The 144,179-nt window shown below is 42.2% G+C and overlaps 1 protein-coding gene across 2 annotated transcripts; it reads left to right on the top strand.

Moving 5' to 3' along the window:
- Positions 1–89,936: 89,936 nt before the first annotated feature.
- G2E3 (G2/M-phase specific E3 ubiquitin protein ligase) lies at positions 89,937–138,644 on the top strand. 2 transcript variants are annotated; one of them, XM_075926988.2, is made up of 17 exons: positions 89,937–90,092; positions 101,914–102,000; positions 105,865–105,928; positions 108,366–108,463; positions 111,192–111,293; positions 112,174–112,298; positions 113,270–113,435; positions 114,146–114,252; positions 116,190–116,306; positions 125,002–125,126; positions 125,246–125,378; positions 130,496–130,627; positions 131,832–132,142; positions 134,022–134,203; positions 134,537–134,709; positions 135,684–135,883; positions 136,147–138,642. In XM_075926988.2, exons 3-17 carry the CDS (start codon positions 105,892–105,894, stop codon positions 136,377–136,379), a joined length of 2,241 nt encoding a protein of 746 aa, XP_075783103.1. In that variant the 5' UTR covers positions 89,937–90,092; positions 101,914–102,000; positions 105,865–105,891; the 3' UTR covers positions 136,380–138,642. The 2 variants fall into 2 exon arrangements, with proteins under 2 accessions (XP_075783103.1, XP_075783104.1); XM_075926989.2 differs by lacking the exon at positions 130,496–130,627 and having other exon boundaries at positions 136,147–138,644.
- Positions 138,645–144,179: the final 5,535 nt, after the last annotated feature.

The raw sequence follows: 144,179 nt of genomic DNA, 5'->3' as shown, positions 1-144,179 counted from the left end.
AAATGAGTTAAGGACCCAAGCAACACTCGGTACATCTTCTAGTTATAATATGTATTATAAGATATGAATGGAGTTGAGAAAGGAATGCATTATATTATGATTGGTTATTTGCTTTCTGTGTTGGAATGAAATTTTATAATACTAATTACTAAATGTACTAAGTGTATTTTTAATAATTAGAGCCATTAGTTTTTGTCAATGATGGCACAACAAACTAAAAAGAAAAATGAGCAGGGTGAAATGTCCTGGGAGATGCTCCTCTTTAGATTCCTTGTTAGGACTTTGGCACAGCCAAAGATGAAGCTGTTCTAATAGTGCCATGCTCAAAGGCTACATTTATCCCAGTACCAGGAAAGGACTTTCTAAGCTGGGTGAGTACAATGTAAACAAGCTCAATAAAGCTTACAATTATGTATATAACTACCAAACTACACATCTTAATTTAAGGAGCTCTGTGGAACTAGGGACACAACACAGAGATGTAGTTGGGAAAGAGTTAAATAGCTCAAGCAATCCAGTAGCTCTGTGTATTGTAAACAGAGATTCATACTAGAACAGATGGAAACTTCCCTATTTTCTGGTAGTGTTCTGTGATTAGATATGCATCAATAATAATAAATGGCTCATAATACATTTGAAGATGGAAATAGGGTTTTCTTTATTAACTTGGACAGTAAGTGGTAAGTGTCAAAGAAAATTGTCTAGTGTGCATTTGGCCTCAGATGGTGAAATGAAAAATGACATCACCTGATAGTTTCCTCCTGAGGATAAAGATGTGCTGACTTCATAAGAGGTTTGACTAACTCAGGAGCAGATGGTGATATTAGTTGAACTGGAGCATCAATTAATAAAATATCTAATAATATTTATATTATTGATCTAATGATAATTTACTGATATTAATGATCTAATGCAGAGATATCCAAACTGTAGCCTATGCACTATTAGTGCTTGCTTATAGTCCATGGAGAGGTGGTTGTTCACATAGTTTTCTTGCTTCCATATTCTCCTTGTTTCCAGCTGCTAAACTTGACATTCAATATTTTTGAATGCTATCTTTAATGTATGCAGCTGTTGTGGTTTCAATAAGGATATTATGTGATCGCAAAGTAGTCCATTCTTTTGCATGGTGGTCCATTCTATGAAAAATTTGGGAAAGCCTCATCTAGAAGTCATTTTATGGACATCATAGGATGCTTATAGGAAATATCTTGTCCCTGTCTAGAGATGTTGTAACATTGCAACTACATTGCTACAAAATTCTAGATTTCCATAACTACTAAAATTCAGTGACTAGCACATAGAACTAAATAAATCCCAAGTGTAACTCCACTGAAACCAAATGAAAATTTTTCTCCCTGCTCACTGTGCTCACTTGTGTAAAGTTCAGAGCACCCATACATCCCTAGCGCTAATTCTAACAAAGTGTCAGGAATGCACATATGAGAACTGTTAGCAAGGGTGTCAGGGCAGATCCCAGCTATCACATATTTTGTCCATCTAAATGAATGGCCAAATTTTACCTACACAGATAATCTTTTAAAGCTTCTACATGGGTTTCAACCTGTTCTGCTTCACAAAGTTCTCATATTTATAATATAAAACTTGAAATAAAAAACACAGAAAAGTGGTCAAAATGCATTCTAGGACTGACTATTCACCATGGTCTGTTTGGTCACAATAAGCCACCCCTTTTTTCTGCTAGAGCAAAACAAGATTTATTTTATGTTACTCCTGACTGATAATGGTAAGTTCCTGTGGTGTTTTTTGCCTAAAACACAATATGTAAATCAAGAACACTCTAGGGGTCAGTCATATGCTGCAGTCTAGATAATTCTCATCCATATCCACTTCCCTTTTATGTTTACTAACTTTTGCGTTAATCTATGACTAGGATGCCCTTCTCATGAATGTAATCTATTTTTGCAGATGCTGTTTTAAAATTGATTAGATCACAGACACGCCTACTGAAATCATTCAACCTACTGAAGAAATAGAATGGGATTTGGATTATAGGGTTTCAGATAACACCAAGTCCCTCCTGAAAGGTATGTTATTTCTTTTCTTTGTTCTGCTCTTGGAAAAGTATACTTGTGTTTTTCTTTTCCTTTTCTTTTTTAACTATATAGGTCACAGCATTTTTTCTGCACTGGGAATTATAAGCTATAAAGAAGATTTCCAAACCAAAATCACAGTCTTACATGAGTGCTGAATAAAACTAATCAGATGCTGGATGGTTCACAAAGGGTAATTGGTAGGTTATATTTGGTCAGCACTAAGGTCATTTCTGAGATAACAGGAAGAAGACTTTCTTTTAGATGCCAGCACAGAATAATTGAATGACTTCTGTTCTAAGTACTACCTGTCCATAACCATTTAAGAGCACAAACAAAATTACACATATATAGATGTGTATAGATCTATCTTTGTGTATCTATACATGTGTATAGATGTATACACATGTATAGATCTATCTTTCTTCCTGTCCCTTTTACATGCTACAGATAGAACTCCAATTATTTGAGGGTCTCAGGGGACAACCAAACCCTGTAAATAAATGGGGAACCTGGCTCTTGAATGCAGACTTGAAAGCCTGCCTGTTTCCCTCATTCTAGTCAGTTGACCAGTGTCCGCAAGACCAGGCAGCTTCAGCACAACAGGACTCCAGCACGTGCATGTTGTAGTCTTCATGAATTCAAAGGCCTTGGAGGAGCCAGCTGGCTTTCTACAACTGGGGAACCAGTCAGTAAATTTTGAAATCTGTGATTTTGGCTTGAAATCTGGGCTTTTTGAGCTTCAAATCCTGCTGGGCCTGCTCCTTTGATAATCAACTCATTTTTGTAGGAACTAAAGTCAGTGTCAATGCAAAAGGATTATATGGTTCTGGTTTTAAGGGAATGTTTTCACACCTGCTAAGTTGTGCACAGCACTTTTTAAGCATTAATATCCATATGTGCTATTGATTGTATTTATATCTGCTGAGTTTATTTATCCTAAGTGGTTCCATATGTGTAAATGCTATTACCTAGGTGTGTGTTTTTTTGTAATATATCAGCTGCATAGAATTCAAAAATGTACAAGCAGATATACATGCATATGTTTTCAGGAGCTTAACTCTAGGCACCTATACTTTGAAAATCTTGGCTTAAATGTTCTTTTAGCAAAGTGAGATACTTAAACAAAATCAGGTGAGCTCCGACTGACAATTGGAAAAAACCCTTTAGTATAGAAGGGTATGTCTACACTACCACCCTAGTTCGAACTAGGGTGGTAATGTAGGCATACCGCACTTGCAAATGAAGCCCGGGATTTGAATTTCCCGGGCTTCATTTGCATAAGCCGGCCGGCGCCATTTTTAAATGCCGGCTTGTTCGAACCCCGTGCCGCGCGGCTACACGCGGCACGGGCTAGATAGTTCGAACTAGCAAGCCATTCCGAACTATCTGTACGCCTCGTGGAATGAGGTGTACAGATAGTTCGGAATGGCTTGCTAGTTCGAACTATCTAGCCCGTGCCGCGTGTAGCCGCGCGGCACGGGGTTCGAACAAGCCGGCATTTAAAAATGGCGCTGGCCGGCTTATGCAAATGAAGCCCGGGAAATTCAAATCCCGGGCTTCATTTGCAAGTGCGGTATGCCTACATTACCCCGCTAGTTCGAACTAGCGGGGTAGTGTAGACATACCCGAAGAGATTATTTAAACATGGTAGAGTGACAAATGCCTAGTTATACATTCACAGGTTGGGATAGCTTTACCCACAGAGGTGTGGGGAGTAATACAAGAAATTACATGGAATTCAGTAAGATAAAATCTCTGACTCAAAGAGAGCAGTACAATATAATCTGTATAAATATAAAAATCCCTAAAACATATATACTAATAGGATTATACTACTAACATCCTGCTCAGGAAAAAGATACTGAGTGCACAAACTCGAGGGAGATGAAAGAGGGAACTAAGGCTAATGAAACTGCAATTGCAGATGATTTCAGTACCAGGTGACCATCCACATTTTGACTGGTCAAACACCACAAAGGCACAAGGTTCAGAGAATCAATTTCTCAACACCTGAACTGGTTGCTTCTTGCAACAGGTAGGTTTGGAGTAAGGAAGAACAAAAGCTATTTTCAATTTAGTCCTACTACGTAACACAGGAGTTGGTTCAGTGAAAGTAATTAATGACTGGAACAATTTACTAAGGATTGTGGTGGATTCCCCCCACTGACAATGTTCAAGCTGAGAATGGATGTTTTAATAAAAGATACACTCTAGGAATTGCTGTGGGGAGATTCCCTAACCTATGCTAGACAGGAGATGAGACTTGATGATTATACTGGTCTATTCGGGCCTTCAAATCTATGAATGATGACCACAATATAATTGGATTCAAACTCTTCAGGGGAGGAACTGTCCCAATAACTAGCATCGTGTTGATAGCTGATGAATGTTAGGGAGTAATTTTTCCAGTAGGTAGGTTATCTCGTGAGAGTTTGCTGTATGTAAGTGTACTTTCCTCTGAAACATCTGGTACTGGTCACTGCTGGATGCAGGATATTGGCAAATCTAATACACAGCTCCTGTGTTTGTAAAATTCAGAGTCAAGATGATTGTATTCCTCTCATTGCCCAGACACACTATGTGGCCTTGGCAATGTTATTTAGCTCCCCAGTATTTGTTTACCTATGTGTAAAATGGGGATAGTAATATGCTATTTACCTGATTGTTGTGAAGCTTACTTATTAGCTGCAAAGTGGTTTGAGATCCCTGGACAAAAGGTGCAATAGAAGTGCAAGATATTAGTTTAGGACTGAATTGAGCACTGGAGGAAGTTTGGCTCTCTCCATTTTTTGGTAGCACAGTTTTCAGTGGTTCCCAATGATTCATACACAGTCCTTATTAGCACCTTTTCTGTAGACTTTGGAGTTTTGTCAGATGTAACATGAACAGACACATGATGCCTTTTCTTAACTTAGCAAACAAGGAGAGATTCACTGCACTCCTATTACTGTAGTCAGAACTGATGCTCCTCGCAACACCCATTGTTGGTGACAGGCTCTGGGGAGCCCAGCCAATGCTGATTTTGCAGTCCATGCCAGCTCAATGAGTCAGAAAAAGGTTTTGCATATGCCAGCTCTATCATGCAAGCTTGCTCAGAAATCCTCTTCAGTTTCTAGACAGAATAATTGCTGCATTTCCCCATCTACTTTCCCATGAGAAAGGAACAAAGCAAAGAAGAGCATCAAAAGGAGAGGAAAAGATAGCTGTTGCCATCAAAGTCTAGGTGGCATTGGAAGGTCATCACTGAAAATATTTTCCGTACAATCATATTTGGGGCAACTGAAAGTGTGTGCAGCTTTCTGCCATTCATGTACACAAGAGAGAAAAATAGCAGTGGAAAGAAATTCAAAGCACGCAACAGAAATGAGCACAAAATGTAGCTTTTTTACAGCACCATTTGATTAGACAAGAACTTAGATACTTCTACAGGTATTTTCATGAATATTTACAGTCACATCATACTTCATGTGTGTGTATAAAAGGTGAAAAGGAGCAATGGGAAATTTATAAGCTCACCACAAACCTGGCTTGAATTAAATAAGCTAGTAACAGTATTGTCAATGGGATAATACTTCCCTATACACAGACTCAAAGAAATCCTAGCTAGAATGTGAGTTTGCAGTAAATGCCATGTTCAGCCCAGTGGAATAAATGTCTGGGAGTTGTAGAGCTGAAGTCTTCCTCCCTTTATAGATTCAGAACACAAATCTGAAAGTAAGGTACTTAACAGCTAAGTCAAATTAATTGCCTAGGATAGCATCATTCTACAAGCATAAAAATGGATTATTAGCTATTACATACTTAGATCTGTCTTGAAAAGGGCCAAGTTGGAAGAAGGGGAAAAGCTTAATTTGCTGGGCTTCTAAAGAATATACAGCTGAATAAAAAATTGTTTTAATTACTTCATAGGTATATATTTTACCTGTAGTTGTAATCACTTTCATCACTTATTGAATGCCAACAACATGCTTGGTTCTGTACAAAGCATGGAGAAGATACACACCACAAGAGGGAGGGAGGTCTAAAGTTGTTTACATTTCTGAAGAGTCTGCATGCCTTGATGTTGGGCAGAGAATTCTGAAGGCCCCATGCTTCGGATTGGTCTGTTTTGCTGCTGTCACACCATGGATTATTTGGGTCTGATTGTGATCGCTTGTTCACTGCCATAAATTAGGAATAGTGATAGAAATGTAGCTGTGTTAGTCTGGTGTATCTGAAACAAAATACAGGACTATGTAGCACTTTAAAGACTAACAAGATGGTTTATTAGATGATGAGCTTTCGTGGGCCAGACCGAAAGCTCATCATCTAATAAACCATCTTGTTAGTCTTTAAAGTGCTACGTAGTCCTGTATTTTATAAATTAGGAATTGCTTCTCTAGTCAGACCTGCGTAAAAACGAAGTAAGATCAGAATCAGGACCACTTGGAGATGTACATGCAGGAGCTCGCTTAATTTGTTATTCTTGTCAATATATAATTTCCTCTTTCAGTTCCAGAGAATAATTAGATGAACAAGCCTCTATTTTTACTATCGGAATGATATATTACTAAGGCACAAGGCAGAGAGGTCTGCACCACATTGCACAAGGCTTTCTTCAATGCTAAGTATAAAGATTTAATTCTTCTACTGCTGTGCATATTGAATTTCCATCAAAGCAAACGGGAGTTTTCTGCAAAAAATGTCTACACTTGTGTATATTGCCTGCTCCTGTTCTCTCCCATATTTTTCAGTCAGATAAAGAGTTTACAAGTATACTCCTAACTGGAATACATACAGTACCTCCTCATTTTTCAATCATGCAATGGGAGATTTCCAGAGGCACAAATGGCAACTGTATCTTGATTGGTGGAGTCAGAGGCCCATGTTCCCTGAAGGAGCTGTTATTGAGGAGACACCTGGGGAATGGGGAAGGCATGGAATAAGGCTGGACGCAACTCAGCTACATGGACAAAGCATGTATAAGGTTTAATAACCTCCCATTTGTTTAACTTTAACGAACATTTAGCTTTACTTTTTACAAATGAAACATGGTAGCAGCATCAGAGCTGCGAATTCTCTGAAGTGCAGCGACTGGCAGCGTGAGTCATGGAATTCTGTCACAAGCCCCCAGACTTCTGGATATTTCAGACACAAATCTAGTGCCTGAAGGAGGATGAGGACAAGGATGAGGAGCAGGAAGAAGGAGGAGTTTGAGTTATACACAGACTTGGCAGTGAAGGCAGATAGCAACAGCAGGAAAGTAAAACTGTCATTTCATCTTCCTAAGGCACAAGGCAGAGAGGTCTGCACCACATTGTGAGTGCAGGCTTTCGTCAGTGTGAGTGGTCAAGTGAATTGGACTCAAACACATTCATTATAAAGAGCAGTCCAAATCAAATTGCAGGCCTCCTTTGTTGTAGGAGTCTCTGACCTTTATAAGAAGTGTTCCAGTTGGGAAGATCTTGTGTGAGCAATCTAGCCTGAGAACTACAACTCCTATGATACCTTGGGAAAAGGAGGCACCTTTTCTTTTCCAGGAAATGCAGAGAGAGCAGGCATGTCCATTTTGGAAGAAAGGAGCTGACACTCCAGGCATATATATGCCTGATATCAACAAGTTGGGGGAAAGGCATGAGGACACAGAATCCACTAACATGCTGCACTATCTCCTAGTTCCAGTAGCAAAGCTGATGGAAATCAAGGAAGCTAAAGAACAGGACTTCAACTACAGGCAGGCAAGATAGTGATACTAGTAGGATGGCCAGAAGATCAAAGCCATGTATGGGAGGAGCAGAACCATATTTTTATACAGAAGATGAGCTGAGTATGCAGGATGGAATCATATTTCAAGGACAGAGAGCTATCGTCCCTGCCTCATTACGTAAGTATGTGATGCAAAAATACATGCCTTGCATCTGGGCATTGATAGCTGTCTTAGCCCAGCTCAAGAGTGTGTTTATTGGCTGGAATACACAACTCTGCTTCTGATAGTAAGGCATGACACCTGCTGGTTGTGTGATAAATGCCAGGAGAAAGAGGCATTGTTGCCATACCACCTGCCCACCTATCCTTCCAGGAAAAGGGGCACAGTGGACTTCTACTCAAACTTTTGGAAGATCGATACCCTTCCTGATACAAGAAGAAAGTTGGGGTATGTCTATACTAGTTCATTAGTTCAAGCTAGGTAGGCAAATGAGGGCAACAGGAGTTGCAAATAAAGCCTGGGATTTAAATATCCCGGGCTTCATTTTCATGTTCCTGGGCACCGCCATTTTTAAATCTCCCTTAGTCCAAACTAACTGCCCGCGGCTAGACGCGGCAGTTAAACGTTAATTTGAACTAACTCCTTAGTTCGAATTAACTGTTACTCCTTGTGGAATAAGAAGGGACAAACTTCATTTAATTCAAGTCTTTGTCCTTCTTGTTTGGTGTTGATGAGAACAGGCTTGATTATAATCTCATTTCTGATTTACACCAGTGCACTTTATTGTCTTCAAATTCTACACAAATGTGAATAAGATCCGAATTGGGGCCTGCATTTTATGGTACTGTGACACTTCCCAGCATACCCAGGGTTGTGAGGCACCTCACTGTCATGTGCCCTTAACCTGAGGAGGCCTTGTCCATACCCAGTGTGGGTCAGATCCCAAACACCCCCAGCTTCAGGCAACACAAGCACTACCTTCAAGGCCTTCACATGCCTTGCTCTCACTTTACAGGTTGTCAAGTACATTCTAACCCCTGCATCCACCTAAGCATCTCACTGAAATGTCCAGCCCCTGATCCACTGGACTGTCACAGAATTCCCAGATCCTCCGTTCTGAAAGGAACAGCGCCCTACAACTTAACAGCTACACTGTAGAGCACTGCTCCACTTAGGTTTCTTTATAGAGAAAGCATGTATATGTTTATTTCACAATGAACAAAGATTTAAATCACAGCACATGGCCACAATGGAAACAAAAAATAACATGTAAAATAAAATCATAACGCGCACTACAGACTAAATGTAACTAACAAAATATCTTCATGAGCAAATGCTACCCCAAAAATCCTCCCATTTTGTTACTGCCGGGCATGGCTGTGATCTTCTGTTCATGAAACAAACATGCTTCTCTCCTCCTTCCTCAATGGAAAGACCCAGTGTTTGTCTCAGTCACTACAGTTACAGTCCAAAATAATCCTTTACCTTCACTTGCAAGCAGGCAAATCCCTCCCCACTTTCTTTTTGTTTTCCTGTCTAGGATCTCCCCTGAAGACTTTGCAATCATTTGATTAGCATTTTACTCAGCCTGTAAATGGGTGCATATGGTGAACCATGCCATACTCACTATACATGTGAATAGTGATAGAAATGTAGCCGTGTTAGTCTGGGGTAGCTGAAGCAAAATGCAGGACAATGTAGCACTTTAAAGACTAACAAGATGGTTTATTAGATGATGAGCTTTCGTGGGCCAGACCCACTTCCTCAGATCAAATAGTGGAAGAAAATAGTCACAACCATATATACCAAAGGATACAATTAAAAAAAATGAACACATATGAAAAGAACAAATCACATTTCAGAACAGGAGGGGGATGCGGGGGGGGGGGGGAGGAAGGAAGGTAAGTGTCTGTGAATTGACGATATTAGAGGTGGGGAGAGTGGGATGTTTGTGAGTTAATGGTATTAGAGGTGATAATTGGGAAAGCTATCTTGATAATGTGTAAGATAGTTCAAGTGTTTGTTCAATCCTCTTTGGAGAGTGTCGAATTTTAACATGAATGACAGTTCAGAGGATTCCCTTTCAAGTGCAGATGTAAAAGGTCTTTGTAGCAGAATGCAGGTGGTTAAGTCATATACATGTGAACAGATTGATTCACATCTCATGTCTAAAATAAACCTGTTTCTCATCTTTTCTGCAACCGGCCCCATGTCACAGGCCTTAGAACATAATTTTCAGTGTATGCATATGCAACTCCTTACATATTGTCTATGCATTCATTTTGCAAGGATTATTACCAGTATGATGCAGATTTATCTGAACTGGTATGTAGTCACCAGATCTAAAGAACACCTGTAACACTGATGTGCCCCTGGGCCCTCTGCCTATTGGTACCAGGCCATACCTGGTTCACAGATACATCAACAGGAGTTCCCTGTGTATAATCTGTTCTCACCTTTGTATGCCATTGATTTTTCTTGTCATTAAACTGACCATTAACTAAATAACACTTCTGCATGGTCATACTTTCTAGAATAGAAATTCTATTTTTTTCATTAATAGACATAATTAGTTAATTAGCTTCACCTTCAGGTTAAACTGAACTAAGTAATCAATTGCATAATATTTCCTATATTTCGCACAGTGATTGTTTGAAGAAAGAGGAGTCAAGTCTGGTAAATATTATATACATCTATAAAACATAAGAATTCTGACTCCTTATTGTGGGAAGAATATGCAAGAGAGATGCCACACAGCTTGGTTCTGTATTGTTCAGAGACGTGTCCTATATAATTTCCCCAAAAAAACTTCTCCACCCTTATTTGTAGTGTAGCAAATGGTAGTCATTGCAAAGAAGGATTGAATAAACAGGAGATAAGGAAATTATGATGCTCTATTATATTTGACGAGGGGAGGGAGTTGTTTGTTTTGTTTTGTTTCTTTTTTTTCCTTTGTTGTTTTAATATCTCCTGAGAAGTATAAAATCTTTTCCCCAAACTGCTTTCATCCTTTCCCAGTGACAAGACTATTGTGCACCCTTTCTAGCAAAATATGTAATGACCACATAAGCTAAAAGAAAATCCAGTTTCTATGCAAAAGAACCTCACTAGTAACTGGGAGAGCCACTGCAAATTTTACAAATTAGGAAATGAAACAAACTCTATGTTTCACAGGAGAGCTGAGAATTAAATAGTTAACATTTGTTAAGAACTTTGAACCTGAAAAGGACACCATAGAATCTGTAAGAATTATGTTTAGCTTTGGAAAGTTCTGTTTCCTAATTGTTTGAGGAGTGGTTTTTAATGATTTGGGCATAATGAACATTCACAATGCTTTCTGTGAAAATAAATTCAATCAAAGCCCCAAAGGGGTGCTGTTTCTGCTCTTTATACAACGTAAGGGTGAATATGGATGCTGAAATCAATTCTTATGTTGTCATCATTCTTCCTATAGTTTATTTGACCTGCCTTTTCATTACATATGAGAGTATCTATTTGGGCAAGTCCTGAACTTCCTTAGTGACTGAGTGTTTGCTAAAAATCTACAGGAACATCAGAGTACCTTTCCTGAACCTGAGATTGTTTCTGTCATTTTTGTCTTTTAGGCATAATAGATTTTCTCCTCATTACAAAGAATACATGTGGTGTGGGGTTTCCTTCGCATCTTTATTTTCCTGCCTTAAACCTCTGTTTAATTTGATGAGTCACCCATCGTAATATCCGGCACCTTTTCTCTCTTCCGTGTTTTGGTTTCCATGGCGGCTTCCTTTGATACCAACAAAAGAGAGAGATGGTAAATAACTAAACAAACCCTTTCACCCTCTCTCTCTCTGAATGGCTTTTTGTTCTGAAAAGTGGCCCTAGAAGATTCCCTCTGCAACCAACCCCTCCTTTTGTATGCAGAATCTTGTTTCCTGGGCAAGAATCCAGCCCTGTTAATTTTCAGCAGACTTTATGGAAATGAATTCATTATTATTAATTTGTGTCAGCTCCTGAACAATTCATGATGCTTCCCTTTGAATTAAAAATAATAAAATCGAAAGAAATAAAACAATTGTTCTTTCTGTTTTCCTTGCTACACCTCAAGACCTGGCTTGAAGTCATCATTAGAACATAGTCAGAATAGTTACTGTTCACCGTCTAGCTTAGACACTTTATATAAACCACTCATGTTAACATGCTTAACAAATTTTCCACTACTTTGCCCTTTACAAGGATTCATGTGTGTATGTGTTTGTTTATTTTATAAAATGTAAGCTGGATTTGCCTACTGTGCCTCTAGTTCCCTGAATCATCCCCCCTCCCTCTCTCTCTCACACACACACTGGTAAATAAATAACAGTGAAATGTGGCTATCACAGCTGAATGAACTTTCCATGTACACATATTTATACTTGCTGCTGTGTTTGGCTTTATTTACACTGTGAAGTGCAGAGACTTTTTTTCTTAATTCCCTTGCTGGTTAGAGATTAAAAACAAAGGAAAAATAAAGGTACTCTTACGTATAGCATGTGCCCTACATCAGTCTACATTTTAAACATATATGTCTAATATAGACAAACAGAAGTATTTCTGTCTACAGACACAATATATAAGTGTACATGTGTATATCATGAAAAAATATGTACAGTAAAAGCTGTGTTATTCGGACCTGTACCAACCAGAAAGGCCTATACCCTGGCATTTCTGATCTTCATTGAAAGTCCAGTTTAGAGCCTATTTAGTATGGTGCTAGCAGGCTTCCATTCTCCCTGGAAGTGGCAATATGCCCCTGCTCTTCCTAGGTGGAGGAACAGCCATGAAGGCTCCATGTGCTGAAACTGCCCTTCCCTTTGTGCTGGCTCCACAATTCCCATTGGCCAGGAACCATTGTGAATGCACAGAGTTCTATAGCCACACCTATTGCTGCTTGCAGGAGCCATCCAGGATGAGTGCCACAGAGCTCTGGAATGCCAAAACTCCTCCTATGTCCAATTCCCTGCTCTGAGCCCCCTCTGACATACAAACTCCCTCCCAGAACCCAGAACCACAGCCCCTCCTGTGCCCCAATCTCCAGCCTTGGGCCCCTTCCCACACCCAAACTCCCTCCCCAATCCTGAACCCTGCACCTCTCCCAGGGTATGTCTACGCTACCCCGCTAGTTCGAACTAGCGGGGGTAATGTAGTCATCCGCAGTTGCAAATGAAGCCCGGGATTTGAATTTCCCGGGCTTCATTTGCATGAAGCCGGCCGGCGCCATTTTTAAATGCCGGCTAGTTCGGACCCCGTGCCGCGCGGCTGCACGCGGCACGGACTAGCTAGTTCGGATTAGGCTTCTAATCCGAACTAGCTGTATGCCTGAATGTGCCTATCTCACAACCAAATAGGCTTAGGAAAGCCAAACAAATTACTGTGTTAGTCTTATCTTAGAGATCTTAGTAATTTCCCCTCCCAAATGAATCCAAGAAGAAAATTGCTTTTGTCTCTCTTACAGGGCTTTTTCATTTCAGTGCCATGCTACCAGATGCATGGAGTTCCAGATACCTTCCAGTGTCATATGGATCGTATTTTGTTCTCTTTATTTTCATTGTGTAGCTGCATACTTGAATGACATCGTTATTTTAGTGCATATTGGAGATCACCCACCTTTTCATCTATTTTGCAATTACTCAGAGAGGCTGAACTAAGAGAAGCATAAGTTTGATAAGAAGGAAACCAAATACTCCGGATAACTTACATGGAACAGGAAAATCCAGCTCTTTCTAGATATTGTATAAACAGTGAAGAACCTTGTTGTCCAGTTAAGTCATAAATAGATGATTCATCTGAAGAAGTGGGTGGTGTCCATGAAAGCTCATGATACCATCCACATTTTTTGCTATGCTCTAAGGTGCTGCAAGACTATTTATTGTTTTTTAAGTTTTTCCAGTTACAGACTAATACCGCTACCCCTCTGAAATGTTATTTTTTGTCTGGATATTACAAGTGCTTCATACACTGCCACCTGGCCATCCCTTTAACATATCTAACCAAATAGAAGGCTCTGAAAAAGGTCACTGGAAGATGTAATGTAACATAACCTTTTCTACAATAAAAGGGATCCTATACCAGAACCCAGAACTTATGTGCATTGACTTTATTCAATAAATTCTTTCTCTGGACCAATGCCTCAGAAGTTGGCCCAAAACTTCCATGTTGATAAACATACTCCTGGTTATCTTCAAATTAGGTAACATATGATTAATGGCTCTAAAGTATACCTACATTATTTTGAATATGTATAAATCAAAAACATAGTTGAACATAATGTAGCCACATCTCCCGATAAAACAGAATGCTTTCAATAAAAGCAGAATAGAATCAGGTTTTCACCATGGGAAAAAATGCGTCCTTAACAGTAGTGAGATCCTTACTAACATAATTTAAACAGGCCTAAATATAGAGCCTTGTTCTGGAAATCCTTTGGCTATTCTATGGTTTCAACTTCTTGAGTACTGAAAAGAAATTCTTATGCATGATTGTCTATTCTACACACCAGTTCATCTAAATTCCAGAGCCTGGATTCTGAACACTTCTTGCTCTCAAAGCTAGAGATCTATGTCTGGGTCCTTGTTACCTTTCTCCATTCCTGAAATTACTGTGTTTACAATAGGGTCTGGTGCATCTTTTCCTCTTGATTTAGAACCATCAGGATTTTGGCCAAGAAATACACTATCTCCTTCATTTTAGAGTCGTATGAGGATAGATTTGAAAACGGATTTTAACTTCCTTAGGATCCAAGTCTCTGCCCTCAGTAGTATATAGATTTTATTCCCAGTAGGACCCCGCTTCCTTGCAAACAGGTTCTTAAAGACTCTCTCTTACTGCCCATCCCTGTTCAATCACCTGTCACCTCTTGCAACCTAAACCAAGTGTTGAATACCTTCTGTTCAAACCCATCCTTAAATTACTTTCCTAGTGGCAACTGCCTTGAGAGCTGTGGTAACTTTGTTAGTCAGCATGTGGATGCTTGAATAGACTGACTTTACTGGGACACTGCCTTGCATTCAGTCCACATCTTTTTAAAACAAACCATCTGGATTGGCATACATCTGCTAACGAAGTCTTTGATGGATAGGTCTTCACAGCATCCTTCTTTAACAGAGCTGTCCTTTGGACATAAGTCCAAACACCTTCATGACATGGACTGATTCCTTCCTCCCCCATTTTTTTTTTCTCTCCTGTAATTTCTATGTAGCCCAACTTAGTTTCTCCATAGTTACTCATCCTCTTTGTGGCTATGGTCATTTGTACTTGTTTGTACACACTGGTGGCAATCACATCAAGGAAAATATCTTTTCTCCTACCTCACTTACTGTTTTCTGTGATGTGGCATCACTAGTATGGGAACCCATCCCAGATGACCCTGTAAGTGATTAGATTCAAGCAAAGTGGCTAGAATAGCTAACAACACCTTTTCTTCAGCTCTGGAATTGCTTAACTGGGAAAGCCTGCCAAACAGTAGAGCAACCGGGAATTAAAACCCTGCATATGGATTGGCTATATTTGTCTGACAGACAAATGATGAGGACTCACCCATTTATCCATAGTCAAGTTTGTTTATACACACAGACTTAAAACTTGCTACTGCATACATGAAAGCAAAATAGTAACATTCCTGCCAAGTCTGGAATTCAAGGCATTGTTTCTTCTGTGGCAGATGGCGTTTCCAACTAGTGTACTGAATGTGTCAATGGGGTTATTACCCATATGAGGAGAGAGACAGACAGACCCTGGACACAGGATTTTTTTAAATACAAGTTTTTCATTTCACTCTTTAAGTGAAAAATGTATAGGACATAATAAATGTTTTGTCCCTTCAACCAACTTAAATGTGTGGAGCTACACAGATGACTATGTAAAAGTTTTTGGATTTAATTAGTGACATTTTCTGGTACTGTCCAATTGCCTCCTCTAGGTTTTTCCTTGTAACCTCAGGGAGCCATCATGCTGCTGCTTACTAAATGTAATTTTGTCACATCAAAAAATGTATCTGGGGCTAAGATGAAAAGGTACTGTGAACAAGGCCAGTGACACTGAGCTACAGCAGGACAGAATAAAGCAGAAGGTTTGATAATGAGAGATTACACTTTCCAGCTATTCTTGAAGACCAGAGGGAGGGAATTATTTGGTTTATGCTGGCAGCAATTTCCCTACACCATGTGAGATGACATACTTCAAGCTGTTGCAAATGTAGGCAGAGCAACTACAAGCCATGGCTCTTGGTAGGATCTAGATTCCCTGGGGTATCAAATATATTGAAAAAGCCTCCTAAATAGGGACTGATCACTTAATTTGTCTGTTTGAATGAAAGTCCCACATAGTCTTCAATCTCTAACACTTGTTCACAGCTCCCTTGAAGCTTAATAATCACTTCTGATATTTTAAAAAAAAATTAGATTAGCTGTTCATGGTTACAGTTTTATAACTGTAACATATCAAAAGTGTCAAACAGCACTTATGCAGTATTCCCTTTCTTGGATTCCATAAACCAAAACTGCAATAAACAAAGGTTAATGTCTCCCTGATGAATTTAAATTTCCTGAGACATGTCAGCTTGCATAAACTGATGTTTGTTTTCTTAGAGATATTAATTCCCAATCAAAACTTACTGTAAAGTACAGACCCAAACTTTCCAAATAAATATTTGAACAGAGAAATGCATTTGTATTAGAGCTAATTTTAAAAAAAATGGTTCTTGATTTATTCTTCTTCTGTCATGAATGAGTGATTAATTATGGTGTTGCTTCACTTTTTCAGAGCTACAATGCCATTAGCCTTTTTGTCCTTCATGTCACTGCAAGAAAAATCCTTCAAGGATTTCAGTACTAGTGAACATGTAACACCTTTCTATTTATCTCAATACAAAAGCCTCTATTCTTGTGTATATTTAATATCAGACTTTTAAATGACTTTATTTTACCTCTACATGCTCAGATTGATTCTTGCTGCTAGCCTAAGAAATACATACAAATCATAAAATACGATTTTTTTTTCAAATTTCATATCTCATACATTTTATAATACAATATATTTAATTATAAAGTAGTTTATTTCAGTTTAAATCTAGTAATCCTCTCCATAAGCACAATGGCCCTTAGATTAAAATTTATGCTTCATTTAACAGACCTAAAAGTGTAATGCTTTTATGCAATTAATTACATTTAGATGGGCATATTATATAATGCTCCAATTCTGTTCATATACTGGCATGGCAGTTAATAACTTAATTAGTTGTTATTGTATAGTAATTAATTTTTTTAAAGATCTCGGATTGCCTAACATTCAGATCATCTTTATGTTATTGCTATTTGTAAATGTCAATACAGACTAATATAACATGTGACCATGTACAATTAGTCACTATATTGCAAACACACATAAAAGATTGTATGTTCACATTTTAAGTATTATTCAGGTAATTATCAACTGTTCCCAACTTCTCTCCCAGGTTACAATCGCTTCACATCATGTAGTAAATTCATAATAAACAACATTAGGAATGCTCAATGCTATTCATATGCAGGCAATTTATATATTTAAAATTCAAGGTCACCTGAAGAAGTGGGTTTTGCCCTTGAAAGGTCATGATACTGTATATATTTTTGTTAGTCTCTAGGTCCTGGTGTACCCTAGGGAATTATTTCAAAATAACCCCTCCCCTTCCCTTATTTCAAAATAACAAGCAGCGCATCCACACTAACAAGCCCATTATTTCAAAATAACAGGCAGATTATTTCAAAAATCTGTACTCCTGCTTTCCTTGGGGAATAACACTATCTTGAAATAGCAGTAGTCTGGATACTCCATTGCTGCTATTTCGAAATAACTACTCCCCAGAGTAATTCAAAGTAATTGCTCCCCAGTGCTTCCCGGGGATCTAAACTGAGGTAGTGCGCCGACAATAACAGAGCTTCCCTCTAACTAATTTAAAGGCTCTCCTGGTAGTGAGAACATGCTTTTTGGATTTTGTTAATTCGGGAGTTATTTTTTCAAATTTAGTTATTTTGAAGTAATTTTCTAGTGTAGACATGCCCTAAGTTGCCACAGGACTACTTGCTATTTTTAAAGTTACAGACTAATACAGATACTTCTCTGAGATTTTATATATCTAAGGGTATGTCTACACTACCCCGCTAGTTCGAACTAGCAGGGGTAATGTAGTCATCCGCAGTTGCAAATGAAGCCCGGGATTTGAATTTCCCGGGCTTCATTTGCATGAAGCCGGACGGCGCCATTTTTAAATGCCGGCTAGTTCGGACCCCGTGCCACACGGCTACACGTTCCATGAGGCGTACAGCTAGTTCGGATTAGAAGCCTAATCCGAACTAGCTAGTCCATGCCGCGTGTAGCCGCGCGGCACGGTGTCCAAACTAGCCGGCATTTAAAAATGGCGCCGGCCGGCTTCATGCAAATGAAGCCCGGGAAATTCAAATCCCAGGCTTCATTTGCAACTGCGGATGACTACATTACCCCCGCTAGTTCGAACTAGCGGGGTAGTGTAGACATACCCTAAGATACTCTGTAGAGAGTCATTGCTTACAATGTTGCTTTTTAGTGTCTACTGAAATAAGACACCATTGTTGCAAAAGATTTTACTTCTCTTCAATTTGAAGCTATCCCAGTCACAAATTCATGGTATTCTGGTACGATTCACAAACAAAATCAAACCCTTCTCTATCTTGCTTCTGAAGTGGATGTATGAAAACTATATATGACCTAGGGCCATAAAGACTGCTCTATGCTGTCTTAAACTGACTGACTAGTCACAGGATGCAGAGCTACAAAGGCAGTGCCACTTTTACATATGCGGTTTTATTAATGTCTTTGCGACTGCAGTATTCCACAACCAAGACACTGTAGATGGAAAAGTAGCTATGGCTATAGTTTAGGTTGCCCGACACTTTACATTATAAAACCTCATTTCAGTTGCTTATAAATTTGCCAAACTAGCCATCATGGATGAAATATTCCATGTCAGGTAACTTCCTCAAGCTGATTTTCTTATTAAGTTTAAGATAAAACATTTCAACCATTTCTGTGAATTCTTACAACTTTTTTATTGAGAAGCTCTAGTACCTCCATGCATTGGAAGAGGCATTACATAAGGTTAGGCAAAAGGAATTGATTTTTACCATTCCTGTGAAAATCTACTCAAATCTGGCCAGATAATAAGCTTCTAAATATCACAAAACACACATGCTAATTAGAAGAGTTTGGCCGCATTAATCTCTATAAATTCTGTCTGCACTGAGCATGCTCTATCACTTTACATATACTTTGTAATACAGTCTTTAATTGCATGATCTCTAGGTACTTTTTCCACAGGACACCTATCTTGTTGATTGTCCAGAACAGGCCATGTTGTGAGAGTGAATCAGGGAAGTATAGTGAAGGTGCCCATTGTCTGTAAGACCTCTACCTCACTAGTTATACAAGTTGGAATATGTTTAATATTTGAAGTGCTCAAGATAGGTGGGTATAGGCCCACACAAAAGTAAAGGCTCTTCCCCCATTTAAAGGGGAGGAACCACTGACCCCGAGCATCAGCTATGCTGGAATATGTAAAGTGCTCTGAAAAAATCAGGCATTAGGTGTTTTACATTGTGCATCCAAAATTTGGTGGACTTTTTTTGATAATTTTGCTTTATTGCTTGCAAAGACAACCTTAATTCTGTTATTTCCCAATTGCTGAATGCTTGACTTTTCAATTTTAACATTCTTTTAAAAACAGTTGCTTTTCAAGGAAAGGGTGTATGCAATTAGCTATAGGTAGCCAGCGTGTACCAAATTCAGGAATGATGTTAGTAGAAGCATTGCTATTGACTCCAACTGCACCAAGACTATTTATGCCAGGAGTGAATTTAGCCCTGTATTTTTAGAGTTGAATCTAATTAAAGTATATTTTAATCCACTAACTTATTCTGAGTCTAGTTAAACACAGTTTCTGTTTAAATTATACCTCTCCTTTGCTAAGCCTGAAAAGATTCTATTTCCCCAGCTTCATCCAGTAATCTTTCTGGTTTTGCTATTTGGGATGCTAATCTTCACCAGTGCTTTTCTTCATCATTACCTGATCCGTGAACAGAGAACCACAATAGAACATATCTAGAAGATTGAGCTCATATAGCAAATGTAAAACCGTTAAATTTTAAAACGATCATTTATCTCCCATTCTTCACTTTTCTGCTTGGCCTGCATTTGTTGCCAACTATTAAACAAATTAATGCCATTAATTGAAATAACTTCTAGCCTGTTTACTGGTCAAAAAAATGATACTTCTCACTGGGAAATGTCAGGGTTCAATTCAATGTTTTAGTTCTCAATGTAATAAAGATGTGACATCCAGGAGTGCTGGAAAGAGACTAAAAATTATCAACTGGTCAAATCATACCAAAGTTTATGCTCCTATTATATGATTATATGCCTGGTATATTGCAGGGATCCACCCATTAAAATGCAGATAAAATATAATATCTTCCAAATACAACAGCCACAAACTAATTTAGAGGCAAACAAGGTGGGTGACATAATACATTTTATTGGTGTAAGCCAGGGGTCTGAAGGACTGCTTGAATTGCAGCAAGCTGAAGTTGTTTAGCCTTTCAAGATAAGTAACTGTTGATATATAACTACAGCTCATGCTAAGATGGGGAAGGAATCCGGGGTCTGGTTATGTAAATCCAATTCAGCCAGGGCTGATGGAGGATTGGTTGTTAGAATGGGATGTGATATATTGTAACTAATTTGGGCTGTTGTGGGGTCACAAATCATGCTACCCCTAAATGTGGGAACTGTAAAATATGACACCAGTTCTTGCAAGAGAGACACCATCATTGTAAGAGGTCTCAGATGAACAAGCCTCCCCCTTCCAGAGTGGAGTGAACTGAGTTGGGGGGGAAAGGGCTTGAGTCAGCCTGCTTCATGCCTGCCAGGCATGAGCTGTAAAACTGGTTCAACCTGCCTTTCCCCCCCTTCTTTTAAGGATAGACCTAAAGAAGACTCCATCAGGAGTCTTTTTGCTAGTCCAGTGGAAGCTGGAATCTTTTGCCAGCCTAGGTGGTGGCTAAGGAGTTGAAATCACTAACAGCTGAAGTCACTGGTTTGGCCTGGAGCCAGACCCATTGCAGCCAGTAAGATTGCTGGTGGGAGCAACTGGCAGGTGGCCGGTAGGAACGGCGGTAGGCAGCTGGAGGGAGCAACCAGTGGGCAGCTGATAGGAGCGGTAGCAGGTGGCCAGCAGAGCGGCTGGTGGGAACGACCGGTGGGCAGCTGGTAGAAGCGGCCACAGGCAGCACCAGCAGACCACAGGAGCAGCACAAATATGGCATGGCCTCAGGCTCAGTGAGTAGAGTCATCAGTGTAATGTGTCAGGGTCTGCACTGACTGGACAGAGCTGTAAGCGGGGCGTTTGAAGTAGGGTACGGAGAAAGTTTGGGTAAATAAATGGAACCCTTACATTGTTGGACTAGTGAGCCTGAGAGGCAAAGGACATTGCTCAATCCATTTGAGCTGGGATGGTTATTCGTGGGGGGTTAGGAACTATGTTTGTGGTATTTTTCTGAGCTAATGCCATGTAACATTTCTCTCTCTTTCATTAAAAGTTTCTTTTTTACACTCAGACTCTGTGGTTGTGAGTGGGGAAGCATTGCCTCTCAGAGGCGCCCAGGGGTGTGTGAATTTCCCAGGTTACTGGGTGGGGTCTCAAGCCAGTTCTGTGTGAGATGGATGAAAAGGGACTGCTAAATATTGAACCCAGCCCTGGCTGCTGCTGGCACTACCTGGCAGAAGGGTGACATTGGTCCAACTTTTGTTGGTGAACAAGACAAGTTTCAAGCTTATAGAGAATTCTTCTTTAACGCTGGGTAATGTGAGCTGCTAGTAATAAGAACAAAATTGCATTTGTATGGGCTGATTTAAATTCTGCTCAGGTGAACTGTGGTCCATTATCCATCACTAGTTTGAGTGATCATATATCCCATTTTGACTGTGTGATGGGGCACTCCATCCTCACACTCGAGTGGGGAAAGAGCCTGTGAGGTGGTGCAAGCAAGCCCCCTCCCTCCTAGTGCTATTGCGCATGCTCCCTCCATGCGCCAGGAGATTTAAACACTGGCTGCTCTGGAAGCGGGGTGGGGAGAAGGAAGCGGGGACGGATCAGCACCGGCAGCGTCTCCTCTGCTGCCAGCCCCACATGCCGGAGCTAGCAGTGACCTCTGTTTTCCGGACCAGAAGGGTCCCGGATCAGCCCCACCAGAGACTCGGCCCCCAGAGGGCTTAAGGCTGCTCATGCTACTGGGGAAGATGGACGTGGGAGGGCGCGAAGTAGGGGCCCTCCCCCCATACCTGACATCAAGAGGTAGGCACAGCACCAGTAGGAAGTGGCCCAGGGTGGCGTGAACCCAAGAGGTTGGTGAGTTTCGGGGTTCTGCCCCCCCCCAACCAAGTAGCGGTGGTTGTCCCTACCCTTAGTTCCCTGGGCCAGGACCTGGTGGAGTGGGAGGGCCCAGGTCCCCCTACCTCCACCTGGGAGAAGATGGGAGAGCTCTCAGGCAGCCTCGGGGCCTTCCAGAGCCTGACCTAACAGTGAACCCCAGAGCTGAGGACTATAGCTTTATGTATTGAAGGGCTGAACTGTGGACCCAGGGCACAAGCCCCTATTAGTGTGGATATAGAAAGGGCAAACTGTGGACCCTTGCTGGTATCCAGGGCCTGGGCAGACGGGACCCTGGTAAGCAAACCCGGAGCCCCTTGGTGGAGCCCCAGTCCTAGGACCATACCTTTACACCCGAGGGAGAAGGGTCCACCTGAGGGGACATTGGTAGCCACATCTCAGGCGCAGCCACCTCCGCAGGGCGAGAGTAAAAGTAGGAGAGGTCCCAAGGGGCCGTGGCCCCGGATGCCGGGGCTGGGGCTGACAGGCTGGGAAAGGCCCCTTTTTATAAACTCTGTCCTGGACATCCTGACTTGTTTGACAAAACTGAACATTTGTCCTATTTGCTCTTATCAATCAATTATTGATAAACTGGACACATTCTCAGTATTGTCAAAAGAGTAGCATGCCCCTTGGTAGAGTGTGGAGTAACAATCAGGAGAGTGAGTGGTGAAGCCAGCCCTGTATGGTGTGTGTGTGGGGGGGGGGGAACTTTGGGCAAGCAGGGACTCCAACCCTGCTCGGGGGGGGAAAGGGAGGAGAGCCCAGCTCCATGTGGTATCCTGTTTTCACTTTGAGTAATATGTTCAGCCCATCACTGACTGTTCAGGAATAATGACATGAGTAAAAGTGCACCTCGGTTTCCTGATAGCAGTGCAAGATGTTAGGTCATTCAAACACATTGTTTCAGTATACCTAGAAAAGTTCACTGCAACTAAGTAATTATGTCCTTTAAATCTGCGCTTCATCTTTTCCAATATCTGTCTGATAGAGATGTTTGTACGCTCTTTGGTTTTTGAGGTTATGTGTACTGAACCTCTGTTCAAAAGTTCAGTATTGCGATGGGCAGTGGGTGACCCTATGGCTTGGGGAGGTAAGACCCTCAGCCCTGCCCTTTCTTCCTGAAGCCACACCCCTTCTGTGCCCACCAGAGCCCATCCAAAGTCCTCACACTGTGGCCCAGGCTAGCTCCTGCCCAACTCCCTCCCCATGTGGCTGCTGTCCTCTCCCTCTGTATCCCCAGCCTGAGATGATGTGATCCCAGCCTCCCCTACTCCCAGAGCTTCAGAGAGCCAGCAGGCAGTGCAGCCCCAGCCTGCCCCAGCTCCGAAGCTTCAGAGAGTTGAGGCTTCAGAAAACTCTCCAAAGTTCTGGAGAGCTGGCAGGGAGCAGGGCTCGAGCATCCTCTGGCCCCAGAGAGTTGGAGAGGAGAGCTGGGATGTGTAGCCTCAGCCTCTCTAGGACCTTTGATCAGGAATCCTTCCCCACGCAAGGCACCAGCCCCAGCAATGGATGGCCGGAGTGGCCTTAGCACCAGGAGGACAAGCAGCACAGCCCCCACCCTGCCTGCCTCAGTCTCTGGCACCAAAACAGCAGGCTGGGGGAGGAGGGTTGAGGGATTCGGGTGGAGCATGGATGAGGCCAAGTGAGGCAGTTTGGGAAGGCAATGCCTTCCTTTTCCTATGATACCTGCCACTCATAAATATCACCAAATTCTCCACCAAGTTCTTTCACCTTTCTCTTTAGGCGCCTCATGGCTACCACATTGCAACTCAGAAACTTGTTGGTCTTTGAGTCTTCGATCACGTGCACTCTGAATGCAAAGCTAAAGCTTTTGTCTTTGTAAGTTGTTTCTGTGATGAGATGCCCATATTGTTCAAAATACCTGCTGGGCTATCAAGGATGTGTCAGGTGATTGCAGCTCTGGAGTGGTTGAAGGTAAGTTCCTTCAGAGATGATGGTCACATCTGCTCCTGAATCAATTTTAAAGTCAGTAGCCTTTCCACCAATGTTCAATTTCACTCTCCAGTCAGACTCAGTATGATCACATATGATAGATTCTCAGAAATAATGGGTTGATTGTAATCTCAATCCGCTTCCTGACTGCTTTGGTGTGGCAAACAGCTTCAAATGTCTATATTTTGTCCATTTATTACATATTTCACTTTTAGCTGGATACACGTGCCTAGAGCTATGAAATTTTCCACATCTTATGCATTTAGTCAAAAATGTTTTGTAGTTAGGCTGAGACTCCTTTATAGCCTTGGGCCTCCCACAGTAAGAACTTTTAGCAATCATGCTTTTTCTGTTTATGGCTTCTAAGCCAGTTTTAGGTTTTTCAAGTTGTTCCTGACTTGCTCTAGATCAGATTGCTTCACTCTCTGGCTGTATCTAGACTGGCAAGTTTTTCCGCAAAAGCAGCTGCTTTTGCAGAAAAACTTGCCAGCTGTCAACACTGGACGCTTGATTTTGCGCAAAAGCACTGACTTCCTACTGTCTGAAATTAGTGCTTCTTGCGCAAATACTATGCTGCTCCCATTCGGGCAAAAGCCCTTTTCCGGAAACGCTTTTGCGCAAAAGGGCCAGTGTAGACAGCTGAAAACTGTTTTGCACAAAAAAGCCCCGATGGCGAAAATGGCGATCGGGGCTTTCTTGTGCAAAACTGCGTCTAGATTGGCACGGACGCTTTTCCGCAAAAAGTGCTTTTGTGGAAAAGGGTCCATGCCAATCTAGACGCTCTTTTTTGCAAATGCTTTTAACGGAAAAACTTTTCCATTAAAAGCATTTGCAGAAAATCATGCCAGTCTAGACATAGCCTCTGTGTAGCTGAGGGCAGATTTAAGTCTGTTTTAATTGTAGTTGTTGTGAAAGGTTTTGTGTGTTAAACCAATAACCACCCTGTCTCTGATATTTTCATGTTTTTCAGTCCTAAAATCACAGTTTTAAGCCAATGTATACAGAGCTCTTTAAAATAATTAAGCATTTTTCCTCATTTTTGAATTCTCTGCTGACAACATGCTCTTTCATAAATCGCATTTCTCTGGGGTATAAATTATACATCAAACATAGCCAGCACCCTTTCATAGTCATCTTTGTGACTGTGTTTTAATAAAGGCAAAATTTAAATAAATTGAAGAAAATACCTGAATATTTCCAGTTTTTTGGTAGAGCTTTGTAGCAACATGAAATCTTGCAAAATAATGTTTCCAGTTTGTCTGAAGTTTTCTGGGGCATTGAAGAGTTGCATATTGATGAAATTGATCCTACAACCTTTGTTGCTGTTTTCTTTCTATTTCTACTCTTCTCTGGCACGAGTTAGGCTACCTTTATTTCTGATATCATGGCATATACCTTTGGTACACTGTAGGCTTCAGGTCTGCTACTAGCAGGTCAGAATCTTGCACCAGATTTGGACTAACCACAGGGCTTTGTTCCCAGAAAGATACACCAGAGGTGTTCGTTATAAGACCTTTGAATTCACTGCCAAGAATAGCTGTGGAGTATGTAAGTGAGATATGTTACATATGGCTTTACCTGGTGATTGAGCAGTATAATACAGTTTGGCATTCCATTACAAGAGTGTTTTTTAAGAAGCTTGATAAATTTTTGCTTAAACATTTTTGTCCTTCTGCCCATAAATCTGTGCATTCTTTATTCTCATAAAGCACTGAGACGGGTTACAACATTTATGTAGAAGAGGGAGGAGCAAGTACTGAGCAAATACTAATGGACTTCTTTGGAATTAATTCAATAAACCTCCAGACACTATGCAGGAAAGTCTTCACTAGTTTCTGCTGCCTCTGCTCTAAATTTTTGAGGCTCAAAAAGTAGGCGGGGTGTAAAATGGGGGACAGATGGGTTCTTCTAAGCCAGGAAGTGAATATCAAAGGAAAGAGGTTCTGAGCCTCAGGATAAGTTTCTTTGAGGTGTTGTGGTAGGGGCCCTGGATAAGGTGTGTGGGGGAAGGATGGCCAGCTCCAGGTCCATAGCAGGGAAAGGGCCTTGAGTGGAAGGGGTGGGTCTGGGGCTCCCCGTTCATGTGGGCAAAGGGAGAAAGGATATCCTGACTGATTTACTCCCCCAGAGCCACAGCACGTATAATCTGGCCCACTGCACCTTAACACAGAAATTTCCTCCACAGTGAGTAAGCCTTAGTATTTAGCTTCCTAGAACAACCTTTGAAGAAAGTGCAGTGTTTCAATACAGTTTGCTCTCACATTTGCGGTTTGTTTGTGACTCATACGTCACCATCAATATGCCTTCTGTATAGGTTGTTGAAAATGCTAGGGAGCCTTTATTTGTATTTGAATTACCAAATATTGAGATTTCATAGGATAGTGAGGAGATATCAGAGGAGTGGGGGGCGTTGACAATTTTCTTTTCATATCTAGGAAAAGAGAGCTCATCTATCTGTTCGATTACTGTAAAAAAGTCAATGTGAAAGGCAAATAACAATTCCTGACAAAACCACCTCCTGTCTCTCTGTTTGCATCCTTCTTAAATATCACCTCTCCTCTCCATCAGGACTGGCACTCAGAGATACCAGATGGCATCATCAAGATTGTAGCACTCTTTACTGTCCGCCCTTTACTGTCTAATAAAAGTGTTGACATTTCTGCCTGCAATGAGAACTGAAAACATAAAAATATATGCAACATGAACAGTCAGTGTCTAAAATGTTTACACAATTGCTAATGTGCTTTGACTTCAGTAGAGTGCTAGAGTTCTGCAGAACTCACAGCTGTGAATGGGGCACCTTCTTCAATTGTTTCTATTATATGATAAAAAATAACCTCGCTTTTCTCTCCCAATAAAAATTCTATAGTGAGTTCATGATAACCAGAAAGGACACCATGGCTACTGTATTGAGTTTGCTGGCCAGAATTCCTGATCAACAGATCTCCAAGAATGACATCTCTTAGAGTGAGCTCTAGAAGCTCTGTCTTCTCCTCTGGGATAAGTTGTCATATTACTCAGGTGTAGGATGGGAGCAAGCTTCCTAATGTAAATGAAAGTGAGAGAGAAGTTCAGTTGTTATCGCAAATCCCTGGTAGTCTTCTCCAGTTATGGGGGGATTGGGGCTCAGAATGTCAATGTTTTAGTCTCTAGTTGTGCACTAAAGTATGCATGCTGCTTCTATCACTTAAAAAGCAGAGCCACAAGTTTCATGGGAGATTTTTGGATGCTTTGCCTAGAATATTGGAAACTGAGGCCTGAGTCTGCAAAGTGCTGAGCATCTTCTAGACAGTGTTGAACAACCTCCATTGGAGTTGATTTGGGATGCTTGCAGGAGGTACTCAGTCCCTCATGGCATTTGGCACTAGCCCATGGTATAGTCAAGGGTAAACATGGATATAGTGTTTACTCCCTTCTGATTTAGGGAATATGGAATTTAGTTACTTTACCAGCTGCATCACTGGCACTAACTGGCTTGCAGTACAGAACGGATGTTTATGGGGAGCATGCTGGATGCAGTGCTTCTTTCTATGTGCCCCTGCAGCTGACTCATGAAGTAGCATTCCTTGTGATGGTTTTAAAAACTATTTCTGTTGTTTTCTCATTCTGGGAATTTATGGCAGTGAAATGCTGAAGGGAAACTTGCCTGCAGGTTTGGAATGTTCCGAAGTGCAGGAGTGTTTGGATCAGCACTGCCGACAGAATTGCCAAACCTTTGGGCAAGGTCGGGGATGGGAGGGTGGCCTGGCTAGGGCGAGGCCTCAGGCAGAGGGGATGGGGCTAGGGACTAGCATCCCCCAGTCAGCCCTTCAGTGCTGCCTGGCCTGTGCTGCACGGGTCTTCAGCAGCAATTTAAAGGCCCTGTGGCTCCTGTCCCTTTTAAATTGCCAGGCCCCAGGGCAACTGCCCCATTTGCCCAAACGTACACACATACACTAGTGGCCCTGGTTTGGATCCAGGGTTTTGTGTCTGACCCATCTCTAGTATAAATCTGAAAAGGTCCAAGAGAATACAGCAAAATATAAAACAACATACCTCAATAAGAAACATAGAAAGTGATCTATAGAATATTTGAAATTATTTCCTAATATAAGGAATTATTTCCATAATGTGTCACTTTAATATCAACCTACCAAAGCGGCAAGCAATGTAGATGTTGGGCACTGTTTTAGACTGGATTTAAATTATGAGGTGCAGTTTCTGTAAAAAGTAGCCTTCGACAGTTTTAAGATTTTTGCTTTTAATATCTCCATTCTAACTATGAACAGGAACAGTAATGATCAGAAATAGGATCACTAAAATTCATAGTTCCTATGCAGAACATACATGGATGCAATTCAGTATTCTATCTTTAAGTGAGGATGATAGCCTCATTAATTAGTGAAAAAGAAACTAATATCCTCATGTAAATTGATGAGGCTTGAATATACTTTTATTGAATTGATATGCAATTCTCCTTTATGCTATTAAAATTGTCCCGCTAGATCTATTCTCACTTATTCTTTAAGCCAGTATTTCATTTTACATTTGCTTCTCCATTTTGTTATTCTTTTTTCTGTGAAATGATTTCCATTGTATGCAGGCACAAGCTTTCTATTAATAACTAATATGGACCTTTAATCTCCAACGTGTGGAGCAAGAGCAATTAAAAGGCAGTGGGACAACAAAATGTGAGATATAATATACAAAATCCTGGCATTGTGAAATAATTAGTGTATGCTGCTTAAAGGTCTAGAAAGAAGAAGCACGAGTATTGGAGAAAAGAATACTAGTTTCTGCTTGCAAATCCTATTGTATTATGATAGGTCATGTTGTCCCAAAATGGAATACTGAAACAAGAATGAATCATTTAATCACAAACAGATGATATAAATAATGCAGGGGACAGAACATTAAATTTTTTCTAGGAAGTTGAAGCCTATCCATGTGATTGGCCAACCATTGCATGCTAGAAACTAAGCTGATTGGAAACAGTTTTCTCCCTTCCTCCCACTCTGATTGATATTTAAGCCAATCAAATAATCCATTCAGATTTTTAATAGGTACAGCCCATATTGTTCAGTGCATTTAAAGGAACATTCATCTTATCCCTATCCTTTGTTGATTTCCCCCACTTTATCCCAGTAAGAAACTGCATTTTTCTAATTCACCAAAATAATGAAAATAGTAGAGCTTATTTTAAATGAAATATTACATAGATTGCCTCCAAAATTTGCCAGAGGCAAAAATTGTTGATTTATCTCAACAAAATTGAACACCACAATATTTTAGGAGGGATCTTCCATTTTTATCAATGTCATTAAGAATTTGCGGAGAAAGAGCAGTTTATTAGATAGACCTGCAGAGAATGAGAATCTGTGTCTTGGCTATACAAGAAAGAATTTAACATAATGTTAATATAATACTTGACACGAAGGACTGGAATGAATAGTTTATGGGGCACAAATGATTTGTGTCAATGCATGATGTTCCTGGATTTTCTTGCTATTTCTTCATGTTTTAAATACTCTCATTTCCTCTTCTGTCCTGAGTGATATGGTTAAAGAAACCTATTCCAAAAGAATGCAGGGATTTGAGCTCTCTTTATTAATAGTTTGGTGACATCTAGTGGAAATATGGTTTATAGCAAATTTTATCTCGAAGTGAACTATAAAAATATAATCCCCACATTAGAAACAATCCTTTTAGTTGTGAGAACAAGAAAACTGAAAAAAAAATAGTGAGGAATATTCTAAACCAAGGACAGCGGGTATCTCCCTTCCATCTCACTTGATGCTAACTGAAAAACAGGTGATTTGCTGTAATTAATTAGAATGTAATGAAATTGATGACCATATAGTCTTTTAAGATTTCAACATACCAAGCACCGGGTTAGATAATAATGTAGTAACAACACTTTTCTACTTTTCAGCATCCATCATTGCTAGCCAAATTCAAATAATCTGCCCAGATTTTCCAAGTATAAACAAGGCTAAAAGAAGCCATATATTACCAACTGAGACAGGTAAGAATTACACAGTGTGATGAGGAATGTTGGGTGCTGGCAGGACAAAGCAGGAAATATGATGCTGTGGATATGTAATGTTCAGGGAGCGCTAACCTGATAGGTGTCACACTGTTGCCTTCATTAGAATTTTTGCAAGAAAGACTCAGAATCAGGCCCTGTAAACGCAATAAAGTAAATTAAGGAAACGAGGACGTGGGAGTTCTTTTTTCTTCCCTCAAAGAATTAGTGTTGAATAAAGGTGCTTTGCTTGAACAGCCCTATTTTCCACAACACAAACATTTTATTTTTAATAAATATTTATGGGGAGTTGGCGGGGGAGGAGGAGATAATATTTCGTTGATTAAAAACCCTGTGATTCAATAAATGACATTAAGCTACTGTTTTTTGTGCTTTTCTTTCAATACTATGAATATTTAGTATGTGTGCGTGCATATGTGTGTATGCGAGACAGGTGGCAGTGGGGTTGCTATGGCAATTACTTGTCACTAATGATAGGAGGGTAATTACTGCAGCAAATTCCCACATAGCTATTCAGCACACAAGTTAGACTATTTCCCCTGTTATATTCCCTCAGTACTCTCAAAATTATCTTTTTATTCCCTGCCGACCACGGGCCAGAATCTTATCTCACTTATACCACTGTAAGCACCTGATTTTTAGTTCACATACACTAAGTGTAAATCAGGTGTGTTTTAGTGAACTAAATGGAGTTACACCAATGTAAAACTGATGTAAGTGAGCTCAGAATCAGGCCCTGTGTGAGAGAGAAAATAAACTGATATATCAGTAAAGAGTCAGCATAGACACTATTCATTAATGGCGGTGGTGCTCAAAATTTTCCAGTTGCCCATCCCCCTTACCAGTAATGGAATCTGTCCACTCCCTTCCCCCACACAGCAAGGCTTCCTCAGCAGCACAGCTTGGGCTGAAGTTAGAGCTGGGTATGGAACTGAGGATGGGAGTGGAGCTGGGGTTAGAAGCAAAGCTGGTCTGGGGGCAAAGAAAGAATGGGAGCAAAGCTAGCCTGCGTTGGAAGGAAGGGAGTAAGAGCAACGTAAGATCTGGAGGCAGAGCAGGATTGGGAGTTTAATAGGATTGGAGATGAAGCTGGTCTGGCATAATAGGGCAGGCCATGGCCCTGTCAATGTTCCTGCGAATTCCCCTGGGGGGGGGAAACACCCCACACTGTGCACAACCCAATCTTTTCCCCTTTTTAAAGCTTTCAAAAAATGAAAAACCAGTGTATAGCACATTTCTGAAGTAAGTTCAGTTCAAAGGAGTTGTATATTTTTCAACTTCCCTTCCCTCTGCTTGCTGATCAGCAAGATGTTTGTGGCTGGCCAGCAGCTCATCACTTGGTGTAAATCAGGAGAGGTTCCACTGCACATAATCTTTAAAATATTTCCCTCTCACTCTATGCTTAGAATATTTCTAGAAAGAATAAGGTACAGCTGAAAGGTTTTTTGTCTGAAATGTATCAGTAATTTCTGGTGTGTGATAGTAGATGATTAATCTGGTGATCTCAAAAATATGTGATCAGTTTTACTGGGCCCAAATGGAGTTTCTTAATAATAGTGTCTTGTTTACCATACTTTTGCCTTTTACTACTGAAAATAATAAACCTAGCTGTCTACATTTAATTAAGTTTTTAAGATGCTGTCTGGCCTTAAAGTCCCTGTGAGTTCTGCTATTCCCTGGCAATAGTGCAGTGTTAATCTGAAGGTATGCACGCATATGATTCTATTTTAACTAGGTGAGTTTCATAACTAAGGAACAGGTTGAACCTCTGTACTCCAGCACTCTCTGGTCTGTCTACATCTGCGGTCTGGCATGATTTTAATTAGCCAGATCTTCACTTATCATGGGTGTGGCCAAGTCCTAAGGTCCCATAAAGTTTGTTTACAGCCACCAGTCCTGGCTCTCAGTGTTCTGTGCTGTTATTTAGCTCTAACTGTCTATAAATTGTCCATAAATGTCTTCTAAGATCCCAGTAACTAGTAGGAGGGCTGGTAATGCTGCTAAACATAAGCATGTTTTTTATGCTTTGTCTATTTATTTCCTTGTGCTGATATAATAAAATTGTGTAACAACACTTAACACTTTGTTATGAAGAGAGCTAATAAGCCTTGGCTAGACATAGGCTTATCTAGCGTGTATCTGTACAGTCATACATTACTAAGCATCATGGCAGACATTGTTCTATTTATTCACCTTGGTAAAATACAAATAAAAAGAGATCCCCTCACTACAATATTGACCTCCTGGGGTTCAGAAAATTCTCTAGTTTGGCATCAGTCAGTCCTGAAGGTGCCGCAATAGAGAGGTTTAACCTGTACTTCATAACTAAGGTTTCTATGCAGAAAGGACCACTTACTGTGCCACTGTTAATAAATGATATTTAGTGCTCTCTATCATAGCCCTCTATTCCTTTCAACCTCATTCTTGAGGACTTTAAGATTTTGTCACTCTGAAGTTATGCATATTAAAGAAAGCAAACATCTATTTAACTAAATTCTTACCCACCCTTCTACCTCGAAGGTACCAAATTAATTTTGTCCATGTGACCTCTCATTTTGTATCCAGAGTTTCTTTTTTTAAGTGTAGAATTATGAAATATTTATAAATAATTATTTGCTTCAATGAATGTAATAAAGAAAAAAGAAAAAAATTGCAATTAGAATTTGCATAAATTCTTTGACTCTGAGTGAGAGATCTCTGTTCATAACTGAAAGCAGGTCAGCATCTTAAGCTAAATCAATTTGCCTACTGTTGACCTTCCACATTAATTAAAAAAAACTTGCTGTAGCAACATGAATAATTGGGTATTTAAATAAATTAGAGATTTTCACAGAATTACTTCCCCTTTCTTTGTTTATGCCTCAAGTGTGCTTTTCGGAAATAGGAAGGTTGATTTATAATCTTCTTCAGATGTGTGAATCAGTAAATCTTGTGAGTCATTTGCTCTCACTGACAGCCTTTACATTCCCAAGGATTTCATAAGAAGCACATCCCATTATTCTCACTAAAAAGCTGTAGCCTACTGCCAATTAAAATTCAGCGCACAAGGTGTCCGATAACCCTGATAATCAGTAAAAGCATGTCAGAGAGTGAGATGGTTCCTCCTGAATAAATAGAAATCTCAACAAGTAGTTAACTTTCAGGAGGAAAAGACTCATTATTAGGCTGGCTTGCTGCCTTTTTCTGACTAAAATGCTGATTAAAGAAAGAACAACATACAGGACCAAGCTCAGTCTTGGCATCAGCAGTAAGGAAGGTGATGGGAGATATGCTGGCTTCCTCCAAGGCCAAATTTGGCCCAGGATGCTAATTAATAACCTGTTTCATCAATTACAGGAACATTTACTTTTTCAAAAAGAAGGAACACTGCTTGTTTTATTGTAGCAGCACTCTGACTTCTAGTGAGATGAGTTCACATCCTAAAGAGACTTCAGATCAGCAGGGTAGCTGATTTCAGGGTAAAGAGAAAGAGAAAATGTGCAAATGTGGGGAAGCACACCACAAGCTCCAGCTTGCAAACCACACAAACAGAGATTGCAGCCTGTCCAGCTCACAGGATCTCACCTACTACAACATGCTGTAAGTTGTGAAGAAATGTGTTTAAGTATAAATAGTCTCTACTGGCTTCAGGAAGTAAAACTGTTCCCTTAGTTCAGTCAACACATTTCTTGCTGAGGAAGCTGAGCGACCAATGTCCTAGACTCACCAGTGATTTCTCCCTATAAAATGAAAGTAGGCAATAATTGAGTGTATAATATTGTCTATTAGATGGTGCATAAAGGCATGCATTGTATGCACATACTGAAGCTGTATAGAAAACATTCAGATTGAGCCTGCTTTTAGCCGGGTGCCTCATACAGTGGTAATTAAGGAGAACAGTATTTTGATTTGCTACTATTTGCCATTCTGCAAGAAAAACAGGACTTAGGCCATCTTGTGCTGTGCATTGTTGCCATGTTTAATCTTCTTATTGGCTAGGAACAATTACAAGTAACACCTATGGGGAATTTAATTGCTTGGCTTCTCCTCCTACAGGAACTGTAATTATGATGCAGTAGTATTTTTTTTAAACAAAACCAGGGCAGGGCTCTTTATAGAACATACAACTGAATAATACTCAGGGTTTGGCTTTACCAGGGCTTTAGCCCTGAGAATCCTACGGGTGAACCCCTGGCCTATAACTCTCATTGCAAGAGGCCAGACTACCACCTTCCATCTAAGCCTACTGAATTCATTTATCTTCACAACAGCACTGTGAAATAGCACATTATTCCATTTTTTCCTAAGGAGGAAACTAAGGCACAGAAATGGGCTATATTGTTTCCTTTGGGGCGAAACCAAGGCTTGGGAACAGAAAGGCTTGGAGAAATTAATACAAGCTGTGTGTGAAAGTACAGAATTTCCAATTTCAAGGAAAAAGGGGCTTTTAAGGGGATAGATGAGGCAAGCGGCATGCACCTTGAGAATATACGGGGAATGGCAAGTGCAGATCTCAGCTATGTCGAGACTGCAGGTTTCTATCGGAAGAAGCTTTTGTGGAAAAACGTCTTCCGAAAAAGAGTGTCCACACGGCCAAAAATAGCGTCCAGACTGAATGGACACTATCTCGCATGTAAGCTGTGATGACTATGGACGGAGTGGCCATGAGGGCACCTGTGTTTTTTCCTCTTTCCTCTTTTTTTGAAAGAACTCCCTCTTCCCCGTCCACACACGCCTTTTTCCGAAAGAGCTCTTTCGGGAAAAGGCTTCTTCCTCATAGAAAGTATCAGAGGGGTAGCCGTGTTAGTCTGAATCTGCAAAAGCGGTGAGGAGTCCTGTGGCCCCTTATAGACTAACCGAAGTGTTGGAGCATAAGCTTTCGTGGGCAAAGACCCACTTCATCAGATGCATCTGACGAAGTGGGTCTTTGCCTATGAAAGCTTATGCTCTAACACTTCGGTTAGTCTTTAAGATGCCACAGGACACCTAGCCGCTTTTCCTCATAGAAAGAGGTTTACCAATGTAGGAAAAAAAAACCTCTGTTCTTTCGATTTTCTTTCTAAAGAACGTGATTGCAGTGTGGACGTAATTGAAGTTTTTTCAGAAAAATCGCCGTTTTTCAAAAAAACTCTGTCGTGTAGTGAAGGGTATGCATGTGTTCATTTTAAACAAAATGTGGTTTGGAAAGTAGGTAGGCATAAAGAAGCATGCTGTGGCTTACCACCCTAGCAACAGCCTAGAAAAGGCCAAGGGGAGGGGGTTGAACTCAACATGTGGAGTGGAGAAGTACAAGCATGTGACAAACAAAGCCATATATGGAAAGGTTGAATCTGATTGGTTTAGAAGTTTGTGTTAAGTAACCTGTAACTGCCATGTGCTATAAAACAGCAAGGGGAGGGGCTCCTTGCTCGAGGGGCTCTGGCTGATTTTAGTACCAGGGGCTCTCCCTTTGTGCACATTGAATAAAGTATTGAATTGAATTGAAGACCCTTGATTCTGCCCAGAACCTGACTCTCTGGGAACCACAAAATCCCAACAGTAGACATACCCCTACAGAAGCAGGAGACATCCATATGGATCAGTGTCACTATTATGTTCTGCTAGTGGTGGGCAACCCTTGAGCTGTCATTGTTGAATCCCTCTATGACTGCAAAGTAGCAGCTGTGGAGAGGTGGTCTTTGGAAGCTGTGGTTACTGTAAGCAGCATTACTGCCTGTATGGAATTCTGTGGTTTTCTATTCTCATCCCTCCCACAAAAACCTTCACCTGTAAAATTCTGGTGGAGAAGCCTCTGCTTGAACCAGGAGAAATGAGAGGATAATGTGGCAGACCTGCCAATTGGCCCCTTTTGAGTCCCCAAAAAAGATTTGTTACATCAGGGTATGCTTAGCTTAGAGAAGAGGAGAGTTGATCCAGCTCTCATTGGCTTGCCCACAGTCACACAGGAGGTCTGGAATAGAACCTAGGTTGCCTAACTTTGTTATGCTCTTTAACCACATTGCTATTTTTGGTAGCTAAATTACAGCACTGATAGTACCCTCACAGATACATATGTCTACAGGTATCAGTGTTGTTATTCCATACCAGACTTTCAAATTAGCTTTACTCATTCGTGGGCATTTTTATTTTAGTTTCGCTAGAGTAAATGCAGAGAAACATCATTGGCATCAGTTATATCCAGCTTTACTCCACCATTACAGAATCTGAGCACATGGCAGACTCCCAGAGGAACCAAAACAGCTGTGAAGTAGAGGCAGAATCCAAAGGGATGAAGAAATGCAGTTCTCCCAATAGATCATGGCCAATAGTTGGAGTGGCCAGAGACAGCATCTCCAAGGTCAGTGAGAGCATGGAAGAAAAAAAAAACCGGGGAGATGGAGAGGCAAGTTATGGATTCTATCCTGAAACAGAATGCTCTCCCCCAAAACTGCAAAGCCTGAAGTTCTGTAATTTGTGTCCTTTAGCTCTTGGACTAAAGTGAGTACTGGGACCAGCAGCAGCTCCTCTGTCAAAAGCAGTTGCTGGGCACCAAGGACACTGGCTCCTGGGAGCCCCGTGCTTCTAAGCTTTGTAATGCCCCTAATAATTTTGATCCATGGCATTCAACTTCAGAGCCCAGGCAGACAAAAAGAGGGAGAGGGAAGTCATCTGTGACTTTAAGCTCTTCCACACACATACACCTTGTTCTGTTTGCAGGTGTGACAGGGCGCTTGCCCTGCACTGGTCCTTTAAGGGCAAATCCCAGCCCTGAGCAAGGGTTGGGAGTAAAGCCCCAGCTGAGGCAAGCCTCACTGATTAGGGCCCAAATGGGGGCTATATAATGAAGGACTCCTGGAGGGAGGAGGAGGATGGGCTGCTGCTCTGGGCCTAGGGCAGTAAGGACCTGGCTGCCAGGGAAGCAGACGGTTCTCTGGAGCTAAAGCAGTTCTGAGGAAGCAAGGCAGGGCCAGGGAAGGCCTGGCAGAGTAAGCTCCCAGGCTGTGGGCCTAAGCATGGCACACTGAGTAAACAACCAACTGAAGGGGGTGCTCAGAGACTGATGTGGGCACTGCCGGAGGGCAGTGTCCCGAAGAGGACGCCGTGACTGGGAGAAAGAGGAGAGACACCACCAGAAGGAAGGCACCCAGCTGGCAAGAAAGAGTTAATTCCCAGGGCAGATGGCTGGTGGCGCTGCGGTGGTGAGTCGGCCCCCTCACAGCAGGGTTCCTGCTCTCTGTTGTGCTTTCAGTTTTGTTTGCACTGTTGCTTTAATTGAAGGTTTATTTATAGTTATTTAGTAGATTGTTTAGTTAAATGTTTTTACAATATAAAAATATTTTTCCATTGGTGCAATTAAAACTTTATTTTTGGTTATGTTATTGTTCTTTCATAAGAAAAACTGTTTACAATCTATCCATTATGAGTCATCATTGCATTTAGCTCAGAAAATCCATTCAATAAAGCTAAAATAATTCATAGGGTTTTACAAAGGTACATAGGGAATGTTCTACTTCCATCACTCATGAACAGTGCTCATAATGTATCCATCCCAGTGCCTCCTCCTGCTCCCCCATGAGCTAACAGCCAAATTTGTTCAGACATGAGACTCAAAATATGAACAATAGGCCTCCCTGGAAGTATTTCCCCATCTGCTAGCATTTTCTATGGCAAGCTTTGCTGACCATTCAAATATCCAAGCAAATATCTGGACCTCAGCCTCCTTCCCAATCTCCCCTTGCTCTCACGAATATTGTACAGAACACAGTCTGCAAGTATAATGGTCAGAACAGTTTTTTCCTGCTACTTCCTTCCTTTTCTGTCAACAGCCCCTTTTGCCTTTCAAATAGTCAACTGCATACTGGACTACTATTTTGCTACTGTTTAGGTAATAGCTGTAATATTGCTTCTATCCATGTAGCCTGTATGGCCCCCTTAACTAGACCATCAGGGCAGCTCTCCCAGAATAGTCCTTTCTCCATCAATCTAAATAGACTTGAGCCTTGAGATATCCTCACATCATGGACTGTGTCAGGTGGCCTGGCATTTATGTCTGAAAACCGACCAAAGAGTCACCCAGCCTTTGACATGCCATATCCCATTTTGTGATTATAAATTCTGCAGCCTGGCAGGGTGAAGGGGGCAGATGATAGGCACATGAGTTCTATAAACTGCCCAATCCAGTTTGGAAAGGCCGTGCATGCAAAGCCACCAACAATCTTATTTCCTGGCTTGACAGCTCCTCATCAATGGCATAGGAAACCTGCATGAAAATGGCTCCAACAATTGGTCTCCCCATGTCTAATTGGTTGGCTACAGCCCAGTGACATTCTAGCAGATGGGAATAGTCACCTTCTTCTTTAAGGGTAAAGGTCACTGCATGTTAGTACGTTATATTTGGGGGTCAGTTCTGCACAGATCTCAGAAAAGGTAGCCCTCCCTACCTTGAAGTGCTCCCTCCATACTCTTCATAATAATCTTGTCCCACCAATGCATGCAGGTTTCTGAATGGTGTTCAACTGTACAGCTGATCCAGGAACTAGGCCTCTAGTACCAACAATTCAGAATTATCCTTTTTCTCTCCCTTGTCCTGCTGCCATCATGTCAAAGTGTTCGGTTGCTGCTAGAAGAGTTGCTGCTGCTGCCACAGAATATTCTCCTGCTCACACACCACATGCTCAGTTGTGTAATGGACAAAGTCCTATTCTGAAGTCATCCAGCTTTGACACTAATATAGCCCAAGAGCCTCAGTGTATTTTTGCTTGTCACCTTAGCAGCGTGAAACATTGCTGGATCCATGTGAGCTGACAGCAGTTTGAAAATGGCATGAACCACAGTGGAAGCATGAAGGGGAGACAATGGAAACATGGGATTTTAAAAAAATTGAACCCACCTGGCTTCCCACTATTCAAAGCCCAAACAATCTCAGGATGCATACTGCTTGGCAGTGAAACAACAAACCGCAGGATCCCCCCCCCCCCCAACCCTCAAAGAACACTATTCTTTCTGTTCACAGCAAGCCGCAACTATGAGGTCACTCCATGCAAATTGAAGCCAGAACAAACATTTCATGTGCATGCTATTGGTGCAAGTTGTGTGCTGAAAGTTACATGATGCACACCAAAAAGCTTCAGAATAAATTCCTGTAAGTGTGCAAATTAGAGATTGTCTTTACTCTTGCTGCAGAAATTTAAAAATATAAAGTTGCTCTTCATGTCCATCAACATGTTACAAGCATTTTCTTTGCTTCAGTACCAGGAACTCCTCCAAAATTAATCTTGAGAACATTTTTTTATGATGCCTCCTTCACATATATTCCTACCTGGCTGCACAAATAAGTACATGTGTGAAAGTGTGGTACAGATGAAAACCAAGGCAAATATTTTACAGAAAAGGGCAGCAGCTTTCCAAAGTATTCATGAAATATATCAATAATACTGATAATTTATGAAGTAAACTTCAGTCACATCCGAGTTGACTCACTATTCGCCATAGGTTACCTGTTCGCTTTCAAAACCTGTTTTGCTCTCCTTTAAACATTGCTCAACATGACCAAATATGTGAGCCATAGATCACAAAAAGTCAACCCACACCTTCAATTTAATTATACAGTACTACTAATACACATTTAAGATAACTACTAGCTTTTTTCTCTAAAGCCTATCAAATATCAAACAGTTTAGTCATGCCAGAGGAGGCATAATGCCATAATTGCATCTATGAACCTTTGTAACATTTAGACAATGCACTGCAAAGGTTAAGATGTATAGTACATATCGTTGCAGTTCTGCTTCGCTGATTAACCTGAGAAATTTTATATAAGAGTGAAAGAAAGTAAGACAAATACATTTTCTTGCTATCAGCATCAACTTCTTTTGATACTGTCATCAGCAAACTTGACAAGATCTTATTGAAAGTCAAGATTACATTTTTGCAAGTTTTATATTGTCACTTTTAAAAGAAAACTCACCTACGTGTTTTTTAACCTCTTTCCAATGTTCCATATGAAAAGGCAACAGAACCTGATCCAAAGCCCCTTGAAGTTAATGGGAAGGCACCCACTGACTTGCAGGTGTTATAGATCAGACCCTTATGACACAAGAGTCAATGATAACCTTTTCATAGGAGAATGTCGTTGTTTTCCCTAATACACTGAAAATGCTAGTTCTCACTGCATTAGCGGCAAACTACTCACTGCACAGCACATAAAAACTCTTAATGCTCCCCCGGCTCTTTTTGATTCCTTTTCAAAAGGAGAATACCCTATGAACAACCTGGACAATCTAAAAATAAATGGAGATGGTAACTTCAAGTGATTCACCCTGAGGTCTAAATCTATACCTAAATCTTAGGTCAATTTGGTACATAACTCTGACCTAAGTTGTGATGTAGACACTGCTAGGTTGAGAGAAGAATTTATTTTATCAACCTAGCTTTTTTCACTCATGAGGGGTAGCTTTACCACAGCAACAACAACAAAAAATCCTGTCACTGTAGAAAGGCCTGGTGTGCACAAGAACATTAAGCTGGCATAGCTCCATCAGTCAGATTGTGAAAAATATACACCCCTGAATAGCAACCAAAGTCCCACAGCACTAAGTTGACATAAGAATTCTTTCATCGATCTAACTACCACTGCTCAGGAAAGGGAATTACCTATGCCAATGAGGGAGAAAAACACAAAAAGCGCTAAAGAGCCACAGCTGTGTCTCCAGCATTTTAGGTGTAGACAAGCCTAAGTGTATGTCTACACTACAGCACTAATTCGAACTAACTTAATTCGAATTAGTTAATTCAAAATAAGCTAATTCGAATTAGTGCATCTAGACCTAAAAACTAATTTGAATTAGCGTTTTGCTAATTTGAAATAGCATGTCCACATTGAGTGGACCCTGAACCAAAGTTAAAGCTGGATGGAACCAGTGCCAGCAGAGCATCAGGTTAGGACTTAGAGTATGGAGCTCCTGCCTCAGGCTAGCCGAGGGCTGTGCTTAATGGGACCTGACCCCCACCCCGGACAGACAGTTCTCAGGGTTCCCTGCTTGCTTGTCTAACTTGATGAGGGACAACAAAGCAGTCCTGTCTTGGAGTGCCCTGAGTGCCCTCACTCGGCACATCACAGCACTCGGCCATCAGTCTGGCTGCACTTGCCACAGGCTGCCATCCGGGGGGATCAGTCGGGGGGCTGTCAGGATCCAGGAGGCCCTGCAGGAGAGCTTCCACCCCGAGGAGCCCGCAGAGCCACCTCAGTCCTCCCCATCGGGAGCTCATGTCCCATTCCTCCCTCATCTCCTTTCACTTACCCCTCCCTAGCCCCCCTTCCTGATGTAAAAAATAAAGGACACGTGTTCAAAAATAGAAACTCTCTTTATTTAACAAAACTGGGGGAGGGGGAGATTAACCTCTGCGGAGACTGGGAAAAGGAGGTGGGAGAGGGGGAGAGAGAGGGTGGGAGAGGGGAAGGAAAAACCTGGGAGGATGGAGCTGGAAGGGGGAAGCCAGAGGAAGAAGTAGGAGGGGAAGTATAAAACTATGGTACTCCATATCTTCAGTACTGTGTACAGATGTGGTCTCCTAACCACAAAAAAGATGTTTTGGCCTTGGAAAAGGTTCAGAAAAGGGCAACTACAATGATTAGGGGTTTGGAACAGGTCCCATATGAAGAGAGGCTAAAGAGACTGGGACTTTTCAGCTTAGGATAGAGGAGACTGAGGGTGGATATGATAGAGGTCTATAAAAGCATGAGTGGTGTGGAGAGGGTGAATAAAGAAAAGTTCTTCATTAGTTCCCATAATAGAAGGACTAGAGGACACCAAATGAAATTAATGGGCAGCAGATTTAAAACTAATCAGCGAAAGTTCTTCACACAGCACATAGTCAACCTGTGGAACTCCTTGCCACAGGAGCCTGTGAAGGCTAGAAGTATAACAGAGTTTAAAGAGAAGTTAGATAAATTCATGGAGGTTGGGTCCATGGAGTGCTATTAGCCAGAGTGTAGGAATGGTGTCCCTGGCCTCTGTTTGTGGAAGGCTTCAGATGGATGGCATGAGATAAATCCCTTGGTCATTGTCTTCAGTCCAACCCCACCGGCGTACCTGGTGCTGGCTGCTGTTGGCAGACAGGCTACTGGGCTGGATGGACCTTTGGTCTGACCCAGTATGGCCATTCTTATATTTTTATGTTCTAAGCTCAGGGCTCAGGGTCTCACTGGACCAACTTGATTCTCATGCAAACCTGCTCCTGGGTTCGCATGTGACCTTTGGTGGCCAGGCTCGCAGCTATCCTGCCCTAGATGGCCGCATTCCTGTGCCTATTGCGGAGATTGTGGACGTTGGAGGCCTCCCCCCAAACCTTGATATGATCCACGATCTCCGCATAAGACCAGGTGAGCGCCCGTCTTTTGCAGCCCCGGGGAGGCTCCTGGGAGCTGCCAGCCTGGTCCTGGGAAGAGGTGGAGGATCTGGGTGGCAGCGGGTGGCTGGCTCATGCCATGCCATGTGCAGGGTCTGCTGGCTGGGTGCTGGCAGGCTTGCAACTGGCACAAGCACTGTAGCCAGACCATATCCCTTTAAGGTCTCTGGGGCCGGGAGGGGGGCAGAAGAATTTCCCTGGTTTGGCCCAGAGTGGCTACCAGGGCAACCTGGGAAGGGCTAGCCTCCAACTAGTTCAAATTAAGTGGCTACACAGCCCTTAATTCGAACTACTTAATTCGAACTAGGCGTTTCTCCTCATATAATGACGTTTACCTAGTTCAAATTAAGCACTCTGCTATTTCGAATTAAATTCGAACTAACGATTTGTATGTGTAGCCCCTATGAAAGTTAATTCAAACTAATGGCTGTTAGTTCTAATTAACTTTGTAGTGTAGACATACTCTAATATACTTTTAAAACTCCTTTGATTTGGTATTAATTCTGCTGGTCATGGATTTTTCCTTGTGTCCAAGTTTCCCTGTAAGCAGCACAGCTATTTAATGAGCCCAAACCAGAGGCTCAGAGCTCCTGCACAAGGGCTGTGTCTACATTGGCTCAATCTTGCGCAAAAGCAGTTGCTTTTGCGCCCAAACTTGCTGACTGTCTACACTGGCTGCGAGTTCTTGTGCAAGAACACTGCCGTTCTAATGTATGAAATCAGTGTTTCTTGTGCAATAACTATGATGTTCCCACTCAGGAATAAGACCTCTTGCGCAACTGTTCTTGTGCAAGAGACCAGTGTAGACAGGCAACATGAATATTCTTGCACAAGAAAGCCCTATGGTTAAAATGGCCATCAGAGCTTTCTTGCACAAGAGAACTTCTACACTGGCAAGGATGCTCTTGCACAAAAGCACATCTCTTGTGAAAAGGCACATGCCACAAAAGAGTTCTTGTGCAAAATCATGCCAGTGTAGATGTAGCCAAGGGCTGTGTCTACACTGGCACCATTTTCCGGAAAAGGGATGCTAATGAGACACTTCGGTATTGCAAATGCCGTGGGGGTTATTTAAATATCCCCCACGGCATTTGCATGAACATGGCTGCCGCTTTTTTCTGGCTCGGGGCTTTGCCGGAGAAAAGCGCCAGTCTAGACAGGATCTTTCGGAAAATAAAGCCTTTTCCGGAAGATCCCTTATTCCTCTTAAAATCAGGAATAAGGGATCTTCCGGAAAAGGCTTTATTTTCTGAAAGATCCCGTCTAAACTGGCGCTTTTCTCCGGCAAAGCCCTGAGCCGGAAAAAAGCGGCAGCCATGTTCATGCAAATGCCGCAGGGGATATTTAAATCCCCCACGGCATTTGCAATTCCGAAGTGTCTCATTAGCATCCCTTTTCTGGAAAAGGGTGCCAATGTAGACACAGCCAAGGAGTTTAGCTGGCCAGCTGGGGCAGGGGACCTCTCACTGAGCAGCATCAGATGCTTCCTGCTTCAAACAGAGGAGCTCAGAGAGCAGGTATGAAGGAGGAAAGGAGGCAGCGAGTGGCTGGGGGGTAGTTGTGGGGTAAAGGAGTTTGGGGTAGGGAAGGAGTACTGGCTGGGGAGAGTAAAAGGGAAGGGGAGTTTGTGGAGTCCCATCTCCACCTGGATATTAGAGGAAAAGGAGAGGTAGAGACAGAAACTCAGTAAATATCTCCTCAAGCCTCCTGGGCTAGGAGGGAGGATGGGGGAAAAGCTGATTGCATAGGGTGGGTGGGTGGGTGGGTGCTGGCATTGTGGTGGGGTGAAATAGATAGTTTGTGCTATGTGGCCTGGGGCGAGGAGTGCATAATTTGTGCTGTGTTCTGTCCTGACTCCCAACTAGGCTGATGGTGCCTGCAAGTCTGAGAAGCAGGATTTTATCCCAGCCTCCGCCTAGGCTGTGTAGAGCAGATCACACAGGTTTAGGTGGGGGAAAGAAGAGAGAGGTGAGTACTGGTATCTGTGCAGTGAGGTGGAGGTAGGGGGGAATGTGTTTGAGGTGTCCTATTTCACTTGCTAAAGTCCAGATAGGAGAGTGAGTCCTTCTCTGTCTGTCTGTGTTGAGGGGAGGGGAAAAAACAGGCTGCATGGGGTAGGGGTTTGTCAGGACATTTGTATTATTACATTTCAAACAAAGTTTACATAGGTGTTAATGGCTTGTGGTAAGAAAGGGAAAATATTATTTTAACAGAATTTTTTAGAGTGTTGTAAATATCTAAAACTCTGATCTTAATGATTTTTTTAAATCCTGTGTTATTAATTAATACATGGCGTATTAATTTTATTGCATTATGGCCAGATTTTTGCTAGCTGGTAGAGTTCTAGCTCTTATGAGTCAGAAGTAGCTATTAATAGGAGTGATGCTAGTTGTTTTGTAGGATGAAACCTTATCTGCAAGCTCTTTAAACATGGATCTGTCTACAACCCTAAAGCCATGTGTTAATTTGCTTTGGGGCTTCCACTCTTTGAGTTGGCGACACACACAAGATGAAAGTTTCAAACCAGGAGAACTTTTATCTGTTTTTACAGCATAGATCCTAAACATTTCCCAGATAAACTGTATAAGTCTTAAAGAATGCCTTTTACTTTACTTTCCAGTGTTACTAAATATTGTATTAGTCATGCTCTCCTTGCAAATACTATTTCTAGCTGACTCATAGATTTGTTTAACATCTTAAAGCTGAGCTATGTGTGGATAATATGCATTTTGGTGTGCTTACTAGCTTGAGTTGTTAGAAAGGATGATAATACATGTACTCTAAGATTAGTGTTAATTTTCTTTGTATTTGATTTCATATTAAATAAACATCATAAGCATAGCTCCTAGTTAACTATCCCTTGTTTTAATATAGTTTTTTCCACATGTATGGACTGTTTAAAATATATATTTATATCTAGGTATTTTGTTTGTAATGGTAGTGCACATCCACACACTAGCTCAATATTGCTGTTGCACATAAGAAAATTCAACCTGTCCAAGAATAGAAAATTTTAGAAGGAACACTTCTTCTGTCCCTTTGCTTCCCTTATGAGTTTATTATAATTCCTAGTTGCTGATTTGTAGTTATTATTATCAACATCTCCTTTCTTCCATGTGTTATATATTTTATTTTTAATGACTGCCTTCACTTCCCCTCTACATCAGTTCTATTTAAAAAAAACCACACAACAAATACAGCCTTCTTCCTTGATTGTGGAGTTATGGCTTTTTGGACTGCTAATAAAGTGTTCCTAAACAATTCCAATTATCATTCACATTTTTCTGATTAAATTCTTCCTCACAGCTGATTTGGTTCCTAATTGTTTTCAGCTGTGTGAAATTGGCCCTTTTGAAACACCAGACAAAAGTATTCAAGTAGGGAGTTATTCTGGAATGGCAGTAGCATTTTAAATTCTTATCCTATGCTATTCCAAAATAACTCATTCACGTAGACAAGCCTTTATACCTCCACAAGTGTAACTCCATCAGTGACTGTGAAGTTGTTCTTGACCTACACTGATGTGAGTGTAGAACCAGGCCTTTCCTCCTCACCTTTCTGCATCTCATGAAATCTGCAAAAGTACAGATCAGCTAGAGACAACTGCTACTTCATTGATGGAAAGACTTTCTCCCACCCTGCATTCAAGACTGATAGAGTTAAAATGACAGAGACTGTACCCTTTAAATAGAGTGTTCATAAAGCAAATGGTAAATCGCTTGGAACAGCTTGGTCTAGTAGCTAGTAGAAAAGACTAGGAATGTGTTCTGCTCCTGAGTCTAAGATCTGTCTGACAATGTCATCTTAAGCAAGTCACTTAACTGCTGTGCTCCATGAAGTCCCCATTTGTAAAATGAGGGTAATATTTACCCCATATTTATAAAGCACTCTGAGGGTATGTCTACACGTAATGTAGTCATCCGCACTTGCAAATGAAGCCCGGGATTTGAATTTCCTGGGCTTCATTTGCATGAAGCCGGACGGCGCCATTTTTAAATGCCGGCTAGTTCGGACTCCGTGCTGCGCGGCTACACGCGGCACAGACTAGCTAGTTCGGATTAGGCTTCCTAATCCGAACTAGCTGTACGCCTAATCCGAACTAGCTAGTCCATGCCGCGTGTAGCCGCGCGGCACGGAGTCCGAACTAGCCGGCATTTAAAAATGGCGCCGGCCGGCTTCATGCAAATGAAGCCCGGGAAATTCAAATCCCGGGCTTCATTTGCAAGTGCGGATGACTACATTATCTCCGCTAGTTCGAACTAGCGGGGTAGTGTAGACATACCCTGAGATACTGTCTAGGTGCAAAGTAATTATTCTCACTAACCCAGTTTTAACCACCACATTACAACTTGGTTTACTCCAAATCTGCACAACTAAACACTGTAAAACATCAGACTGTAACCTTCATTTCACAATAGTGAACATTTAGCTGAAGATGGGAGAAAAGAGACTCTGTGACGCAGCATTGAATTCCCACAAGAAGTGCTGGTTTCATAATATCTTCTGTGTGTATACTTGTATACTATGCTCTTTTACTTGTATTACCATTTTCAACAGAGACTCGGGAGAAAAGAAGGATGGAAACTCAGACAGAATTACTAAACTGACACAAAGATCATGAACTCTAATGCAACAAGACAGCAAATTAAAAGGCTAGCAAAATGGTTAGCACATGTAAAAATTGAGGGAGGAAGAGCTCTATTCCACATTTTAAAGCATTCTTCAAAGCACAGCAAGACTACTACAGTCCTGTTCATCTGCCTGAAACTCCTCAGTTAAGCTCCACTCACAAAAGAAATCTAGCCAGATATTTTTAAGAGCAATTTTTTTATGAAGAAGAAATAACTGAGAACTATAAAGGCACATTAGAAGCTAGAAGACACACCAGCCAGGAAACAGTTTAAGATCCCCATTCAATTCTATTTGTTTCAAAGCATTTCAGATTCACACAACGCTCCAAATTTGACCACCAGCCAAAGTGGCTGGAAGACAGGATGCACATTGCCAAATAAATGTAAATGCAAAACTGAGCCTTTAAATGCAAAATTGTTTCCCAGAGCAATGGAGGGTGATTATAACACCATCTAGTCTCAAGAAAAAGTTAAGCTCTGCCTGCTTTTGTTCATTCTTCTACCAGGACCCAAATATTCCCCTTCTGTGGAAAAACAGAGAGAACAAATCTTTACATAAACTTAGTGTCTCTGAAAGAGACATGGAGTTGTCAAGTTCTTGTCTTTGTTCAACAACACTGCCAGCCTCTCACATTTACAACTTGTGAGCTGCTCCTTGCCCCTGCCCAAATTATAAGATTTGCTTAAATATCATAAGAGTTATTTTAAAAATAATAAATTTTTGGTTCTTTTTTTTCTTTCCCTTCTGATTTTTGAACCTTTAAGGTGCATTCAGGTCAGCCCTTAACTGTGATTCAATGTTTTCTTCTCAATCACAAGTGCTAAAAATGAACTTAAAAAAAAAAGAAAGCTGAGATTTTCACATATTCAAATGGCACCAGGAGCTGTGGCTTAAAGAAATGCCCTGTATTTAACAACACATTACTAACATCATTAGAGTTAGAAACATAGAGGTCTGTAAATCAGTGCATGTATGAAAAAGGCAAAGGCATATGTAATAGGAGACAGTGGACACTGATTCTAGTCATGTGACAGGGATATTATTCTATTGTAACTCTGATTCTTATTACGTGACTAGGACCAGGAAATTAAGTTCAGGTTCTACCAACAATCCCATAAACACACATTTATTTCATGGTTTCAATAGAAAAATAAAATCTTTGGCAAAAATGATCCACTTGACTCTCTTGGCTTGGAAAGAACCTGTCAGAAAACTGAAGGAGGTGAAGCTAGTGCTTACAAATTCTTATGTAAGAAAGTGGAACTGAAGAGAAATCAGATGAGGTAAACTTCTCTGATACATATGGCAAGTCCACAGGTATTGGAGACCTGTGAAATATTTCTGTAGGAGTATTAAGAAGACTGCAAACTGGCAGACAGTCATTGAGAATATTCCAGAATATTTTAATTCACATAGGAATAACAATTGTGTAAATGATATTTTTCTTTCAAGTAAACAATACATTACAGACCTTTATAATACAGGGAAGTAATGTGGAATTGAACAGCGGAATTGAACAGCTGATTGATAGACTAATAAGGGTGAATTATTTGTGATGCAGCTAATAACCTGGTCACAGATAGGTTCATCTGAAAAATTGACTTGATTTTTGCAAAGAGCAGCAGTTACTTGCAGTGCTAGTGAAAACTGTGCTTCCCAAATAAAAGTGCTAATTAGCAAGCAGTGAAAGATATAGAATACATCTAAATAAAAAATTCATATACAAACATAATGACAGAAAAGGAGAATAAACAAATGTCAGAGACCAGATTTGTTTCTAATAAATTTGAAGGCAATCACAACACAATGCAAAGATTTCTAACACAAGGGGTATGATGTCAGGCATGCACTAAAAGCAACCATTTTGCAAAAAAATATGTTTCTCTCAGCTCAAATTACAAAGGCAGAAGACAGACAAAAGCAAAATATATTAATGAACATGCAGCTGGGAGATAAAGCTACAGTGATGATGATGATCATGCAGAAACAAAGTTTGTGTTGGATCTCGTAATAAATGTACAAATCAAGATTATACAAGAGATGGGTTTATGACATCAGAAATAAATGAACAAAAAGTGAACTTCAAAACAGATATACCAGTTGAAAGAAGCACAATCATACCACACATGGAAAAAAATTAGTAACTAACCAGTGTTAAAACCTATAAGATTTCAGGATTGTCACTCTGAGTCATTCTGAAGCCTAGAATGGCTCGAGTCTATATGAAATGTTGGAAACAGCTATAAACTTTGCTGAGAGCTCTTTTTGTTCTGAATGTCATCAAGTTCAGTCATCACTCAGATTTGCAGTCTGTTACCATTCAGTTTTAAGTTCTCTGCCATTTTTTGGTGCACATGTTTTTACACACATTTTCACACGCATGACTTTGCAAATTACACTCATGTGATAGCACTGGCATTCAGCTACTGACCAAACATTAAGCTTCTTTCATATAGTAAGCACAAAAAAGTCCTAAGTAGTAAACCCATACTGTCATGTCAGTTAATAGGACATACCATTCAGAGTTTGAAATAATAGCACTGGAAATTTCATGCATGCTTGTGTTGAAGAGCCATCTGCAAACACAAATAATCAAGTGGGCTATGACTTGTCTGAAGAAGAAGATCAAAAGATATTCTAAACTAACTTGATTAAATGTTTATAGCACATGAAAGGCATAATTTATCATATTGATACAATTCCCCATGTTGCCAAAAATGTGTTTCATGTAAAGTCCCATAACCACTGAGAAAGTAAAAGCTGAACTTCTGTGAATTCTGACACCATCTGAGTGGGTTAACATTATGGTCACCATAATAAAACTAAACAAGGTAGAATATTTATAGATCAAAAGACTTGATTAAAACCATTAAATGTGAGTGCTACCTTATAAGAACCAGTAGGGATGTCATGCTGAAATTTCAAAATACAACAGTATTTTCAGAATTTGGGTACAAAGCAGGTCCAAATCAATAGAGAAAGTGTAAAACTCTTCACCCTCAATTTTTCTTTTGATATATATATTTTAAGCACATTATCACAGCTCCTGAAAAGTACTAGAGCTTCATGTCTCACATTGGTGAAGATGAGGTAGAAGTTATTTTTGATAATCCAATGAAACATTATCAACGGGACAAAGAAAGACTGTATAATCTTCTGCAGTATGTGAAAGTGAAAAGACTGATATTGAACAAGAAAAAAATGTCAGTTTAGGGTGAATCAGATGTATTATGTAGGACATAAATCACTGATGAAGGAGTTTGAGTGCACCAAATTAAAATGGAGACAATGATCCAAAAAGGTCTTAGGTAAGTTTCACAGACAAGTTGACAAGTCTAAACAAATTCATCCTTAATTTATCTCAGTTAAATGCTCCACTTCAGGTAATATGATGGAGTGACTGACAAGAGAAGATTTTGGAAATTTAAAAAGTTGCCAGAGAAGCTCCTATACTGCAATATATCTTAGTTAATGAAAATCTGTAACAATTCAGTTGATGCAAACTCACATATAATAAGTTTATAAAGATGAAAAACACCACAGACCAATGCTCAGAATGAAGTTTATTATTATTGTTTTAAATTGTGAGTGGTTCCATGAATGTTTATGGGCAGGAAATCAGTCAAGATAAAGATGATAAAACTGTTAAAAGCCATATTACAAAAAACATCAGGTAGCATACTGCCCACATGTTAGAAAATGATAATTAAATGCAGATTTTATATGGATTTTCTTATTGTAGCCAGGCTTTCAAAAATCACCTATAAAACACAGAAGCAGACAGCTTCAGGAAGAGAAATTTGACATAAAGCACAACCATTTCTGAAACAAAAAGCAAAACATCAGATGAGTCAACCTTACAAAAGCATAGCAGAGTAATTTAGATGAGTGGTCAACAGAAAAATGCCAGGCACCTCTAAGTATAAACACTTGTAGGGATGGAAACTGTAAAGAAGAAATTGCTGCTTATGTGGGGTTTCTGTATAAAGAACATTTTAGCAATACACCACCCAGCATGGAGACAAACACTAAGCATAATCCACAGTGCCCATCTGAGTGCTGATTATTATAAGAATAGAGTCCGAAGTGTCCTACTCTGACCAGGCACAAATGTTGCCATTAAAGATAAGAGGATAGATTTTTGTCTGGTACCTCACAGTTACCCGGTTAAAATGATACAGCAGGGATCTAGCACAGAAACAGTACAGTGGTAAGATTGCCAAACACTCTTTGCTGTTGGAAGAGAATGTTACATTTAAAATGGAGAGTGGCTCAGCTTCTTCTGAGACAAGACCATCCATCCACAGCCTGGTTATAACTCTAACCTCTCCAGAGATTCAGTCTTGGAGGAGAAACAGAAAACAGCTAAACAAAACCAAGGCTGACACACAGACTTTCTTCTTCTGAATGCTATTGACAGGGCTTGTACCTGGACAAAACAACAAGTACTCACAGTCACTGACAGTGAAAAATGTGAGGAGAAGCAAACACAGTCTCTGAGTGGTAGTCCACCTCAGACCATATTAAAAAGAATTGCACTGGGGACAAAAATTGGTCATGTTTTTTGAAAGTCAAGGAGATTCAAAAATTAGCCATTACAGAGGAATGTCTAATAATGCACAGAAGAATCCTTTCATCTGTAAGGTTATCTATCCTGATTTCCATTCTAAATACCTCCCTTTTGGGGTTGATAATTGGCTTTATTGTATGTTTGTTGTTATTTTTAGTTGATAATGTGTTTCGGTTGCCTTTTATTTGGTGGGTTGGAGGAGGAAAATGCAACAATAGCCACAAAGCTGGTAGATATTAATGTCTGCTTTGTAAATGTTACCTAATGTCTCTTATAGCCACTAACTTCAGAACAATCATCTAAAAATCAAACCTAATATCTATAAATCTTTTTGGTCAAAAACAAATTAAATTATCTAAAACCAATGAATATCTTAACTTAATTATTGAGTTAACAGAATGTAATCAGTAAAGGCCAGTCCACAATTTGTAGAGGACCAAACTTCCTTAGTCGGATTTGGTATCTTTTTTTTGCCAATAATTTCTTATCATTACCAAGCTGTTTCAAGAAAAAATGTTTATAAACCCTCTTTTTGTTCTTCTAACCCTGCAAGCTAAACATGTTCCATTTATTTTTAAATTAAGTGAAAATTAGCCAGGTGTGTTAGATAAGCTTTCTATACACAGGTCTAAATATTGACAAAAGGAGACGTGTCACTGGAAAAATCATCAGTCTAGCAATTATCACGTTAGCATGTTAAGTGGAAAAAGATGTGAAACTTCCAAATGTGTCAATACAGATTATTTCATTTCCACCCGCTATCAGCTATCCTGTGAACATCAGTGCCTTAATGTATACTCAGCATCATGTCAGCTCCCCCAAGCAAATATTCTCCTGTGCCATGCAGAGTCTCCAGGTCTTCAGTAAAATCATGTATCTCTCTTTGCAATTCTTAGCACTGTATCAGGAAGTGATTTCTTTATAGACAGAGGGAGGATAGCCAGAAAAACCCTCCTCCACTTTCCCTCAAGCCTCTAAACTTTCCACTTCTTGGCCCTAGATACTCAGTAATTTGTCAGCCATGTAATGTACTTTCCCCTTCTCTGTGTATTTTGCTGCCATTTATGTTATCATTTATTAAGCATTGTTCCAGACTTTTTCTGTGTATCTGCATCTCTGTATTGCTTCTGCCTGTCTAGGGATTTTGAATATATAATACATCTCTGGAATTAAGTGATTTAAACCAAAGATGAAAATATCCTTGTAGTTGATCAGGGTAGGGCGCCATTTCCCTTCATAGTCAGTGGGGAGCCAACCCACTTCACTATGGTACAGGTCTTGTTCATTGTTGAGATATCCTCTACCTGTGGTATGTCTCAGGCTTAGCAACAGTTAATAGCCAGTTCTGAGGTTGAGGCAGGACAGGAGACCAACGTCATCTACTCAGGCCTCATCTTGGCAGAGCAGCTACACTTCAGCCTGGGCTATGGTTCAGAGAGGAGAATACCATAGTCAGAAAGCTCAGCTTAGATGCAGGCAGATCAGCAAACACCAGCCCAGGGTCTGGTTCAGAGCAGTGCAACAAATAGAATCAACCTGCTTAGACCTGCCTTCGGATAGCCTGAAGGAGGGAAAGATCACCATCCACAGGTTGGGTGGCAAGGGAGATGCAGGCCTACCCACTACATTGCATACTGACCCAGAGCCTTAACACTGCCAGAGTGGTCTAGCACTGAGTCAACAGGGATACAGGATGGGGTACTGGAACAATTTGTATAGTGGGGGTCCTGAGAGCCACTGAACCAAAATACAATCCATGGATATAATGGAAACCACTTCAAACCAGGGGTGATGCAGCTGAGAGCATTCCTAGTTCCAGCAATCATGATCCAATCTGCAATGCACTGACTCACTTCCTGTAAAATTATTTAATTTAGTGTAAGTCTGCCTGACACACTAGGTTCAAGCCTGAAATACTTCCTCTTGTCAATAATCCTACTGATTTAGTAGGAGAACTCATCTGCGTATGTAATCCACACACCTAGTGTGGTTCACTGCACTAGATGTGTGGGTTACACATATTGGTTGCAGGTCTACCCTTAGCTACCTCATTTTGAGGCAGAGCTTAGAGAAAATACTTAAAAAACAACAAATAGTCTGGAAGCACTTTAAAGACTAACAAAACATGTAGATGGTATCATGAGCTTTCGTGGGCACAGCCCACTTCTTCAGATGACCGGAGTGTTGGATGTCCAGAACCAAGAACTTCCAATACTTCAGTCATCTGAAAAAGTGGGCTGTGCCCACAAAAGCTCATGATACCATCTACATGTTTTGTTAGTCTTTAAAGTGCTACCAAACTATTTGTTATTTTTTAAGTTTTTCCTGTTACAGACTCGGCTACCCCTCTGAAACCTAGGGAAAATATTCACCAATATGTACCATGAACATTTCTGAAATAATTATATGTAATTTTATTTCACAGGTGATTGTATTTTGTTACTGATATATCTGATGGGGTATACAACCTCCCACATTGGGCAACAAGAACCTAGGGGGTTATTTTGGGCTCAGCAGGCCCATAGCAAATTCTCCATCAGCTGGAAGAATTAAAAAAAACAGAATTAATTGCATGGCAGAACTGGAGGTGAACAGATCTGCGGTCCACAGCTCCAGTGACACAGAGCAGAGGGGGAGCCTAATGACACAGCTTCCCAATGGAGCCCTCCCTGAGAAAAAGAAGGACTTATCCCAATAGGGGGTTTGTTCATCCATTTTAGATTGTGTGACTTAGCTGGAATGCTGAGCCATTGAAAACTCACCTGACAACAGCAGCAGCTGGTAGAGGGCACCTCAAGCAGAGAGAGTATGAAGGTTCACATTCAGCTGACAAGAGGTACGCACAAAAGGTCAGTGTGTCCCATCACAGTTAGGTTCAGAACTTCCTTCATATTTGATACCTTTAGCCATAGAAAAAACCCACAAATAGATGTTTGAAGCAGCTTCCTTTGACATTTTGTAATACAGCCGTTCCCCGACTTATGACCACCTCGACTTACGACCATCCACACTTACAACCATCCTCGCAGCAGCACATTGTGTTTGCATGTCTGCGGTCAGGCAGCGTGTTTACGTTTCATTCCCTTACAGTGTTTTCGGTGTTTGTTTGTGGCCATCATGTCAAGTAAAAGAAAAAGGGCTAGTGATAAGGGGGGTGATAAGGGTGGTGAGAAAAGGAAGAGAAAACCTATTGATTTGAAACAGAAAATAGCGATAGTGAGACAATTTTGAAGCGGGTCAAACAGTGTCCTTCATGTCCAACAGGCCTATCGAAATCCACCATCAGCACCATTATAAAGGATAGCGATCGCATTCCTGAAGCAGTGAAAGGGTCTGCTCCTATGAAATCAAAAATTCTAACAAAGCAAAGAGCAGGTCCCATCCTGGAAATGGAAAAACTCTTAGTGCTGTATGGACGACCAAATTGAAAAACACACGCCATTAAGTCTCATGATGATACAGGCTAAGGCTCGTAGTCTTTTTGAAGACTTAAAGAAAAAGGAGGGGTGTAACTATGACCAAACTTTCACTGCCAGTCATCGTTGGTTCAACCGTTTCAAGATGCGTGCAAACCTTCATAATGTGAAATTAAATGGGGAAGCAGCCAGTGCTGATTCGAAAGCAGCAGAACCTTTCAAAGAAGAATTGGATACGCTGATAAAAGAGGGAAATTATTTTCCAGAACAGATCTTTAATGTTGATGAGACAGGTCTCTTTTGGAAGAAAATGCCCGACGGTACCTACATACACAAGGAAGCAAAAACTATGCCTGGTTAAATTACTGCATTGTGTTTTGTATTTCATGTTCATGTTTGTTGAATAAAGTTTGCAGTTGCTGCAGTAGTTTTTTTGTTTTTTTGTGTGTGTTTCTATTTTTCGTTGTTGATTGCTGTGTTGTTGGTGCTTGGTTACGCTTTGAGTGCTTTGTATGGGGTATTTCCGACTTATGAACAAATCGAGTTACGACCAGCTATTCGGAACGTAACCTGTTCGTAAGTCGGGGAATGGCTGTATGCAGTGAACTCTTTGAATTGCCCAATTTTAAGAATATTAATAAAAGTGTTTTAGATTCCTCAAGGAAGAAGTTCAGACAATTAAGTGACTTGCTTTTAACAATCACATTACAGAAATGCTATCTCAAAAATCGTTCATGAGAGCAAAGTGCTTGTCATCTCCAGCCATAAAGAAACAGAAAAGTCCACTTGAACTTGCTTGGAAGTTTTGAAATGAATAACTAGGGGACTATATTTGCAAGTATTCAGAACAATGTTGTTAAACTTAGTCCTGCAAAGTTAAGGTTAGAACTATTTATGTTCAAGTGTAAAAAAGGCAACAAAGCTGCAGCTTTTGTTCTCCTGATCTTTTAGCTGATTTTCATTCTGAGAGCCCATTATTTTTTCACACTGTATTTGAATTTCTCGTAACCACAAAGAAAAGAGCTGGCAGCAAGAATTAGTCTCTTCAGGTTTTTACAAAATGTTTGCTTTCCTAAGAAAGTTAGGAGTACATGTCTATTCCTACCTAGATGACTGCCTTATGAAAGGCAGTTTCAGGATTCAGGTACTATTCAGTATGGCCATGTCTACACTAGGAGATTATTTCGAATTAACTACATTCAACTTCTGAGTACCCAATTTTACAAATTCAAAGTTCTGTGTCCTTACTATGGGGAAGCATCGAATGTAGGCTGAGGCAGGCTCTGTTAATGTGGATGTGCTACTTCAGACTCAGAGCCCCAGGAAAGACACTAGGGAGCTGTGGGAGGACTCATGGAAACCAATTAGTTCAAGTTGGTGGCACTGGAGCAGCCACACTAACGTTATTTTGGACTTACACGTTCAGGAATAGCATTAGTTGTCATGAAAAGCAGGAGTTCAGAGTTTGAATTCTGCAGCCCCTTATACTGAAATAATGGGCTTGGTAGTGTGGACAAATTCGAACTTGGGGGGTTATTTTGGACTAAAGCCCTAACGTCGACCAGGCCTTAAGTTCTTATCTAGTCAACCTTCTAGACATGGGGACTGTTGATGAACATACAAAAGTCTATTCTCTCACCAATGCAGATGATACAATTTAGAACAGCAGTATTGGATATTAGTCAAGGCAGAAATTTCCTTCCAGAGTCAATATTTCAGACAATTTGATCCACTGTTTTAGATCTCATGACTTACTGATCACAACTGCTCAGAATTGTTTGAGAGTTCTGGGACATATGGCCTCATACACGTATGCAGTCCTGTATGCCAATGTCAGGACTCTACAATTTTGGCAGGCCTCAATATTTTTGGGTGAGCCAGCACCAACTCAACACTGTGCTCAGGGTGCCCCTTCACATTTCAGACTCTCTGAACTGAGGACAAACCCTCACAAAGTTTGTGGAGGTGTTTCATTTGTCCCTCAACCATTTCTACTGTTAGTAACAGATGCCTCTGCCCTGGGTTGGGGAAACTCATCTGGTTTCCCTTCAGTTACAGGGTTTATGATCTGCAAAGGTTGTGAGGTAGCATTCCAGGTTTTCCATTCCCTTTTCAAGGGAAAATGCCTGTTCACTTTCACAGACAACACAGTGCCAATGTTCTATCTCACCAGACAAGGGAGGGCCTCTATTTTCTGCTCTGACAAGAAGCAATTTGTCTACGGGATTTTAGCATTGCCATCTTGATTGGTATCATAAGAATGGTCATACTGGGTCAGGCCAATAGTTCCCCAACCCGATGCCAGATCCTTCAGAGGGAATTAACAGAACAGGCCAATTATTGAGTAATGCATCCCCTGTCAACCAGTCTCAGCTTCTGGCAGAGTATTAGGAATGTCCAGGGCATGGGATTGTCCCCCTAACCATCTTGGCTAATAGCCATTGAACGACCATCATCAATGAACTTAACTAATTCTTCTTTGAACCCAGTTATAATGTCATAACAACCCGTGGCAATAAGTTCCATAGGTTGACTGTGCATACTGGTACTGATCTTTTGACATCAGGGTCCACATAGCAGATATCTTGTTCTTCTGCTCTCAAATGCATAATCATTCTGTCTTTTCTAATAGAAAGTCAATAAGATTTTTGAAAGGCCTGGAAACATAATATCAAGATTGTGTTTCCTCATGGAACCTAAACTTGGTATTGTCAAAACTTTTGGATACTCCTTTTGATCCTGTAGCTACTTGCTCTTTATTGGATCTTTCAGAGAAGATATTTGGTGGTTTTCAGTACTCCTGCTAAGTGGGCAGGTGAGCTGTGAGCACTCATACCTGCCCCTCATTATACTCAGAGCGGTAGTTGTGTTAGTCTGTATCTGAAAAAAACAATGAGGGTTCCTGTGGCACCTTAGGGTATGTCTACACTACCACCCTAGTTCGAACTAGGGTGGTAATGTAGGCAACCGGAGTTGCAAATGAAGCCCGGGATTTGAATTTCCCGGGCTTCATTTGCATCTCGCCGAGCGCCGCCATTTTTAAATGTCCGCTAGTGCGGACTCCGTGCTGCGCGGCTACACGCGGCACAGACTAGGTAGTTCGGACTAGGCTTCCTATTCTGAACTACCGTTACTCCTCGTTTCACTAGCGGACATTTTTAAATGTACTAGCGGAGATTTAAAAATGGCGGCGCCCAGCGAGATGCAAATGAAGCCCGGGAAATTCAAATCCCGGGCTTCATTTGCAACTCCGGTTGCCTACATTACCACCCTAGTTCGAACTAGGGTGGTAGTGTAGACATACCCTTAGAGACTAACAGATTTATTAGGGCATAAGTTTTTGTGGGTAAAACCCACTTCATCAGATGAATTGAAGTCTCCTTATACTATTTTCTATAAAGACAAAGGTCCCTGTGTTCTCATACAAAGTTTGTCACAAACGTTAAATGCCATTTTTATATCAACCTAGTGATTTACCTACCTTCATTCTTTCCCACACTTACGATGCAATTTACATTAAAAAATTGAAAAATAATAAGAAATATAAATTGAAACCTCATTAGTACGCACCCTGGGGACTAAGTCCTGTTTCATGCCAAAGCCACTCTGCATCATGCAAGATCTGGCCCCAAGTCATGGAGATTTTAGGCAACGATTTCCCCTGTGCTTAAATTTTAAAAGTGGTTGTCATAGTAACTGCCAGACATCGCATATGGTATGTCTGCTACCTCTGAGATAACAGCAACTTCTAACAAATTTACTTCACAATATGTTGTGAACCTATGTACATTTTACAATTTTCTAGAGTGCTGTGCAAGGTAATGTTGTTCCCTGACATTCTCCTCAAGTGAATGCTCATTTTATTACTTTCCCTTGCATAGTAGGCAAATATTTCTCCATCCTCCTTGTCTTTTTATTTCCCCTTTTAAAATCCTCCTACTAATAGTGGCATGATGTGAAAGATTACACCGGGGAAAGAGAAAAAGCTCTGTCATTGGGAAGGAAGGATGTACATGTGTGTCATAGAGTGACCACTGACTTTTTAAGAAGGAAGAGAACAGTACACCCATGACTCATCCTCTGTCTCCTTATTGGGTTTATTCAAAGGCATTTCAATGGGCCACATCAACAATAAGTCAGGAAAAGAGGAGGGTGACAGCTGCCTGGATCAGTCTGGAAAAGGCAAGTGAAAGATGTCTGGAAGTAAGAGAAGGGCAGGTGAGAGCTTCCACAGACCAGGGAACAGATAGGAGATTGCTGATGAAAGCCAGTAAGTGGCCTGTGTGGGAAGCAGGAGAGCAGTAAAAGGTGTTTAGTAGGCATTGACCTCCCTGTGCCAGAGACAGGGCTGGAGAGCTTGAGAAGGATGATGGGTGAGATCGCAACTGATGGTGTTGCCTCCTGACTTCTAAGCCCAGAGCTGAAGCCAAGGAAGGAGAAAAGCTTATCTGCTTATATATTCATGCTGGAGAGCTGGAGGAAAGAGTATAGTGAGATAGCTACAGGAAGTGAAGCTTGCTGTGGAAGAGTTGGGGTGACTGTTGTGACAAAAGGACAGGAAAGGACCAAAGAAAAGCTTGATAACAGAGCACGGAAGCGTTATGTTGACGGGTTAGCGGTTGTGATATTTTAAGAACTATATTAATAGGTTTTGAGGAATGCATTATGTTTGGGACTTTTGTTATGGATTATTTATACTGTTTTAATAATAAACAAGTCCTCAGGAGGGAATTAATTAGTCAAGAAAACTTCCATGAAGTCTGAAAGAGGGGAAACTGAGACAAGTGTGCCTATTTTGTTGTCCCTTGAGGGTGCACTAGGGAGAGCTGTCCTATTACAATGTGTTTCTCTAAGTTTCCTTTCTGGTTTTGATTAAATTGTTACCTTTTCCATAGTCACACTCCAGAAGGAAGAGGACTATGTTTGGGAAAAGGAAGGAAGCGCCTCCTTTATAAACTAGTGCTAAACATTCAGGGTATGTCTACACTACAAAGTTAATTCAAACCAACAGATGTTAGTTCGAATTAACTTTGATAGGCGTTACACATGCAAACCACTAGTTCGAACTTAATTCGAACTAGCGGTGCGCTTAATTCAAACTAGGTAAACCTCATTCTACGAGGACTAACGCCTAGTTCAAATTAAGTAGTTCGAATTAAGGGCTGTGTAGCCACTTAATTCGAACTAGTGGGAGGCTATCCCTCCCCAGCTTTCCCTGGTGGCCACTCTGGACACCACCAGGGAAACTCTTCTGCCCCCCTCCCGGCCCCGGAGCCCTTAAAGGGGCACGGGCTGGCTACGGTGCCCGTGCCAGGTGCAAGCCTGCCAGCACCGAGCCAGCAGACCCTGCACCTGGCACGGCACAAGCCAGCCACCCGCTGCCACCCAGCCCTCCTCCTCTTCCCAGGACTAGGCTGTCGGTTCCCGGGAGCCTGCCCAGGTCCGCAAGAGGCAGGTGCCCACCTGGTCTAGTGCGGAGATCGTGGACCTCATCCACGACCTCCGCACTAGGCACAGGAAAGTGGCCGTCTAGGGCAGGATAGCTGCCAGCCTGGCCACCCAGGAGCAGGTTGGCATGAAAATCAAGGTGGTCCACTGAGACCCCCGACCCTGAGCCCTGAGCTTAGAATGGCCGTACTGGGTCAGACCAAAGGTCCATCTAGCCCAGTAGCCTGTCTGCCGACAGCGGCCAACACTAGGTACCCTGGAGGGGATGGACCGAACACAACGACCAAGCCATTTATCTCGTGCCATCCCTCTCCAGCCTTCCACAAACAGAGGCCAGGGACACCATTCCTACCCCCTGGCTAATACCACTCCATGGACCCAACCTCCATGACTTTATCTCACTTCTCTTTAAACTCTGTTCTAGTTCTAGCCTTCACAGCCTCCTTCACAGCAAGGAGTTCCACAGGTTGACTATTTGCTTTGTGAAGAAGAACTTTCTGTTATTAGTTTGAAGCCTGCTACCCATTCATTTCATTTGGTGTCCCCTAGTCCTTCTATTATGGGAACTAATGAAGAACTTTTCTTTATGCACCCTCTCCAGCCCACTCATGCTTTTATAGACCTCTATCATATCCCCCCTCTGTCTCCTCTTTTCTAAGCTGAGAAGTCCCAGTCTCTTTAGCCTCTCTTCATATGGGACCTGTTCCAAACCCCTGATCATTTTAGTTGCCCTCCCCTCTCCCACCTCCTTTTCCCAGTCTCCCCGAGTTTTGTTCAATAAAGAGAGTTTCTATTTTTGAACACATGTGTCCTTTATTTTGTACATCAGGAAGGGGGGCTAGGGAAGGATAAGTGGAAGGAGGTGACGGAGGAATGGGGTACAAGCCCACAATGGGGAGGACTGTGCTGGCTCTGCGTGCTCCTCGGGGTGGAAATTCTCCTGAAGCCCCTCGATTGACCCCCCCCCCTCCGGATGGCAGCCTGCGGCAAGTGCAGCCGGGCTGATGGCCGAGTGCTGTGATGTGCCGAGTGTAAGCAATCAGGGCACTCCAAGCCAGGACTGCTTTGCAAGCAGGGAACCCCTGAGAACTGTCTGTCCGGGGTGGGAATCGGGTCCCATAAGCACAGCTCTCGGCTAGCCTGAGGCAGCAGCTCCACACTCTAAGTCCTAATCTGATGCCCTGCCAGCACTGCTTCTGGCCATCCTTAACCTCAGTTCAGGGTCGACTCAGTGTGGACATGCTAGTTCGAATTAGCAAAACGCTAATTCGAACTAGTTTTTAAGTCTAGATGTGCTAATTCGAATTAGCTTAGTTCGAACTAAGTTAGTTCAAATTAGTGCTGTAGTGTAGACATACCCTCAGATATTAGAGCTATGTTTCATTACATTAGCTGCATTCTTTGTCTGGCTCTCATAATTTGCCAACCTCCCTGAAACATGCAATGTGAGGAAAAAATGTACTGCTTGCTCAGGGCTAGATTGTGTCTGCAGGATCTGTTGTGTAGGAGCAATGTGCAGGTCTCAAAAACAATTCTTTCTCTGCTTACCTCATGCTCTAGGACCATAGTATTCAGCTACTGGCCTTTACCAGGAGTAGATTACTACAATCCCCCTATGCCAGTTCATCTGTCCTGGCTGGAAAGCTAGAGTGGAAATACCAAGGTTCTCCCCAATTCCCATCTGTTTTTGGTACAACAGTGTGTATACACTGTCTGCCTATCCCTATATACTGCATCTGCAGCCAAGGACTGGAGATGTCACACATGGCTGTGTGCAATAAGGAGGAGAGGGCTCCTTTGCCCTTTGCAGTTGTATACACTCAGACATTATTTGCCCCATAGTTACTGCATTTTCAAATACTGCTTAAGTAATCATTCCTGTGCTCTGTAATTAGAGGGCCCATATTTCCTTATGCTGAATGCAGGACACCTGGTAAAAGTTCTCACATTCAAGCAAGTTCAGCAGCAATCAATCAAAACCATGCAGTACAAATGTTCAAATTAGGCCCCGTGTTAAAAAAGAAACAGTGCATAGTTGGATTATTTTTATTTATCTTCTTAAGTTTTTAGAGTTCACACAGTAAGGAGTAACACAGACGCTCCTACCCTCCCAAACACACACAGAGAGCAGTGTCACACACACACACACACACACACACATTTCTGTACACTTCTCTCACATGGGGGGGGGAGGAGCACTATAGAGGAGGAAAGGGATTGAAGCTGCTTCAGCCTTGGGTTTTCTAATCTGAAAGATAGTAGGACCATGAAAACAAAAGTTGCTTGGTATCCTTTCAAGGAAGATGAGTCCATGTACTGGATTGGATAGGCAGGTCAGGTGCAAAACTGAACGGATGAATTATCACATTATTTCTGTCCTCCATCTCTATCCTATGGGAATAGTTGAAGGTCCTCATGGAATTTTTCTTCTCTTGCGGAAGAGTAGCACCCAAGGCAGAGGTTAGTATGGACAACTGATAGTGAAATAAATGGTTAATATATCTGTACTCTGTATATACTCTGACATGAATATTAAGAGCTATATCATCTCAAGTAGGATGCTTTCTTACTGGCCATGTATTGGCTGACAATAGGAAGACAGAGCAGGAGATGTAGGGTGCAGGAGATTCCTGAAATCTTTAAAAGACTCTAACCAAGACCCAAAGTTAAGAGAGGAGAGAACAGTAGTGACAAGGGGTTTGTGTGTAGGTGTTTGTTATGCTGCTATACATCTATATATTTTTGTGCTTTGTCTATGTGTAAAATGTGTTTGCATTAGAAATTCCTTCATGTGTTATTTGTTTTAACTGTTGCAAAGACCCCAAAGTGCTAAACTGTAAACTAAAGTACCCACAACAATGGTATTCAGGAGAGAGTGTTCTTAAGTTACTGAGGAGATTTGGAGGGTCAGCACTGGTCTTGAGGCCTAAGTTGTGACAACTGCAGGATCCCACTTACCAACATGGAACACAAGATTTGGGATCTATATGCCAGGAGTGTGCCTGAAAGCGCATAGTTAGAGAAAGTGTACGGACACCAAACCCAGTGGATTAAATGTAAAGCTGGGTGACTTTATTCAGTTAAAATTTTTATGATTAAAAATGCAGATTCCAGACAACTGAAACTTTTTATGAATTCATGTCAAATTCACCAAATTATTTTTACTTGAGGGGGAAAACTGAAAAAGATCCCCCCAAAAGAATTATTTTTTTCATTTGAGATTTTTATCTGAAATTTATTTCTATTTTATTTTTAAAATGTAAAATAAGGTTTTGTAAAGGGCAAATAAAACACTTTTTCAATCCTAACTGATTTCTTTTTAACTTTTCAGGTCAACTTGAGGCCTTTTTGGAGGTTGGTTGGTTGGTTGGTTTTTTTATTGTTGACCCTCAAACCAAAAAAATTGGTTTTATTCACACATATTTACTTAAAAGCACATGAGCTCCATGGTTGGTGTCTGACACAGCAGCCTGGAGCTTGTCAACGAAGGGACACTTTGTCAGAATCATACACTGAAAACCTCAGATAAGCATTAGCAAGCTGTGTTTCCAAGAAGATATTATTTTTAAAAAGAAGTTGAAAGAATAACTCCTCCTTTTAACTAAAGGGTACAGGCCTGCGGACGGGGGAGGAGAGGAGGTTAGAAAGGGGGCGGTTGCTCTGGTGCCCGACAATTCAGAAGAGCCTAGTGCTCCTATCTGGTACTGCAGCTACTGCTGCAGAGGCAGCAGCCAGATCTCCAGGTCATTTAAATTGCCACCGGAACCACAAGCAACACACTCCAGGCAGCACTGAGGACTGTCTGGAGGATGCTAGCCCCCAGCCCTACCCCTTCCATGTGAGGCATCCTTCTGGGTGCGTGGAGCTGGACTCCCCTTGACTTGCCTTGACCAGGGGCCCAGCAAGTCTGTCGGTCCCTCTGGAAAAACACCTTATTTGTCCAGAAAATACCTGGACTACCTTTCTTGGGCCTGATATCATCTCTTTCATCATTTTTTTCACACTTATTTAAATCTGTTTAATTTCATAGGGATTCTGAACTAGATAGACGTGGCACAGATTCAATACCCAGAACAGGAATCAACTGAAACCGTTGATTTTTTTTTTCTGATTTGTCTTACATTGAAACTATGCTGTTTCAGGAAGTATAAATGCCAATAAAATGTTTTTCAATCAACAGTAAGATGTTTTAAGTGATGCATATTAGTACAGAGTATTAATGACTATGTGAACTTTTCCCCCCATTGAATGGATATAAACAGATATGGAATAACCTCATTTTAGCTTTTTTTCACATTATAAATTCATTTTTCCCTCTGCAAAATGTCACTATCTTTCCAGCAGCTTACTCCCAGGAGGTCTGGTAACTGCAATTACTGCATTTAAATATTCCACATATCTGTCAAGACTCAAAAGAATTCTGTGGTGTCAGTTTAAATATAAATATATATATAATTCTAGTTAATAATCATCACTTCAAGTCAGTTTTGAAAACTGTATTACTCACTCAATATCTATGTTGTGTTGTATATGTGTGAAGCTTATGTTGCAATTTTATCTATTGATTTACTGGATGAAAAACTAGCCACGGTGATGCTGCCAAATATCAGTGTCCCCATACAGAAAATATAGAGTTTCTTACAGAGGTAAACTTGTCAATAGCATTTTTCTCTAATCAATCAAGAAAGAAGTGTCACAAATTGCTTACCTTTCTACACAGAACTCTAAGTGATATTGAAATTTGTATATAAATACTCTATTTCAAGCAAATTGTAACAAAACACATTACCAGTTTTCATATCTATTTTCTTTCCTTCTAAAGAGATCTTTTGTATTTACCAATGTCTATACAGAGTGTCGATGGCTTTTTTGTTCTTCTTGTGCCTTTTGATGCAAATGCTAATTGTGTACATTTTGTAATGACACCTTGTAAACTGCCTGAATGACTATGCAGTGAAAAACAAGGATTTTAATGGTTCAGAAACTACAACCATAATTTTGATCTAAGATGAGTTGTGAGGTTACTGTATTCCCCTTTAAGTTAGATGTGTCTATGTGCCTATATTTATTTAACCTACTAAATAGCCCTTGCAATGAAGATAAAAGTGTAATTTTTACAACAATGGAAGATTCAGGATGCTAGAACTAATATCCTTGTGCCCAGCAACCATAACTAGCACCAATGAATAGCACTTCAAGGCTTTTAATCTCCATGACAACCTTCCTCACATTCTTCAATAAAATACCACTTTGCATGCACACAAACATACTCAGTTATGCATACCTACTATGTGTTCATAAATATCACCTGCACTGCACACCAAAAAACCTGCTATTTAATATCACTGACTTTTTTCTCTTGCAACATTAATCAATCAATCAGGAATCAAGCTCAAAAGCAACTTCATTTGTATTCTTATACCTATGGTTCACTGTAGAATAAATAAATAAATGAAAGATTAAATTGAAAATTACTGCAACTTTCCAACTTTAAATATGGAGAAGCCCTTTCTGTTTATTTTTTCTGTGTTAGGCAAACTGATGAATGTCTAATCCCTTCACATTCCAGTTCCAATTGGACAAATATTGACTACTTTTTTAGAAAACCTGCATATTGTATAAGAGTTGGTACAAACATAATAACCTAAAGTTTTGTTGATGTATGCCTGAATTATGTCTAGGATGAGGAAAAATAACTCCCAATAAGGCAGAAGGCCACTCAACAGGCCACAAAGTAAATAAACCTAACCATTCATACATATTCCATTTTAGAAGAGAAGGTGGTGATTTGGGCTTTGTGTATAAAACATTTACTAGGTTTTTGTCAGCAAAAATCTAATTACCAGCTGAAGATACCACTGAGCCCACCTTCTTAGTCAGCCTGGCCCCCCTTTTACCAAGTCTTGCTGAGCCAAGCTCTCAAGACTCCTTCAGCAAAGCACACAGGCAGAGTCACAACCAGCTGCAGGTACAGAAACTGAAATCAGCTTTTGGAGGAGTCAGCTTCAGGGATTTACTGCAGCACCCACATATTCACTCCCCTTTGGGATACAGATTCAAAGTTATATGAAGTTTGCCTCTTTCCTAGATGTGAAGGAAGGTATGCATAGCCTCTCGCCCCTTCAGAAATTACATTAACTGGGTTATATTATATTTATAACCAAGTTTATGTAATTTCTAACTGGGGGAGGGGAGGTTGTGCATATCTTCATTCACACTGAGGAAGGAAGTAAACTTCATAAAACTTTGAGTTTGTACCACAATGGGGAGTGAGCGTCTGGGTTCTGTAGTAAAACCCTTAAGCAGAGTCCTCTCAGGCTATGTCTACACTACAAGGTTTTTGCTCAAAACCAGGCGTTTTTGCGCAAAAACCCACGGAGCGTCCATACCTCAAGTACATTTTTGCACTAGAAAATCTACAGTCAATCAACAGAACAGAGGGCTTTTTGCGGTATAGGTATACCTCCTGCTACAAGGGATAGCTCCTTTTTCCACTACAGATCTTGCACAAAAAGGCATGTGTGGACGCTCTCATGGGGTTTCTTGTACAAAAAGAGCCTATCAGAAAAAGCACAGGTGCTCTGATGGCCATTCTGTGAACTCTTCCACAAAAGGCTTCTTGTGCAAAAACACTGCAGTGTAGACAAAGCTTCAGAGCTGATATCAGGGTCATTATCTGCAGCTGGTTGTGGGCCTTGCCTGTGTGCTTTGCTGGAAGAGGCTTAAGAGCATTGCTCAGCTCAGCAAAGGGGGCCCCAGGCTGGCTGAGTAGTATCAGCACTTCAGTGAGCATCTCAAAGGGTCCCAAACCATCACACCTGTTATTGGAAAAGTCATGTAACAAGCTGCTTAAGAATAATTCTAAAATAAAGGCCCACTTTAAGCTAGGTCTAGACTCTAGACCATCATTTCTTAAAGTGTGTTCTGCAGCACACGAGGCAGTCGGAGGTGTGCTGTGGAGAGAACAGAATTCAAAATGGCTGCCCTTAAAGGGACATGCCTCCCTTTTTTATTGTTATCTGCTCAACAACTTTTCTGTGGGGGCCTTTTTTATTTATTTTTTGTCAACAATTTTCTCCTGGGGAATGGCTGCCCTTAAAGAGGCAAGCCTCCTTTTTTTTTTCTTCTCAACAAAATAATCCTTGATGTTCCCCATTTAAAAAAATATTATTTGGTGTTCTTCGGTCTTAAAAAGTTTAAGAAACATTGCTCTAGACAGTCTAGAAAATAGGACTTCACAGGGAGCTGCCTGTGCAGAACTCATTGCAACATAAGGGCTATAACAGAAACTAGTCACCATTTATCCAGCTGGCACCAGGTAATGTTACAATAATACAATTTCTAATTATGTTGGTAAGAGCCAGTTGGCCAGTACCAGAACCCATTTATTATGAGATTCATCAGCCATTAAATTTGCCACTGATTCAACCTTTCGTGCCAAAATTTAATTCAGAAACTAAATTTAAAAAAATTCTAGCTCTTCTGGTTGTGCAAAAATCTTTCAAAACGTGAACTGAAAGCAGCGAATGTAGTTGTTTTCTTGACTCTGTAGATAGTCATAAACATATCTGTGATATTTTAACTTCCTCCATTCATCTAATATGAGATGTGAACTGTGATCGCTAAGGGTATGTCTAGACTGCAGAGTTTTTCCAGGATTTCTGAGGTATCCCAGAAGAGCTCTGCCACATCCAAGAAATGCATCTACTTTTCCGAAAAAAAATTCAGAAAAGCACACACGTTTTTTCAGCATCTCTGTAAATCTCATTCTACAAGGAGGAAGGGATGTTCTAAAAGAGGCTTTTTTTCTGACATTTGGCCTAGCATATATGGGCCAAATGTCAGAAAATCCTCTTTCAGAAGAAAAGCAGAAAAAGATACGCAAATTGCAGTTTGCAATTTGCATATCTTTTCCCAACTTTTCTTTGTAGTCTAGATGGACACGGCCTAAAAGTGAGAATATTAATGTCAATATCAACTTTAAGTGACAATCGTGTTAGCATAAATGTCCAGGCATTGAACTTTCCCATAATGCAAAACAATTTCCCACATTTTCCAAGGTATTGAAAGGCCACCTGTATCATAAACCTTACTTCCCATCCCCACCCCACTGACAACACCTATAGTACAGTGATGTATTTTAAATACAAAATTCTGCAGCATATTGAAATGTAAAATAAGATGAACTTGCTTAATTACATTCTAAAAAAGAATGCTGTATTCATTCTATTGTTCATTTTCAGACTTCATTCAATAAAAGCCCAGATTTTACTGCATTGTTGCTAAGATTTCCTCTCTCAACCTCACAGCCTATTGCTCATGTTATTGTTTCCCCTCTTGGAGTAACTTCTTTTATATTAATTCAGTTGGACCAGAAATTCTTTTCTCTCTCTCTCTCTCTCTCTCTCTCTCTCTCTATATATATATATATATATAAATATCCTATGAGACAACAAAGTGATGTAATCACATCACAGTGTCCACTCGCTGGGGTTAGGCATGGGCGGGTAAAGCACCACCCCCAGCTCCACTCCTTCTACCAAGGCCCCATTCCTGGAGCCATTTCCAACCCCGCCCTCTCTGGTGGCCACGTGGAGAGCTGGGGCTGGTGCACCATGGCCTTGGCTCAGCCTTCCCCAGCTGCTGGGGGCAGAGCTGGGCCTGGCACAGCCTCAGCTGGGAGAGGGGGAATTAGGGTTAGGCTTCAGCTGAGGCATGGGGGGCGGAGAAAGGGCCAGGCTGCTGTGGCTGGGGTGGGGAAGGGAGAAAGAGCCCAGGATAGTGGGGGCAGGAGAGAGGGAGGGAGAAGGGCCCAGGGCTGGTGGGGGCAGGAGGTAAAGGAGAAGGGGTGTGGACTGCAGAGGTGGGACCTTTCTTTCTCAGCTTTTCCTAGGGGCTCTTCTCTTTCAACCAATACCAGCAACCCCTTAGAATCACCAGGTGGAGGCCATAGGATATGGGGGCTCACAGAACTTATAGGAAATAGACAGTGTAGATGTGCCAACCTAGTGGGCTTGGCATTCATTGAAACATTGACTTAGTATAATCAAAGGGCCTTGGCTAACAGAACACATCAGATTTCTGACTCTGTCTTTCCCTTTTACTCCACAAGTTGTTCCAGCTATATGGTAAAGGACAAGATGGGGCATATCTTAAGTGTCTCTGTGGTTCCAAGGAGAAAGGCTCTTGACCGAAGAAGAGAAGAGAATACAGACAGCAGGTCCTCTGGAAACCAGAGAAGTCTTTATGATTTGGATCCAAGAGGGATATGTAGCAAATTAAAAACAGCTCACAAAATACAAAATTCTGCAGCACATTGAAATATTTGCATGTGGCTGTTTTTGTGATAAGGTATTTATCTATTTTATTGATAAAAGCTCATTTCATATAGGCTGTATCACAGCCATTAGATGGTAACAACTTTGCTTCCCAGCGCCAGCTGTGACAAAAATCTAATAATAGGCTTTATGTGATATTACCAGAACCTTTGATATGTCAAGAACCTGTAGAAGTGTCACATTTTGGGGTACATCCCAGACCAATGAAAGATTGTGTCACTGCCTGACCTGTACTCCTCAGTGCCTTAAATGCTCTGCTACTGTGGCTCACAGCAGCTTGCATACCAATGGCAAGCAAACAAGCATGCAGTTCCCCAAAGGTCTGTGTGATATGCAGCCCTGGTTCAGTGCTCTGACCCTAGCAACCTGCCTACAACACAACATCCCACCCTAATCTCCACTAACCTTGATTATTACTTGCAGGGTAACCTCAGCATACCCTCTGACCTGAATTTCCCCATCACCCTTTTTCTTAAAATATTCAACCCACTCCTGAAATTCTGAGAATTAGTAATATTAGTTGTTCCTTTAAAGAGACCAAAGCACAGTTTACAACTTTAATTGGGGGCAACAATCACTTCAGTTCAAACACAGCACAGTTAGTTTAGAGTAAAAGTAAAACAAGTGTATTAACAAAAGAGCATGGACTGTCATACTAAACAGAAGAGATTTAAAGTAAAATGGGTTACAAGCAAATTAAAGTAAAATATGCTTTCTAATGGCTAAGACCTAACTTTATACACTACAAGTTTGGTTGAAGAGTAGATTTCATATAAATCTTTTTCCTTTTAGCCATGGCTGACTTTTTCTCAGATAGGGTCTTCCCTGGTAGTACAAGGTGAGGGTTTCCCTTCTCTTCTTAGGTGAAAGATCTTTGCCTAAGATGCTTTCTCACATATACTCAGTTCCCAGAGACTTCAACCCTAATGGCTGAATGACACAACTGCCTCTGCTTGCAAGAGCTTTAACCCATGGTGTCTGTCTATTGATGGATTCTAAATGCCTTCTTCTCCTTCCTTATATCTTCTAAATCATACTGTTTTGTTCCCAGACTCAGAGTGGTCTCATGCTGTTCTTTCCTTCCTGCTCTGTCATCTCTCTGTTGGTTCATATGGGTTCCTGCTCTCATCTCTCCGCTGGTTCATATGTTAATTGGGCTTCCATTATTCCACACCTGGCTTAATATTGCTGGAGACCAGTAAATAGTTTCCCACTTATCTGAGAGAAAACCTGTTTATCAACTACCATTGGCCTTTTTAGTCACAAACTTTAATGTATAACATAAATGAGTATTCCTAATTTCTCGGATAATGTTAATACATATATTACTTGAGATTTTTATAATACAGCAATATTGTATATAATCAATTGATTCAAATGCTTATTATTTTGAGGTTCAGACCCCCTGTCTTCACAGTCCAGATAAACTTTCTTTCTTACTGGATTATTGATGTCATGCTGTCTTCTCCACCGTTTGCTAGCTTTGTTTACCTTATATATACATAAGCCATCGTTGTCTATGCCTGCTGATGAAGCAAAGACAGACGAGAAAATACACATTCCTTTGTCTAGGGCAGATTGTGCTTATGCATTGCTTGCTAACAGGTTTGAAGAATATAATTCTAGCACACAACCATAGTTCTTTGTACACATCCCATACATGCATCAAGAATATCAATGGCAATTGTATTAGTCTTGCAATGGTATCTTACATGCCACCTTTTAGATACAAATTCTGACCACAGTGTGTTAGGAATAGCAAATAAGTCAGGCCTGACAACAGCTGCTGACAAAGTGTAGGGGACTGCCAATGAACTTGTGCCACAACAAATAATTAGTTCAAAGATCTGGATATTATGCTGTCTTACAGTTTATCCATAAGAATAAATATATTTAAATGTACCAGTTCTTCACTTTAAAAATCTTTATATGGCTACCTTATTGTTGTTTGCATGGTACAACTAGCCCTCAAAGTTCATTTTTATAGAATCATTTTTATAGAGTCACTTACAGGACTATCAATTAATTAATCAAAGAATTTCCTACCACTTTTTATTGCCTTATTATATTCCTGTAAAAAAATTACAGACTGTGCCTCATCAGATATGCGTTCTTTCTTTTTTCAGTATATTGCCTCTTGAGAACAAAAAGTTTTAGGTAAGGAAAGATAAAGCTTGAAGCTATAGTTTCTAAACTATATATAATTACTTTCAAGGCAAAAAAAAAACCCCCATAATGAGAATAGCTTTATTGTCATATTTGTACTAGTGGGTGTGAGGAGTGATTTAACTTACAGGTACTGATTATGTAATTGTATTGATACAGGGCACACAGCCTACCCTGCCTACTGAATCATCTAGACTGACAGGAGGAGGTGTGAAAAGTCTGCCTGCTTCTATTCTGCCACATACTCCTAGCTTTACAAAGGAGAGAGCTTTTTTCACAGGTGGGGGTTAGTGAGCCATTAAAGCTCTTGATCACAGCTATGAATGCATAAAGAGAACATGTCAATTCCATGTGGTATAACTTAGAAATTAATTGGGTGGTGAAACCAAGCAACCCATATGAATACTGTCTCATTAGATACACAATATAGCTGACTATCAGAGCCTACCTGTGGTTTAAAAATAAAGTTGTAAACATTACAAAATTGAGCTGACATACATGTTACTGATTCTGAAATGTTCCACATTGTTTGTTCATGTTTTACCTCTTTATGATAGAATTGTTGCATAAACCCATCTATTTATTTAGATGTGAAGAGACACCACAAACTATTATGGTCTTAGCTACATCAGTGTGTATTGAAGTAATTAGACTGTATATTTTTAAACTGAAGGCCCTGCAGCAATAGTTAATTAAAAGAACATGAATTTAGAGTCTGCAGAATAATTGTGCCTAGGACAATACTTGACCGAACATAATTAGCTGAATTTAGATAAATTCTCAATCTGGCTTTCAGCAACCTGAATAGAAAAATCATACACTTCACTGGGTATAAAAAGGTTTCAAATGAACATTTGGATTGTATGAGAATATTTTGCAAGAATAATATACCCAGGACTTTAGACTGTGTAATAAAGTGTAGGCTCTTTGACTCAAGAAAAAAATCTGTTTTTCTATTCTGCTTTTATTTGCTGATTTTGATTAAATTTCTTTCAGCAGATATAAAAGATGAAAGAAAGCAAAAAGAACGAGTATTTAAATAACCCTTTTCTTTTATATTTTCAATATTTTCAGGTTTGCACTGGGATAATTAAAGACTGATGTTATAGTATTATATTTATTCAAATAGAAATACAAAACACATTTCTGTCATGTTCATTAGTAGACTTTTAAGCTGTATTTTCCTCAGCTTTTATCTTTATTTTCCTGTTACCATTTAAGCTATGAATTGCTCCTAAGATTGCTTTTTAAAAATATTAAATAAGACAAATCCCAAAATTTCATTTAATTTCATTTCAATGCATTTTAACTAAGAGTTCTGCTTTATTAAAATAAAGGAATAGTCAGAACTATAGTATAATGCTTTTATGGCTTTATTTTAAACTGCTTACCTGGAACCAGAAACATTAAGAATAACTGGGTTTTATTATTAAAGAGAAGATGAGTATTGCCAATAGATTTGTCCACTAATAGTGATTATTTGCAACATGGTAAAAGTGCTCCCTTTTCAATTGGTACAGTTTCACTCATTTTGCCAGAACTGAAGTGGCTTTCTCCAACAAACTCTAACTAAGTCTGAGCTAATAAGGGGAGTGTGAAGGGAGCATAAACTAGTGGTCACGCACAAAAGGATAAAACATAGTATATCTGCAGCATAATGAGTCTCAGGCTCCAACCACTGTGACAACTTTTAGTGGCTATGTCCCAGATACATGCTGGATACAAGGCCAGGTCTAAAAGCAGAGGACCAGAGAACACTGCCCATGACAAGGACATAGGCCAGGATACACATTCCATCAAGATATGTTTTTTGACAAAAATAATCTTTTTGTACATCTGTTTTATCCATTATTACTTTTTTTTAAACTGGACCCCTTAACTCCATTCATTTGAAGAGGTGGGTTGTACCCACAAAAGCTCATGAGATCATCTACATGTTTTGTTAGTCTCTAAAGTGCTGCAGAACTATTCATTATTTTTAAAGCTTTCTCAGTTACAGAGGAGTAACAGTAGTTCGGAATAGGAAGCCTAATCCGAACTACCTAGTTCGTGCCGCGTGTAGTCGCGGGCACGGAGTCCGAACTAGCGGACATTTAAAAATGGCGGTGCCCGGCAATATGCAAATGAAGGCCGGGAAATTCAAATCCTGGGCTTCATTTGCAACTCCGGTTGCCTACATTAACCACCCTAGTTCGAACTAGGGTGGTAGTGTAGACATACCCTTACTTCCCTGGCTGGCAGCCACCCAACTACATAGCGCAGTGTGATGCCTTGGGCCCCACAAACTCTTTGGCCAGGCTTGAACATGACATGTCAGATATAGATGTTGCATCCTGACTACAAGATCTCAGATGAAATTTGTGGGGCTTGACAGCATCTTTCTGCTTCTAACCAGACCACATTCTATCTCAAAGCTATTGACAAACAAGGAGTCCCATAATTACAAGTTACTTTTCAGACCAGTGTATAATACCATTTTAAAATATATGATTGTGGCTATGTTTTTATCTTGTTTCACATTTGTAATACCCTCATGGAGAAAATCCTTCAGAATGTAATAAGGATGTAAGCAATAGGGTTCTATTCCAATGGGGTCCCACTTTTGGTTGGTTCATTGGCAGTATTGTAAGAAACAGTTTTAAGTTTCTATCAAATTGTGTAAATTTTATGAGGGGGAAAAATTTTCATAAAACTGTGAAAAAAGTAAGAAGAATGAGTGATGTGATCATATACAATGCAGGTGATCTATTTAAATTATCACATTCCACTTAACAACTGCAACAGTGATCATAATCATTTTTGCAATTCTGCATAATAAATGTATCTACCTAAAATAATTTAGAAAATCATTATCTCCATCTAGTGGTAACTATCTGTAATTTTCACTTGCTTGATGAGCTATGTTCCAGGCTTTGGTTCTAATTTGTTACATTTGGAGAAACACTCACAGAATCATAGAACACTACAACTGGAAGGGACCTTGAGAGGTCATCAAGTCCAGTCCCCTGTCATCATGACAGGACCAAACACCATCTAGATGGATAACAGCAATTAATTTGAGTGATATGTAAATAGTTGTTTAATACTTTTTGATAGTATGAAAAATATGCCAATTTTAACTATTAGATTTTAATTTGCTGGGAAAACATCTCAGAACTGAATTGATTAAGAAGATGGAGGCTTTCTCCTCAGGCCAGGGTCATTATTTGAAACCCAGACTAAAATAGTATAACTGAAACTCCTTACCATGATATGTGAAGTGAAGTGGTGGCTTTAGGTCATTTCCTAACGAATAAGCTTACGTCACAAAAACCACTATGACATCTGTTGCAAACACTGGTTGACAGTCTCAAAAGATAACAAACACTGATTGAAAACTTGAACTACCTCTCCCCTTTATTCTAGGATAGGACTGAGTCAACATGGCAAAATGGCAACGGAAGCTTGCACTCCCGCTGCCCAAGCTCCATTTATCCTGTAGAAAAGAGGATTTGTACCTCTGGGAACTCAAGTCTCTTACCTTTCTCAAGCATTAAATCCACGTACAACAATTTTGAGATATACCCAGGTTTATGCTGACATGATAACTTGAAGATTCCTCCTGTTTACGAAGTATTATACTGACACAGAACTGCCTCAGTCAATTGACTGAGCAAGGATGCGGCATAGGTTCTAAAGGATGGATGGGCAGGTTTTCCAAAGGAAAGGAGAAACCAAGATAAAAGGAATGAGGCAAAGTAAATTCCATAAATGTTTTAGTGTGGGTGTAGGGAGTTTAAAAGTGTCTTTAATAACTTTCAGTATACTGATAAGCTACTGTTATTAGTGATTGCATATAAATATTGAACAGAAAAAACTAAAGGATGGAGATGGGAGTAACTTGGGGATGACAAGTCGTGCAAAGGGTGCATATAAGAGATTGTTACCCACACAGCTTTCTCTGTCACTCCCAAACTCAAGAGACACACACCAATTCCTAGGGTCAGGGCGTAACTTCCTGTGAGTTTGCTTAATCAATTATTTTACTAAAATTTTACTAATCAGTTTTAATATACTGTAACACAATTACCTAAACAATCATGCTAGGGCTTTCAATTGACCTGCATTAATGCCTGTGATTAAAGCAGGACAGGATTAACTTTTAAAAAGTGTTAAAAAGGGGCAGGTGTTAATGCTATGCTGCCCCTTGGAAGCACCAGAGCAGCACTTTGTAATGGGGAGCCAGGGATCAGCTGGGGACTCCAGCTAATCCCCGGCTTCATTTGTGTTGCCCCTTTGAAGTGCCATTTTGGTGCTTTAAAGAAGCAGCGCATTAGGAGCCGAGGATCAGCTGGGGAGTCCAGCTGATCCCCGGCTCCACTGTTGCAAAGCCCCTTTGAAGCGCCAAAACAGCACTTCAAAGGGACAGCGCAAGCAGAGCCCACCTAATCCTCGGCTCCGCATTACAAAACTCATTTGAAGTGCTGCTCCGGCGCTTCAAACAGGCTTTGCTCAGCGGAGCTGGGGATCAGCTGGAACTCCAGCTGATCCCAGGCTCCTAATGCGCTGCCCGTTGGAAACACCGCCACAGCACTTCCAAGGGACAGTGCTACATGGCACCAAGAGTCACCTCAGGACTCCAGCTGATCCCGGGCTCCATGCGGCGCTTCCCCATTAAAATGCTGCCACAGTGTTTCAAAGGGGAGGTGCATGCAATTAATTGCAATTAAATTTTTTAACTGCTTGACAGCCCTAAATCATACCCCTCCACCTTATTGATTTACATCTAGAAAAATTAATTTATTGAGCAGACAGAAATACTTCAAAACCATAGAGGCGAACAATAGGAAAGTGAGGACCATGATCATAGAATGAGGATACCACAACTGCAACTACTGATAATTAAACTAAGTTTTCTTTACTCACTTCAGCCCTGTGGGGGGAAGCTACAGAGGGGCCATAGGGCTAGAGTGCCAGCATCAGCACCTCACTGTAGGGAGAGCCCCAAGCCTCGGGGGAGCAGGATCCAGGCCTTAGGTTCCCCATCACTGCTTTATCCGGTGATAATGGGTGCCATTGGGATGGAATCTATTTCTTAACAGCCTGGCATAACACTATTTTAATGAAATTAAGATGAAATGTGAGTATGGGACTCCAAGTTTTACAGCTAATGGCTGCAGCTCCTCAATCTGGCTTTAGACCTTCCAATATGGCTACAGAAAAAACGTATTTGTTACAAAACTAGTATTTATTAGTAACAATTTTTTATATAAATAGAACCAAAGCTGAAATTGTCTGAATTTTCAAGACTCTGCTTTAAATAAATGGAACATGCTGTGTCATGTTCCCAATTAGTAGCTTGTTTATATAGAGGATAAGATCCTACTAATGGTACATGATAAGAGAGTCAGGGTAAAATGGTGTAGTGCCACAGATTTCAATTTACAGAAGCAAAACAATTTGAGCCCTTCTCTTTTAGTCCAAGTACAGTAAAACTCCGATGGTCCGACATCTGACAGTCCGGCACTCCTGATGGTCCGGCACCATCAGGAACCTGGAAGTGCTCCAGGCAGCCGGACCATTGAAGCTGCTCTGCCCCCAGCTTCCCCGATTCAGCCGCTGCTAAAATTGACCAGCGCTGAATCCGGGAAGCAGGGGGCAGAACAGCTGGAGTGCTGCTGGGTAGGTCCAGTAGCGCTGCCCCTCGGGGCTGCGGAACCAACCCAGCAGCACCCCAGCTGTCCCGGATTCAGCCGCTGCTGAAATTGACCAGTGGCTGACTCCAGGAAGCCCGAGACAGAGCTGCTCTGCCCCAGCTTCCTGGAATCAGCCGCTGGTCAGTTTCAGCAGCAGCTGACTTGGGTACACCTGGGACAGAGCAGCTGGGGTGCTGCTGGGTTGGTCCCCGCAGCGCCAAGGTTTGGCGCTACCAGACCAACCCAGCAGCACCCCAGCTGCTCTGTCCCAGGCGTCCCGATTCAGCCACTGCTGAAACTGACCAGGGCTGACTCCAGAAAGCCCGGGGCAGAGCAGCTCTGCCTCTGGCTTTCTGGAGTCAGCCGCTGGTCAATTTCAGCAGCGGCTGACTTGGGGACACCTGGGGCAGAGCAGCTAGGGTGCTGCTGGGTTGGTCCAGTAGCGCCGAGGAGCGGCGCTGTGGGACCAACCCGTCAGCACCACAGCTGCTCTGCCCCAGGCGTCCCCAAGAGCAGCTACGGTGCTGACGGGTTGGTCTCACGGCGCCAAGGGTCGGTGCTACCGGACCAACCCAGCAGCACCCCAGCTGCTCTGCTGCAGGCGTCCCGATTCAGCCGCTGCTGAAACTGACCAGCAGCGGCTGAATCGGGGACTCCTGGGGCAGAGCCGGTATCAGCCGATGGTCAGGGCAGTGTGTGTGTGTATGTTTCCGAGAAAAGGTTTAACGTCCGTGTCTTTACTGCTAGGACCGGGGTCCCGTCGCAGAGGATGGCCAGCAGGCCAACAGACGCCCTGTTATATAGGAAGAGCTTATTACACCTTAGATTTTAGCTGCTAGAACACAAAGTTCCTTCACAGCGGGCAGCCTAGGAAAGGCTGAAAAGGTGCCCCAACGGATCTTGTCACCTGGGAGTGACACAGATCCAAACGCCCAAGCTCTCCCTATGTCTGTCCCTTTATTACCGGCTGAAGTTCTTTTAAATTGTGCTTGGTTCTGTTACAGTAACTGAAGGAGTCAGGTTAAAGCTTAAACAGTTACAGGTTTATTAAAGAAGCTTATAAATCATATGGCTATTGCTCTATTTCTTAAGTGCTAGCAAATATATATATATATATATAGGTCTTAAAAATGATTACAGGAAAAAGGTAAAGATAGAACATAGAAATAATGGTACCAAATGACAGCTTAATCTTTAAAGAGTTCTAACACTATGTATATATATACTTAAGCAAAGGACCACATCCAGGTACAATTTTTACCCTTTTCTGTGCCTCTCGACTCCAGCGTGTCAGGCCAGGGCCGGTCTCTCAATTCCTAGGAAAGACGAATACGAGGTGGGTGTCCCCTTGGAACCTCGGGATATCAAACACCTAACCCGACCAGCAGATAGATGGTAGATTGACACTCAGAGAAAATGCGCTGTTGGACCCATCTTTATACCCCTGGGGGCCCGTATCCTCTTTCTTATCTAAGATGCCGAATTGTACTGGTCGGTTTTGTGGCGCCAGTTCTTACAAGCAAGTTTCAAGTTAATTTACACTTGCAAGAGAGATAACTAAATTGTGAATACTAGATATTTTTTACTGGGCAAGAGATTCCTCCCCCCGCGGATGGATGTGTGTTCATATCAATATGGGTTTGAGTCAAGGGCACTCCTTGGCAGCCTCTTGGTCAGCAATTGGCATATCTCTGTTTACAGCCATTCACGGTCACAGCAGCCTGGGCCTTCTGCTTTGTGTGCCCTGTATGCTCCAGGCAAGCAAAAATGGATGTTACAAGGGGGGTTCCTGTCTGGCTACAGCCGGACTATCAGAAGGGAGGGCTATGAGGGTGTCTGGGGTAGCATTCCCCCACCCCACCCCAGACCCCTTATAGCCCCCCCTTCTGATAGTCCGGCATATTTGATAATCCGGCACCCCCTGGGTCCTAAAGGTGCCGGATTATCGGAAGTGTACTGTAATAGATATCTTTGCTTTTGGTGCTGAAGTTCTAATTTCAGCCTCTGCTGACAACTCTTCATGGGGTTCACTGCAATGTCTTAGGTTGGGATCCTACCCAGTCTTGTTGGGGTTTTATTTTCCTCTGGTTCCTACTTAGTACCCAAAGGTAGAACCTTCTTCCTCAGTTAATTATGAGTATTACAGCTGCACAGTTTTGACATTTTGTAGTACAAATCGGCCATCTCAATATAATTTTGATATTGCAAAATGCTACTTTAATCCCCTAGCACATCTACAAACACACACAGAGTCCACCAGTTGTGTACATGCCTTCACACCACTTTGGAGGATGCACTTGCTCTGAACAAATCTCCATTGTGCCATCCTGCATTGTAGTGGCATCACTGTACACAGCCAGCACTCGTACAGGAGTAGCAACAGAACAATTACAGCCAGTCCCTGAGTTACAAATGCATCAACTTACGACCGTTCATATTTACGACCAACCTCCTATACAGCCAGAACCCAAGTTACGAATGAAATCCACACTTACAAACTGCGCGGCTGTAGTATATGTATTCTGACTTACAAACAGATCGAGTTACGACCTAGTGTTTGGTACATAACTCGTTCGTAAGTTGGGGACTGTCTGTATTCCATATGCTGCAATCCCATGATTCTCTTGCCCTTTCAATAGCATTTTTTATGGCTTATTGAACTAATTATGTCACCTGTCAAGCTGTTTGGATACAGGGCTGAGAGATGTTAAATTGGTACTTGATTGTTCACTGCTCTGCTCTGCCCACAAGCCTCCTACTATTCAGGACAGGACCACAAACAGCCACGGTGTACTCAACTAGTCTTCCCAATCTCCTCTACAGGGTTAATTTCTAATTCCCAGAGCAGCAATGATGGACACAGAAACAGATTTTTTTTAAACCTTTACATTTTACAAGCTATAAAAAAAATACAGTTGCCTCCTATGGAGTTGCACCTCCTTTACAGACAAGGCCAAACCCCCAAAAGACAAACAGTAAAGCTGACTAAACACATAGATGGGCACATACATAAGCACCTCACACCATGCACTTTTTTAATTGGGAGTTTCTACTGCAGTTAATGCACTGCCTCAGTAATCACCAGTATCTGAAATGAGATTCAATCTGTACAGAATTAAATGAAGGTAATAAAATGAATGCCAATCAACGTAGTTGTATGGAGAACTGATCTTGTTGAACAAACTTGCCATCATTTTTTATGAGATTACAGTTTGTGTTGATAAAAATAAATATATTGATATAATGTTCATGGATTTCTGTAAGGCATTTGACTTACAATTGCATGGCATTCTAATTAAAAAGCATTATACAAAATCAGTGTGGCATATTAATGAATAAAAAAGTATTTTGTGTTATTGTAGCATATAGAAGCCCCCATCATGGACCAGAACCCCACTGTGCTAGGTGCTATACAAACACAGAACAAACAGAAAGTCTCTCCCCCAAAGAGTTCACAATCTAAGTACAAAACAAGAGAAAATAGCTGGATACAGTGAAACAGATTGGTAAGCACAAGGAAGCAATGAGACAAAACAATATTGAATAGCATGATAGACAGTGGTCTCAGCGCACCATCATCCTAACCATTATCAAATACTTTGTAGCCCTGATGGTAAAGAAGAGTTTTGAAGGAGGATAATGCATTAGTTTTGCAGATTTTTATAGGGAGCTTCTCCCAAATATGAAGGACGATATGGGAGAATGTATGAAGGTGCTTGTTTAAAAATTTAACTAGGTGATGAGGAAAGTTGTCATCATGGACCAGTCAGAGGTGGGAGCTGATCTTTTGATACTGAAGGAGAGATGATAAATATGGAAGGGGATGGGTCATGAAGGGCCTTGAAAGTGAAGACAAAAAAGCTTGTGTTTGATAAGGTAGAGAAAGGGGATGCAAAGAGAGGGAGAACATGGTCCAAGCAACAGGCCAGAAAATGATCTTTGCATCAGCTATCTGAACCATGGATCAGTGGGACAAGATTGCATTAGTTGTGGTCACAGACACTAATGAGACAATTGAGACATGTTATTATGAGACTTCCTGGTTGATAGTTAAAGCAATGCACGTGGACAGGAAAGAGGTATACATATCCCACACAGAGCCCAAAGGTCTTAGGGTCCATATAACCTCCCCCACCATGGGCACATAGAGCTACCAAACCTGCTCTGTCTGCAGAGGTAGGTTAAAAAATCAGAAGTCCAGGCAAAGAGGGGTGAACAGACTGCAGGAGAGATAAATACTTCTCCAGGAGGTCAGATGAAGGGCTGAACTTGGAAGGGGACCACAGAGTGATAAGGCACTCAGACACAATGCCCTCTCCCACCAATTTCCCCTTTGAAAACCAGCAAGCCTTATAAGGCTCTTTTCCATAGGTTCTTTATGTTAAATAAGTGACTGTTTGAACTGTAGGGGCCATGCCTCCAACTGAAGAGACAGATAGGTAGAAAGTAGGTTAGTACAACAGACTTAATCTTGCTGCAGGGTGGATCTTGCTGGTGTTGCTTCCTGCAGGGGCTTGGACTGGGATGCATTGGAGAGGATAGGCCTGAGTCCTTCTACTCACCCCCTTATGGGGTGAGGCCCCGCTGTGTTGGAGAGCAGAGGATCCCCAGCTGAAGATCAGGACTTACTAACCTGATAGAGAGACCAGGGGTGTGTCTAGACTCCATGCCTCCTTCGACGGAGGCATGTAGATTAGCCAGATCGGAAGAGGGAAATGAAGCCGCGATTAAAATAATCGCGGCTTCATTTAAATTTAAATGGCTGCCCCGATCTGCCGATCAGCTGTTTGTCGGCAGATCGGGAGAGTCTGGACGCGATGCCCCGACAAAGAAGCCTTTCTTCATCGGCACAGGTAAACCTGGTTTCACGAGGCTTACCTGTGCCGATGAAGAAAGGCTTCTTTGTCGGGGCATCGCGTCCAGACTCTCCCGATCTGCCGACAAACAGCTGATCGGCAGATCGGGGCAGCTATTTAAATTTAAATGAAGCTGCGATTATTTTAATCGCGGCTTCATTTCCCTCTTCCGATCTGGCTAATCTACATGCCTCCGTCGAAGGAGGCATGGAGTCTAGACACACCCCAGGGGATGAAAGTTTGGTATGCTAATCATTAGGCTGTCCAGCCCACTGTAAACCCTATTACACTGTACCTTGGAGATATTCAGAAAGGGTATATCTACACTACAGCGTTATTTCGAAATATCTTATTTCGAAATAGTTAATTCAAAATAAGTTATTTCGAAATAACGCGTCTACACACAAAATGCTTTTCAAAATAGTGTATTGCTATTTCAAAATAGTATGTCCACACTGAGTGGACTCTGAATCGCATTTAAGGCTGGCTGGAACCAGTTCTGGCAGGCCACCAAGTCAGGACTTACTTTGTGGGGCTGCCTGAGGTTCACTGAGGTCTGTGCTTAAAGGTCTCCCTCCCCTCCCCCCGGATAACTGGTTCTCAGGTTTCCCTGCTTGTTTGTCTACTTGGATGAGGGACAGCAAAGCATTTTTGTCTCGGCATGCTCTGGTTGCCCTCACTCGGGACATCATAGCACTCTGCAACATGGAGCCAGAGCTGTCCCGGGGCACTCTGGTGCTTCTCTGGGATGTGTTGCTGCAAGCCTGGCTGCACTTGCTGCAGGCTGCCATCCGGGAGGTCCATCGGGGGGCTGTCAGTATCCAGGAGGCCCTGCGGGAAAGCTTCCACCCTGAGGAGCACTAACAGTCTCCCTGGTCTGCCCCACTGGGGGCTTGTGCCTCATTCCTCCCTCACGTCCTTCTACTTACCCCTCCCTAACCCCCTTCCTGCTGTAAAATAAAATACACATATTTTCATAAATAGAAACTCTTTTTAACAAAATGGGAGGGGTGATGAAACTCTGGTGAGACTGGAGAAAGGGGGCAGGAGAAGGGAGAGAAAGGGTGGGAGAGGGGAAACCTGGGAGGAGGGAGCTGGAAGGGGGAAGCAAGGGGAAGAAGGGGGAGGGGAAGCTCAGGGCTCAGGGTTGGGGGTCTCGCCGGGCCAACTGTCTCCCAGCACCGTGGGTGCGGGGGCCTCAGCGTCTCCCAGGGGATGGAGAGGGGATGGTGGGTGGGGAGGGTGGGGAGGATGTGGAGGCCCCTGCCAGGGTAAGGGCTGATACTGCCAGGCTGGAGTGTCCCTGCCTGCAGCACACCAAGATCCACAGAACTGGAGAAGCCCACTGACCGTAAGTAGTAAGCATCACTCAGAAAGGATGTTAACCATTCACATCCCTATTTTGAATAGGAGTTTAATGATTGGGCTTTGTTGTTTTATATTGATTTGTGTGTGTGTGCATGTGCAGGTGCTAGGTTGGTTTTTGTTTTTAAACCACTCAGCTGGTTTTTTCCTTTTTAGCTTTTAAAAGATTTTAAGTAAGAAGTATTATTTTTTGTATTTTATAGGAACACCTCTAATTATTTTATTTTTTGTATTGTAATTTTATTTTTATTGTTTTAGTTGCTTTATTATCGACTAAGGTATTTAGAGTGTTTATTTTGGGTTTCTCTTTTTATTTTTACTTCTTATTTTATGTTTAATATTAATAATTTCATGTAAAAAAAAAGTGAAACTGTGAAAGCATCACAGGAAAAGCCAGAGCAAAGCCATCACAGGAAAAGCCAGAGATCAAGTGGGGCGCATGGTGAAGAGAGCCCCATCACAACTCCAGGGCAAGAGGGTTAAATCTTAGCACTCCACTTCAGAAAGGTTGCCATCCCCTGACCTCGAGAGAAGTCTGAATCAAAGTTAATGGCCAGGTAACAGCCCCAAGGGTGTATCTATAGACTATAGGGTTTTGTTGACAAAACTATACCCGCATCTACTCTACTGCAAATAAGTTGACAGAACACAGCAGTTTTGTCAATAGCAGTAAACCTCCTTTTAGGAGGAAGAATGCCTTTGTTGACAGAGATCTGTCGACGAAAGGTGTATGTGGATGCAGGGAGCCAGTTCTGTCAACAAAAAAGGCCTCCAGGAAGAAGCCCTGGTGGACAGTCTAGCCTTTACAGGTACAGCACCTCTCTGGTTCCTGGCCGCAGCCTCTTAAAGGCACGGGCACCCAGACAGGCCTTGATGTCCGGCAGCTAGCCAAAGCACCCGTGCCAGCCGTGACAGCCATGTCCCAGCCTCAAGGCCCCCCGGCCCTTCTTGGGAAGAGACGAGGACTCACCCAGGGGCACCAAAAGGAGGGCACCAGCCTGGTCAGGTACAGAAATCAAAAACCTCCTGGAGGTCTGGTCCCAGGAAGAAGCCCTGCAAACATGCTGCAGGAATGTGGACATTTATGAGCACCTGGCCCACCAAAGGGCATCACCCCTGCATCATGGCACAAGTCAGGGCCTAGGTAAAGGAGCTGAGGCAGGGATATGCAAGGGCCTGGGCTCAGAGCTCCCACACCGGGAAGGCCCCCCCGGAGACCTGCCCTTACTATGAGGAGTTGGAGCAGATCCTGGGCGGTGGGGAAGCCCAGACTCCACTGTGTGTGGTGGAGTCCAGGTTACCCCACCACATCATGGACCGACCCCTCCTGAGGGAGGAAGCCCAAGCAGGAGAGGCGGGAGAGCTGCACCAGGAGGAGGAGGAAGAGGAAGAGGAGACAGCAGGGACCCAAACCCCAGTGGCCTCCCAGGCGTCCGTGGACATCGGGGAGGGAACCTCAGGTGAGTGCTTTGAGGGGTCACCACACACAGGTGGGTTGGCAGTGTGGGGGCCCAGCTAGCCCCATTGCCACTGTGGGGCTCTTGTGAGGCTTTCAGGCTGCTGCCCAACTCACATGCAGTGTCACGTGTAACACCCCTGAGTCTCCTGTCCAAAGGAGGGCCCCTGACAGCCACGGCATGCCCTCGGGGACAGCAGGGGTGTGACGGGGCGAAGCAACCCTGCCACCAGCCGCGGACGGAGGGATCGACCACAGCTGAGGAAGCCATGGGTCCAGCCCCAGCGGCGCGGGGGAGCCCAACACCAGACAGCTCCCGTACAGGGGCATGGGAAGCAGCGGCTGGCCGGCCGGAGGGTGGGGTAAACGCCAAGTGGCGACGTCATCAGTACGCCAGGGAGAAAGGGGGCAGGGCACCCGGAAGCGGGGGAGGATGGCATGGGGAGGGATAAAGAGAGCCGGGCGAGCGAGGGCACAGGGGAAGACGCGGAAGGGAAGAACGGGCAGATAATGGAGGCCCCATGGAACCGGGGTGGAGAGAACCCCAGGCCGACCACACTGGGGTAGAGAGGGTCAGGCTTGCCACTGGCGGGATTGTAAGGCCCAGGGGGCATTGCGGAGCCCGTGAGCAGGTGAGTTTAGGGGCAAGCCCCGACCTGCTTCCACATGGAGCCGAGCTCCTGGTGTTAGGGCCCTGGGCCCGGGTCTGGGAGTGAGGGAGGGCCTGGACCCCACCCTGCCAGTGGGGGTTATAGCCGCGCCTAGAGCGGCCTCGGAACATTACTGATAAAGCACACACGGGCCACGCGTGACAAGGGGTGCACACAGACAGTTATTGTCTCCTCTTTTCCTCCACAGTTGGACCCTCTACCCATAAGGGGAGCACCACACCTGCCCCACCACCATCCCAGACCTGTGGCACCTGCAGGCACTGGCATGTGTACACGGACCTGCTGAGGGAGCTCGTTGTGGCCCTGCAGGACCTCAACAGGACCCTCCAGCAGAGGATGAAGGCAGAGGCTGAGTGGCGCACCAGGCAGCTGGACCAGTTCGTCCAGCAGCGCACTACCATCTATGCCGCAATGAGGGAGTTCTTTGCCTTGCCTGCACTTGTCACGGGCACCACTCCTCTTGCATGCCAGGCCCCTGCTCCCCCAGCTCCTCCAGCTCCCCCAACCCCACCTGCTCCCGAGCCTTCACAGGCCCAACAGCTGCCCCCCACTCCTGCCCAGGCCAGGACTAGGTCTCGCTCCACCCGATCCCAAGGCCGTGGCGATGCCAGGACATAGGAAGGTGGCAGGACCCTACTATCAGGGAAGCAATGGCCTACTTGTGCCCCTCTCCCCCCTCCAGGTTTTCAGTCTCCCTTCCCCCTCCAGGTTTTCAGTCCCCTAGCACCCCAGTTAAAGGTCATTTCAGTTATATAACAAAATGTTTAGTTTTGAGTGAAAGATTTACCTTTACACATTTGAACAGTACACAGAGAATTTTTTTTTAAACAGCACATATTCTTTACTGATAGTGTTTCTAATAAAAAACTAATGTCTGTGTACAAAGAAAACCGGGTGTGTATGTATTCTTTATGGGAAGAGGGTGAGGGTAGTGGAGGGACAACTAGGGGTGGGGAACACCCATAGGGAACGCCCTGGTGAGAGTCAGTGGACTCCTTCTAAGAATCTCCCCCTCAGTACCTCTCGGATTTGGACACCAGCCTTGTGAACCTGGCGGATGACAGCCATCCAGGGCTGCTGAAATGGCCTGTCCTCGCCAGCAGCACGTCTCCCACCCTGGCAGGAAGGCCTCCCCTTTCCTCTCCACCAGCTTATGGAGGGCAAACCGGCATCTGCACGTCCCCGAGTGCAAGGTGCCCTTGGGGGAAAAATGTTCCTGCCTACAACCTGCAGTACAGGTAGGAATTCCGGAATATGCGAGCATCATGTGCCCACCTCGATCACCTGACACAAATGTCCATAAAGTGTCCCCGGTGATTGACCATGGCCTGCAGCACCATCGAATAGTAGCCCTTCTGGTTTATAAATTGGGCTGCTCGATGGGGCAGTGCGTGGATTGCGATGTGTGTCCCATTGAGGGCTCCTCCACAGTTTGGGAATCCAAGGGCGGCAAACCCGGCAATGATGTTGTCCAGGTCTCCGAGATGGATGAGCCTCTTCAGCTGCTCCGTGTTCATGGCCTTCACCACCTGCAGCATGAGACAAATAGACAGAAACCAGGGAGTTAGACGGGTTACCTAAGCACTTGGGAGGAGAATCCTCCCTCCACAACCCACTCCTTCCCTTGTCAGGATGCCCTCCTCCCCCACATCAGTGCAGAGGTGGCTGAGGAGCGGCTTCCGAGTGCCATTCCATCCCCCACTCCCTCTTGCCCTTGCCTGGCAGTCCCCTTTTCTCAACCCCTCCACTCAGCAGGGCCTGTCCTCCCGATAGTGACTTACCTCCGTCAAGACGGCCCGGACGGTAGACCTCCCGATGCCAAACTGGTGTCCCACGGAGCGGTAGCTGTCGGGGATGGTCAGTTTCCACAGGGTGATTGCAACCCACTTCTTCAGGGAGATGGACGGCTGCAGGTGGGTGTCCTGTTGTTCCAGAGCTGGGGCGAGCCAGGCACACAGCTCCAGGAATGTGGCCTTCCGCATCCAGAAGTTGCGGAGCCAGTAGTTGTCGTCCCGGAGTTGCATAACGAGCTGGTCCCACCAGTCCGAACTCGTTTTGTGCCTCCAAATCTGCCTGTCCCCAAAAAAGTTTGGGGGCAAGGGCAGAGCTCCTGCATCCAGGAGGAGGGTCTCCTCGATACGGTTCAGGTCCATATGGGGCAGGTGATTCATGACAGAGTTATGCAGATGCAGCAGACGCTGCAGTATGGCAGCGTGGGGCCATTGCCTGCCCAGGGGCAGCTCAGGCTCCATGGCTAAATAAAAGGTGAAAAGCATAAATAAATAAACTGCTGTGGTGTCCGAGGAAGCAGGGCAACCAGAGCAAGCACTGCAGCAGCTTTGCTTTACCTCTAGGAGGTAGGCAAACCAAAAGCAGGAGCAGAGCAACGGCTATCCAGGGAGATCCCCTTAAGCACACGTCTCTGCAAAGGGCAGGCAGCAGCACCTGGAAATAAAGGCTGGCCCCATGCCCTACCAGAAGCACTTCCAGGTGCCTTCTTTTGTCAACAGAGCATCCGGCTGTCTGGACACTCTTTTTTGAAAAAGCAGATCGATTTTTCTATCCTCATAATGTAATCTAGACACTCTTTCAACAGAGACTTTGTCGACAGATACTGTCGACAAAGCCTCTGTCGAAAAAGGCGTGCAGTCTAGACATCGCCCAAGTGTCCAGTAGGGTAGCGTATTGTCCACAGTGATTAAAACAGAAGGTAGCAAGGAGAAAAATTGAGTGGTAAAAATCTAATGGGAGCTAGGTCCCTAAATACCTTTACGAAACTGGCTTTAAAAGCTTTGTTTTAGCCTTAAATGGGGTTTACACAGATTAACTGATAGCTCCCCAAATGTAATTATTAATGAAGAATCCTCTCTAAATATGGATCTCTCAGATGGGGTCCAACAAGGAATTTGTTCTTGGTCCAGTGTTAATCAATAGCCATACTTCTGATCAGGAAGAATATACAAAATAATTGCTAGTAAGATTTGCATGTATGACAAAAAGATTGATGGAATGCTAAATAATTATAAGGACAGACCATTTATACAGAGTGATCTGGATCATTTAGTAAACTGCCTGCAGTTAAACAACATGGATTTTGACAAAGCCAAATGAAAGTCATACTTCTAAAAACCAAGAATGTATATTTACAGCATGGGGAACTGTAGCCTGGAAAACAGTAACTCTGGCGAGAATTTAGGATTCGCAATGGGTAACCAAATCAGCTCCTAGTGTGATGCTGAGGTTAAGAAAATCTAATATGACCTAGTTAGATAGATACAGGGAATAGCAAGGAGGAAGGAAATGTTATTATCAGGGGCCGCTCATCAACACATGCAAGCGAGTTTACAGCCTTCCCCCAAATTCTCCAAAAGCTACAAAACACATTTTGAATATTCATTTTTATTTCACTGATACATAGGTACAGATGTTTTCAGCTACAAAAACAAGGGCGGTGCAACTATCCAAGGGGAAGGTACGGAACAGACATCAGTGACAGAGCGTGGGTTACTGCCAACCCCACAGAGAGTGGAGCCAACCCCGAGCCTGGGAGCTACGGTGCAGGCTGCTCTGCGTCTCACTTCTGCCTGCGTCTGCCGGGATCCCCTGGAACCACGTCTCGCCCAGCGCCGGCTGCCCCCTCGCGTCCTCTCCGTGCCCCGCCCCCCGATTCCTCAGACTCTGCCTGGCAGGAGCACGCCCCAAAGAGATCAGCTACAAGGCGGCGACAGCGAGCGCCGATCACATCGATCACCATTCTGGAGCAAGCAGCAGAGTGCCGACGTGATTTCTCCCCGCCCCCTCTACTCCCCCCCCCCCCACAAGGTTCGGGGCGGGTTTTCGTGCCTCGTTTCCGGGACGCTAGCGGATGTTGGGGTTTGAATCGCCTGTCGGTTAGAACCGTGCTGAGCCTTGGTCGCGAGTGAGAGTCAGGATGCCGCTTGCGGAGTCGCCGTTCTGGTGAGTAACGGAGCCCTCCCCCCGGGCTGCGTGACCTGCGTTCCCGCCCTGCCCCGGCCACCAGCTCCGGGACGCCCACCCGACCCTGGGGGCGCCGCCTCCGGCCCCTTCTCCTCCTTCCGACCCTGCCTTCGGCGGCGGGGAGCTGCCTCGCCGGGCTCGTCCGCGCTGCCCCCCAGCCACGGCTCTGTGCCAAGAGCCCCTTCGTGCCGCGGGCTGGGGTCGGGTGTAACATGCAGTGTCGACCCCAGCCCTTCTCTTTCTGCGTCGGCGGGCAGGGTGCGGTGGAATACGAACAACGGGCCGAAAAGAACAAAATCCCCGTCCCCGGGAGCGCCCAGCCTCCTCCCCTTGCCCCTCAGACAGAGCGAGATTGTAAACTCCTAATCCAGCCCCGGGGGAAGTAATTCGCTTTTCTGGGGGCCCCCGTGCACCTAAGTAACTTCAGTGAAGCATGTGTGAGGAAAATTGAATCTTGTATATGATACTACAGGGAGTAAAGCTGTACTTCACATTCTATTTTTAAAAGATGTTCAGTATCGTGAGGTCTGTTAGATTAAAGGTCTGTGTGCGCATTTTTGGACTGACTAATATTAGATGAGTTGGGGTTAAGTTTCAGCATAAATGCCCATGAAGCATTTTGAAGTCTGAGTATCATTTGTTGAACGAATAGCCTACTGGCTTTCTTTCAGGACCTACCATTATGTTGTCATGCATCACAATGTGAACATAAGGCCCTTTCATATGTAAATGAAGGGTACACAGTGTGAACAGAAATGCATCTCTGAAAGACCCAAATAGTACTTTGTTGTTTGAACACCATAGAAAGCATGCACCTGAAAGCGTCTTCCCTGTGTTTGTTTGTTGATATTTATTTTAAAACAAAGACTTTAGAAATTAGAGAACAAACTTTGTTGATTTTTCAAAAGATTCATTGAATCTTGTTCTGAATGAATGTTTTCCTCAGGAGGAGCCCTGTCAGTCAGGTGCAAGAATGTGACCATTGATAATAGCTGTCTTGAGCAGCAGCTGCTTTAAATGCAAATGTGATGTTACTTCTATTCACACAAATGTCAGTAGGGAAGGGGGAATTGCCATGCACAAAGTTGTAATGCACTTTCTAGTCTATTCTTAAGGAATAAACTCACTTGAATTACCAAAATGAGATGCCACTCACAGAATGCTATGTAAATATCCAATATAAGATTATATGGTACTTAAACGTTCCAGTAAACTAGGCTCCTTGATCTTGGCTGCTTCTTGATTCAGAGAGGAAAAAGAAACAGTATCTTCCAAATACCATTCAGCTGCTCAAAATGTTACATGAAATACAGTTAAGCTCCCTGATCTTTGCTTTCTTTCCTATGTGAGAGAGGAAGTTGTCAACAATGTTGTTATTTAAAGTAGTTGTTCTCAAACTGAGTTAGGAGCTCAGAGTGCATCTGGATTACATTTAAATGATGTCACCAGGGCTAGCATTACACTTGCTGGGGCATAGGTTGAAACCTGAGCCCCACTGCCCAGGGCAAAAGCCCAAGCCAACAGACTTCAACCCTTGGTTACTAGGCTCAAGGTTACAAGCTGCCTCCGCAGGCTTTGACTTTGTCTCCCAACCTCAGCCGGGATAGCTGGGCTCCGGTGGGCTTAGGTTTCAGTCTCCTTCCTGGGAGATGAAATGTATTAGGGATGTAAGCCAATACTCGAGTTGATAACTAAACCTGCGTTTCTCAAACTGTGGGTCCTGACCCCCTGGGGGGTCGTGAGCAACTTAGAGCGGGGTCGCGGTATCAAAAAGTTTGAGAATCCCTGAACTAACCAATAAACCTAGGCTTATCGGTTAGTTGACTACTCGTATTCTCCCCCTCCCTCTCTGCTGCCTCTGTATAGAGGGAGGTAGCAAAGGGGTGGAACCAGGAGGTGTTGGGGGGAGCAAGCTTAATAGCTGGTGTCCCCCAGCACTGGCTCCATGGTGCTGATAGAGGCAGCAGTGCGGGGAGGACGGTGTTGCTCCACATCCTGTGATCAGCAGTGTGGTGGCTGCCCCTTTAAAACACCGCCTCTGGTGATCCCGGGTTCTGGGGAAATGCTACATGGAGCCCAGTGTCAGCTGGGGAGTCCTCAGCTGACCTCAGGCTCTCTGGCTTTGAAATGCACAAGAGCCCCCGCTGGGGACTCTTGTACATTTCAAAGCAGGCACCTGCGTGTGGTCCGGAATCAGCAGGACTTGCCCTGGGCTGTACACTGAGTTCCGCATTCCTCCCTTGAAATGTACAAGAGCCCAGTACATTTCAAGGGAGGAATGCAGAAGTGCCTATCCAAGTACAGTAGTCAATGGAAATTCCATCGACTAGTCAAATAACTTCGTTTTAACATCCCTTACCCGTGGACAGGGGGCTGCTGGACCCAGCATGAGCTGGCATTGAGCAAGCCCTGCTCAGTCCCAGCTTGCACCAGATCCAGGAGCTACCCCCGCTGCGGCTCTGCAGTTTAAATGGAGCGCTTACATTTAAACTGCAAAGCTGCAGCCGGGGATAGCTTCTGGACCTGGTGCAAGCCAGAACTGAGCGTTTCCTCTCTTATCGACTAATCGTGTAGTCAATAGAAATTGACTACACGATTAGCTAATTACTTGTTTCCTAACATCCTTAGGTTGTATAGCAGTTTTTGTTACAAGTGGATCTCAATGCAATGAAATCTGAGAAGTCTTGTAGTAATTATCAACAGGCATCTAAGTTTACTCCTCACTGAGATGAATGGCTCAGTTCACACCTTTGAGCTACTATTCCAAACTATCTGTTTACACTTAGTATGTATATTTTTTTGGTTAAGGTTTCCTTTGCAACTATAACAGCTAGACACTTAGGGTTGGTCTACACTACAGAGTTAAGTTGAAGCAAGGCAGCTTATTGATCTACTAAGACCTTGTCTATAGTTATGCAGAGATCGACATTCCAGAGATGTACTGGGGTTCGAGTTAGTGGGTCTAGTAAAGATTCGCAAAATCTGATGCTGAGGGTGTCTCATCAACCCCGGTACTCCACAGAGTCTGAAGGAATAAGGGAAGTTGATGGGAAAGTTTCCTCCCATTGACCTGCACAGTGGAGTTGCTGGAGAAATTAAATTTAATATACGTTGACTCTAACTATGCAATTCTTGTAGCTGGAGCTGTGTATCTTAAATCAAATTTCTGGCCTAATGTCACTCCTGCCAATGAAACTCGCCTGCTATGCCAACTTAACTCTGCCTCTGCCAGAGGTGTTGATGCTTAGGTTGGTGTAGATAGGGTGATGCAGTGTCAGCGTATACCTAACTTTAGTTCCCTAATACTTGATTGCTCTGCTGTTAGGTGGGCAAATACTAGGGATGTACATAGGGTTATAAATTACTAACCGTGCAACCTTTACTATCAATTGGTTACATGGTTAAATGTCTCCAGCCCTGTGCGGCTGGCCCCATGGAAGTTTAACCAGTAACTGGAATCAGTAAATATCAGCTTATCAGTTAACCTGTTAACTCCTGCATCCTTAGCAGGTACATATGTACATGCTCCTCCCCTTTAAAGCCCTACAAATATTTAAAATTCCATTTCTTGTTTGCTGTGTACGGAGAGCTCACCTAATAACTGGCAGTGCCAGCTGATAATGCCAGCTCTATGCTGCAAATTCTCTCCTGGCTGGAGTATGCTGGAGGTGATAGATCCTCCTGAGTCTGTGCAGATACAGCTCCGTTCCAGCTGTGGAAACATCAATAACTCTGAGCAGATTGCTCAGGGCATAAAGGAAGCTACAACAGCGTCCCTTCCCATTGCTGTGTGAAAGCCAAGGACCTGCAGCTAGTATACCAGAAGGCAAGGAAGGCTAGCAGTCACACTGGTACACAGACGCTTTTACGAAGAGCAATCCTCAGTGGAGGCTCTACCAACACCCCAAATGTTCCAGGGATGTTGGGGAGTTGGAGTCACTGGACCCGGGAGTGAACACTAAGGAGGAGGAATATGGGGAATAGGTGACTGAGGCATCCCATGGCACAGTTGAGCCAGTCCAATATGGGCAAGCACGATGCAGGGAAAGGAATCTCTGCTAAGTATTCAGTTTGCTTTGATATTTATTTCTGCAGGAATTCTGCACCATTGCAGAATTTAATTTTTCATAATTCCCTGTTTCCCCAGACACAATATTCTTACTGCTAATAGGGAGACCCATGGATTCTGCAGAGTCTGGCTCACTGTGAGTGGAGTCTTGTGAAGCTGGAGACTCCATGCTCTTCTTTTCCTTATCCTTCTGGGAGGACACAGGCCACTCTGGCAAAGAGGGAGGAAGAGCAGAGCTGCACTACAGTATACTCTAAGGATGTTAAATTGCATTTAATCAGCTAATCGAGTAGTTGATGGAATTTCTATTGACTACTCAATTAGTCAATAAAAGGGGAAACTGCAGAGCTGCAGCAGGATTAGCTGCCTGGCTCTTACCACATTTAAAAAACAGGTGCAGTGTCTGGGACTGGGCGCAAGCTGGAACAGCTGAGTCCTGACTCGCGCCCAGTCTTCTGCTGTGCCCCTGCTTCTCCCACCCCTGTGGAAACGGTGCTGGGGAGAACCGGCTTTTAAGCTGACCTCCCCCCAAGCCCCAGCACCTGCTTCTCCTCTCCCATCTGGCTGCCTCTGATAAAGGCAGCAGAGGGAGGTGGGAGAAGCAACTAGTTGACATGACTATTTGCTTATATCTTTTCTATGTTCCCTAGTGGGACAATAAAGAAGTTGGAGGCAGTAAAGGCCTTGAGGATGGCTAGGCTTGGTGCGGGAGGGAGTGACGTCTGGGGGATGTGCCATGGCTGGGCTCTGAAGTAGAAGAGCAGAATTTTGGTGCAGAATTCTGCCAGTAGATATTATGGGAATACATTTCTTCATTTACTTTTTTAAAATTAAGAATAAACATGTAATAAAAGCCAAAAAGGAGTTTGAAGAACAGCTAGCCAGAAACTCAAAAGGTAATAATAAAATGTTTTTAAGTACATCAGAAGCAGGAAGCCTGCTGAACAACCAGTGGGGCTCCTGGACGATCGAGATACAAAAGGAGCACTTAAAGACGATAAAGTCATTGCGGAGAAGCTAAATGAATTCTTTGCTTCAGTCTTTATGGCTGAGGATGTTAGGGAGATTTCCAAACCTGACCCATCCTTTGTAGGTGACAAATCTGAGGACTTGTCACAAATTGTAGTGTCATTAGAGGAGGTTTTGGAATTAATTGATAAACTTAACAGTAACAAGTCACCGGGACCAGATGGCAGTCACCCAAGAGTTCTGAAAGAACTCAAATGTGAAATTGCAGAACTATTAACTATGGTTTGTAATATATCCTTTAAATCAGCTTCTGTACCCAGTGACTGGAAGATAGCTAATGTAATGCCAATAATTTAAAAAGGGCTCTTGAGGCAATCCTGGCAATTACAGACCGGTAAGTCTAATGTCAGTACCGGGCAAATTAGTTGAAACAATAGTAAAGAATAAAATTGTCAGACACGTAGAAGAACATAATTTGTTGGGCAAAATTCAACACGGTTTCTGTAAAGGGAAATCATGTCTTACTAATTTATTAGAGTTCTTTGAAGGGGTCAGCAAAGATGTGGACAATGGGAATCCAGTAGATATAGTGTACTTCGTTTTCCAGAAAGCCTTTGACAAGCTCCCTCACCAAAGGCTCTTACATAAATTAAGTTGTCATGGGATAAGAAGGAAGATCCTTTCATGGATTGAGAACTGGTTAAAAGACAGGAAACAAAAGGTAGGAATAAATGGTAAATTTTCAGAATGGAGAGGGGTAACTAGTGGTGTTCCCTAAGGGTCGGTCCTAGGACCAATCCTATTCAACTTATTCATAAATGATCTGGAGAAGGGTAAATAGTGAGGTGGCAAAGTTTGCAGACGATACTAAACTGCTCAAGGTCGTTAAGACCAAAGCAGAATGCAAAGAACTTCAAAAAGATCTCACAACACTAAGGGTACGTCTAAACTACATGGCTCCGTTGACGGAGCCATGTAGATTTGTTGTTTTGGCAAAGTCAAATGAAGCCGCGATTTAAATGATCGCGGCTTCATTTAAATTTACATGGCTGCAGCGCTGAGCCAACAAACAGCTGATCAGCTGTTTGTCAGCTCAGCGCGCTAGTCTGGACGCTCCCCTGTCGACATCAAAGCCCTTTGTCGGCAGCCCCGGTAAACCTCATCCCAGGAAGAATAACGGGGCTGCCGACAAAGGGCTTTGATGTCGGCAGGGGAGCGTCCAGACTAGCGCGCTGAGCGGACAAACAGCTAATCAGCTGTTTGTCGGCTCAGCGCGGCAGCCATGTAAATTTAAATGAAGTCGCGATCATTTAAATCGCGGCTTCATTTGACTTTGCCTATGTGTCTAATCTACATGCCTCTGACGACAGAGGCATGTAGTCTAGACACAGCCTAAGTGATTGGGCAACAAAATGGCAAATGAAATTTCATGTGGATAAATATAAAGTAATGCACATTGGAAAAAATAACCCCAACTATACATATAATACGTTTGGGGCTATTTTAGCTTCAACTAACCAGGAAAGAGATCTTGAAGTCATTGTGGATAGTTCTCTGAAGACGTCCACTCAGTGTACAGTGGCAGCCAAAAAAGCGAACAGGATGCTAGGAATCATTAAAAAAGGGATGGAGAATATTTTATTGCCCTTATATAAATCCATGGTACGCCCACATCTTGAATACTGCGTACAGATGTGTTCTCATCTCAAAACAGGTATACTGGCATTAGAAAAGGTTCAGAGAAGGGCAAAAATGATTAGGGGTTTGGAACGGGTCCCATATGAGGAGAGATTAAAGAGACTGGGACTTTTCAGCTTGGAAAAGAGGAGACCAGGGGGATATGATAGAAGTATATAAAATCATGAGTGGTGTGGAGAAAGTGAATAAGGAAAAGCTATTTACTTGTTCCCATAATACAAGAACTAAGGGCCACCAAATGAAATGAATGGGCAGCAGGTTTAAACAAATAAAAGGAAGTTCTTCTTCACACAGTGCATAGTCAATCTGTGGAACTCCTTGCCTCTTGAAGACTAGGACCATAACAGGGTTTAAAAGAGAACGAGATAATGGGTAAGGAATGGTGTCCCTAGCTTCTGTTTGTCAGAGGGTGGAGATGGATAGCAGGAGAGAGATCGCTTGATCAGTACCTGTGTCTTTGTCCAATAAATCTGTTAGTCTGTAAGGTGTGCCACAGGACTTCTCGTTGTTCCTGCAACAGTGGGTTTCCCAAACTGTGGTGAAGCAACAGATGGCATGCATATCCCTATTTTGGCACCCAACCATCTTGCCACAGAGACCATCAATTGAAATGGCTACTTTTCTACAGTATTTCAAGTGCTGGTGGATCATCAGGGGCATTTTATTGAAATCAGCATGGAATGGTCAGAGAGGTTGCAAGATGCAGGCATCTTTTTAGAACACAAGCCTGTACAGATGTTGTACCAAATAAAAGCAAGCAGGATCTTATGAGGGGGATAAAGCAAAAAGCCACATTTATTGTAAAGATAATAATAAAAAATAAAGAAAAGATAGAAGCAAACAACGTTGTTTAACTACTTATTCCTATCACTACTTAACCCTTATACACTTATATATATATATATAACCATTCATTCATACATCCATTCATTCAAGTTCTGTCTATAGTTACCAGCCTGGAAGTTGCTTGTGACAGAATACTGGCCAGGTACAGGCAGTCCCCGGGTTACATGGATCCGACTTACATCGGATCCCTACTTACAAACGGGGTGAGGCAACCCCACACTAGCTGCTTCCCCCCAGCAGACCAGAGAGACGCGAAGCTAGCGCCCCCCCCCCCCTCCCCCCAGCAGACCAGGGAGACACGGAGCAGCTTTTCTCAGCAGACATCTCAGCTTGAGAATAAAGGACTGAGGGAAGTGAGATGTGGGAGAATAAAACTGAGCTCTGGAGAAATGTTTGACTAGAGTTTCCCCTACAATATGTACCAGTTCCGACTTACATACAAATTCAACTTAAGAACAAACCTACAGTCCCTATTTTGTACGTAACCTGGGGACTGCCTGTACTCTGTACACAAGTGATGGTAGTGGGGAGCGAAGTCCTGATCAGATGCGCATCTGAAGCTCCTGGTGGGCTGGCAGCAGAACCTTGGACTCTGATTCCATAGTTTTTTAGTCCAGTTCTTATAGGAATTTTTTCCTATGCCAGTCTATGGAAATTGCTGCATCATGCTGATGTCTCCAGGGTGGCTGCCAGGTGCTCGTCAGTGATCTCATCGGGTGGACCTCCAGTTTCTCCACTTGACACCTTTTGGTTGCACTGGCACCTGATGCCTTCTTCAGCCCTTTGTTGCTGTATTCTCAGGCTGGCACCTCTCAGAACCATTCACTCATCATCCAAGCACTCTCTCTCTCTTACATACATTCCTTAATTAATGTTTCCCATACAATGTTTTTGTATAATAATAACTTTACATATATCAGAGTTGTAGGTACAAAAAGTTTCTGGGTGGTATTGCTTAAAACATTCTCTGAGTGCTGAGTAAAGTTACAATGTTTTAAAGAGAACAGGCGTCAATTAAGTAACAATGCCCTTAGTCAATTACAGGGCTTGGCTCCCATAGCAGAGTTAGTGGTTTGACAATGCATTGTTACAATGTATCTTTGCAATGTCAATTTCAAGCAGCCCCTTGCACAAACTTGAGCATGCCCTGGAGCACGGGGGGGGGGGGGGGGGGGGGGGCCTGTTTCTGGTTACATAGGATTATATTCTTAACAGTTCTAAGTTACATGACCTAATACATTATATTCTAAAGGGGCAATAATAATAATAAATCTAAACATTTAACAATCTTAACAAATAATAATAATAAGAAGAAGAAGAATTAATAATAAATCTAAATACTTTAAGTTGTGGGGAACAAATTATGGGGAGTCACTTCCATTTGGGGGAATCACATTTTTAATACATTAATATGTTATCCCTACACAGAAAGCTGCAAGTGAGAGCTTTATTTCCAAACCAGAGCATTACTATTGAGGATGCTTAAATGCCAACAGTGATCTTGGGAGACCCATTTTACCCCTTTACTTCTATGGCTCATAAAACAGTGGCCACCTCAACAGCAGCAAGGAACGCTTCAACTACAAGCTCTGCAGGTGCACATTGACAGTTTAATGTGCCTTTGATAATATGAAAGACTGAGGACACTGTCTTCACAGGAGAATAAACCTTAGTTTAAAAAATAAATCTTACTGTTATAGTTGCCACCTGTGTGCTTCATAATACCTGTGAAGCTAATGACTAGAAAGTTTCTGCCGGCGTGAAGGTGGAACAGCTGTTTGCTCATTCTGAGCAGCCAGATACCAAGGCTATAAGAGGGATGCTTTGAAAGACCACTTGAATAGCACAGAATGTGTCTTGCTATGTATGAATCTTGTACTTGCCAGTATGAATCTTGTACTGCATGGTGGGTATGCAGTAAAACAACATGACAAATGCATCTAATGCTATTATCTGTGAATGTCAGCCCCAACCAGTATATACAGTGAATAAAGACTGCTTCTTCTTGGTTACAGAGGTTGCCAGCACTGGGAACAGTTGCTGCTGGGGGCTGACCAGAAGCAAAACAAAATCGGGCTTGGCTAGAAATGAGCTCTGATCCCTGGCCTGTGTAAACGGGCGAGGGAGAGAGTTTCCAACCCCCTAGGGCCCTCTGAGAAAGCTGCAAAAGACCAGTAGGGTCATGGGTGTTTGGGAGACTGGCGAGGGGTGGGGCAATGGAAGGGATAGTAGAGAAGACAGGCTGAGGTGGGGCCGAGGTGGGGCCAAGGTAAAAGCTGGTGGAGCTGCTTCTGGACCCCAGCTTCTTAGAGTTGTTGCCATCCCCAGCAGAGGCCTGGCTGGGACTCTGCAGGGCAGGATGCACTCAGGCTCTGATGGGGACTCCATGCATTGCCGCTTTCACCTCTGCCTCTCCTCACCCTGTGCTCTGCCACTCTCTATGAGCTGGGTATAGTGGAGAAGATTGGGGCTTTCTTCACCTGTACCCCTCCCTGTGTGCCCGCCGAGCAGGAAGCCGGTGCTGCAGCCACATGGCTGCACAGGCTTCCCGCTGCTTGTGGGAGGGGAGACTGAGCTCCCTCCTCATCCCACTCGGGGAACAGCAGTGTGCTGTCCAGAGGCTTTCCCCACTGCAAGGGGACACAAAGCTAGATAAGTGTCCCCACTCATGCCCAGACCCCTGCAATCCAATCCCTCTCTCTCACTCCCTTCCCTTCCCCCCTCCCCACCAAGACCATGCACCCTCAGCTTGCTCCAGTGCCCTCTCCCCAGGCCAGACACCTACCTGCACTCTCCCTCCTGGACACAAATTTCACCCTCTCTTGCTCATGCTCCCTCTCCCTGGCCAGACACCCTACTCCAAATCTGCTGCTGCACCCCACCTCCCACCCAGATGTAGCAATCTCTCCCCCTTCTGCACCTCACCTCCTTCCCAGATTCTTCACCTCCATCCTATCCCACTTGCTGGCAGTCCTGGCCCACACAATGAACCCCTCATTTCTGTCCACACCCCAGAACCTAAGGGTGCCCATAAAATCCACTAACTCCAGAACACCAAAAAAGTAAATCTGGCCTATGGGAAGCCCTGAACCTCAGGCCTTCCTGTGCCTTTCCCTCATCCAGTAGGGGCTGGGGCACCAGAGGAGTGAGGTGTCTCAGTTGGGGACCACATCAGTGAGGGTTGGGTGTTTTTGGAAAAGTTTTTTTGCTTCTCAAATGTGTGGCTCCCAACTGATTTTTTTTTTCCTGTGGATCAGAAAAAAGGGACCCCAGAAAAGGTTTTCCACCCCACCATAAATAAGAAAACATTGAAACCTTTTGTGTTGGCTATACCATTTTGTTTTATTTAAAATTAAGTTTGATAAACTAACATGAGAAAGTTAAAATGCTTAATCTTTATAATAATTAAACAAGTTCTCCCGAGCTACAGCACTAGCAAAATGGCTCCGATATCATTATGTAATTAACGATGAGCTTCCATTAGAAACTGGGGAGGGAGGGGGTCTAGGGAAAGGTTTACACTAAGCCAGATCGTCCATGGGCCAAAAAGGTTGAGAGCCACTACATTAGATAGATGACGTAGGCATGGGCTGTTTGTGAGCTTTTATATATATTTAAATGTAAGCTGGCATGATGACACTACAATATTGGAAGGCCAGTAGCACAAAAACACATTAATTCGTGTATTACCTACTAGCTTGCCTAGTATTTGTTTTTTCTTCAAGTATGCAGTCTATGTAGTAGACTTCAATTGCAAAGTACTATAAATACATTTCATTTTTATAACAACTTTTATTTCTATATTACAGATTCTATAATCTGTAGGAGCTATCTTAATGATTGCCTACAAGTTCCCATTTTTATAGACTTTAAGTATTACCTACATTTAGTCACCAGCTGATTTCAAAATTGGTGGCAGACTTGAGTAAACCATAACTCAGGCAAAACAGTTGATTAACTGTCTCACTTTTTGTACCCAGTAAGCAATAATTTAGGCCCCAACCCTGCAACTGGATCTATGCAGAAAAACCTGTATGGAACCTGTGTGGAGTTAGTAGCCTTTGTGGACAAGCGCAGGATGAATGTAATGTTAGGTTCTGACCTTTGTGCTTCTCACTGCCAGCTGAATCTAAGCTCCCTCCATTTATCAGGATTTTTCACCATTTCACTAAGCCATAGTGTACTGACATTACATAAAGGTCCTCTTTGCCTGTACAGATGGTCCTTCTGTTCAAGAGCTCTAGAAGATTGAAGACCTTGAAGAGGCCATTTCTGAGTGAGGGGGGTGGGAGAAGAACTCCAGAGGTAAAATACTTTTTTAACTCTATTCTTGACTCCCTTACCAAATATCAAATGTCAGCTTTGCTTAAGTTGAATTGATTAGCAGTTTTAAGGCATTATATATATTGTGACAAATGTCTTATGAAAACTCAGTGTGTCCTGTGCTTCCTGGTGGATTTTGCTTGCTGCAGAGGCTCACAGCAGGCCACAATTTTAGCCCTCACATGTAGGGCTTTAGTTTGATATTTGTTAAGCTCTTTTCATCGTTGTCAGCGTATAGTAAAATGGAGAATAAATTGCACATTTTTTTTCCTTGAGTGGAAATGGGGAGGTGGGTGCTGGAGGGGGGTGGAGACCCGGGCTTTATAATAATAGCTGCCTGTGTGAATCCCCAACACCTGCTATAAGGCAGCTCTGCAACCTCTGGGCTACTTCCCCAGTACATTCCTTCTCACTGATTCATCTTCCTAGTGTTTAGTTGTTGGCTCCTTTCCTCCTACTCCCAGTGGTGCTCTCTTCCATCCTCTCAGCTGCACATGCACCCTAACTGTAGGCAAAGCTTTTATAGCTAGTCTGAACTGGCTTTCTTAATTATGCCCAGGTATCCTAAATAGCTTAGGCCGGACTGACTCTGCAGGCCTGGTCAATTAGCCCAGGTGTTTCACTGCCACTGATTTCCTCTGTTGGTTCTAAAACAGCCCCTCCCTGTTACTCTGGGGCTGTGTCTACACTTGCACGATCTCGCGCAAAAGCGGCCACTCTTGCGCACAAACTTGCTGCCTGTCTACACTGGCCGTGTGTTCTTGTGCAAGTAAACTGATGTTCTAATGTATAAAATCAGGGCTTCTTGTGCGAGAACTCTGACGCTCCCACTCAGGAAAAAGCCCTCTTGCGCAAGACCTCTTCCAAAAGAGGCCAGTGTAGACAGGCAACATGAATTTCTTGTGCAAGAAAGCCCTATGGTTAAAATGGCCATCAGAGCTTTCTTGCACAAAAGAGCATCTACACTGGCATGGATGCTCTTGCACAAAAGCACATGCCAGTGTAGACGCTCTCTTCTGGAAGAGTTTTTGCAGAAGAACTCTTCCGCAAAAGAGTTTTTGCGTGAGAACACGCCAGTGTAGATATAGCCTGGGAGCAAAGCTCTCCTCATTCAGAATCTTATACATCTCCCATACATTACTTTTTTTTATATAGCCTTCTGTTCTGACCCTGTCGTTCCTATATAAATTGGAAGTTAAAATTGTCCTAAAGTACTAAAACAAAATTAGATGAACCAAAAGGCATCTGTATTACATTTGGATAATTAGTGATTTTAGATTATTCCAAGCACAATCCTTCACTTTTATAGATATTCCTGTACCAGCAAATGTATTACATCACTCAATATGTCTCTTCTGCGACTCAGTTCTGCTTCTAAGATATGTTATACAGTTTTCACCCTGTGTACATTATCAGCAGATCCTTCAAGAGTGGCTATAGTTGTAAGGTTGTTACTTGTTTCTTATAGAATCCTAGAACTGACCTCATAGCAGGATCAAGCACTGTGTGGATTATCTTGGATAGATGTCTGTCCAACCTGCTCTTAAATATCTCCACTGATGGAGATTCCACAACCTCTATAGGCAATTTATTCCAGTGTTTAACCACCCTGACAGGAAGTTTTTCCTAATGTTCAGCCTAAACCTCTCTTGCTGCAATTTTAGCCCATTGCTGCTTGTCCTATCGCCAGAGGCCAAGGAGAACAATTTTTCTCTCTCCTCCTTATAACATCCTTTTAGATACTTGAAAACCACTATGATGTCCCCTCTCAGTCTTCTCTTTTCTAAATTAAACAAGCCCAGTTATTTCAGTCTTCCCTCATAGGTCATGTTTTCTAGACCTTTAATCATTTTTGTTGCTCTTCTCTGGACCTTCTCTAATTTCTCTATTTCCTGAAATGTGGTGCCCAGAACTCTAATCAGTGCAGAATAGAGCGGAAAAATGACTTATTGTGTCTTGCTTACAACACTCCTTTTAATGCATCCCAGAATCATGTTTACTTGTTTGTTTGTTTTTTGTTTTTGCAACAGTGTCACACTGTTGACTCATGCTCAAACAAAAAGATTGTTCTTCAAAAAGATTGTCCCAAATTTTTGGAAGCTGAGCCCTTAGAAAGGAAAATGAAATCAATTGCACTCTCTTTAGTTTTACTGTGGTGTAAATAGTGAACACATCTATCAAAAATAATTGGTCAATCTGTATAAACCATCATAATGCGATATTCCCTGGTTTTTCTCACATTTTGATCATTTAAATCAGGCATGTCCAAAGTCCGGCCCGCGGTCCAATTGCGGCCCGTGTTCCGGTTTAATACGGCCCCACAGGTAATTTGGCAATATCTATCTTTTATGGCCCCCAACGAATCCATATGTATTGAGATGAATACATTGTAAAATCTCAGTTAATGTCAGTTGGTCTAAATCAGTTATAAATATATTTGGACACAACATGTATATTTGGTGTTATGTTCCTGTTCATATCTTTTGAACTTAAAAGTTGACAGACAACCTTTATTACCAATAATATGTAATGTACTTTACAATGTTCCTGACATATTTCAGCTTCCTGGATTTTTTTTTTTCATCTGGCCTTCAGATATGAAAGGCAGAGTGATTTAACACCTGTTTAGATTTGTCATCCATGTGACGAAATGAAAAGTATGCCGTTTGCAATAAACTTTGCATAAAATAGTTAATTTGCATTTAATTTTAATGGTTCAAAGAATGTCAGGCAAAATGGTCGGCCCTCACGCATGTTCACTTCATCAAATCTGGCCCTCTTTGAAAAAAGTTTGGACACCCCTGATTTAAATGGTTGGGATAGTTCATTCCTTAAATCTAATCCAGACTCTGCATCAATTATATTTGGATTACATTTTCTGTCTAAGCATAATAGCTAAAAGTTCTGGAGAATAATTAAGGCCTATCCATACCCTTCCTTCCTCTGCAGCTGCTGCATTGTATCCCACATTTTGGGAAATGCTCTAGTAAATATTAACAAAACATCCTTTCTGATGTAACTTCTCTACAGTCCAGTGAATTACATTAGGGAAAAATGGGGCCCACTATGTTGAGTGGTGTGTTTTGCGGAAACTGAAATCTTGTCTGTAAATGAACATTTGTTTGATAGGTAAACTGCAGGGTCCTTTTGGAAGGACAAAATAAAAATTCTTGATGATGATTTGGTTCCAAAAAGCTGGGGAAGTAAGAGGCAAAGCTGGGGAAGTAAGAGGAAAATTGCATTAATGAAGGCTTATTATTAGGGCCTTTATCAAATTCACAGTCCATTTTTGTAAATGTCAGTCTCAGCATTTACAAAATTAAATTTCGTGGTTTCAGGTATTTAAATCTCAAATTTCATGTTATTGTAACAAAGCATGAATATGTATTTGAAGAAATGTAAACATGTAAAACATATGATGGACTTCTCCCTCCAAAATGTGATTGCCCTCCCAATCCATGCCATGCCTCCCTTACTCCTGTGCTGCTGCTGGCGGCAGTGCTACCGTCAGAGCTGAGTGCCTGCCCAGCAGTTGCCTCTCTCTGACTGTCCAGCTTTGAAGACAAGATAGAAGTACGGTTGGCAGTATCACCATCCCTCTACAATAGCATTGTCTTCCCCTCCTCTCATTTTGGGTCAGGACCCCTGGTTTGAGAAGCTGTATGGAAGTGAGGGGCAACCTAGGCTATTGATGGGTCACTTGAGTGGCCCTCCTTCATGTCAGTGAGTTGCAAGATTGTCGTAACCAAGATGGTCTCCCACGATACGATAGTTTTGCTAAGTATAATGCTGCATACCAACCTCAAAAAACTGAGTACTTTTGACATGTTGTTTTTAATTTCATAGTAAAAAATTTAGAAGAAAGGTACTAGAATGAATGAAAATACCCTCTGCTGCTTTCAAAGCCCAGGTAAGTAAGGCTATTTAATTGATTTAGCTAACTTGTATTTAAATATTTACAGAACTGGTATATACATCAATACAAAAGATTGAATTTAAATCCAGTACTATAACTCCAGTACGTAGTTTGGTAAATCAGTGATCTAAAATAGGGGCTCTCAACTTTTTTTTTTTTTTTTTTTTTAAATCTGAGTCTTCCCTTTGTCCCCCAATATGCTATAAAAATTCCATGGCCTATCTGAGTTGCAACTACTCTTTCTGGATATAAAAGCCAGGACTAGAATTAGGGAAAGCCATGCCACTCCACCAGAATGCAAACAGCCTCAGTAGCATGATGAAGTTGTATTCCAATATCAGAAAAATGCAAAGCAGCTACCAGGTCTCTTATAAAAAAATTATGTGTTAAGTGACAGTTTCAACATGTTTCCATTTTGGAAGCATTGTTTTGTAGTCTCCTTACAGATAATGTCTAGCTTCCACCTCCTTAAAGAACAGTTATTTACCTTTTAGTATCTGGGGTTCTTCAAGATGTTTTTCACATCTTGATCCCGTGATCTGCCTTTCATACTGGCAGCTCAGAGTCTTAGAAATGAGGATTCTGGGTGATCAAGGAATTGAATAGCAGTAGGGGTTGCTATGCCCTTTATGCTCTCAAGTCATGTGTGACCCCTACTGTACACTGCTAGTGAAAATGGTCTGAACACTTTTTCTGGGATACATGGGCACCTTAAGTGGGATCCACGTATTTAGAACATCTCTAAGAACCACAGTTACTAGTAACCATTCTTTCCATTAATATTGTGCTGTTGGGATCCTCAATATATCTATTATATGTCTATAAAAAAGTTGGGTACAATATGTTTATATTCAGATATCAATTACTCTACACGTTTAAAATCACAGTGTTTAGGTGCTTAGTTGAAATGCCTTAAAATGGGCATTTTAACTGAAGGGGTGCAGCTTGCTGGTAGGTTCCAAGAGATGCCTACTGGGTCAGTAAAATCCCTTGGTCCCTGTAAGCTGCACTGCGGCACAGCTGTTTTCTGAGCCCCTCTCAGAGGTTCAAAGCTCCTTCGCAGGCAGGGAACCTCAGCTCACCGGTGTGGAGAGGGACATCTAGCTAGGCAGCAGCTAAACAGAGCTAGCTGTGGGCTTGAATTGAGGAGTTGCCATAGCAGGTAAGCAGGCGAGATGATGGAATAAGAGGCTGGGAGAAGGGAGGGAGGGAGTCATTAATTAATTGGCTTGGGGAGGAGTTAGGGGTGATGGGAGTTTAGAGAGTCCCATCTGCATACTGAGAGAGAGGCAGAAACTGAAACCCAGCACTCTCCTCAAGCCTCCTGGGCATTAAGGCCAGATCTTTGCTATCAGGTAGAGTTCTGGCTTTTATGAGTCAGAAGTAGCAAGTACTAGGTGTGATGCTAGTTTTGTAGGATGAAATCTTATTTGCAAGCTCTTGGAATTATGCATCTGTGTACAAACCCGAAGCCATGTGTTCATTGATTCTGGGGTTGCTGTCCTTTGAGTTGGTGACACACACAAGGTGAAAGTTTCAAGCCAGGAGAACTTTCATCTTTTTTTTTTTTTTTTATACAACATTCTCCAGAGAACATCCTAAACATTCTCCAGAGAAACTGTATAAGCCGTAGTGAATGCCTTTTACTTTACTGTCTAGTGTCACTAAATATTGTATTGTATTAGTCATGCTCTCCTTGTAAACACTATTTCTGATTGACTCATAGATTGGTTTAGCATCTTAAAGCTGAACTATGTGGGAATAATATGCATTTTGTTGTGTTTACTAGCGTGAGTTGTTAGAAAGATGATGCATGTACTGTAAATATTAATTTTAGTTATTTGATTTCATATTAAATATTGTAAGCATTGCTCCATGTTAACAATCTCCTGTTTTAATATATTTTCTTCCACGCATATGGACTGTTTAAAATATATATAATTTTATATATGTGTTTTGTTTGTATTGGTGGTGCACATCCACACACTACCTCAATATTGGTGTTACACATAAGAAATTTCAACCCACTCAAAAGAAAATTCAGCCTGCCCAATGATAGAAAATGTTAAAGGGGACACTGGTCCTTGGGATCCAGCAGGTGCCAGGGAAGAAGCCGCTTGCAATCTCTCTTCCATTGCTATTTCTGCTGTGTACTTCAGAGCCTACCCATGGAAAAAAGAAGGAAGTCTAAGGCATGGAAGTGTAAAGCAGCTGCAAAAAGTGGAGAGAAACAACAGCTGCTTTAAATTAAGTGGAGTGTAGTAAACAAACAACATGGAATTCCATCTGTTGAAGAACAGATGGGTGGTACTGGCTTTATTACACTTATCCAGTAGCCTAGCTCATGCTTAATTTAAGGGTTATAAACCAGCATTTTCTGTTAATAGGCCATTTCCATTCAGTGTTTCTAAACTGTGTTTCAATATTTTAGCCTGTGTCCTCTGTCAACAAACTGATGACTGTCCAGAAAAATATGGAGAAAAGAGAACTTACAAGGAATACAATCTCACTGTTCATTACTACTGCTTGGTAAGTATTTCATATAGATCCTGAATCAAATTCCAGGATCTTACCTATTTTCTGATGAGAATAAGTAAACAGCAGTAAACCTGCAATTCTTCATCTGCAGAATTCTAAGATCTCTTTTCAAATTTCCAAAATATTTGCTTTTAAGGAGATTAGTTGATCTTGTTTTCAGTTAATTTAAAGGCTCAACAAAGGAAAGGAAACACATGACAGTGCATTTACTACTCACTCTTGAATAGTCACGTTAACAAATAGCACGTTCCAAAATAATAAAAGCTTGATAACATGGATCCATTACCACCAATTTTTAAAAATGCTATCCCATCTAGCTCTTCATCTTAAATGAAGGTATAATTTCAGAATTTTAAGATCTAAGAACTCAAGCATTCATTAAAATATTTCCCCATACCTTTCAGTATAATTCTGTTTTTACCAGCATACATTTACTACTTTGTTCACAATGGGGTATTCCTCATTCTACCTCATTTGGTTTCATTACAGTGCTACTAGACCTAGCAATATAGTAGTTCTTTCAACATAGGTCACAACTCCAGTAACTCAACCATTTTTAATAATAAAACTTTAATTTGAATTAGTTGTTTGGTCTCAGTTTAATTAGACTTTTGTTTTTAGCTGTGATAAGAATATCATCAGCTACAATTGTTTTTTAATGTAGGAATATCAAGTCTAGTATTCATGTTCTTGCTGCAGGAACTCATAAATGTCTCTGGTAATTGTCTTTGAAGTGAAATAGTGTTAAAAATAAAACATTTTAAACACGCGTCCCAAAATTTCTTTTGCTCTTTCTTGTGGTATTATTCTTTTATTAGCTCTTCAGTTGTCGTCCTCCTTCCTGGGCATATAAGACTTGAAGTTCCAATATAAAAATCTGAGGGAGGAAAACCTACTATCTGAATAGTCTATCTTATGAAGATGCAAAAAAATGTGCAAGCCCATTGTTGTTCTTTGTAGATTACTTTTAAGGTATTGATATAGTTTGTGGCTGTCGCCAGAGCATACGCTTCTTTGGCCATGTAAGGTGGCCAGAGTAAACTCTGTACCTCAGATGCCTTCCATAGTAGCGATAATAAAGGTGGCTCCCTGGTATCCTCCTCCCACTTCTGAAGGAAATGATTGCCACCAATACATTCAAAGAACTTATTGGGCATTTTGAACGTTGCTGTATTATTCTGCCAAGGGATGTCTGGATAGTTAAAGTTCCCCATTACTACCAGGTCTTGTGTTTTTGAATATTTCTGTTTGTTCAAGAAATGTCTCATTCACCACTTCCTCCTGATAGTAATGATCTGCTATAGATGACCAAATATCACCTATTGATCTCCCCCTTTTATTTACTCGGGGACTTTCAACTGGTTTGTTTCTTACCTTTTTTGGACCTCAGAGTGTATATAGTCTCGATTATATAATGCAGTACCTCCTACCTGTGGTCTCTTGCTCTATATTCCTCTATACGAATATTAACAATCATGAGATTTAACCCATCAGGTCTCTGAAACAAAATAAGTCAAATTTAGCTTATGAGCTAGTATTTCCAGTTCTTCCTGTTCCATACTTCTCATATTTGTGTACAGATATCTAAGATGTTGAACAAATTTCCCCTCTCTTTTCCCTCTTGTTTCCACGACCCCACTGTAATTTTCCCTTCTCTGTCCTTCCTCTTTCCCCTAATATGTAGCCCTCTGATAGGGTCACCTTTTTTTAATATACCTACTTGTTAGCTTTAACCATCTGCACACTTCGAACCTAATTTAAAACCCTCATTGCTAAGCTGGTGAGTTTAAGTGCTTAGGATAAAACTTATTTTTTCATTCTTGCCCATCCATGCATCCTAAAACGTTTCTAAATTAGAGTTGGCCGTTCTGCATGGTCGTTGGTCATAGTCTCCTGGACCCTATAGTACATTCAGTTATGTAGATTCCTGCTGTTCCTTAGAACCAGTATGGTAGGAGGAAAGGAGGTTTTCTGTATTGAAATGAACAAATGCTTATACAGTAATTCCTCATTAACACATGCCTGCTTAACACGTTTTCACGATAGCATGATTTTTTTTAGGGAACGTTTTTTGAATTACATGACCATCCCTGGAATAACATGATTTCCCCAGTTGGCCGTGCAAAGCGGTGGATGGTTCGCCGCTTGCCGTGCCATTCCCCGCTGACTCCCCTCTCCGGAGGCCTTGCCCCCTCTTCTCCGCCCCCGCTTGCAGGCCAGCAGCTGGGTTTCCTCAGCTGGCCCATTGCCGGCGGTTGCCCGGGGCTTCCCCCACTTCCCTGCAAAGCGGCGGAGGGTTCGCAGCTTGCTGCACCATTCCCTGGCAACCCGCCCCCCCCCCCCCCCCCCCCGGGCTAGACACAGTGGGGGTCCCGGCAGACCCGTCACAGGGGCATACTCCCAACCACCTCCCCTCTTCTCCCCTTCCCTTCCCCAGAGCCAAACACCTCCCCTCCCTGCTGTAACCCAGTCCCCTTTCTCCCCCAAACTTATGTCCCGGTCCCAATAGACACCACTGCTTGAAACACAACCCCCGCCTTTTCCATTATTTTTAGTGGGAAAATTGACCCCGCATAACATGTTTTCACTTAACATGATCATTTTCTGAAACATAGCTATAGTGTTAAATGAGGAATTACTGTAGTCCAGTCCTAGACATTTAAGTTGATTTAAAATAATGTCTTGGAATTGCATATTAAAATTGTATCTGTGTTTGTAGTTGATGTCAAGTGGAATTTGGCAGAGAGGTGAAGAAGATGAAGGAGTTCATGGTTTCTTAATCAATGACATTAGGAAAGAAGTAACCAGAGCTGCAAAACTGGTAAGAATCAAGCTCTAGTATTACTGTTAATCACTCTTACTTTATACTTTAAACTCTAATAGATCTGGTTTGTAATGAATCTATAGATTTCTTTATTTTTTAAATTAAAGAATGATTTTTCTTTACAAATGGAAAATACTAAGCATAATATTTTCCATTCTTACCTATTGTGCTATGTTTTATATTTGATACATTATCTGGGCCCTTATATCCTACTTTCAAGTGCTTGAATTCTTATTTATAAATGATTGTATATATCAGCAAGTGTATGTGTGTCTAGATATATAGAAAATATTGACAGTGGAACTTGACTGATAATTGTTACAGAAAAGGCAAGAGACTGATTGAGACGCAATAGGAATATTTCATTTTCAGATCTCCAACAGGTTAGGTATAAAATGGATCAGAGTTTTGAGGACTAAATACAAATAACTGATAAAACAGAGGATAAAACAAACACTGAGGATGAAACAAAAACATTTGTTTTGGAAGTCTTCCTTGAATAGCTAAGCAGGAGCCAGTTAGAACAGGTGGTCTAAAATAGGCAGATTACCTCCATGGCTTCTATTGAGCTCCAAACTGTTTTGTTGATAGAATTAACATATTGTAATAATGGCGCTGCACTAGTACACCAACCTTCAATACCATGATTAAAACACTGCCAACTTATTTGTCAGTTTCTTTAAGTCTTTGAAAAGTAAATAAAATAGAAATAAATTTAATAATGCCACAGTTCTAGCTTAAATCCCCCCCCCCCCCCAGTATAGCACCACTCCCTTTTTCTATACTCTGTCAAATTTCTTTTGTTAATGTTATAATTCCTGCAATATTAGTTGGACTTGAGTTTTAATAGGCTTTCATTTGTAAAACTTTCTCTTAGACATGTAATATCTGTAAGAAAAAAGGTGCATCAATTGGATGTGTAGCACCCAAATGCAAGCGAAGTTATCATTTCCCTTGTGGGGTTCAAAGGGAATGCATTTTCCAATTCATGGAAAACTTTGGGTAAGTACTTTCTTGCCAGGTATAATTTATATTTTTTACTGAATTGGAAGTGCTCCTTTTTGAAATACACCTGTTCTTCTTTCTCCTACTAAAAAGGGGAGTGGTCATTGGTCTCCTAGTTTTCTATTTTGGACAAGAAAGAACTCTGCTATTTTTCTTACAGTTCAGAGGATCACATTTTGAAGTGTACTGTATTTTGTTTACATTTTTCTCACTTTGTGCTTGGGCCTGAGGTGGGTGGAATGCCTGAACCAAGAAGCAGGGAGTGGATCTTCTAATAGCCATCCCTTTACTACAGTACTACTATATTTTTGAAATAGCTTTTCAATGATTTTAGGGTGCAACTAAATGTTAGCACACACTTTAATGTTCTATATAAGAACATGAAGAATTACATAACTTGTAAACAACACATTTTTATATGGAACCAGTGAGATTCACTTTTAAAATCTAACCCTAAAGGTGTTTTAGAGTATACCCTCACTTTTAAAATTTCTTTTTTTCTTTTTTTCTTTCTTTCTCAAATTCTGTTAAATCTTGGTTTTTGTTTTGTATCATGTTTTTTTTTAATGTTATGTGGGCTTTCTGGAATTCAGAGATTAAAAAATTAAAATACAATAACAAAGCAATGAATTTAGTTATTTTGAGTACGCAACACTGTTTTAAGGACCAGAAATGCTTTAGTGGACCAATGAAAAATCTTTGGTGTTTTTAGTAATCTTTTTGAACAACTGATCAGGAATCAGAATCTGTTTTCTTGCTCTTATATTACTTTGTGCGTGATTATTTTTGCATGTTGAATTTAAGGTTTTTAACTTCTAAAGTATTTCTAAACTAAATGTGTGAAAAACTAAAATTAGTGAAGCCTGCAGTTATGATCTAGGATATGAAGTTACTCTTCAGTATTAATAACAATAGATTGTTTTTGAAGGTTAGTGTCATTAAGCAAAGCTTTGATTTTTCTAATTAAGGTCATATTGTTGGGAGCATCGGCCAGTTCAGAAACTTCCATCTGGTGAATCTAGAGGCTCTTCACAATGTACAATATGCTTGGAATTTGTTGAGCGCATTCCACTGTACAATGTGCTGAAGAGTCCTTGTTGTAAAAATGCTTGGTTTCATAGAGACTGCTTGCAGGTAAAACAACCTTTTATTGTGATTCTCACAACGTTTTATTTTGTACTTGGAGTAATAGAACAAATTAAAGTTTACATTTTTATTTTAATATTCAATAAATGTACTAAAGCAACGTCAACAATAAAATCTAACTTCATCTAGGGATTCTGTTGATTTAGAGGTCTGGGAAAAAATAACTAAAATAATCTTCCCAATCTTGCAGTATCTAAGAAACTTTTTTAAAAGACCTTTCAGATCTTTACTCTTCATCTTCAGGAAGCTTCTGTAGAAAGAAAAGTCTGTTGGGACTGCACAAATGCCCCTTTTCAGCCCTGAACATTCAGAGCCTATATCCTAAAAGGATCACGTGGCCTTAGTTATTTCTTTTCCTTCATTTCCATGACTAGATATGGGTGTAGAAATCTTGTCTCCAGATCTAGAGTGAATTGGAGAGAAAGTCATTGAAAGGAAACCACATGGTCTGGAGATGGTCTTATAGGCCCAGCCTCTGGATCAGCCATTTACCCTTGTGAAAAAATAAAATAGACCACCTCTAGCTTCAAGGTGAGACCCAACTACAGTGATCCTTGCACTAAAGAAGTCCATGCCAAAACAGCATGTATGAATGCAATGCCCAATTTTCAATAGATACCATGACCTCATTAGCTCCAAAAGGATGGAAACAGAGTAAATGTTAATAGTTCTAATTTTCTTTTCTGTTTCTGATACAGTATCAAGCTCTGAGTGCTGGGATATTTTTCTTTAGGTGTACAGTGTGCAATAATAAAGACAAATTTCAGAATGAAATGTTGAGAATGGGAATACACATTCCAGAAAAGTAAGTAACTTCCAAAAATTTTGCAAATATCCATATTGTATATTCCACCCTAACTAGGATAACACAACCAAAACCATGTATTTGCTTACACAGCATAATTCAATTATCATTGGATTTGTGGATTTCTTCTGGCAATGAGAGCAGTTTATTTTTTTTCTTAGATACGATCTGTGTCTTCAGATTTGCGGAATACAGGTTGAATCTCTCTAGTCTGGCAACATCCTGACCACAGATGTTTCTGGAACAGAAAACCCCAGCCACAGAGGTCACCAACGGTTGGGAGCTCAGCTGGTCTGATAGCAGGCAGCCCTCAGGGCCAGTGTCATTGGGACAGGGAGCCTGGCCAGTGTGCCAGCCGATGGCAGAGCTCCTTGCTCCCAGCTGGGGGCAGGGCTGGCAGCCCAAATTGGAGCCCCACCAGCAGGATGGAAATAATGCACTACCTGGGCTGGCAGCCAAGAGGGGAGCCCTAGGAAAATTCAAGCAAACTCCCTTGTTCAGGACTGCTCAGGTTCTATGGGATGAGACCAGGGAGATCCAACCTGTACTAAAGTAAGAGGCTACAAATGTGTAGGATAGAGATATATTACTACTAAAGTCTAGAGATAATATTTAATGTTGATAAGTGTAATGTGTTATCATTAGAAACTTATTTAAATGACCAAGATATTTTTAAAATATGGGCAGTTCAATTTAATACGGGAAAGCAGCTGCAGTGCCCAGAACTTCTCTCGTATCCACTCCATGCTGTATTTTCTTCACTTTTTTTGGTCTGGCCAACCTTTGCTATCATTCCCTTTATACAGTAGAATCTGAGTTATGAACACTAGAGTTATGAACTTACCAGTCAACCACACATTTCAATTGACTTGGAAGTACGCAGTCAGACACAGCAGAGACAAAAAAGTAAATACAGTACTGTGTTAAACACAAACTACTTAAAAAAAGATTTGACAAGATAAGGAAGCCATTTCTGTACTTGTTTCATTTAAAGAAGATGGTTAAAAGCAGCATTTTCTTCTGCACAGTGATATTCCAATGCTGTGTTAAGTCAAATTAATTGTAAACTTTTGAAAGAACAATGTTTTGTTCAGTGTTCATAACTCAGAAGTTCTGCTGTAGCCAGGGCCTTGCTGTCTTCATTTCACTCTCTGGACTCTGCTGAGGACTTTGCTCTTTTTTTTTTTATCTTTTTTTTTTTTCCTCCCTTAACTCAACCCTTAAGAGTACTACTACAAAAACTATCAGTTCTACTTCCAGAATTGGAAAATATTATTTTTAGTGTTTAACAATGATTAATCCATGCACGCTAGGAAATCTATTTTAGGATTTTGTACTTCTGTGCGTCACTATAGAATCTAAATTCCTTTCACATAAATTCGTAAAGGAAAACAAAAGGTTGGGAACGAGAGGTTCAAACTAAGGTTGCTAAAATATTGGAATAATTTCTCAAAAAAATTAGATATTTTCTCTAAAGTTGTTAAATTCTGTAAAACATGGACTTAGTTCAGAGGACAATTTTGAATAAAAATAGACTCTTAATTAGGGATGTTTGAGTGTAAACAACTAACTGTTTAATGAATAAGTGGATGCTTATCAGTTAACAGTGTTGTTTATACTGATCGATGCCACTAGAAGGGGTTGGTGGCCCTGCTCCCAGGGAGGCTTCACTCTGCGCTCTGGAGTATAAAGCTTAGCAAGGTTTTCAGCTATATCATTACCCTAATACACTATTTTTAACAACCCTGTGGTTAATCCAAAAAGGTTCTTCTTTCTCCTTCATCTTAATGTTACTACATGCTGGATGTTTGCATTATGTCATGTCAAGCATATGTACATGCTTTAAGAACTCCAATTTTACTATGTGCCTAAGGAAAATAAAGTTATTTCAGTACATAAATATAAAATGTTTTTATGCATGTTTGCAATATTTACAGAGATGCATCCTGGGAACTTGAGGAGAATGCATATCAAGATCTTCTGCAGCGTTATCAACACTGTGACGCTAGAACTTGTCTGTGCAAGAATGGGAGAGACTATAGTAAACCTGATAGGTATTAATATACACACACAATTTTTCCGGACAGATATGTTGAATGTAATATGATGGGTATGGTATATTAAGTGAACGTGTGACACATAGAATGTTGAAATGTCTTTTTAAAAATAAACAAGGTGGATTGATTTAAATCAAGCCAATTTAAGTCATTGATTTAAATCACTAAAAACAAATAATTGATTTTAAATCAAGTTTGCCACTAATACTACCTCACATTTCTGCAAACAATGTTGCAAATCTGATCACTAAAACAAGTTATTTTACACCTCGGCATAGCATTTTACAACATCTAAGAGCATATACTTTGTGCGGGTTTTTTTAAGATAACTTGATTTTTGTTCATTTAGGAAATAGCACATAATACTGATTACCTGTGTCAAGCTGCAGATGCAGCAGCAGTACATTAGAAACGGTAAGAATTAAATCATACACACCAACACAATACCACTTATATTTTATTAAACTAAATCTTAAATGTCACATAAATGTTTCACATTTGCTATTGCAGCAGTCTGAGTTGTCAGCTAATGGCTGTCCTTAAACTCTCTCTTTAAACATTTTTCAAATTTTATTAACTCTAGCAGACAAAATGTCTGGCAGCACTTTATAGACTAACAAAACATGTAGATGGTATCATGAGCTTTTGTGGGCACAGCCCACTTCTTCAGATGACCACGAAAGCTCATGATACCATCTACATGTTTTGTTAGTCTGTACAGGATAAACTTAAAAAACAACAAATGGTCTGGTAGCACTTTATAGACTAACTCAGCTACCCCCCTGAAGCTTCTAACAGACAAGTTCTCAGAGCACTTCCACACTGCTGCTGTCATTTTAATGTGGATCTGATTCCAAATTGCCAAAAAGGCAAAGACTGACTGCTTAGAGTGCACTTAAATATTGGGGTAAGCTTAATTGAAAACAAGTATAAGATGGAGTTTTTTTGGGAATACTGAATTATGCTGATGTAAAATAGGGAATAGATTTATGACATCACTATTATGGTCTGTGACAATGATGTTCCAAAAGAAGGCATGGATTATACAGTATAAAATAAGAAAATGATATAAGTAGCAATTGGCAACTTGAGACTTCTCTTTTTTCAGCATCATATACTTGAGTGATGAATTCTAAACCTAGTTAACTAATTAAACAAGCTATAAAAATTATCAAGCTAAATTTTTTTTCTAGCAACATCCAATATAGCAAACAGCTTGGGAATTTACTTATACTAAAAGACAGAGAGAGAGTGTATGGAAGAACGCTGCATTGTAAAGTCAGTCCACGTTGGTTTTTCAGACATAGCCACATCTTCAACCACATAATTTTCTCCGAATAAGCAGTTTTACTTACGATGTTTTATTCTTGCAGGTAGGCCCTGTATCTTATTGCACTCCTTACACATGTTTCTGTTTTTCTCAGGGAAGGCATTCCTGCAGAATATTCCCAGATAGGCTTTCTCGTACATTCAGAAGCCATGACAGTTTTTCTGTGGCAAAAGTGTAGAGGAATATAAGGAGCTATGTGCATGCTAAACAATGTCTTCCTATTTTCCTTCTGGTCCAGTCTTCTGTTCCTGTCTATGCTGCCTCTGTCCTTTACTATATATTGTCTTTAGACAATATCTTAACTAATTCCATCAGGCTTGGCTCAGGTCCACAACCATATAAGCACAGAACAAAAACAATCCTATTCAATCTGTTTTTGTTGGGGATGTCAACACGTAGACTACTACATGATTAACTGATAAGTCCCTGCTTATTGGTGAATCTTGTTGACTACCTGCATCCACCGCCTCCCCCCCCCCCCCCCCCAAATCTTGCTGCCTCTGTATCAGAGGCAGTGGGGGTGAGGGAAGGGGAACCAGTGCCCGTGAGGAAGTGGGAGCTGTGAGGATCCAGCTTAGAAGCTGGCTCCTCCTCAGCACTGGAGGGAGGTGCAGAGCTCAGTTTGGATGCAGGAGGAGGGAGGTGACAGGAACTGAGGCTAGACTCAAGAGGAAGGAGAGAGGGGGATGAAATCAGAGCTGGTCTCAGCAGTTCTGTGAGGTTTGGGGGGGAGGTGCAGGGAAATGGGGCTCAGCTGTGCTGGGGGGAGGCATGCAGGGAACCAGTGCCAGGCTCAACATGGCTGAGGTGGATGGGGGAAGGCATAGGGAACAGAAGGGCAGCTCATCTGGGCTGTGAGGGGCTGCAGGGAACTGGCGCTGTACTCCCTTGGATTGTGGGGGATGGTTTTGGGGGAGGTGCAGGGAACCAGTGGGAGTGGGCAGCTCACTTGGGTTGCAGGGTAGGGAGGTGCAAAGAAGCCTAATGGGGATGTGGGGAACCAGGAGCCCTGAAATCAGCTCCCCTGGTCCAAAAACATCCCTCTTCTGGGACCAGGGAGGTCCAACTCCTACTGAAGTCCTCTCCTTGCACCCTTCCTCCTAGCCAGATACCCTACCCCCAATCTGCTCCTGTTCCCACCTCCCCAAGTGCCCGTGCAGCGCCGAGTCCTCCAAACCCTGGCCCAGGCTGGATGGAGGATGCAGCTGTGTGAAACTGAAAATTTATTCATTTTTCATTCTTTTTTTTTAATATGCATTTATATTTTTGGGCTTCAAATAACAGTACTGAAAAAAAACAGGTTCCAACTAAAGTAAAAAGTTTGGGAAACCCTGGTCTAGCCAGCTTTCTATCCATCTTACAGTCCATTTATCCAATCCATATTCCCTTGCTGGCAAGAATATTGTTGGTGACCGTATCAAAAGCTTTGCTAAAACTGGCACTGGGGGCTTTAGGAGGACCAGAAACAACTTACTTGCATATTCATCATTTGCTTAATGAATATGCAAATGAATGTTACTGGTCCTCCAAAAGCTCGTGAATGGATTTATTGCCGCCTGTGTCAAAAAGTTTGGGAACCCTGATCTACATGTTTTGTTGGTCTTTAAGGTGCTACTAGACTATTTGCTGTTTAAGCTTTTTCCTATTACAGAGTAACTCAGCTACCCCTTTGAAGCTTTTTTGTATTCAAGCAAGCTGTTACATTTCTGCATTAGAGAATGAAACAAATTAACCAACAGCAACATTAACAAAATATTTTTTTACAAAAGCTATTTTTAGGGGGGGTTTTTTGTTTCTCAAGAAATTACAAACAAGTTACTAGGCTAGCAGGCTGCTATATTTTTGCTTCAGAGAATGAGATCAGTTAACTAGCAGGCAGGCTGCTACTTTCTGCTTTCCTGGAAACAGACTTGCGTGCGCATGGTAAATGGATCTATCCCCCTTCAGACCCAATGAGCCACAGTAGCAAGTGAGAGGGACAGAGGCCTTGTCTGCACTGGTACGTTTTGTTATTAAAAATTGCCTTTTGGCAATAAAATAGTGTATTTACACTGCAATGTAACTTCTGTCAGAAAAAACACCTAGTTTTGGTGACAAAACACTTCCACCCCTGTCAGAGACTTTCACCCCTGTTTTGTTGAGTGCTGGCTTCTGCCAGTATCCTACAATGCCTACCCTGATGGCTATGTTCAGTGTTTTGTGATCTCTGCTGCTCTGCAGGCATGCACCACTTCCCTTTCAAAGCTCTGGGAAATATGTACGGGTATGTCTACACAGCAAAGTTAATTCGAAATAACTTTGCTATTATTTCGAATTAACTTTAATAGCGTCTATACGTGCAAACTGCTATTTCGAAATTAATTCAAAATAGCGAAGCACATATTTCAAATTTTGTAAACCTCATTGTACGAGGAATAACGCCAAATTCGAAATAGCTATTTTGAATTAACTGCTGTGTAGACACTTAATTCGAAATAGGGGACCTCCAGCCCTTCCCAGGGAGCCCTGGTGGCCACTCTCGGCACAACCAGGAAAAATCCTCTCCTCTCCCCCAGCCCAGGGGCCCTTAAAGGGGTAGAGTCTGGCTACTGGGCGTGTGCGAGCCAGAGGCCTGCTTGCAGAGAGCCAGCACTTCCAGCCTTGCACCAAGTGGCCCTGTCATGAGCTGGGCAGCCAGTGCCAGCCTGGTGTCCCCTGCTCAGTTCCTCAGCTACCAGGGGCTGTAGACCATGTGCGCCCACTTGGACTGGTGCGGAGATCATGGACCTCATTGAGGTTTGGGGGGTGGCCCCCAATGTCCATGATCTCCGCACCAGGTGGAGGAACGTGGCCGTCTATGGCCGCATAGTGGCCACCATGGCCAGAAAGGGCCACAGGTGCACATAGGAGCAACTGTGCCTCAAAATAAAGGAGCTGCGGCAGGCGTATACCAGGGGCGGCGCTGTAGCAGGGGCTGATACCTGCTCCTACTTCCCTGTCCTCGACCGCATCCTGGGGGGCGGGACGATCTGCGCCACTCCGGGGGGCAACGAGCCAGGACCGGAGGTCCCTGACACAGATGCGGCAGAGGGGCCAGCACGGAGGGTGCCATGCCAGCAGGACCCCCGAGCTGTCCTGGCACCGGAATCAGTAGCGTCATCAAGGGAGGCCACACCAGGTAAGTGCCTTCACTGTCCCCTACCCAGTGGGGAGGGAGACCAGGGACTGCATGCGTGGGCCATGGATTGCGCAGCCACCTGTGCACATACGGTCACGTGCCATGCCACCCTTGGGCAGGTGGCTGCAGCTGTGTGCCACATAGGCCGTGGCCTGATAGCCACACGCATGTGTGAAGAGACCTGACATGCTTCTGACCCCGGGGTGGGACCCAGCAGGATGCCCTCCCTTCACATGCCCCCTCTACACAGAGGCAGGGAACATCTCCCCTCCTGCCTTGGCCGCATTATACACGGCACAGGGGAATGGGTGTGGTCTTGGCAGCTCCCACTCTCAGGGAGAGCCAGACATCCCGACAGTGGCCTCTGTGCAAGCACATCCGCTCTGACGGTACAGGGCATGGTTGTCCTCACCTTGTAAGGGGTGCTGGGCATCATTCACTGTGTCCCCAGGGAGAACTGACCACTCCCCTTCTTTCTCCATAGCCGCACCACCTACACATGCAGGGTGCACCAACCCACCCAGGACAGCCTCCTGCACCCAAGGGCTCCTCCGGACCACCAGCACATGGCAGGGGCATTGGGACCAGCACCTGGGGGACTGGGTACCACCATCCAGGACTGGGTACAGGAGGACCTGCAGTTCTGCTGTGATCTGCTTGTCCATGGCTGTGCCATGTGCTCACACCTGCAGGCCCTGTTGCAGAGCGTTCTGCCCCAGCGCCTGCTGCCCTCCCACCTACTGTTCCTCCTCCCACTCCTGCCCACCTCTCCCTCCTCAGCCTCCACACCCTCCTCATCAATATCCACACTCCCCACCTCAACCTCTGCACCCTCTTCCCCATCCCCCTAGGGACACCGAGGCCCCCTGCCCCATGGTGCTGGGAGGCAGTTTGCCCTGCTAGACCCCCCACCCCAAGCGCTGAGCTTCCTTTTCCCCTTCTTCCCCTCACTTCCCCCTTCTAGCTCCCTCCTCCAAGTTTTCCCCTTCCCTCTCTTGCCACCCTTCCCCAGTCTCCCCAGAGGTTCATCCCCCCCCCCCCCCCAGTTTTCTACAATAAACCCAGTTCATATTTTTGAACATACACGTCTTTTATTTGATATCAGGAAGGGGGGAGAGGGTCTAGGGAGCAGTCAATGGGAGGATGTGAGGGAAGAATGAGGCATGAGCCCCTGGTGGGGAGGACTGGGGAGGCTCTTAGTGCCCCTTGGGGTGGATGCTCTCCCGCAGGGCCTCCTGGATCCTGACAGTCCCCGCTGGACCCCCCAGATGGCAGCCTTCAGCGAGTGCAGCCAGGCTGATGGCAACGACCCCACAGGATGCACGTCATGTCCAGGGGCAGCTGTGGCTCCATGTGGCTGAGTGCTTTGCTGTCCCTTATCAAGGTAGACAAGGTTACAGGGAACCCTGAGAACTGTCTGTCCAGGGTGGGGGAGGGTCCCTTTAAGCAAGGAGCTCAGTTAGCCTCAGGCAGCAGCCCTACACGCTAAGTACTAACCTGATGCCCTGCCGGCACTGGTTCCAGCCAGCTTTAACTTTGGTTCAGGGTCCACTCTGTGGATGTGCTATTTCGAAATAGCAAAACACTATTTTGAAATAGGTTTTGTGTATAGATGCATTATTTCGAATTAGCTTATTTTGAATTAACGATTTCTAAATAAGATAATTCGAAATAGCGCTGTAGTGTAGACATACCCTAACTGCTGAGAGCTGCTCCCTTTGGAAAACAACAAGCAAATCATTGGAATGCTTCGTTCTGCTGTGCACTGCGAATACAGCAACAAGCAGACTGCTACTGCAGTGGGAGCGCTGGAGAGAGTGCTATGCTGCTTTGACATTCCTCAGCGTAGAGAGCTCACAGAGCTACAGGGGAATCCTAAGCAGCACAGAGATCAGTTCTACCTGCTTACAACACTGCACTGTGGAATACTTACCCACATTACTTTTCTCTATGCAATGTTGACAATGGGAGGCAGAAAAAAAGTTTGACCAGTTTTTACTGTTGGTGACTTCTGCATGTTGATAGCACTTTTGTCACCAAAACTTCCCAGTGTAGGCACAAACAGAGTCTCTGTCTCTTTCTCTTTCAATGTCAAGCCCCTTTCCAACATAGTGATCTGCATTTCTGAGGCTGCTCTGAGCATGCTGGAACAGATGCACTGCTTGGGCAGTTGGGAAAGAGGCACGTATCTCCCCATAAATTTATTTTCACATTTTTCTGCATGGAAGTGGGCAAATACATATGCAAATTATGAGAGTTCTGTGAACCCACAGACGCATAAAATTCTGTCAGTACTGCCTGCTGTTTTCAGCACTGTTGGTAATCTTCTTTTACAGGGCCTTCACGATACTCTCCTCTCAGTTTCCCTCCCACGTTTGACCATTTGTTCAGAATTTATTTCAATGGGTTTTCCTTCTTTTTCCGTTAGATAGCCCCACGAATTTGTCCTTTTTTTTTCTTTGTTTAGAAAAAAGTTTAATTGCTTATACTTGTTTTATCTGTCTTCTTTTTATTCTCCTATCTGCCTGTCAACCCATTTGTCTCTGTCTATCCGTTCTCATACTTTAGCCTGTGATAACTTAAAATTCCTAAATCAATTCCATCTCTTTCCTCCAAATTACTTTTCAGTTCACCCTTTCTCATCACTCAACAATGTTCAAGCATCTTATCTCTGCCTACAAATTCCTGTTTTATTTGCTTTTGTATCAGTTTTCATCACCAGCCATATACCTTCTGCTTTACCTTATTTAGTCTACTTGTTGCGTTCTTTCATAAATGTCTCAGTATTCTCATCCACAGTTCCCATCAGTATGGAACTTTTCTGAGCTGAGCAACACGGCCCCTCCCCTCTCCACATTTAAATTCCTCTGGAAAACCTTTTATGTTATACTACCTATTGGAAATATACTTGACTTAAACTGACAAAATTGTAAAGATGTAGCTAAATACAATGCTGACTTATTCTATTTATATATACACTACCTTGTAATTGTCTTAGTTTGTGAGTTCTGTTGAGCATGCTTTTCCATTTTTTTGTCTGGAAAGCCTCTGGCACAGCGGTTCCCAACCTTTTCCAGATGGGGACCCATTTTGACAATTCAAGAAGACTTGGTGACCCAAGGCAATTAAAAAATGGAGGGCAGAGCCACCTGGGGAGACATTTGGTGACCCTTTTGAAATGTAACAGCGACCCATCTTTGGGTTCCGACCCATAGGTTGGGAAACCCTGCTCTAGCACACTATGGGCACTACTGCAAACAAAAAAGATCTAGGCAGATACTTAACAAAAATATGGCTAAATGTTTTTTACAGAACAGTCCCAGCTTTTGGAAAGTGGTGAGGTTATCAGATATTGCATCTTCCAAAATATGATTTGGAAATAACAGCCAGAGGACTTTATAAAAGCTGAGCCATGGATCACAGAAAGTAGTGAAGGGGATACTGACTGTGAAAATTGGTTTGCTTAAAATGTTACATAGCCTCTTTAAAAAAAGGATATCCTGAAATGGGGACTAGCATTCTAATCACTCCATTCAGAATTCGGCCTGATCTACACACTACACAGTTAAGTTGATGTGTCTGCACTACAGCCTTGTCCTGCCAATGTGAGTGCCCTACTACGTTGTTATAACTCCACCTCCATGAGAGGCATAGGACTGGTGTCAATGTAGTTAGGATGATGTGATTCTTGTACAAATACTGTGATATTTGCCTGAGTTGTTAGCCATGAAATTGACAAGAAAGACCTACATCTAGAGCACAGCTGCTTTCTTCCCCTCCCCTCCGCCTCCGATCCTTGGAGAGCCGTGTGTCTAGAGCCCACTCTCGTAGGGAGCTGTAGTGAGAAGCCCAGGAAAGTGGGCCCTGTTTCTGGCTGGGAATGGGAAGACAAGAAGCTCTCAGTTCTCCAGACTGCACCTCTTGGGTCACTGGAAGTACGCCAGTGGTGTCTGTCAGGTGACCTAATATAAGTCAACGTAAGTTTTTAGTGTAGTCATACCCTTAGTGTGAACTGGGAGTGAACCTTTTTTGCAAGAGGATACTGTGCAAACCAAGGAGATAACTATGCATCATTTAACTAGAGTACAGTAAATAATATGGGATTTGGGTTTAGGTTGGTGGATCAGACTTACTGCTGAATAGCCTTCGTTTTTATTTCTGTCGTTCCTCTGATAATTCTAAATACAGTATATTTTTTCTTTTAGTAAATGGGAAATCAAACGCTGTCAGTGTTGTGGTTCCTGTGGAACTCATTTGGCCTGTTCCCCAATGCAGTCATGGGAAGAAAACTGGGAATGTATGGAATGCAGAAGTATCTTCGCTAAGTCAGGTAATATGAAATGCTGAGACATTACTTACTTTGATTTTTTTTTTTTTTTAAACATTTGTCTTGGGGTAACTTGACACGAGTATATTTTTCAGAAAAATAATGGGGATTTAATTATACAGGGTATTATCAAAACCAGAAAAAACGCTCCTTGACTAACTCAGAAAAAATAGACGTTACTGGTCGTTTGTTGGAAGAGCCCTCTCCCAAGTGCCCCAGACAATCACCTGGATCCCAGCACAGCTTTCATCTCAGGTGTGTAATGTTGCATGGGGAGGAAGCAGCTGCTTGAAAAACTTAAAGTGATTTATAATATGAAATAGAAGAGAAAATTTGTTTTATGAAGTCTGTTTATCATCCTGCAACAAATACTTTCTTTACTGAATTGCACAATTATGCATCCATATTTGAGTAAAGTAGTCAGTTGTGGTACGTGTTTCATGAATTGACCATAAGATTCTAGTATTAGTTCACAAACCAGAGGCTGGTATGCAAATTTGTCTTTTTTTAGAGTTAATAATCCTTTCGATGAGCATTAAATTATATTCCTCCACAAAAACATTGTTAAAAGAAACGTAAATATTTAAGTTAGGGACATTTTTAGCTGATCGGTATTTCACATACGTTTTAATACTACAATGGAAAATTAGCTCTTAAAATATATACAGAATTTCTTTACTAATAAAGTAATATGTCATAGTTCCATTGCAAAATTAAAATAAATGCAACTGATATGGTTCTCGTAGCAACTGAAATATTAGTTTATAAGGGCTTTTAGCTCAAAAATATGGGACTGCTTTTATTACTTTTGAATGTATAAAGTGCTTTCATTTACTCTTTAGGCAGTTCTAAGAATCTCTTGCCTGCAGTATGTCATGATATTTTGTCTGCTTGTTTTCTAAACAATTAATGAAAGCACTTATAAAGATCAGACAGGCTGGAGGAATACGTTTTGTTTTCAAATGGATTCATGTGAATCCCACTATACGGGCACACATGCCTTATCAGATTCTTTTGCCTAGCAGTGTCCATTAAGGTCATACATGTCCCTTGAGCTGTCATAAAATCATAGAGGATTAGGGATGGAAGAGACCTTAGGAGGTCATCTAGTCCAGCCCCCTGCTCAAAGCAGGACCAACCCAAACTAAATCATTACTGCTAGGACTTTGTCAGGCCTGGCCTTCGAAACTATGGAGATTCCACCATGTACATAGGCAACCCATACCAGTGCTTCACCACTGTATTAGTGAAATAGTTTTTCCTAATATCCAACCTAGACCTCTCCCACTTCAGCTTGAGACCATTGTTCCTTGTTCTGTCATATGCCACCATTGAGAAGAGCCTAGCTCCATCCTCTTTGTAACTCCCCTTCAGATAGCTGAAGGGTGCTATCAAATCTGCCCTCTTTCCTCTCTTCTGCAAACTAAATAAGACCAGTTCTATCAGCCTCTTATCATGTCACATTTTTGTGACTAATCATTTTTGTTGCCCTCCACTGAACTCTCTCTAATTTGTCCATATCCTTTCTGCAGAGGGAGGTCCAAAACTGGACATGGTACACTAGTGTGGCCTTGCCAGTGCTGAATAGAAGGGATTAATCACTTCCCTTGATCTCCTAGCAAAGCTCCTATTAATGCAGCCCACTATTCCATTAGCCTCCTTGGCAACAAGGGCACACTGCTGACTCCTCGTATCCAGCTTCTCCATTACTATAATCCCCAGGTTAATGCAGAACTGCCTCTTAGCCAGTTGGTCCCCAATCTGTAGCAGTGCATGGGATTCTTGCATCATAAGTGCAGGACTCTGCATTTGTCCTTGTTGAACCTCCTCAGATTTCTTTTGGCCCAATCCTCCAACTTGTCTTGGTCACTCTGAACCCTATCCCTATCCTCCAGCTTATCTATCTTTCCACCCATTTTAGTGTCATCTGCAAATATGTTGTGTGCCATACAAGGGTATGAAGGGCAAAATGTCCACAATTCACCATTAGTTCCCACTTACCACCAATGGCAATGAGATGAAACCTGGGCTGGTTACACTGAGGAGTTATGAAGGCTTCTGACAAATGGAGGTGCCGTTGACACCTTGTAGATAGCACAGGACATATTGGCTTTACCAGTGCTGATGGCACTAGCGTTGGTGGTGTCATGGTTCTAGGGTAACCTCACATTGGAATCTTTTCAGGCATCTTTTAGGCAGCCCGGTTCCCTGACTAAGGGATCATCCCACCAGTGGACCCTTGCTCAAAGCACTGGGCCTTAGACATTGGGAGGCAGACTTTGCGAATGCCCTTTTAGTCCCCAAATTATGGGTGTCAAAGGCAGTACTCAGTGATGCTTGCTGGATCCATGGAGCAGACCTACTGAGGCGTACACTCTTTGGCATGGGCACTGAGATGGGTCCCCTGCATCTCTGAGGCCTTGGCATTGTTCCCAGGATCATTCAGATAAACAATGTCATAGGTCACAGTTGCACCAGGACTGGTCCTCTCTCACACAACTCCTGGTGGTCTCAACAGTCCTCAGGCCGCCAGACTCACTTGGACTCTTAGTCTCGCTCAGGGTTGTGGGCTCCCATCGCCAATCTGTCTGCCCCAGTGTTCTCAGAGGTCCCGCGGCAGACTCACCCTGCACAAAAGGATCCTCATCAGCTTGCAGTACTTAGTTTCCCACATGATGGTATCTAACGCCCTCCCTCTCCTGGTCGTTGGCAATGGGGCATGAGACCTCCGAAGCTGGCACAGAATAGGACTCCTTGCCACTGGGTCAGGCACCGGATGCCAACAGTGATGCCCCTCCCTTTGGCACTTCATCTCCTAGCATGGCTACAGGGATGCTGGTTGGTATCTACCTATCCCTGAAATCTGTGTGTGTTTACACTGACTGCCCAGCTGATGTTGGGGGTGTCTATAATATCATCAACTTTAGTGTTCTGGCCTTCCCAAGTAGGTACAGGCCTTTGAGGAGGAAATCTAGTAGATCAATAACTCGCCTCACAGGAACAAGGACAGAACTCATGACACTGGCATCGTCCTTCCCATATGATGCTATTGTGTGTTCCTCTTATCCAGTACCACAAGACTATAAAAAACGGCACCAGGAATTCCTTCAAAGGGTCTCCTTTAACTTGGATCTGCATGCAGAGGAACTCGAGGAGACAGCGGATGCCCTATTTGATGTATTCAATTTCATTGTGCCCTCCAAGATGGCTTTATCCCCTGAATGAGGAGTTTTTGAAAATCTCTACTATCTTCGGGCAAATTCCTTTGTCCTTGCTTCCCTTTTCTAAGAGGGCTGAATAGAAATATTTTGTGCCTTCAAAGGGTCATGAATACCTTTATACTTACCAAGCCCCTAACTCCTTGATGGTAGATGCAGTCAACCAGGATGATGTCAAAGAACAAAGACTCCAAGAGACAAGATTTGTTCAGGCAAAAAAAAATTATTAGTAAATTATTAGTCTTCCAGCCTCCATTTGTGGCTGGTGAATCACTGAACCCTCTTTGGCAACTATGATTTTAATATGAGTAGGACCATGGTGAAGTTTGAGGAATCGTTTCCTGAAGACTCCAGAGAGGAGTTTAAGGCAATTCTCGAGGAGGCATCAGACATGATAGATTCTGTAATGCATGATAGCATCAGCCATATCTATGCATCTGTTTGCTCCTGTCAGCAGAGACGTAGCAATACCTGCAGAGCTTCTTTTTTATGGGCATGCTCAGAGCAGTCTGGTTGGTCTGCCTGCTGCATCTGTCAGACAGATTAATGTGAGTCTTCGAACAACGGAGTCTCAATGTTCTACATGAGTAGGCAAGAAGGAATGCATTCGTCGGCTCTATGCCAAGAGGTGCAGCCACAACATCCTTCTGGAAATAGGTCACCTCTGGAGCCCAAAATGTCCTGGCAGATCACCTTACCATGGACTTCTCTCACTGAGTGGTCAGTCCCTTCGAAGATGGCCCATTTGATCTTCCAGAGATAGGGTCTTCTCTTCGTACACAAGAGGCAGCACCATCAGTTCTGCTCCTAACCATGGCAGGGCAGGAGTTCCCTCTCAGACACCTTATTTCTATCGTAGTTCAAGGGTCTGATGTATGTGTTTCTACCAATTCCTCTCATCAGCCGGGTCCTAGTAAGGACCAAGAGAGACAAAGCCTAGGTTATCATGATTACTCCAACATGGCCTTGCCAATGCTTGTTCAGCACTCTCATGAACATGGAGCTGTATCTTCCCTGGCCCCTTTCCAACAGGTTGGATCTGCTGCTGAAGGACTGCGGATGGGACCAGCACCCCAACTTCAAGTCCCTGCACCTCTCACTGTGAATGCTCCATGGCTTACCCAGCGGGAATGCACCTGTTGGGTGGAGAGCCAGTAGGCCCTTCAGGGAAGCAGCAAGCTATCCGTGAGACTTACCTAGCCAAGTGGACAAGGTTCTCTCACTGGGCATCAGATCACAGCATCTTCTCATGCTCTCCAGTTAAATCCTTTCTGGACTACCTGCTATGGTTCAGAACCCAAGGTCTGGAGCATCTTGCAGCCATCTCCGCATTCCACAAGCAGATACAGGGGCAGACAGTGTTCTCCCATGACATGACAGTCAGATTCCTAAAAGGTCTTGAATGGTTCTACCCATAGATACAAGACCCTGGCCTGAAATGGGACATGACCCTGGTCCTCTCCAGATTCACTGAGCCTCCCTTTCAGTTGCTGGGATCCTGCTCTCTTTCCTACTTGTTCTGGAAGGGTTCCTATCTGGTGGTTGGGACATCAGTGAAACGAGTTGGAGATCAAGGCTCTGACCTCAGAATGGCACTGTAAAAAATGAAAGTTGCATTTCTAGGGACAGATTTCCCCCCCCCCCCACCTTTCCTAGTGCTGAATGGTCATGGTAATGTGGTTGTGCCCACAAAAGCTTATGATACCATCTACATGTTTTGTTAGTCTTTAAGGTACTGCTAGAATATTTGTTGTTTAAATTTTTCCAGTTACAGGCTAACACTGATACCCCTCTGAAGCTTTAGAGCATTTATAGAGTTCTACAACTATTAAATTATGTAAATGAGAGGAGAATCTGAGGAATGCAAGGTAAATCACTGATGAGACAACTTACTGCAGTATCTTCTAGTCACTGAGGCAATCATTTGGTTTTACCCACAAAAACTTCTGCCCTAACAAATCTTATGCCACAGGACTCCTCGTTGTTTTTGAAAATTGTAGTATAAAACCAGCTAGATTATAGTAGTAGTTTATAGTAGTGTAGCATTCTTTAAATCACACTTAAGGTAAACAGATCTACTCTTATTCATTCATTTGAAAATATTTACGTTAACTTCAGAATGAAAATATTTTGTAATAGCTTTTCCTTTTCCAGATCAACAAAGATGTTGTGCCAGAACAGCTTGACTCCTTGTACGTTATTAGACCTCCCAGCATCTAATAAGATGGCTATGTCCATATCCCCCCTGATCAATTCCTCATCAAGGAGTCTATCAGTAAGAAGAATGTAAGTTTAATATTTTTTATATTGAACAAGACTCTCTAAATACCTTTTGTAACCATTCTTTAAGATGTCCATTCCATTGCCCATTCCATTATCCGTAACTCATGTCCATTCCATTACCCATATTCTTGCCCCTCTGTCAGAGTTGCCAGCAAGAAGAAACTGAGGGCATAGTCACCAGCACCTAATATACCAATGCATGAAAATGGCACTCAATGGGGTATCACAGCTGATCCTATTAAATACTGCTCAGGCAAAAATCTCTGATGGCCACGCTCATGCTAGAATGAAATCAGCGTGAGCAACACATTTCAAAAAACAACATTTATGAAACATTGGAAACTTTTTTTTAGTGTAACTCAGAAATAATTGAAATGGAGGGGTTTTTTAGTGCGATTTCTCCTCCTCCTCCCCGCTTCCCCTCCCCCCCCCACTCTCCAATATCAGTATGTGATTAAAGTGTTTATCTTTACTAGCTTCCAAAATATTCATATAACTTCCATCAGGACAATATATTCCAAGTCTGTGATCCTTTGTTGGGTTGACACTTGTCCAGGTTTTCCCTGAAATCATCCTTTTGAGGTAGCTGTCTTAAGAAATTTCCAAGTGTGTTTGGTATACATGACTAGTTGTCCAGTTTCAGGGGCTCAGGATCAGCTCAGATGAACTTTTTTTCCCTTTTTTGTACCACTGAGGTGACAGGGAATTATAGTCTCCAAGTAGGGCACATGATGGCAAAGTATCAGTCAAGCATAATGTGACTGCTTGCTGGAGAGTAGATAAAGGAAAATTCTTGGCTTGTTCTCAGGGGAACAGAAATTGAGGAAATGCCCTCAGAAGATTGTAAAGAAGAACTACCAAGAGGGAAGGGTCTAGTCTCTCTCTACCTCCCTGGTGGAAAGTGAGACAAGCCTCCATTACCCAGTATCTTGTATTACTTGGAGATTCTTTTGTTATTTAATAAAATCAGCCCTGAGAAAAGAGACATGGCACTAAACATGAATGTTTGGGCTTTATTTTGACTATTCCAGGTGGTGAATCTGCTCATTGGCTTGTAATGAGTGACAGAAACGTGCTAAAATGTCAGTATCCACAGATAGGGTGATGGATAAACTTTCTGATTCAGAAAACATCTGAGGTTTCTTGTACTATAATTGTCAAGTCATATCCTGTATTTCATTCACAAATGTGTGTTTGTGTCTTGTAGGCAACTAAGAATACAAAAAAGAGAAGCTTCTAATATTTTGAGGGAATTAAAGTCACAGATTAATACAAAAACTACAAGACTGAACATCAACAGAGACGATATTTGGAGTAGTGCCTTAAAAGGATTCAGAGGGCGAAACTTCAATCCTGCAAACACTATGGAAATAAAATTCACAAATTGCAAGGATAAAACAGAGACATACACTTTTCATGGATCAAAGCATGAGTTTTTCCAGTTACTAATGCTTCATCTTAAGATCTCGTCATTATTTGAGGGCTCTTCCTCAAAGAACTTATCTCTTGATTCTCAGGGTAAATACAGCATGAATTTTACAATAAAACTTAGTTCTGTCAAAAGTAATTTTCAATATAATAAACAACTGAAAAAATCCTATTAATTCTGATAAGATATGACCAGGAGCCCCACAAAATAGAATTAGAAGTGCACCAAACTAATTTTTCTTTACTCTTTTTAAAATGTATATTTTGGGGTGAGAACTGGGCAATAAAAAAAGTTGTCTGAGTTCTTTCCTACAGGTTGTTACCTCCCTTAACTAGGACTGTGGTCTAGCAGACCACGGATGTTCCTGGACCACAGAGCCCAGGTATAGGGAGGTCGGGCTGTGGGGCAGGAGCAGCAGGGTAGGCTGGCAACTCAGCCGGGAGCCTCGTAGGGATGGAGAGCGGGGCAGAGGAGCAGCAGGGAGTTCCAGCCCCTGTGGCTGAACAGTAGCAAAGGACGGACAGCGACAGCTGCAAAGCTCTGGCCGTAAAGCTTGGGGTCCAGCAATGGCAGCTGTGAAGTTACGGCTCCAGCTGTGGAGTTTGGAGGTGGCGGCAGTAGCCACAGAGCTCTGGACCTGGTGGTAGCCACAGAGCTCCAGCCTGGGAGGCCATGGCCATGCAGGCAGCAGCAGAGCTGGGCTGGAGTCCTAGCCGGGCGCAGCAGGGCAATACAACTCATGTTCAGATGGGCCTTTCCTCGTCTGGCAAACCCTCTTGTTCGGGACCTGTCAGGTCTCGAGAGTGCTAGACGAAGGAGGTCCAACCTGTATTGACTTGGTGTGACCAGAATATTTGATACAGGTCAGATCTCCCTTGTATGGCACCCTCAGGATCTGAGTGTTCCTGAACAACAGAGTTTGCCAGATGAGGGGAGGTTAAGGCTCCCCTACCCAGCTGTAGGCTCTGCTTCCGGCTAGGGCTGCACTCCCTGCTGTCTGCTGCTGTCTCCTTCCTCCATACCATACTAGGCCTGGCCAGGGCTACATCCCCCACTGTGCCAGCCCTGGACAGGGGCCGACCCCGCTGCCTCCAGCAGGGGTTGCACCTCCTCCCCCACAGCGCCAGCCCAGGTGGCATGCCCAGCTGACTCTAGCCCTGACTGGGGCTGAGTTCCCCACCGCCAGCCCTATCCAGGACTCCACTCCTGCTCCCCACAACCCCGGCCTAGGCTGGGTTCCTGGCCTCCAGCCCCGCTGGCTCCAGCCCTGACGGGCTGTGCTCCTTGCTGCCAGCCCTAGCCAGGGCTGTGCTCTCCATGGCATTTGCCTCACTGGGGCTGAACTCCCTACTACTAGCCCAGCCCAGGCTGTGCTTTTGAACCTGGACAGCCAGGGCTCTCTGATCCAACAATATTTGTGGTCCTGTAGGACCACGACTGTTACAGAATCAGTGTCCCGGGTTTTAAATGTTCAACGTGTAGTAATATTTCCATATGGATGTAGATTTACAATCAAACTTGAAACTTCTCTGGACCTGAGTAAATGGAACTTTTCTCAAACAGGTACCCTTTCTTCTTTTCACTTTCCCTTCCCTCTATTTCTCTTTCTCTCCCCTCCACTCTGTTTATTACTCCTCCACAGCTGTCTGAAGTGCTTCTTCCATGCCTCCGTACTGACAGCTGTGTAAGGGAGAGAAGGAAAGAGCACACCACTGTGATTGGGCTTGGCTTCAGTGGGGGCAGAATGATGGGGCAGGGAGCAAGTTCCTCCTTCATCTGGTCATTTCCATGAATTTTTGTCTATTTTCTGTCTCTGAGATGTGACCAACCTGATGGCTGTGCTCCTTGTGTTGAGAGAAACTTAATTACAGTATAAAAGTTTGTCTTGTATGCATATTAATATCAGAGGGTAGTGATAATTGTTGCAGATCACAGGTCATTATTAATTCAAATATACTTTATTTACAGCTATAAAAGAGAATTTATACTATGAAGCTGGCAAAATGATTGCAGTTTCTTTGGTTCACGGTGGTCCACCTCCTGGCTTCTTTTCCAAAACTCTCTTTAATTGTCTTGCTTATGGACCAGAGAATGTGAAACCAACAGAGGAAGATGTTGCAGATTCTGATGTAGCACAAACAATAAATATGGTAAATGAACTGTCACACCCATAGTGTTCTCTTGCTTTGGAGCCTTGATATGCTAGTTGGATTTAGACTTTGGATAGGCGTGTTTCTGGCAAGTATTGACAAATAGCATATGATTGATCAAATTCAATGCATGATGATTCTTTTAACATAATCTGTATCTTGTTGGCAATACATATTCCTCAGCCAAAGATGCTCAGAAACTAACATGATAGGAGTCATAGAAGTACTTGCTAGGGAGAGATTATTGATTCCGGACTTCTGCCTTTTACATTTAATGATGAAATATATATAAAGCAAAAAAAACCCCAGTAATTGTTTTGTTTCCTACTGTAGATAAAATCATCAAGAACTCTGGCCCACTTACAATCTACAATAAGTGACTGCTATGAATATCTTACTGTTACTGGATGTTTAAGACCTATGACAACTTTGTCTGACAAGGATATGTTGGTGAACGACATACTGATCTATCATGTAATTAAGCGAGTTCTTTCACCTTTTGAAAGGTTTGTTTGGTTGTGAAAATTTAAAGTATTCATTTTTACTTTTTCTTAAACTATTGAGAAGTCTCATTGAAACTGCTATACTTAGTTGTGGAATAAGGAACTACTCGATGTAGGAGAGTAGTGTATGCAAATTTGTGTGTGCAGATTTTGTGTACAGTTGCATGTACGTTTTTGGGCATGGAACCATGCACGCTGAAAGTTAGGCTTTGCATTGCATTATCCATTTTTCTAAAGTTGTTTTGGGTAGCCAAATAAAGTTAATTATATTGGATTTCTACCCACCCAACTCCCCTCCCTTGAAACTTACTTTAGATTTTTATATACCTATCATATTCAGTTAAAACCAAAGTTTGAAACATAATCTGTCAACGTATAGTAGAAAATTCAGATTTGTAAACTTGTCAATCACTATAAACTTCTCTTATCTAGTAATAGCTTCAAAGAAAACGAGAGAGACCACTATGGAAGAAATTAAGGAAGCTCAATATTTAAGAATTGTATAGCTTTTCCTAAAAGAATGAATCCCCTAAAGTTATAAATTTCTAAATATATTATTTTATAAAACCTAAGATGAACAGATGTCCCCTCAATTTTTTGAAAAAAATAAATTAAAAGCAAATATTCCCAGGCAGTCAAGGAACCTGAAAATGACAGATTTCATTGTGGTTTTTATTGTGCAAGCTGAGAGAGATACAAAAAAAACCTTTCTACTTGTAATAGGATTCTCAAAACTGTTACATTTTAAACAATCTAAACTAGTGTTGGCAACATAGTGTTTTTCTAATTTAAATACAAGTGTTCATTAAAAAAATAACCTATTTCATAGACAAGAATCTCATAATTACAGAAAATGTGTATGTACCACAGAAACTATGTATGTACCATATTCCATAAAACAAAAGGTATTGTGAAACATTTTATGGCAAAATTTGTTCTGTAGAGACCTTCTAATGCCACCTGTTTTATTATTCCAGCTTTAGACAAGGTTTGAAAACTCTTGGTGTATTGGAAAAATTACAGTCTCATCCAGATGCATTCTCTAGCATATTATGTCACAAACCTGAGAGACTTTCAGCAAAAATTCTTGGTGATCTCTTCACAATCCATTGCGTATCAAATTTAAACAGAGAGAAAGGTGTTGATTTCTGGATGGGTTATTTACAAGATGTGGAAGGTAAGTAAACTCCGTTCTTCCACCATAGTCAATCCAGTTAGTCACAGGAATGTTTTTTTGGTTCAATCTTTGCTCTGCATCACCATCTCTGATTTTCCGCACTGAAAGAAAAATGTTATCTTTGTCTCTTAGTTCAGTTTATTTCTCTGCAAAACACTGATTCCTTGTTAATCACTGTTCTTCACCAAAATGCCAATGTCTAAGTAATTTGTGAGTAACTGAGAATGACTGACTTGTATACCATTCAACGTTTTTTCTTTTAGGTGGGGAGTCTGCAGCAACACTAGAAGACATTCTGGTTTTTGCAACTGGTACCAGTTCTATCCCACCTATTGGTTTTGAGCCTGAACCCTCAGTTGAATTTATGTATATAAAATACCCTGTTGGAAACAGACAACCTAACTGCTTACAACTTCCAATAACAAAGACATATGAACAGTTTAAAAACAAAATGGACTTTGCCATCAGCAGCGCACTAAGACTAACAGGAGTATAAATATTTTTTGTTACTAAAGCCTATATAGCAAATTCAATATTTCTGTTTGTGGGATGTACCTTCTTACAAGCTGCTATTACATTTGAGTATTGATGGCCTCTGTTCCCGTCCCAGTTTTTTTTCCCCCGGTTTACATGAAATTGCTTTTGTTGTTTGGCCATAATATTAACTTCCAAACTAGAGTATCAGATATTTACAATATTTTTGTAACTGGTCATTTTAAGCTACAAAACTGGGGGCGAGGGGAGCCCAAGTTGTATTTGTTTAATCCCGTGTTTCTCAACCTTTATTTATAAAGTACCACTTTAAAAAAAAATTAAGTATCCCCAGTACCTACAGTTGCAGACACAATTTTTTTCTACTATTGCAACACATTTGTTTAAATAACTTAATCGTAGCTGAGCAGGCGATGAAATTTTTGTGTGTAAAAAGTACAAAAATAATGAAGTGCTGTAAAACACAAAACAAAAATTCAGTTTTCTCCAAATTTCAGTTCTGTTGACATACCCCTCAGACTTCTCTCAAGTACCTTTAAGGGTACTCGTACCACTGGTTGAGAAACACTGATTTAATCCATATGCTTACAAATCAAACTTGTTCTGAGTTTATTTTTATGTTTTTCTACAAGAAAAAAAACAAGTCACAAGAGCAATGGCCTGAAAATAATTTAAATCTGAAAAGTCAGTAGTACTTACTTTTGTGTACCGAACTTTTGATAATGATATTACAAGTTGTAGAAATTAAAATTGATATGAAGACATTTTTAAGCTCAAATGGGGTATAACATTTTAATATCTGTTGAGTCATGTTCCTTTTGATCTTGATTTCAAAAGGAACTCGCAGCTTAGCACTTAAAAATTGCCAGTTTTGCTGTAGATAAACATGGTTACCTAAGTATTTTCAGCGCTATAACCTTATCCTGTATGTAAGTATGCTTAACACTTTGAAGTTACATGATTTATCAAAATCAAAGCAGGCACATGTTTATGGTGATCACTCTAGACATTTATAATATTTTTGAAATAATGGTGATGGGTCACTGCATCACTTCTATACATGTTTTTTCAGTTTTATAACATTAATATTTTCCTTTTAAAATACTAATGATGTGTTAAGTACACAAAAGACAGAAAATGTGGCGTTTAAGGGTATTATACCTTTGTAAGAATGAATCATAATTCCAGGAAGACTGAGGCAAAATAATGAAGTTTTGAGAACTAAATTTTTGTCATTTGCACATATATTAAAAAATCTATCAGTGTTACACTATAAAATATAGAATCAAAGAAATAAAATTTGATGAAGAAAATCTGAAAGTTTGACTCTTAAGAATTGTGATTTAAAAATTAAATGTGAAATTCTTAGCCTTACAGCTATTTCTACAGTTTATTCCCAATGTTGCTCATTAGAACAAGAAGTTCACATTTTACTTGCACTGGATTGAGTAATTTTAAAAACAATTAGCACCATAATTGCTTATTATTATTTCTCCTGATCATTGCCCCAAAACTCCATTAGTCAAGTAAACACTTCCTTTCTTTGCCCTCATGTTAAACACTGTTTTTTTCTCAACTGTTACTGCCTTTTGAACACCATCAACTATAGAAGATACATTTAACAAACTTAATATTTACAATTCTACACTAAATTGTGGTACCATATAATCCCATTTTCTACTCAAATATACCGCAGTTGCCATGGGTATCTGGATCAATTCATGTTTAATTTTTACTGAGATGCACTGTAGCTCACAATTAAGATAGTACAGGAAACATTTTTATGTTAATTTTAATTTTTTTCTAATTAAGAGGAGGATGAGTAACTTTATAATGTATCTATACAGAAATATGTTGACGAGAAATAAGATTGTATACTTAAAGTTACTTGATTTGTTTTACTTTTTGGATATTTCTCTTAAAGCTGCTTTTTTTTTTTAAATGTATTCAATCATTGGAAAATAGATTGTAGATCTTATTCTTTGCCAGCTGTCCTTTGTGACTTAGGTTTTTTTCTATTAATTTGATTATCTACTCTATATCTCAAACAAAGACCATCTTATTTATATTAAAACATGAATTCTTAACTATTCTGATTCCTAGAAATATTTTAAAAAATCAAATATTAGCCACTTTGAAGCAAGCTCACTCATAACAAATACAGGCAGTCCCCGGGTTACGTACAATATAGGGACTGTAGGTTTGTTCTTAAGTTGAATCTGTATGTAAGTCGGAACTGGCGTCCAGATTCAGCCGCTGCTGAAACTGATCAGTTTCAACAGTAGCTGAATCTGGACGCCAGTTCTGACTTACATACAGATTCAACTTAAGAACCCCAGGCATCCCCAAGTCAGCTGCTGCTGAAACTGATCAGCGGCTGATTCCAGGAAGCCCGGGGCAGGGGCTTCCTGTAGTCAGCCACTGGTTATTTTCAGCAGCTGCTGACTTGGGGACACCTGGGGCAGAGCAGCTGGGGTGCTGCTGGGTTGGTCCAGTGGCGCCCAGAGCGGCGCTATGGAACCAACCGGCAGCGCCCCAGCTGCTGTACCACAGGCGTCCGGAGCAAAGCCGCGGAGCACGGGGGCAGTGGGACAGCCCAGACGCGCCGTGGCTATCCTGCTGCCCTCGGGCTCCGCGGCTTTGCCCTGCTCTGCTCCCCGTCCCCCTGGTCTGCAGGAGGTCAGACCAGGGGGAGGGGGAGCAGAGCAGAGCGGCGGAACACACGGCCAGCTGACAGCCCAGACGCATCTGGGCTGTCAGCTGGCTGCGTGTTCCGCCGCTTTGCTTCCTCTCCCTGGTCTGCTGGAGACCAGGGAGAGGAAGGGCCCCGTTCGTAACTGCGGATCCGACATAAGTCGGGTCCGCGTAACTCGGGGACTGCCTGTAGATTACAGGCAAGATCCAACACTTTGTGTCTAAAAACAAATAAAATAAAACCAAAGCGCTATACGCCCCCCCCCCCCCCCCAAAAAAAAAACCTTCACAAATGCATTGTAGTTCAAAGCAGGTCTGGGCAAATTATGGCCTATGGGCCAGATCTGGCCCGCAGATGCTGCAGGGAGCCCCATGCAGACTCCCCACTTGCCTTGCTCCACACTTGCCTCTCAGAAACGCAGATTTGGGGCAGTTTCACTTTAAAATCTGAGCCCAGTGGGGAAGCTTTAGGAGCTGTTCCTCCCCCCCCCCCCCCATACAATCCCATTGGCCAGATTCTCATCAGAAACTGGCCAATGGGAGCTGCCTGTTTCAGTAAGAGGCAGCCACAAAGCACAAGGGGCTTGTAGTTATTCACAGAGCACGTGGCTGCAGTCAGGGAGGCTGATTGAGGTACAGGCTGGGAAGTCTCCTGGCCAGACCCTGCCTCTGGCGCCGCAGCCCTTCCCTTCCCCAGCTCTCTGCCTTCCTACTCCACATAACCAAATCCTCTGCCCCCCTCCTGCACCCATACCCCCTCCCAGATCTGGCACCCCAATTCCCTGCCCCAGATCAGTCCCCCTCCTGCCCTAGCTCACAACCCAAATTCCTGCACCCCCTCCTGTGCCCCAATTCCCTGTCCCAGGTCACAACTGCCTCCTTCACTCAAATTCTCTTCCTTATCCCAAGCTCCCTTTTGCACCTAACCTCCATCCCTGACCCCATACCTCCTGCATTAATATCATGGAATAGTGCAGCCCTCCACCACTTTCCAAATAATAGGAGTGGCCCGTCAAAAATTCTTCCCACTCCCCGGTCTAAAGAAATTCTTTGTGGAAAAGAAAATCCTTTAAGCAATCCAAAGGATGGATGAATTTTAAAGAAGCTCAACTGATGCAGTTTTTCAAATTTACTGAGGACGGATTATTATGTAAATTGTAGCTAATTAGTTGCAAGCTTTCCTCTGTTTTCAGCTACTAGATTGTATTAAAATGCATATAAAATGTACATAAATACTATAAGTATCTTGAATTCATGATTTGTACCTGCCACTGAAGTGTTCTGCAAATATGACTGGAATCTGAAATTGCACATTACCAAAAAAAAAGTCAACGCTCAGGCTCAAACTGGCTTAATTAAACATTTAGGATAGCCGAAAAGTATTTTAATAACTGGTACGATTTATCTGTTAGCCATTACAAAAAAAGTCTACTTTTCTCAAGATTCTTGTAACTACTACAGTGGTTTATTCAAGTTTCTCCCTGAATTTTTTTTCAGTTGTTCAAACTACAGATTTATCGGGAGGAGTCTGTAGGGTGTGGTTAGTCTTTAATGTTACATTTTAGAATCTCTGAAAATGTCTGAAGTATAGACATTTATTTGTATTTATCTACACCATTATTTCTTTAAGTATTTCAAAAGTAGTGTCCCTTTTAACAATGTTTTATACTTAGTAGGACAGGATCTTACTCTAGTTGTGGGCCAAAAAGTCTGGTAAGCTCTCTTTTTTTAAATAAAGCTGATTGTATCTCTTGAGTTCCACTGACTAGTTATTAGAAAATATTATTCTGTTTTTCTGTTACTGTACACAGTGTTCTTGATTTTAATTCTTCTGTATCCTCAAACTATTCCATGTTTTTCCTCTCCTTTATTCTGATGATCTTAACTGTGGAGATGAGTAATAATATATAAAAGTGACTTCAGAAATGTCTACTACCAATGAAGGCCTATGTGTTCTGGTAACTCTCTTAACTTTCATGGAAAAGTTGCTCATTTTGTGTGGTGCTCCTTTTGTTTAAAATTCTGCAGCAAACACATATACTTACATTGAACTAAACAAGAAATGCAGCAGCTAGTGCAGTATTCCTTGTTAATTGTTGCTTAATTTGAGGTTTCAGGGGTTTTTTATTTTAATTTTATTGGGAGGGGGGCAAATGTAAAGACGGGAGAGTTTGTGGTTTATCAAAAGAACAACTGTTGGGCTTTAGGCACTTGAATGCAAGGTATGTGGTGTGGTTCTGTCATTTCTTTTAAAAGATCAGCAATAATATGGATAATGACGTTTAAGTGTTAGAATTTGAATTTTTACCTCAAATTGAAATGAATGGAAGCAATATACATCTGACTTTTTTGGGTGCTACTGTTTCAAGTTTTCTGATGATTTAAGGCAACAGGTAAATAGCTTATCTCACTTAAAAGGCTATCTTATAAGCAAAAGAATTTTTCACTATGGTTTATATGGAGATTCTGATGCACAATTGTGTGGCAAAAGGTAGACACACTAAAGAATTCTACAACTTTATAATACTCAGGGCCCTAAATATAGCTTTGAAAGATTTAGTTTTTGAAAGTTTCATAATGGTGTGTGTTCTCATTCTTGGACTATGACTTTGCAAAGTTGGTAAAAAAAAATAAAGCATTTCTTGTATTGCATATTTTGCTTTAATTAAGCATTGTAAACCCAAATTAATCCTTGCTTCAATTCTTGTTTCTTCCTAAGAACTTAACACTGAGATTAATTGGTCCTTTTTGTGCTTATTTTCCAGCATATATATATATATATAAAAATTACATTATCACTTTCAACTTAATTTCTCATATTCCCAGAATAAATGGCTTTACTACATTTAAAAGTAAATTATCTTTGTGAAGTACAAAATTGTTTCATTCATTAGAAAGTTATGGTGTAGTGATATAAGTTTCTCACTATTTCTATGTCAATCAACTCCTAAAATTTAATTGATTGAACTTGGTCATTTAAATTGCATATGCTCAGTAATTTACCATTATACAAAAAAAATAAATATTACATGAAAGCAAAATTAGGAGTTAAGAATGCTGCTTATTTTAAACCTCCAGTATTAGCCAGTGCTATCTGTTAAACACACAATAGAAAAGCTAGTTAGTACACCATTTATATAATAAACATTCCTTGGATGAGATTAGTGATTCCGATCAGAAGAGGGACCATCGTGGTCATCTAGTCTCACCTTCATACACTAGGGATGTAAAATTCCATTTAATTAAAAAGTTAAATGTAGTATTGGCACTATGTTTACCTGATTTAAAGGGGTTTGGGCTAGAGCAGCCCCATTACAGGAAGAAGTTGCTTCTCATCTTCCCCTCCCCCCCCCCCCCTCCCCGGGGGGGCTGTCACTGCTGCCGTAGCTTCCAGCAGCCCTGCACGGGGGCTGAAGCAGCCCTGTGCCCGCAGTTGGGTCGCTCCCAGGTACAGGCTAACTGTTACCTGGTAAGCATCATCTATTAAGAATGATTCTTCATCCGAATCCTACACAGATCATACCTCACCCATTAAATTCTGCATTAAGGCCATAACTTTTGTTTTAGATCTGTCATCTTTTATAAGCAACTTACTTGCTTTTCTTAGAAATTTTATTACAAATTATCTTAAATTTTATTACAAATAATCTTGGGGAGGAGGGACAGCTCAGTGGTTTGAGCATTGGCTTGCTAAACCCAGAGTTGTGAGTTCAATCCTTGCAGAGGCCATTTAGGGATTTGGAGGCCATTTGGTGCAAAACATTTGTTGGGGATGGTACTTGGTCCTGCTGTGAAGGCAGGGGACAGGACTCAATGACCCTTCCAGTTCTAGGAAATAGGCAATCTCCATTAATTAAAAAAAAATTTTTTTTAATTTAATAGACGACAGATTTTTAAAACATTGTAGCTTTTTTAACTTTGGCTCTACATTTTAAAAACATAGGAATAATCAAGTCAAATAAGATAGCTTGGAACTTCCATCAGTCAGAATTAGCTGATAGAGGAAGTCTTGCCAAAAAAAAAAAACTTCCTATTTTTTTTTCTTTTTAAAGTGTTAGTTATACAGGCAGTCCCCAGGTTACGTACAAGGTAGGGACTGTAGGTTTGTTCTTAAGTTGAATCTGTATGTAAGTCGGAACTGGCGTCCAGATTCAGCCACTGCTGAAACTGATCAGTTTCAACAGCGGCTGAATCTGGACGCCAGTTCTGACTTACATACAGATTCAACTTAAGAACCCCAGGCGTCCCCAAGTCAGCTGCTGCTGAAACTGATCAGTGGCTGATTCTAGGAAGCCCGGGGCAGGGGCTTCCTGTAGTCAGCCACTGGTCAGTTTCAGCAGCGGCTGACTTGGGGACGTCTCGGGCAGAGCAGCTGGGGTGCTGCTGGGTTGGTCCAGTAGCGCCCCCACTGGACCAACCCAGCAGCACCCAAGCTGCTCTGCCCCAAGCGTCCTGATTCAGCCGCTGCTGAAACTGACCAGTAGTGGCTGAATCAGGAAGCCTGGGGCAGAGCAGCTGGGGTGCTGCCGGGCTGGTCCCGTAGCGCCCAGAGCGGCGCCACGGGACCAACCGGCAGCGCCCCAGCTGCTGTACCACAGGCGTCCGGAGCAAAGCCGCAGAGCACGGGGGCAGCAGGACAGCCCAGACGCGCCGTGGCTGTCCTGCTGCCCTCGGGCTCCGCGGCTTTGCTCTGCTTTGCTCCCCGTCCCCCTGGTCTGCAAACCAGGGGGACGGGGCTGCAAAGCGGCAGAACACGCGGGCAGCGGACAGCCCAGATGCGTCTGGGCTGCCCACGTGCTCCGCGGCTTTGCTCTGCTTTGCTCTGCAGACCAGGGGGACGGGGAGCAAAGCAGAGCAAAGCCGCGGAGCACGCGGGCAGCGGACAGCCCAGAAGCGTCTGGGCTGTCCGCTGCCCGCGTGTTCCGCCGCTTTGCTTCCTCTCCCTGGTCTGCTGGAGACCAGGGAGAGGGCCCCGTTCGTAACTGCGGATCCGACATAAGTCGGATCCGCGTAACTCGGGGACTGCCTGTAATTATATTCAGTGTGTGAAGTAACCAACCTTATATTTTACTTCCAGCACCACAGCATTACATGCAATGCAGATCTTTTC

Source organism: Pelodiscus sinensis, chromosome 5 (assembly GCF_052426305.1).
Source record: "Pelodiscus sinensis isolate ZL-2025 chromosome 5, ASM5242630v1, whole genome shotgun sequence".
NCBI classification, from domain to species: domain Eukaryota; kingdom Metazoa; phylum Chordata; order Testudines; family Trionychidae; genus Pelodiscus; species Pelodiscus sinensis.
The sequence above is the reverse complement of the archived record's forward strand: the minus strand, read 5'-3'. Positions and strand labels throughout refer to the sequence as shown.

Coding starts and splice junctions, on each gene's coding strand:
- G2E3 (XM_075926988.2), top strand. CDS start 105,892: ATGAATGAAAATACCCTCTGCTGCTTTCAAAGCCCAG. Junction 112,299..113,269: donor CAATTCATGGAAAACTTTGG/GTAAGTACTTTC, acceptor TTTCTAATTAAG/GTCATATTGTTGGGAGCATC. Junction 114,253..116,189: donor GGAATACACATTCCAGAAAA/GTAAGTAACTTC, acceptor CAATATTTACAG/AGATGCATCCTGGGAACTTG.